At 37.8% G+C, this 144,179-nt stretch overlaps 1 protein-coding gene across 3 annotated transcripts; it reads right to left on the reverse strand.

Moving 5' to 3' along the window:
- Positions 1–405: 405 nt before the first annotated feature.
- On the reverse strand, positions 406–66,213 carry CLVS2 (clavesin 2). Of its 3 annotated transcripts, none has more exons than XM_036903919.2 (6): positions 66,080–66,213; positions 64,708–65,278; positions 53,796–53,970; positions 13,549–13,659; positions 7,180–7,400; positions 406–698 (listed from the first exon to the last, which is right to left on the reverse strand). In XM_036903919.2, exons 1-6 carry the CDS (start codon positions 66,126–66,128, stop codon positions 611–613), a joined length of 1,215 nt encoding a protein of 404 aa, XP_036759814.1. In that variant the 5' UTR covers positions 66,129–66,213; the 3' UTR covers positions 406–610. The 3 variants fall into 3 exon arrangements, with proteins under 3 accessions (XP_036759814.1, XP_057345283.1, XP_057345282.1); XM_057489300.1 differs by having other exon boundaries at positions 64,708–65,636; positions 66,080–66,212; XM_057489299.1 differs by having other exon boundaries at positions 64,708–65,636; positions 66,028–66,139.
- Positions 66,214–144,179: the final 77,966 nt, after the last annotated feature.

Raw genomic sequence — 144,179 nt, forward strand, 5'->3', positions numbered from 1 at the left:
AGTGTTGAGTTTACCAGCTCATTTGCCATTCCTTGCCTCCAAAATGCAAGGCCAACGGTAGTCACTAGGACACATTTTCTGTGAAATGAAAATCACTAGACAGGAAATACATTTATCATAATAATTTCCTAAAATCATTTTGTTACCTATGTCCACTAAAAGTACATTTGAATGTGACAGAGTTTCAGAAAAAAACAATGAAACAATCACTATGATAGATGAGATATGGCTTCATAGGAAACAGGGCTACATTTAATCAGCTTTGATTGTGTGTCTTTTCTGGTTTTTGTTAATAGTTACCATCACTGGCATGGACTCAAGAGCCAACATTTTCCAATTTAAGTTACTACCAAAATTTACAAACTTGACATGAACATTACATTGTATTTACAGAGAACTTGGCACTTACAGAATAAATTATTGACTTTTATTTTAAATTCAGACCAGGGCACCCATGGTTCAGGCAAATGGGAAAGCCTGTTGCCATGTATATTATGCTACATTAACATGAACACATAAGTTTCCAGCTGGTAATTCCTCCACAGTGCTGGCCCTGTTGTTGAAAACAGGTACCTTTCATTTCAAATCCATGGAGGGTGTAGAGAAGCTATCAGTCCAGAGAGAGCAGAGGTTGCATGTTTTCTTCCTCATTTTGATCCATGCGTTTTAGTACCGTAGGATCCACTACTGACTGGGATCTGAAAAAGACAAAGCCAGTGCCAGTGAGTTATCACCAAATAATCACAGTCTCTTCTATGTCTTTCTCCATTATTACTTCTCCCATGAAGGCGGATTTTCTTCCTCTACATCAAGATATTCATGAACTGAGAATATTGCACATTTAGAGAGAGACATGCTTGTGGTGGTGTTTTGCATCAGAGTTAGGAAACCATCCCTTCTGGCCTCTAAATAGAATAATGAGAAGCAAAGGATGCTAAGTATACAATAATAGGATTAAATTATTCTATTCATGATCGAGCAAGTGTCTTTTCTTTGAGACTGAGAATTTCTACTATAGGAAACATGTATTGTAATAGAAGATCTTTAAATGGGAAATTATCCCAGTTGAAATTGTTATGAGAAATGAAACAGAAATGATAGCAGCCTTGATTCCTGTCTTAAAGGGCTTTATGAAAAAAATTCAACATGACTATGCATTTTTTAACCATCATTTTCACTGTGTCTAAAAGTGGTGCAAAATCTCTCAACTCTCCCTCCCCCTCCTCCTCCTCTACTTCTCTTTCTTCAAAATTTAAATCAAAATTTAAATATGGGTTTTGTTAAATTTCCCACTAGAACATCCAAATAAAATCAGTCTTACTCTTGAAAATTACTGTACTGTTTTAAGACTTAAAAAAAAAAAAAAAGAAAACCTCTCTTGTTTAGGCAGCAGTACTTTTTGATTAGGAAAGAAATAATTTGAGAATGCTTTACATATGCCTTTGATAGTAGGTGGGAATTATATCTCAATTCATCATTAGGAAACAACATGAAACTGGGAAGGAGGAAAGTCAATGAAACATGCTACTGTTATGGCAGGAAGCTGCAATCTTAATAGCTATGGCATTAAAGAAGCAGCTGCCCTTTTACAATTCTCCTCGGTAATGAATTTTTCCCCTGCTGTTGCATTCCAGCCAATTGGCTATTGCTGTGGCAATATGCCTCTTAGCAGACCTCATTAACTTTCAAAAAGAAAGACTATAAGCTAAAATACAACTGCACATGCTAATGGAAAAGAACAGCAATGGAACTAATTATTAAAGCAAAAATAATTACAAGATTAAGTGATAAATTGACTCATTCATTTAAATAAACCTAACTTTGTTTCTAAGGAGGGAAATGAAGGAAGATGAGAACATTAAAACAGAGAGGTTTTGTTTCCTAAACTATTTTATCTGAGTAATAGGTATGATTTACCAATATCAGAAAGGAAACTAGCTAAATTTGAACGAATGTGTACACAGAAAGGGAGAAGAAAAAGAAGAGGAGGAAGGGGAAGGAGGAGGAGGAAGAGGAGAGAGAGAGATTCTGCATCACTCTTAGATGCAATGATAATTTATCTTAGGAAAAAATACACAAAGACATTTTAACTCAGAGGCTGATTGTACAAAACATTTAGTAATTAGACTTTTAATGTTGTTTTTCTTAGCCTCAACTAAAAAAAAATTGCTTTCCCAAAATGAATCCATGCAAAAACAAAGGTTCATGTAATAATACTCTGCACTAAACTGTTAACTTAACAACTGGTACCCACTAGACTAAAAGTTCCATGAACTGGGACTTTATCAGTTTCTTTCCTTACTGTGAACACAATGTGTATCACAGAGGCTGTTACACAGCAGGATCTCAATGTCTTCACTTCTATCCCCAAAGTAGTTTCCATACTGAAAGAAGCTTGGTATTACAAGCCTTCAGAATGAAAAGTAATGAAGATAAAGCAGTTTATCCTGTGGAAAAAGAAATTCTTGAAAGAAAATATATTTTAAAATTCTCATAAACTTAAATGCATTTTATAAATGTTGAGGAATATCCTATTAATATTCAATAAGTACACACCAAAGCTCTTCAGACAACAAAGGTACACAAGTTAAACATTTGCCATAATGTTCTATTTAAACACAGACATATATACAATTCTTTAAAAGTCTTACATTCCTTGACTATGTTTTTTAAATTATTAGAGGATATGGTAATTACAACGAGATGTTTTAAAAACTACAGTCAAAATTACAGTCATTATTCAAGCTGGGACTAAGTTTCTGGTCTGCTTTTATCACACACTACAGATAATCAGAATCGCTGAGTGATGAGTGCGGGCTCCGTATGTAAAACAATTCTTCAATAAAGTAAACCAGGCAGAAATAATTTCTGATAAAGATTTTTTTTGGGGTATTTAATTGCCCAGATATACTGTTATTTTAGTATAGATCTTTTTTAAAAAATTGTTCTTGTATACAAAACAGAGATTTTTGTGCAGGATCAAATTGTTAATGAATTGGTCTGTTTCAGCTTCAATATAGAGAATTACCTAACATTAACTCATAGTACATCTCAGCAATATCCATGCAGCCTCTACTTGTCCATGCAATGAATAACTTATTTTTTCCCATAAAAACCAATAATTTAAATTTAATTATCCAGGCATCATTCGTTCATTTATTCTGCATCTACAATATCGTGCTATATACCTTAGTGTTTAAAAGGTATATAGATTTTGGACAGAAGTGGAGTCTAATTCTAGTTCTGCTATTAATTAGCTCTGTGAACATGGAAGGCTATTTAAACTTTAGAAGATTTTGTTCCTTTATCTGTAAAATGGAGATAATACCTACATCAAACAGTTGCATTGAGGATCAAATGCAATAATGCATGCAGAAAACCCAGCACAAATATGGACAGATAACAAATGGTAGTCATTAAGGAAATGACGTATGGAATACTATTGCCTGTGTTCTAATATTAGAAGTGCTAATGTGGAAGTTCCTTATCTTCTTGGTATCTGGGTCTCCTCATCAGTAAGATGGAGACTGAACTACCTTATTAGCTATTTAGGGAAACAAAAGTGTCAATATATTTCAAGCATAAGACAGGATTTGGCATGTAGTAATAATAGATGTTGAATATTATTCAATAAAGTCAAAGCTTATATTACCTTGCCAGTGTTATTAGTATTGTTGCTCACTACAACTGTTACATGTCGGACATTAGTCTAGGTACTAGAGATATAAAGTAAAGACTCTCCCTCAATCTAGTGAACTTTGTACCTTCTAATGACTATTCTAACTCTCTATAAATTTACACAGGGAACAAAGTCTTCTTCCTATACATCCAGCTAAATTCACCCAAAGGAAGAATTATCTACAACTCTTCGGTGAAAGAATGATTTTTTTCCCCCTCTCAATCTAAAGGTGATATAAAATTGGAAATGGAAATGGAGGAGAGAGCAGGGTGAAACCTAGGAACAATTTTCTCCCATCCTTGATGGGGAACTGACATCCCCTGACATAGAGAAAATGAGACTCAAGTGAAACAACTTTCTTAATCTCATTCTTCAGAAGTTTTCAAATAAAACCATTAAAGCTTCATATCATACAAAAGTCTACACCAAACAAAGGATATCTTAAATTCTAATCATCCTGCATCAGAAGCAAGAAATTCAGGGCTCAGGAGATCGATGTGCTGTGAGCCAAGTCTTTAGGGGACAAAACAGCCTAATTAAGTGGAGAAGAAAATCAAGATCCAGAAAGACTTCAAAAGGTAGACAGACCGAGCTAAATCTAACAAGATGGAGTTGATCAATTAAAATGATGTGGTGGGAAAAAAAAGCCAAACACAGAAACAGAATGAAGAGGAGATGGATCTACAAGTAAAGAGACTGACTTACTAGTGTGGGGGGCTCAGTAGGCGCTGGCAGCTTTGTCGGCCTGAGCCGCAGCGACAGAGACAACCACGGGAACCAGAGGGAGCCGGTGAGGGCCTTTCTGCAACGCCACAATTCTGGAACCCAATGCCAGTAATACCGTGTCAGATGTCACCTAATCAATTCTGAAAACTGAACTTAAAAGGGGCCACTGACAGCAAAGCAGCCCTTCATTCATCCTACTGACACCTCGCGAACAGCCTGTGTGCCAGGCCCTACTCCAGGCCCTGGGGATTCAGAGAACAGGATTGACAAAGCTGCTAACGTCTCCATGAAGCTCACATTTTGGGGTAGAAGGGATATAAAATTAAATAAAATCAAGTCATTTGACAGATTTAGGTGGTATGAAGAAAATAAAGGAAGTGATTGATAGCTGGAACAAGGCGCAAGTAGAGTTGATTAGTACCAGCGGTCGAAAAAGACCGAAAGACTCTTGAGTAGGTGATCTTCGCTGGGGCCAGCCTTTGGAAGATGCGGGAAAAGAGCACTGCATGCAGCAGTGAACAGGCGGGAGGGGCTGCAGGAGCAGGAAGAAAGATACCATGTCTGAAAGGGCAGGGAGGAGAGAGAAGGTGGGGGAAACTTGGAGAGGGAGGCAGGATCAGATCAGAAAGCACCTTGTAAACCACGATACAGAACTGATTTTATTCACTGTATACTCAGTATTCGTTAAATATTTAAATATTTAATGCAGCAAAGTGAAATGATCTGATTTACATTTTAAAAAGATCTTTTAAACTGCCACATGGAAAATAAAGCGTGGGTAAGGGAGGAGGGTAAAGGTAGAAGCATAGACCTCAGGCAAGAGGCTCTGGGGGGAGCTCAGGTGATGGGGGTACGACTCAGCGTCTTGAAGAACTGGAGAGAAATGTGCTCAGAGGAGGGGACCCCAATAGTGGACATGTCACAGAAGGAGCGGCTGAAGGAAAGGAGCATTGTTTCATGGTAAAGGAAAGGACTAGGGAACACCGACGACGACTGCCTCCAAATCCTCATATAGCTCAGACCAGGCTGACAGGGCGCTGTGTCATGCTGACAAGGAGGAGTAGACAAGGTTTATGCCAATAGCATAAAAGACTATACTTCCTCGTTGAGAATCCTGTTCCCCAGATACAGGCTGTGACTTTGGGGATACAAAATCTGTTTAACAGTGTTGATGTGAAAATTAAATTAATGTTACCCCACAAAAAAGCCTAGTAAGGGCCTAACTATGATAAATACCTTTGTAACTGGTGTTTATGACAATGATTGCTATTCAGATTACTATTTTTATTAGAAGGAAGTTATTCCTAGGCAATTGTCCTTTAAACATTTTTGTTTTAGAAAACTTTTTTGAGAATTTGGCGAAATATATGCCTTCTCCCCAGAAAAATGGACTACACACACACACACATAGTCATACACATTGAATACAACTATGAACAATTGATAGACCCCTTTGAGAGCTCATCTATGAACCCCTTTGGTTAGGAGAGCACAGAACTCACATTAAGAAGCCCTATTTTAAGAGAAGGGAGGTGAGAATCCCAAATTTGGTGTAAATATAGACTTGTTGATTAGTGGAGAAATTACAGCTGGAGATGTCTCTGGCCTTTCCATTCTCTTCAAGGAGTTGTGGATAAATAACAGGGAGGGGAAGACATGACATCTAGCAACAGCAATACCAGCAATAAGCGGCCAGCCTCCAAACACAGGCTGCCGCTGCCGCTGCATGAGACAGACTCATGAGCAAAGGACCAGAGGCTCTCATCAGAGAAGGACGCAAGGCAGTGCAGGGATGACATGAGAGATGTCTGGGGTTCTCCCCAGGTCAGGTGAGGAGAGGCTTGCACTAGCTGTCTTCCTATATTTCTGTGATGATAAATGAACCCAACATTAATATTTGTTACTATTATCCAAGTGAGTCCTGGGCTGGTGTGGCTGGGGAAACTGAGAGTTAGATGTCTTCTGGTTTGTTGCAGAAGGCAAACCAAAGGCAGTTAAGCATTGGGGCATATCTGGCATCTCTCCCACCCCATCTCCACTAGACTATGGCTGGGCATATAATGTTTTATCCACACTGGATCCCAAACACTTAGGAAGGTGCCAGTTGGAGAGCATGTATTCAATAAATATGCATTGGTTGAAAGAAAATAGGCATAAAAATATAGTGAGGGTCAAAACAGGGAGTCAGAATCTGACTCAACAATGGACTTTATAAAAACTAAAGTTGTGGGGAGATAGGATGCTTTGTCCTAGGAAGGGTTGGACCTTTAAACAGAAACATGGCAGAGATACTAAAAAGAGAACATAAGCTTTGAATGTTCTGTTTAAAGTGTGTGTGTGTGTGTGTGTGTGTGTGTGTGTGTGTGTGTGTGTGTGTTTGCTATGGATCTCTTTCTTCAAATGAAATCTTACACAAAAATCCAGTGAATTGCTTAGATAGAAGGACTGTCATTTTCATTTCAGTGGAAATAGGGACTGTCCCCACCCAACCTGCTTGGCCTAAGGCACTCCACTTGAACCCTGAGGGTATAGTTTGGAAAACCACTGGATTTGGTAACATCTAAGGGCCAGCTAGATTGTGAATTTGAAACAACTTTGAGCAAAGACTATCTTAAATGACTTTATTTTTTTACTCAAAATTCCTAGATATCCAATAACAAGGGCCCAACAGACCTTAAAATCCCACCAAATATCTACTTCAGAAAAGCACAAAACCTGGGTTAGACTTGGAGCACTCTGCCCCAGCCCTGGCCCACCTCCCTGGCCCTGAGTACCTCTTCATGGACTTGGGGGAGAGCTCCTTCTCCGCCTCCTTCACAGGCATGCTGTAGGAGTCCACACTGTATTCACTGTCGTCATCATACTCGTGGTCCAGCAACGTTCTCGCCCACGTCCCCATGTCATAAGGGGGCAGCATTCCTCCAAACTCAGAGGGCAGGATCTCGGGGTGAATGAGTTGGTGGAGGCTGTTTAGGTTGTTACCATGCAGAAATATCTACAGGTGCCAAAAGAAGGGTGGGAAAAACACACACTGGAAAATAAATACCATCCCAATACTAAATAGGGGAAGGGGGTCGGAATAGGAAGAGCAAAACCAAGTATTCTCCATGTCTGCTAAAACATTTAAGTCCTTCATCCACTCTGTGAAACAGGCAGGGCTGGTATTTTTATCCTATACCTCATAAGAAGTCCTGAGGCTCAGGGATTTTAAGCAGTTTGTAGAAGGTCAATGATAGTTACTGGGTTAAAAAGCTGGAATCAGAAATTTGGTTTCTTGATTCATAGTTGGGGACATGAGCAGAATCTGATGTGCATATTGATCTGTGCATGATCCCAGGGTTAGTTGTGCAAAGCTGATGATGTGCATAATGAATGCTGTTAGAACAGACCCTTCTCATAGGGGACTCATCAGCAACACAGCCCATCCAAGTTATTAAGCCCAAAAGCTGTCACCAGTATGGCTTTATCATCAATACAATAAGAATACTGTAGCCACTGAATTACTGATTTATAATACAAAGTGTGTAATGTAAATAAAAATAGATTAGTATCATCATAATGAGAGGGTGAGTGAAGGCTCATGTCCCAAAGGACTTAGATTCTGTAATGTTGTCAGCATCTTTTCTGAGATTGCCATGCTTATTGCTCAAATAGAAAATGGAATAATGGATTGAAAATGCAAAGCTGTATGCATACATTAATTATTGGTATTACTGTTCACAGAGAGCTTTTTTATAACCTAGAGATTCTTTGAGCTAGTGCTACTCTCCTCTTCTTTCATTTCAGTCTCAAAACTGCAAATCAGTCTTCTCTGATAAAGCAGTGTTGTCACCTCATGTGAATTTATATAATATTTATTTAAGGGTTATTGTCGATAAGTGACTTAGAAATAATTTCGTACTTCAGTTCACGATGAACAGGCTAACGTATTCATCTTTGCTTTCCATACCTTTAGTGTCCATTAAAGTAAATATATAGAAAAACAAAGAAAGATTAGTCTATATCATCAATTAAAAGTAGAAGGGATGGCTATGACTAATCAACAAGAAGTTTCAATAAATTATGGAAAAGTAAATGCAGATGAGAACAGGTCTCTGGCCAAAATAGGCAGAGTAAACAGCTGCCTGGACTACATAATGTGGGGTGGTAGATGGGATCTACCTGGAATATGTGATGCACAGGTAGAAGATGCCACCTGCCTCAAAGTACATTAGGTTAATTGTAAATTTTACACCTTTCCACTCCTATTTACAGAAAACAATGTCAAGAAAACTCTCTCTCTCTCTCTTTCTCTCTCTAGGTTCTCATAGAAATGAAAGTATTTTCCTGGGCAAGTTAAGTTCTAGCATCTGAAATTTTCATTTCATTAGTTACACAACCTTTCTTTTATCTGATGTGCTTCTTCATGTAAGAAACCTTCTCTTTGAAGTCATGAAAAAGTTATGGAAATAAATCCTTAGAGCAGTAAATGTAATCCTCGCACTCTACTTCCTCTCTCTTCACTAACACTGTTACCTCCTCCCTCACCATCACTTTCAGCTTTGGCCTTGTTTCCTCTTCCACTGAAAAAACAGGGCAACCAGATGAGGCCCACCCACCAGCATCTGTGTCCATATGCTTCGCCTTCCCTCTGAGCACAATGGAAGGATAAACTCTGCAAAGGCCAACCTCCCCACCTGTGCACTAGAACTCATCCTCCTCCCTCTACTCAGTTATATTTTTCAAGCAATCCTCTCATGTCTCTCTCACATCATTACATTTCCTCTTCCTGGTGAAGCTTTCCCAGCAGAGAACAAATATGCCAACTCTACACTTCCGTCCCCTCCATACAGACACATAAACCCCTCTTGGCATGACTTCCACCCCCAGTTGTTATCCTATTTCTCTCCTTCACTGCCAAACTCTTCAAAGGAGCTGTCTTTATTCATTGTCCAAAAACACTAGTCCCATTTTCCTTGAATCTAATCAAAATAGGCTTTGCCTCCCACCATAGCATGAAAACAGTTCTTGTCAAGTTCTTGCTTGTTGCTGAACTTTGTGTCCAATTCTCAGACCTTGTTTTTCTTGAACTCTCAGCAGCACTGGAGAGAGCAGATGATTTTCCTCGTTGGAACTTTTACTCCCAGTATCTTTTGGTTTTCTCCTTCCTTGAGAGATGCTTGTTTTTGGTCTCTTTTCTGATTATTCCTCATTGCCTCAACATGTTAGTGTCAAAGAGTTCTGGGCTTCAGTTCTTTGAGTTATTCTCTTCTCTAACAGTACTTACTCTTTGGTGATCTCATTCAGTTTGTGGCTTTAAACATTATCTATACACTGAAAATTATATTGAATCCAGACCTCTCCTTTGAACTCCTTATTTGTATTTCCAGTCTATACTAACCATCCCCACTTAAACAGTCATTGGGCATCTCAAACTTAACATGCCCATAATTGCACTCACAATTTTCTCCTCCAAATCAGTTACTTCCTATTTTCAACATCAGTTGATGATATGAGTATGTTTCTAGTTTCTCAGGCCAAAACCTTCTACTCATCCTTATTTCCTCTCATAATCTAAGTTGTCAGTAAATCCTTTCAGTGCTAAATATATCGTAAATACAAATGTCCGACCAACTCCACCCTTACAACCCTAACTCAAGCCACCTTCAGCCTTCATGCTCCATTTCTGCACCAGCCTTCGAAGTGCTCTACTTCCACTCTTGTCACTGACTCTCTATTCTCAACATAGCAGTCAAAACAACCATGTCAAAACATCAGGAAGATCATTAACCTGCTCACAGTTCCCCACTGGCTTCTCCCCTCTCTTAGAGAAAATGCTGTAAAGCCCTGCATGCACTCCTTTGAACACTTCTCCTACTATTTACTCTTTGCTGAAACACACTATGTACGCATTTGTCTCAAGACTTTTGCAATGGGTATTTCTTCTCTCTGATAATTTCTGCTTTTAAGTGTCCCCATGGCTTTTTTCTCCAGCATTCTGCGAGTCTTTTCTTGAAAGTCTTTTTCAGGAAGGCCTTCCTTGGGAGCCTTTTAATACTGTAACCTCACCCAACTTGGAAAGCCCTGTCCACTTTCCCTATATCATGTTTCTTCATAGCATTTCTAACCTACTAACATACTAAATAATGTACTTAGTTAGATTATGCATATACTCTTGATGATTCATAAAATATAATACTGTCATTTTTCCAAACCCAAGATTTGTTGAAAAATATGTATTATCTGAAGATTGTCTTTTAGAACTCTTCAGTTGAATGTACCTCTGGGTTGGGCAGTAGGAAGCACTGCCATTTTCCCAGTATTTTATTTTTGATCATAGTTCTTTGTTTTAACTAGTTCTGTGTGGCCTCATGACTTTATTAAAGTTTTATTATTTTTTTCTCCTTACCATTTTGCTCTTTCTCTACTTAATGCAAGAACTCTTGTCCTTGTGGGCAACTCTGCCTTAGAGTTAGATTTCTAAGATTTAGGCCTGAATAATACTTCCATTGTTTTATTTTATTTTCCTAAACTATGCCATTAAAGAGATTATACTAGGTGGCCTGCGTGGAAAGGAGGAGGGTGAAATACTTTAGAGATCCAGCAAGGAGTAGAAGAGAGAGTCTGCCATACTGAGGAAAAGGCAGAAATTTCCCTAGTCGGTAGGGAAACCTGTTTCCTCCCAGTTCCTGAGGAGTGGCAAGACCAGAACCAGGTACAAGCTGAAGAGTGACTCGGGTAGTGGGTTGAAGCCTAGCCACTGGGTCTGGCTCCTTCAAGGATGCTCTTTCCTCACAAACAATTTGGGAGCAGAAGGAGACCTTAAATTTAAGAAACTAATACTGGCTTGAATAATGAGTATATCAGAAGTGGCCGTGATGGATGGGATGTTCAGTTCTGTATGAAAGATTCCAGATATTGGTAAGATTTTGAGAAGAAGTGTCCCTATAACACCTAAGGTTGATATTCCCATCAACCCAACATGTTGGAAACTCAAAGTCAGTTTTAATTTAAGAAAATGCATAACTAGGTGTTTTTTTTGGTTTGTGAAAGAGGATTCACAACTAATCCTTAGTTGTTCTTTTACCAGTTTTTCAGACCTTAGATTTATAGCATCTGAGTTATAAGGTGTTTGAGTAATACTGTGATGCTGAATCACTTGGAATACCAGTAAGGAATGTAATAGCTTTGCAATGTGCATTGACTATAAAAGTAGACATTAAAGATGCTTTAAACTATAATTATTTTCCCATATGAAAATTTACAAGTCATATAGTTTAAATTAAAATGGTAAAGTTCAGATACCTCACTTTCATCTGAAATAACACTACAATGCATTTTAGGCATTGTCAAATTGTCAAATTCAATCAAATAACCCTAAACCTGAAGTTCTGTTTGTTTTCTAGATTTTACCCTCTTCACTCTTTTTTCAACAGAGTTGAACACTGTGCCCAGAACAAGTCTTTCAAATATTTCTCATTTCACTCTGACTGAAAGCACAGATCCTTGAAATGGAACACAAGACCCTCTTTGAGCAGGCATACCATATTCCCTCCCATCCTGTCCCTATGACCCTACTCAGTAGCTCATGTTATTTCAGCAGTTCTAGCCTCCTTGCTGTTTGCCAAATACACCAGGAGTGTTTCTACCTTAGGACCTTTGTCTTTGCTGTTTCCTCTGCCTAGAACGCTCTCCCCAGTAAATCCATAATCAGTTCTACACACTCCTTGCTGTGATTTAGAGCAAGCTGCTTAAAACTCTGTGCCTCATTATCCCATTTATAAAGGTAGAAAAATGACAATGCTTAATCTAAGGCCTTGCTATAGGGTTAAGTTAGTTATCAAATGTAAAGTACTTAGAACAGCATGGGACATAGAGTAAATACTACAGAAACTTACACTAGTACAATTTGTACTAAAGACCCCAGCAGGTGTTCAGGATCACCTGATCATCCATTTAAAAAGCAAAGTTCCAAAGTGTTATTTGTAAGGCACATCAATATATCTTTGTGAATTCTAAAATGTAAATTAGTTTGATTCTGAGTGGTAGAAACAATTCCTGATATAAACTCTAATTACGTACAGAATTCTTCTCCCTAAAAGACTAAAACACGTTCAATAAATGCATGTACAGAAAACCCTCTGTTCACTAATGTTTGATGCAAACACAAATTAACAATTTCTTCACTTTCACACTCACAGTGAACCTTCTCATTCATTGTGATATATGGAAAATTATCTTCACTATAGATTGAGAGGTGCAACTAATCTTTGAAAACTGACCACAGCACAGTAGTAAAAGTCACTCTAAATGTGGATTTATTTGGATTCATATATGAGCTCTACAACTTTACAGCTGTGTAAATGGGTGAAGAAGTTACTTAAACATCCTAAGACTTACTTTCCCCAGCTCTGATATAGTGGATAATGCTTACTAAGTTGACTTTTCAAAGCTGCTTGGAGGATAAAATGGAATAATGCATTTTTCAAACCTACATTATTAATAATAATGATAAATGTGTTCAACATTTACTATCCACCATGAACTGTGCTATATAAATTATCTTATTCTCAGAAAAAGTATTATTTTCTTGTAGGTACTTTGAATATCCTCATTGTTAAATGAAACTAAATCTTAGAATTCCAGTAGCTTGTAATTTAAAGAAATAATAACATTTCTACACATTAGTATTCTTTCTGAAATAAGTGATTGATCATGACAATCACTGTTCAATGATATTAGATATCATAAAATTCACTAATTCAATGCTACACTTATTGTGAAATAATTAACACCCATCTCTCACCTTATAAAATTATAACTTTTGTCTAGACCTTACTTGAAATTAAGTGTACCAATAATAATCTAGGAACATAACACCCTTTTTAAAATTTTTAAACAGAGGTTGTAATGCATAATACATGTAGTAAAATATGCTCCCCATTTGTGGGAAAATAGGAGAGATAGCTTTTAAATATTTCTCTCACAGATACACTGTTCAGGATTAATCACAAGGTTTTAAGAATTTTTTAAATGTTTTGTACATTGAATATTTATATGCAATATAGAAGTACATTTTACCATAGTCAATACTATCCACAGAACATCATAATTCATTGAATGGGGAGAAGAAAAGACATTAAAACAAAGAAACAAACAAGTACCCTTTTCCGAGTCTTCTCCTTTAGGAAAGGCCGGATCACTGTATACAGGGCATGGATATACCATGGTTGATTGACAAAATGAATTCCTCCAAATCGTGCTGGGAAACTATCCTAGAGTAACATGGAGGGAGAAAAATCAAAACATACTTTCATATATTGAGAATGCTTAAGGGAGGTCACATGATATATGTTTGTTATTCTTTAACACTTAACACACTTAAATAAGATTATCTGCATAGTTACAGAGGAGAAACTTACTGCATTAAACATTTACCTTTCATACATTAACTGAAGCAATATGCAATAAAGCAAATCTTTCTCAAAAATCGGTTATTAATAAGAATTTCAGCTTTTTAGGAGTGCCATATTTTAAACTTACAACTACAAAATCATTATAGGCCAAGAAACAGAAATAAAAGGCATTAGAGATTTGTCAAATAAATGAGTCTGTGTTTGATAACTGTTTACTTAAATTATTTATGTTGAAGTATTTAAATTAAAATGTTTTATTAAGTTTCACTGTAGTCATGTACAATGTGAGCACTGTCAGACATCAAAACTCCCTCTCTTTATCTTATTATTTCATCAACTCTATTATAAACATTTTCCTTTCCTTATTTCAACCATAAAATAAATAGAAAACATACTTTAGCAAAATGAAAACCTAGAGTCATGGTTTAAGAAGTCTGGAGATGCATTTTACTCATTTGGAGGAAAATGGGGCTGTCATAAAGCCATCCTCCTCAGCAAGAACTCAGCTGTGTAAGATTTGAAGTGATGTAGAGAGGTGTTTCCTTGCCATCCATGGCTAAATAGTGCATCCCACACCATAATATGAAAGAATCCTTAAGCCCAATCAATTGCAACCTTTGACAATACACTTGAGTATGCTGTGGATTCCAGATAAATGAAACCTGATTCTTGCCATTTACTATTTCAAAACTCCACACTGAACTAACTACTAAAATCTTCTTTTAAAAAACCATACCACTAGAGGTGTCTCTGAAGTGGCATAATAATAAACTGACATTCTTCTAGGTTCTACTTAGACCATGAACAAGAGCAAAAGAAAAGGAACTAAAATAATAGATGTATTTTTTAAATTTAAATTTTTCCTTGAGGAAGATTCTCTGGAGAAAAACATGCACAGCATATGACCATTAAAATATTTGGCTTTGGAGGGGATACTTATGAGCATTAATATTTAATTTATGATTTTGTGTATTGTTTTTCAGAGATGATGAACTTTTTTTTGCAAAACAGTACCTATGTCTCAGAATAACACACTATGGAAAAACAATAGTACTTAAAAAATACTAGAATAGCTAAAGGTAAAACATGTCTCCTTTTATGTTGTGTCTTACTTCTTTCATACATATGTAGTTTTCTTCTACAATATTGTCAGAAGAGATCATTACAATAAGAAATAAATCAGGCTGACATTCAGATATAGTATGTTTTTGAGTTATAGTATTTTTACACATAAAAAGAAGATAAATAATGTGTCTACAATAAACAGAATATTAAGATAAGCATTCATGTGTCCTCCACTTAGCTTAAGAAATAGCACATGGTTCGTAACCTGGAAGTTCACTGTATTCATATTCTTTCACCCTCCCTCACATTAAAACATTTTGTATAACTCCCTTGCTTACATTTTATAAATGTTCTATATTTTACCTATTTATTTTTTGTGTATTTTATTTATTTTTGTATTTTATATTTTTCCTACATATTTATGTACCCCTAAAATAGACCATTAAGTTTATTAAGTACATAAATTTTACACAAATGTCACATAGTGGATATATTCCATTGTCACATAACATTGCTCTTGAGGTTCACTGTCAGATTCATACGTGTTATGCACAGCAGCAGCACACTGTCATGGTACCGTTGTGTGGTATACCATAATTAATTTTTTCCTGTCAATGCACAGTGCTTTCCAAATATTTTGTTTTGCCATTACCAACACTGCTGCTCTGCACACTTAATTCTTGGATGTTTCCTGTGCGTATGTGTATAAGTGTGTATGCAGCATATATACCTAAAGTGTTAATGCTGAGTCATAGACTGCATGTAATTCAATTTTACAACATTGGTAACAGCAATTGTACCAATTTATAACCCTCCTTCCCCCAGTAATGCAGAAAGTCTGAGGTGTTCCACATACCACACTTGGTATTGTCAATCTTTCTAATTTTTACCAATATACTGGGTATAAAATAGATTTCCATGTAACTTTGATTTACTAGTTCCTTTGTATTTGCTCCCTTTGTTTAATCCCATCGTTAATAACATTGTTTAATAACAGAATAATTTTACACTTAGATTTTTTGTTTCTGCATCTTTGAGGATGCAAATTTGCTATTTCTGCTGATCTTGTTTGTAGTACCTGGTTTATGGTGAGCTCATATTGGCTGATATTAATCACTGAGAATCCTGCAGGAGCTGGCTTAAGAATGCACTCTCCCAGACAAGATCTCTACAGCTCCTACTAGTTGCTATCAACCTGGTTTGGCTTTAATTTATTTTCCCATTTTGGAGTTTCTCTATGCAGTGTATATTCAAATCTCAGAGCTATATGATGGTCTCAGATTATCAGGGAAGACTATTATCATCATTATTAATGCTAATATTATTATTTTTTCACCTGGATATGGGAGAGACAGAGAGGTTCACTTAAAGGTTTCCTGGCCAGCAAGGATTTTTCCGGTACAAACTTATCCCAGGAGTGTAGCACCTGGAGGAATGCAGGACTTCACATCAATGTGTGCAAGCTAGTCTCTGCTCCTGCCTACTCCCTCACCCCGGGCAATCATTATTGTCTAAAGCTCTAGGTTCCTGCATTAACACTTGTCTTCGGAACTATTCAGGCTTTGCTTATACTCCTGCTTGTCTGTCTCCAGCAGACTTTAAGAGTTCAGCTCTGAGGGTATCTGTCTCATGTTCCCCAGAGTTCAACACAGCATCTGGAAATATTTTTGTTGTGATTTATCCAACATCTTGGTGTTTCATGGCTGGAAGATCTTCAAAAATTTTTAATCTGTTGCCCTACCTGAAGCAGAACCACTTAGTACACTTTCAAATATACTCCTGAATGAGCATTTGATCTCTAAAACAAGACTGAATGAACACCAGCTTTTAAATTATTAAGCCAAATATCCTAGCTAAGTGATTTTTAAACTTTGAGAATCATATAAAGGACATGCTTCTTCAATCCTGACAAATGGATATGCCCACATATAGACGTATCTTACAAATGATTTCATGGGATTTCTTGGATACACTGTTAGATACAGAATGCTTGATCAGTACCAAATCACAGTTGAGACAAGATTAATAGAAGGGAAATCAGCGACTTTGCAATCAAATTAATCTAGATTAAAATTCTGACATACTGCCACCTGTGTTCCGTCAGACATCCAAGTCCGAAAGAAGGACATAATCCTTGATTCTTTCCTTTTCCTCACTGTAATACCCACTTCGTTTTCTTTCTTCTCTTTGTGGTATTACAATTACATGTGTGTCACGCCTTTTGTAGTTGTACCACAGTCCTCAGATACTCTGTTACGGATTTGTTTTTTCAGTCTATGTTCTCTTTGCCTTTAAGTTTTGGAGGTTTCTATTGAGAGATTCTGAACCTCAAAGATTCTTTCCTTAGTCAAGTCCAGTCTACTAATAAGCCTCTCAAAGGCAAGCTTTAGAGGGAAAATTGTCTACAGCATTGTCTGGACCCCACCTTCTGCTTTCTAGGGGCCACTCTGGAGCTGAGAGGCTGCTGGGATGGCAGCAGTGAGAGGGTGGAGACAGCAGTTTCTTGACCCCTGGGACACATCTTCAGGGTTGGCATCATCTCAAAACCAAGAGAGGGGTCACAGTCCTCCCCTAACTTTAATTCCTCCTATTCTTCCAATGAGATTTTAAGCACCAGCTTCCAATACTTAAATTCATTTGTCCTTGAATCATCCAGAGAGATTTCTGTTTTGTGTGATGAACTCTGATCCAGACTATGCCTGATTCATCTTTATATTCTAGTATTTTGAAAATGTTTGTGTGTCCCAGATCAAAGTTAGATGAATGTTTACTGAATGGAATAGATTCTATTTTACTATTCAAGTAAACTATCTTCTCTGAGCCACAATTGCCTTGTCTGCAAAATGGGAGCAATATTTAATAAAACTGCTAATGGCTAACCATAGTGGTTTTTCACTGAGCACACCACCTAGATATTGATCTATCATATTAACTATTAACCCCCACTTAACACATGTGGAAATGACAGTGGAGGCAATTTAATAATGTAGTTTACCAGGTAGTTGTGTGGCCCTAATTAACACTACATAGTACAAGATAATAATCAGAATAACAACACCATACAATAGGCTCTGCTGGCCACACTGCTCTTCACGGGAGATAACGAAATAAAAAAATGCCTTGCAATTTGTGAGAGTACAGCCAAGGTAAGTTAAAGAAAGTTAGTAGAATTTCTTCCTTCCAAAAGTTGCCAGTTCACCTGCTTCCATTCATTTTTCCTTGAGCAGAACACTGTGCTTGCTTGATGCACACTGACTTGCCTGAACGCTTCAGTTAACGGAAACACGGCTCACCAAAGCTCTAGAGGAATTCAGCATTTCTCCAAGCCTCTGTTGACCATTTACACAAATAAGTATATTCCTTTTGGAGAAGATGGATTTATAAGTACCCCCAGCATGCAATATATGAGTTTTCCAAGATTTGATGGCTATTGCGAACAATTGCAAAATAAGGTCAAGTAAAATAAAGCCTCTAACTTCTCCTCATTGGCATATAAGCAGTATAGACAACAGAGATATCAGCACTATAGGCACTATATAGAGAAGTAAGTATATTTATATGAATATCTGATATGCAGAATATATACTTAATATATATAGTGCTAATTACACATATACATAATGCTAACTATATATAATACATACATGCTAAGTCAAATATACACAAGTGAATTATGCATACATTTCTAGCAAAAATATGTTTGCAAATGTCTACCTATCCAGGAAGAAAAATTGGAGAATTGAAACTATTAACAATTATTCAAAATTTTCAATTGATTTTGATGAAATATAAAAATTGTGGGTTGCCATAATACTATTACAAGAAACTTGTCAGATTTGAGAAAAACATAAATCAGCATAATTTCTGGTGCAAACAAGTAAGTTTGTGTTCTTCCATATGAGCAAAATGAACTTTTCTATGAAAATTAAATCTACAGCTTTAGTCTTGTTTCACAAGACTGTTGAGGGTTCCTAAACCTATCAACCATGTTTAAAATTGTCCTAAGTGTAAACATAAGCAAAGATTACATGTGTAACCCCGTTTAATTCACAATTAAATCTAAGTTTTTTAATGTCTGTTTTTTGCTTCTCCCTTTCCTGCACTTTTTTGAAGCATCTAGTTTAAATTACTATACACATTATAGCAAAGTGCATATAGTGATAAGTTGTAGCACCCAGCACTTAAGAAATTACACCTTTAATTCCATAACTCTATCCCTAAAATTATACCAGGATAAAAAATATTGGACTATTCTTTTATGATGCTTTCAGTATAAATACAAAGCACACTTACTGTAGAAATTTTGAACGCAAAATAAAGTATAGTAACAACAAGTTACTCATAACCTTAACAACCAGAGACAAAAGCAATACTCTAAACATCTGGGGGTGTGCTTCCAATATTTTCAGTTAAGTTTACTATAGATGACATGAACTTCTATCTAACAGTCTGGAATTATGGTAACAGTTATTAATAATGGTTCATAGGTGTATAACACATACAATACCAGCCTCTCTAAAAGTGTGCCTAAGTATGAAAAGTAGGTGACTATTGTAGCAGCTGGTATTGTTTGTTCCTAAGGTAGCACCAAAATTAGTTCCCTTCAGATGCGTTTAGACTTATTGAAACTGGTCTGCTTTGGCACGCTAACCACACCGTCTTTTCCTAATTATCTTTTGAGGGTATCCTTCCTAGAGAGTATATTACTTGTATACCTCATACCCATCTTTCAGAATGCTGTATTAGCTATTTGTATCCATGCCCTACTGTCTTCTAGAAGGTTAAGATTCCTGAAGGAAGTCATGTTTGCCCTCCTTCCAAAGCCCTCCTCGCATTCCCTGCCACTAACATCCTGTGCAGTATCTGTAACTGAAACACTGGACCTGTAGTTGTGATCCCATATATTTAGTCTCATCAACAGTGGACAGACACACCCAGGCAAAGTCATTCAATTCTTTTCATGGGGGAAACTAAGATTTTTACCAAAACATTCTAACTAGTGTCTTCTGCCAAACTGAGAGGAGACAGCCAGAAAACTATTTAATTACCAGTTAATTGGGCTGTCTTTTTCTGTGCCTGTCTCATAAGTGGTAATGAGCCATATGTAAATGAAGGCAAGTAACAGATTGAAAACAAAGGATCTTGACTGCAGTACAGAGAAAAGAGTTTAAGTTGGGATTGTACACATGAGGAGGCTTCCCCTCCATCCTCTTAACTTCTAACTGCCAATTAAAGCTTCATGCTATCCAGGTAGGCATACAATAAAGGAACTTAGATGCAAAGAATTGTGTAGAAGCAAAATTTCACCAAAAAGAGTAATTGCTCTGCTATATAAGGAAACAATAATGATTAACATTTTTGCAATCAGTTTATTTAACACTGAGAGTTTGCTATCAGAGAAAAAGAGGAAAAATATCATCAAATGGTTGCAATAATGACTAGTCAATTCCTGTTACAGGAATAAATCAACCTTCAAAGATATATCACATTATATTTCAAAATAAGCACTTAAAGCTTTCTATTTAATAAGCAATCCCCAAAACAAAAAGCACGTAAATTGTGGATTTTAGTTGTCAAGATTCCTCAAGAAAATAGTGTCTTAATTTCAATAAGTGTTTTAAGAAACATGGATTAACCATGATGGATCATTTAAGAGTGATTACAGTGTATAAAAATTTCCCATTAATATGTGCCATTATAGGTAAATTTTTTAGAATTCAAGATTTTTAGATATGAACATATTTTGAAATGAGTTTGCCCTCCCAAATGTCAGAATCCTAAATCCAAATATTCATTAAAATACAGATAACTTTTTAGGTTAACTTTTTAAATTTGAAAATTGATGTTCTTAGATTTTCATTTGCATATTTTGCAGTGTCTCTTTTTTAAGACCTTTGTCAATGTGTCAGCTATTGTTTAAGTTGTCTATCATAGATCAATGTGTCAACATGTACTCTATTAAGGGTGGTCCTCAGAATGTGCTTTACCCAATGGCAAATACATGTCTGGCATTTCTATTTAAAAAACTGCCATTTCCCCCCATCCTATATCCATCAATATTTGATTAAAGAAGACTACATGACAATGTGACTCCTAAGAATTTTCTCTTTTGCCCTTTCATCCTCCTTTTATGAATTCAGTTCTCATTATAGATATGTGCCAACGTTGCTCTTTTTCACTTTTGTCTGAGGGTGCCCTCTGGTTTTATTTTTAAGTTAATTAGAAATGACACCCAAGTAAAAAGATGTTGCCTGATACTTTCCTTATAGAGCACATAAATGAAAGCTTAGAGGGAGTTACTGGAGGCCTATCTCTTCTCAAAGCAAATTACTAGGAAACCTGACATACAATTATACAGTGTCAAATAATTATGTCCTTTAAATTATGAGAGAATGTATGCTGTAGGGAGAGCAGGTCTCACACCAACATTTTGAAGACAGAGGGACTTGACTGCATTGTTCTGGTGATTTTCCAATCAGCATTTATTATTTTAACTGAAAGTCTTTCAACCTCCACTCAGAGGATTAGGAGGCATCTTCTCAGGTCACTGAAAACACAGTCAAGGGCTGCTCCAGGATATGAAGACCAGGGAAAGGCAAGGAAGTACCCTGGCCTCGTCCAAGGTGACACGTGATCATCGTCTGCTCACATGAAAATGACAGTTGGTGATGTTTTTGCTTATCATTGTAATCTTAATGGAGACCATCAGTTCCAAATTTAAATTTTGTTTCTAAATCTTGAATAACAATATATTTGGCTTGTCTAAATCTACAATGAATAACCTCACCTCCTCTTTCACCAGTAAATGATCACTTGCAAATAATGGTTAAATACTGATTCTACTGAAAAAACACAACTCTATTCCATTTTTTAATTCTTCTGCTATGTTTTCACACATGAAGTAATCCATAACTCTTCTGGCTTTTAGCTTCCAGTGACAAGTCCACTTACCTCTAGAGAAACTTGTCTCTCTCAGCAAAAACACCCCTGTCACTGTCCTTCTGTCAGCCACAAACACAGAATTACTAAGGGACCAAAGGGAATTGGTATGGAGAGAAAGTCCATAGAGTACATACACTATGACTATGTGACCAAGGGCTTCTGGGATTTGTGGGCTACAAGTGCCTAACCTAGCTCAAATCTCAGGCATACTCTAATTCTAATTACTTTTAGCTAGATAGAGCTCTAATTCTAGACAATTCATTATTCTGTCACTGTTTTCCTGAGCCTACAGTTGATCACTTGGGGCTGGCTAACTTTGCTTCAAATACAACCCACCCTGCACTGCGAAGGACCCTGGAACACAGCATTGGCATGTTAGTATAGATAAATCCCTAGGAGAAGACTCTCAGGTTGCACTGGTGACTCAGTGGCATAAACCTTGCATATGGAGGGGAATGTCTGAGTCTTGAGTACAGCCAAATATAGACAACTTAGTGGGATGTTATATAAAATATATCTAGCTAAAAATAATTCTTAAAGGAAAACCAACACTGAAAACTAATTTGTAACATGCTTAGCTATCATGTAACTGAATGGGCAAGATCTCTTTTTTGTGAGCAAAATAAGTGAAGTGCTCTTCCCAGCTACTTTTCCTGTCAAAGAAGGTTGGTAACAGATTGAAGCAAATCACAGCCACGGTCTTAACATGAAGGCACAAAGCTTATTTAAATCAGTTGCTGCTGAAGTGTGCCTGGTACGTTCAAGGAGTGAGACAGCCTGGAGAACATGACCAAAGCCATCTTGACACCTCTTCACAATCCGTGAAATACCAACTTCAATCAAGTATAACAGTAGGAGAGAACACTAAGTAAAAACCGCTGCCTGATAAAAATGTTACATCACCATCTTTCTTAGTCTCTTTTATTAAAACTGAATGCACAGGAATGGTAACAAATAATGGTGGATTTCTAATCAAAATAGAACATATAGTAACTTTTTATGGCCTCTATGTTCCTGCCTGTAGCTCCAATCTCTACGTCAGCTGCAGCAAGAAGGCCTCACTATTACCCCAGCCAGTGTATCAATAATGGATTAGGTGTCCCACTTGACTTGTAAACTACTTTAGTGACACACACTCAGAAGTGCTGACGTTCCCATATTCACAATGGCCAAAGGGGAGTTAAGCAGCAGCACTTCATCTAGAGGAACTGAGAAGAGCCAATCATTAAAAGAATTAGGCATAAGTCCTTAAGTGGATATTTCAGGACACTTGCCTACATCAGGCATGTGAAACTAGTTACAATTGTTTCTAGTGATGAAACTTGGCAAGACATGACCCATCATATTCTGCTGAGGGAATATAAATTAGGAACAGTCCTAAAAGAAACCTCAAAACATACTCCTCTGTCCCCTATTACTGGATCTAGAAATCAATTGTAGGGAAATTCTCATTAATTGGGGCAAAAGTTTATGTGCAACAGTGTTTTGTACATATTGAGGAAAACATTGGAATCGTTTTAAATTTACTTCAACAAAACAGTGAATAAATGAATAATGTATTTATAATATATAATATTAAAGAGCCATTACAATGGCATCTTCAAATAATTCTTAATGACAGAAAATAATCAAAATATATTAGGTCAATAAATTAGGAAAAAATTATTCTAAAAAGGAATATAAAAGACTTAGAAAAACACATCAAAATATTAGGCTGTTAATACTGTATAATAGAATAACACATGAAATTTATTATTTGTATATTTTATATTTTTCCAATGTTCTAAAATGACCATGTACCATACACCCATTCATGTACATGTATACACAAACTTATAAATATATATAATAGTAAAAATATAATATACTTAAAAAAAATTAACACAAAGACAACAATAAAGTGCTCTAAGCATTGATTAATTTTGACAAATATTTACTGAAAACTACTCAAGCTGAAGGAATGTTAAGGGGAATGTGAAAGAGGCAGAGTCCTTACCTTGAAGTGATTTATTTTCTGGTAAAGAGAATAATAACATAAAACAAGGAAAGATAATTTCCACATGGTGTTATGAGGTTCGAAGGAGAGAAAGAATGACAGATTGAAGAGAAAAATTGGAATGAGGAGGAAAGAACTTCCCAAAGAGGCAGTGCTCAGATACTAGGATATCAGTGAGCACCTGCTGGGGGTGGGTGAGGCAGCAGTGTCAGGAGAAGAAGGTGTCCCAGGGAGCAGTGGTAGGACCAGAGATGGGAAGACTGGGCCCTCCTGCAGTGTACAGCTGCCAGGACCTTTTGTCAGGAGTTGAAGTTAAGTGTGAGTAAGTATTGGCAGGGTGGCTGAGAAGGTGATTTTGGAGTCTGCTTGGACTGTCTAGGTTGTCTTACCTGGTGTTCTTGAGAAGAGGGAGGCACATTGCAGTTGTGCTGTAAGGAACATTAATGTACCAGGGGTGTGTAGTTTCTAATGGAAATCTGACATTTTAATATCTTGGGTTAAAATTTTTAAAAACTAAGATTTTAGTTTGGTAACATTTTAAATGACCAAGGAATATGAGATACATCATCTACCAGGTCCTCCAGTCATGACCACCTACCACTGGGCAGCAGGGAGGGATGGGCTGGTGAGGGTTAAGGATAGGATAGCACTGGAGTAAACTTATAAACTCGGAAACAGATGGAAATAGGGTGAAATAAGGGTTGTGGGTGTCTCTGGTGCACATTTCTCAAAGTTAGAAACAATGATTTTATGCTTTCACCTACCCAGTTTTTTTGATAAATCTTTGCAAAATGTCCTACTTTACTTGATTTGAAGTATAGAAAAAGTGAAGTTGGAGACATGAGGTCAAAGCAACTAGTTACCATGCAGGTAACTAGATACTAAATTTGAGTTATAGCAAGGTGTTCACTAAAAAAGGAAAACAAGGTACACAAGTTAGAAAAAAGGGAAGAAAAAAGCTATATAACTAGATGGGATAAAAGATGGTGGCGTGAGAGGAGAGACAGAGGCTTCCTCCTAAAACTGGATACAATTAGAAAATTTAATTGGTGCAACTAATCCTGAGACAGCAACAGGAAAGAGGATCGCGTCAGACTACACACACCTGGAGAAAAGAGAAGATCTCACCGAATGGGGTAACATACCAGAGCTGTGGCTCCACAGGACCCGAGCCCCTCCCCCACCCCGGCTCACTGGCAGGAAGAAGAGAAATGGAGCAGGGAGGGAGTGGAAGGCTTGGGACTGCTGAATACCTAGCTCGGGAGATCTGCGCTGGGGGCACAAACCTACATTTCATGGTGCTTTCATGAGACTCGCATGACTACCGGGTTGGAAAGTTAATACAGGCAGAGTTCCTGGGGAGACTGGGATTCCGGCTGCTTGTGGAAAGCAGGGATCCATATATGACTGCTCTGGGATGAAAACATATACCTGTGTGCCCGGCCCACTGGCTCAGGCAGTGGAGACAGGCACAGGAGCCAGGAAGCAGGGAACAGCTCTTTCTTACCCCCAGTACTGCTCCCCTGCGACCCCTGACATTGAGTGAGGGGCTCAGCACACCAGAGTAGAGCTTCTGGACACTAGATGGTGCCATATACAAATATGAAATGCCAAAGAAACCTGGTCCAGAGTAAAATTATTAATACAATGACAGAGAAAGATTTAAATGACATGGACCTCATGACTCTTCCTGAAAGGGAGTTCAAACTAAAAATCATCAACATGCTAATGGAGGTACGGAAAGACATTCAAGAACTCAGGAATGAATTCAGGTCAGAGACCCAATCGTTAAAGAACACAATGGAGGGTATTAAAAGCAGGTTGGATATGGTAGAGGAGACAATAAATGAAATAGAAACTAGAGAACAGGAATACAAAGAAGCTGAGGCACAGAGAGAAAAAAAGGATCTCTAAGAATGAAAGAATATTGAGAGAACTGTGTGACCAACCCAAATGGAACAATATTTGCATTATAGGGATACCAGAAGAAGAAGAAGAGAGAGAAAGGGAAAGAAAGTGTCTTTGAGGAGGTAGTTGCTGAAAACTTCCCCAATCTCGGGAAGGAGATAGTCTCTCAGGCCATGGAGATCCACAGATCCCCCTGCACAAGGGACCCAAGGAAGACAACACCAAGACACATAGTAATTAAAATGGGAAAGATCAAGGATAAGGACAGACTGTTGAAAGCAGCCAGAGGCAGAAATAAGATCACATACAAAGGAAAGCCCATCAGGCTAACATCAGACTTCTCAGCAGAAACCTTACAGGCCAGAAGGGAGTGGCATGATGTATTTAATGCCAGGAAGCAGAAGGGCCTGGAACCAAGATTACTTTATCCGGCGAGATTATCATTTAAATTTGAAGGGGAGATTAAACAATTTCCAGATAAGCAAAAGCTGAGAGAGTTTACCTCCCACAAACCATCTCTGCAGTCTATTTTGGAGGGACTGCTATAGATGGAAGTTTTCCTAGGGTTGAATAGCTGTCACCAGAGGTAGTAAAATTATGGTAAGGAGGGTGGAGCAGCTGATTGCGAGGCAAATGAAAAATTAAATTGACTATCCCCAAAGTCAATCAAGGGATAAAGAAAAAGTATAGAATCTGATACCTGATACATAAAGAATGAAGGAGAAAGAAAAAGGAGGAGAAATAGAAAAAAACATTTAGATTGTGTTTGTAACAGCATACCAAGTGAGTTAAGTTAGACTCTTAGATAGTAAGGAAAGTAACCTGGAACATTTGGTAACCACGAATCTAAAGCCTGAAATGGCATTAAGAACATACCTATCGATAATCACCCTAAATGTAAATGGACTGAATGCACCAATCAAAAGACATAGAGTCACAGAATGGATAAAAAAACAGGACCCATCTATATGCTGCTTACAAGAGACTCACCTCAAACCCAAAGACATGCACAGACTAAAAGTCAAGGGATGGAAAAAGAAATTTCATGCAAACAACAGGGAGAAAAAAGCAGTGTTGCAGTACTAATATCAGACAAAATAGACTTCAAAACAAAGAAAGTAACAAGAGATAAAGAAGGACCTTACATAATGATAAAGGGCTCAGTCCAACAAGAGGATATAAACACTATAAATATATATGCACCCAACACAGGAGCACCAGCATATGTGAAACAAATACTAACAGAACTAAAGGAGGAAATAGAGTGCAATGCATTCATTTTAGGAAACTTCAACACACCATTCACACCAAAGGACAGATCCACCAGACAGAAAATAAGTAAGGACACAGAGGCACTGAACAACACACTAGAACAGATGGACCTAATAGACATCTATAGAACTCTACAGGATACACATTCTTCTCAAGTGCACATGGAACATTCTCCAGAACAGACCACATACTAGGCCATAAAAAGAGCCTCAGTACATTCAAAAAGATTGAAATCCTACCAACCAACTTTTCAGACCACAAAGGTATAAAACTAGAAATAAATTGTACCAAGAAAGCAAAAAGGCTCACAAACACATGGAGGCTTAACAACACGCTTCTAAATAGTCAATGGATCAATGACCAAATTAAAATGGAGATCCAGCAATATATGGAAATAAATAACAACAACACAAAGCCCCAACTTCTGTGGGACACAGTGAAGGCAGTCTTAAGAGGAAAGTATACAACAATCCAGGCATATTTAAAGAAGGAAGAATGAACCCAAATGAATAGTCTAACATCACAGTTATCGAAATTGGAAAAAGAAGAACAAATGAGGCCTAAAGTCAGCAGAAGGAGGGACATAATAAAGATCAGAGAAGAAATAAACAAAATTGAGAAGAATAAAACAATAGAAAAAAATCAATGAAACCAAGAGCTGGTTCTTTGAGAAAATAAATTAAGTACATAAGCCTCTAGCCAGACTTATTAAGAGAAAAAGAGAATCAACACACATCAACAGAATCAGAAATGAGAAAGGAGACATCAAGACAGATCCAACAGAAATACAAAGAATTATTAGAGACTACTATGAAAACCTATATGCTAACAAGCTGGAAAATCTAGAAGAAATGGACAACTTCCTAGAAAAATACAAACTTCCAAGACTGACGAAGGAAGAAACAAAAAATCTAAACAAACCAATTACCAGCAAAGAAATTGAAGTGGTAATCAAAAAACTACCCAAGAAAAAAACCCCTGGGCCAGATGGATTTACCTTGGAATTTTATCAGACATACAGAGAAGATATAATACCCATTCTCCTTAATGTTTTCCAAAAAATAGAAGAGGAGGGAATACTCCCAAACTCATTCTATGAAGCCAACATCACCCTAATACCAAAACCAGGCAAAGACACCACCAAAAAAGAAAACTACAGACCAATATCTCTGATGAAAGTAGATGCAAAAATACTCAATAAAATATTATCAAACTGAATTCAAAAATATATCAAAAGGATCATAAACCACGACCAAGTGAGATTCATCCCAGAAATGTAAGGATGGTACAACATTTGAAAATCCATCAACATCATCCACCACATCAACAAAAAGAAAGACAAAAACCACATGATCATCTCCATAGATGCTTAAAAAGCATTCAACAAAATTCAACATCCATTCATGATAAAAACTCTCAGCAAAATGGGTATAGAGAGCAAATACCTCAACATAATAAAGGCCATATGTGATAAACCCACAGCCAACATCATAACTAACAGTGAGAAGCTGAAAGCTTTTCCTCTGAGATTGGGAACAAGACAGGGATGCCCACTCGCCCCACTGTTATTTAACATAGTACTGGAGGTCCTAGCCATTGCAATTAGACAAAACAAAGAAATACAAGGAATCCAGATAGATAAAGAAGAAGTTAAACTGTCACTATTTGCAGATGACATGATATTGTACATAAAAAACCCTAAAGACTCCACTCCAAAACTACTAGAACTGATATTGGAATACATCAAAGTTGCAGGATACAAAATTAACACACAGAAATCTGTGGCTTTCCTGTACACTAACAATGAGCCAATAGAAAGAGAAATCAGGAAAACAATTCCATTCACAATTGCATCAAAAAGAATAAAATACCTAGGAATAAACCTAACCAAAAAAGTGAAAGACCTATACCCTGAACACTACAAGACCCTCTTAAGAGAAATTAAAGAGTACACTAACAAATGGAAACTCATCCCATGCTCCTGGCTAGGAAGAATTAATATTGTCAAAACGGCCATCCTGCCCAAAGCAATATACAGATTTGATGCAATCCCTATCAAATTACCAACAACATTCTTCAACGAACTGGAACAAATTGTTCAAAAATTCATATGGAAACACCAAAGACCCAGAATAGCCAGAGCAATCCTGAGAAAGAAGAATAAAGTGGCGGGGATCTCACTCCCCAACTTCAAGCTCTACTACAAAGCCATAGTAATCTAGACAATTTGGTACTGGCATAAGAGCAGAGCCACAGACCAGTGGAACAGATTAGAGACTCCAGACATTAACCCAAACATATATGGTCAATTAATATTTGGTAAAGGAGCCATGGACATACAATGGGGAAATGACAGTCTCTTCAACAGATGGTGCTGGCAGAACTGGACAGCTACATGTAAGAGAATGAAACTGGATCACTGTCTAACCCCACACACAAAAGTAAATTCAAAATGGATCAAAGACCTGAATGTAAGTCATGAAACCATAAAGCTCTTAGAAAAAAACATAGGCAAAAATCTCATGGACATAAACATGAGTGACTTCTTCATGAACATATCTCCCTGGGCAAGGGAAACAAAAGCAAAAATGAACAAATGGGACTATATCAAGCTAAAAAGCTTCTGTACAGCAAAGGACACCATCAATAGAACAAAAAGGTACCCTACAGTATGGGAGAATATTTTCATAAATGACAGATCTGATAAAAACTTGACATCCAAAATATATAAAGAGCTCACGCTCCTCAACAAACAAAAAGTAAATAATCCAATTAAAAATGGGCAGAGGAGCTGAACAGACAGTTCTCCAAAGAAGAAATTCAGATGGCCAGCAGACACTTGAAAAGATGCTCCCCATCCCTAGTTATCAGAGAAATGCAAATTAAAACCACAGTGAGATATCACCTCACACCAGTAAGGATGGCCACCGTCCAAAAGACAAACAACAACAAATGTTGGCGAGGTTGTGGAGAAAGGGGAACCCTCCTACACTGCTGGTGGGAATGTAAATTAGTTCACCCATTGTGGAAAGCAATATGGATGTTCCTCAAAATGCTCAAAATAGACTTACCATTTGACCCAGGAATTCCACTTCTAGGAATTTACCCTAAGGATGCAGCACTCCAGTTTGAAAAAGACAGATGCACCCCTATGTTTATCACAGCACTATTTACAATAGCCAAGAAATGGACACAATCTAAGTGTCCATCAGTAGACGAATGGATAAAGAAGATGTGGTACATATACACAATGGAATATTATTCAGCCATAAGAAGAAAACAGATCCTACCATTTGCAACAACATGGATGGAGCTAGAGGGTATTATGCTCAGTGAAATAAGCCAAGTGGAGAAAGACAAATGCTAAATGATTTCACTCATCTGTGGAGTATAAGGACAAGAGAAAAACTGAAGGAACAAAACAGCAGCAGAATCACAGAACCCAAGAATGGACTAACAGTTACCAAAGGGAAAGAGACTGGGGAGAATGGGAAGGTAGGAAAGGATAAGGGCGGGGAAGAAGAAAGGGGGTATTATGATTAGCATGTATAATGTGGGGGGTGGGGGAAAGGGGAGGGCTTTGCAACACAGAGAAGAGAAGTAGTAATTCTACAACATCTTACTATGCTGATGGACAGTGACTGTAATAGGGTTTGTGGGGGGCACTTGGGGTAGGGGAGAGCCTAGTAAACATAATGTTCTTAAAAAAATATAAATAAATAAATAAAAATAAAAAATGAAAAAAAAGGCTATACAACTTAAGGAATGATTGGAAGCAGATGGGCATTTCAGAGAATGGCTGAAAGCAAGTTGCTACATTTTAATCTTGATTAGTTGGCTACTAATTGTATTAGAAACTAAATAATAAAAGGATCATATTTGAAGGGAGGTGTGATATGTTGAGTTTCAAGTGTAAGACCATACATGTGGAATGTTTTTAAGCTTGGATAGCTCACACTAGACTAGAGACAGAGATATAAAAAAGCAGAAACAGAGCAAAAAAATTAAGATTCATGAATACATTTAAAGGGATTTAAAAACACTACAGTGATTTCTATATTAGTAAAATAATAATAATACACAGTTTTCTCCCTAATTTAAGTTCTTGACCAAAATCATGGGTCTGGCTTGAGTAAGGACTTGGAAAGAAGATGTTAGTGAAGCCAGAGTGATGTTTTCCAATCATTTGCCAGAACGTTTTTAGATTTATCTCCTCCTTCCAAGACTGTGTGGTGTCCATATGGATTGTGAGGCAGTGGATGATAAAGATAGCTTGAGAGGGTCTAAAGAGGCTCCAGGCACGTGTCCTTTCAGGAAGCACATATGAACAAAAGCATGACTGAGGCTCAGGGCACAGGCAGCCCCCTCTGCCTGATACTGCTATTGAGGAACTCCCATTCAGTCTCTGATCATCTCCTGCAAGGCTTAGGGTAAGGAAGATGATGCCTCATTTTAGTTAATCTGGGAATATTTACTTTCTCTTACATGTTAGTTTTACAATAAGAAGAAAGCAAGGGTCAGCCTGTGATCATCACCCCCTCTCTGGAATCCCCAAACACTTAATGAGCATAGCTCTCAATACAAAAAGAACTTCTGATTCAATGCTTCAAAGATTTTGCTGTGTTTTTCTCCTGTTTGTTACAAATTCTTATGGATACTTATCAATTTTGGTTAACTTGAGAAGATTCTAATTAAACTACCAGGAAATTCATGTAGCCTGAATAAGCTACTTCTTCCTTTTGCTTTACCTTCTGTGACTATTGGCAAGTGATAATCATCCAAAGCTACTCCTTAGAAGATTTCCACAACATTGTTGCCAAGCCATCTTACAAATAAAGTTCCTTAGAAAGTAACATTCAACAAGTTGCTGAACAATGGTGCACTTCACTGGAATGGAGATGTCAATGATTCTTCCTGCCTCCCCAGAGCATCACGGCACACTCAAGGTCTCCATTCACTCTTGAATCTTGCAATAGAATTGGAGAGTTCATATTAGTCTACTGTCTGTCAATGTGCATGAACATGACATGCAAGCATCTCTATTTGTTCAAGCATTCATAGAAGGGCAGCCAAATACATTAGCAATCTCTTTCCATGCTCTCATTCAAGGCATGTAAATAAAAACCAAGAAATTTCATCCCAGCCACATAAAGTTGCATAAAATTCTCAAGGAAGCACAAATTTATTTCCAACTATTGCTGTGTGTGTGGATGTGTTTGTGTAGTTAAAAAAGCTCCCTAGCTTCAAATTCTTCCTTGCAATTCATGAATAGAAGTATAAGGAGACTGTATGACTTGCCCTTCACCCACTCTCGAAACCTAAGTGAACAGAACAATGCTGAACTAGTGACAGAGATGGTAGATACCTGTTTTGTATAATATGTGAATCTCCCTGGGGCAATGCATGTCATTTAAAACACTGAAGCATATGACATATTTAGGCTGTTATTTTGATCTATGGAATTTAAAAAACTCATTCTACTTTTTAGAATAGACAGTGGCTGAACTATGAGTTCCAATTTAGGTGGATTATAGAGATTTGGGGAATAAAACACTGAGAGCTATACTTTTCTTCATCATTTTTTACCTTCTATGCTCTCCCCACCCAACCGTGTAGTCTTAATGATTCTCCCTTTGGATCAGGTCTTAATGATACTCCCTTTCGTCTGCCATCCTCTTCCCATTCCTTCAACATGGGTCTTACCTGTGTTCATGTGTATACAACAGAAATCCCATTTGAAAGTTTATGTATTAACTCTAAAAAAATAATCCCTATGTTTGGGTAAAGTTATCAAAAACTCCCTTTACATGTAAATGTTAACAAAGAGGTGGTTACTTTGAAGAGTTTTGCTTTTATCTAGTATTCTGTCATATAGATATGGTCAAAACCAAAACAGAATAGCAGAAAATATCCTGCTTCTTTTAATGGTATGAAACAAAAATGCTTTACTGAATATTATCATATGCTGTTCTTCAAAAGAGAGAATAAAAGGATTTTTTCTCATTCAACAAGTACTTACTGTTTCTATTATATGTCGGCATGATGCTGGTGGTGGCATTCAGACTGGTATTTTCACATTTTTTACCATTCAAAAGGTACCTATATGTATCTATTGACTTTGACTTGTTGATTTTTTAATTTTGAAATAAACAGACTCACAGAAGATTGCTGAACTGAACAGGGATATCACATGCACCCTTCCCCCAGCCTCTCCCAAAGGTATACTTTACTAGGAAAAAAATACATTAAAACCAGGAAATTGATAATGGTACAGTCCACAGAGACTATTCAGATGACCCCAGTTTTACACTTATTTGTGAATCTGTATGTATGTACCTCTATGCAGTTGTATCACCTGTGTAGCTTTATGTAAACATACCACATTCAAGATACAAAATGTCCTATCACCATGGGGCTCCCTCATGCTACCCCCTTCAGAGTCCCACACAATCCACTTGACACCAGCCCCTAAACTCCGGTATCCATTAGTCTGTTCACCATCTCTATAATTTTGTTATTTTGAGAATTTTATGTAAGTAAAATCATACAGTATATAAACTTTAGAGACTGTTTTTTCTCATTAGGATAACATCCTTGATGTACATCAAAATCATTGTGTGTATCAATGGCTGTTTTTTCCACTTTGTTTTATTAAGTAGGATGCCATGGTACGGCTATAACATATTTTTAACCCTTCACCCATTTTAGGATATTTGAGTTGTTTCCAGTTTGTGGCTGTTATGCTAAGAATATTTGTATATAGGTTTTTGTAGGAACATCAGTGTTCATTTCTCTTTGACACATGCTGCAGAGTATAATACTGGGTCATGTGGTTGGATGTTTAATTTCATAGAAAAAAATGCCAACTGTTTTTCTGAGTGGGTATATCACTTTACATGCCCAGCAACAATGTAGAAGTGATCCAGTTTTTACACATCTTTGCTATCATTTAGTTTTTTCACTATTTTAGCCACGTATGTAATAATATCTTACTGTGGTTTTAATTGCATTCCCCTAAGGCAAAAATGTTGAACATCTTTTATGTGCTTCTTTGCCATCTATATATCCTCTTCAGTGAAATATCTGTTCATGCATTTTACTCATTTTCTTATTGGATATTTTTCACTCTAGAGGTATTTTTCTTCATATATGTTTCCTAGATAAAAGTTCTTTCTCAGTTATGCGGTTTGCAAATATTTTCTCCCAGTGTGTAGCTTGTCGTTTCAGTCTTTAAACAGGGTGTTTCACAGAACAAAAGATTTTAGATTTTGATAAGGTTTATTTATTAATTTTTTTCTTCTACAGATTGTGCTTTTGGTATCAAGTCTAAGAAATCTTTGCTTAGCCCTAGATCCTAAATATTTTCTTCTGGTTTTTTTCTCTAAGATTTATAGTTTTGTATCTTACATTTAACTCCAAAGTCCATTTTGAGTTAATTTTTTGCATAATGTTTGAGGTTTAACTTGGGGTTCATTTTTTTTGGCTTATAGATAGATGTCTAATTACTTCCAGTATCATTTGTTGAAAAAGTGACATTTCCTTCCCTGAATGTTTACACTTTTGTCAAAAATCATTTAGGCATATTTGTGTAAGACTGTTCCTGGGTTCTATACTCTGTTCCATTGATCCACATTTGTATCCCTCTAATCAACTTTCTAATACTTTCTGATACCTATCTCTCTAATATTATTGCTGCTGTACAGATTTGACACAAAACAAGAGTAAAATCTACTCCTTTTAAGGATATGAATTAAAAATATTTTCTGAACATAACCTTATGCTGTTCTCTGAAAGATAAGTAAAAGCTGATTAATAAGGAAACAATTCCTTACCCAGAAAAAGCTGACAAATTAGCTTGTCACTTTAAATATTTCAATTTCATGAGCCAAATAACAATTTGAAGTGTTTCCTTTAAAACAAAAGATTAATATGCCAACATGAAAAAAGTAAACCACAATCCTGAGTCAACGATTCATCTCTAAGGAGTAAGAAAAATTAGTAGGAAAAAATACAACTAAGAAATAAATTAAATAAAAATAAAAACCTGACTTAGATAAGGAAATAACAGACAATAAATAAACCTTTGGAATTTATGATTTACAAAATGCCCACAGCCTCTTGGACAAGCCTATCATCACATAATCTTAATTTTATAACAGAAAACTGAGGCACTGAAAGTTTAAAGATTTAAAGGGTTAAAACTCTAATCAAGCCATTGTTACTCAAACTGAGCATGGATCCTACCAATAGTTTCAGATCTGCTTCTTAGTCCACTCTGCTATAATTGTTCTTATTCATTAGTAAGTGAGATGATAAAAATTTGAACATTAAACCACAGCTAGGTATCATCCTAAGAAAATATTCACAAATTCTCACAGCAGTGACACTGCTTCAATCACGCAGCAGCCAACATCTACTTTATAATTTTCTTGGTTTAGGAAAAAGAAAATCACATTTTCTTGATAGTACATCTGCTTAAGACACATTTGATAAGCCCCATATTTTGCCATTCTTCTAGTGATGTGATGATGTGTAAGCATCATCCCTGCCACCCAGGGATTTTGCCATTTAATCAAAATAGAGTTTTTATTCTCTCTGTTTTACCAAAGAGCATTTCAGTGGCTTACAATGATACATGAAATTATTTTAAAGTAGATGAGTATTTTCTAGGGTAAAATGACAATCTGAGCACATGTATTTATTATCTTCCTTACTCTTGAGCTTCATTAAAAATGATGGGAAATATTTTTTAAAAGAAAATAAAACCATAAATAGAGAAGTGGAGGAAAAAGCTTCACCACATACATTATTTGAAAGTGTCTTTAGAATAGGAGAAGGAGATAGAAGTCTGATGGGTAAAAGAGAGGCTATGTAGGTGTGAGAACGGGGACTGGGGGAGGGAAGTAGATATATTGAGTAAGAAATGGTAGATTTATATCAGAAGTTCAGTGAAAATCACTCCAGGATGATAGCCATACAGCAAGACTAGAAAGTAATTAGACAACTTAGAAGAGAAGGTGACTTGGCAAAAAGAATAATGATTTTTAAAGAATAGAAATAATTTTATGAATAAATACTATGAAAAGGAAACTATACATATTGGCAGTGAATAGTACAAAAAGATCTTTTAATGATAAGTTCTTATATTTTACTTTGTAATGAAGAGGTAAACATCTAACTTGATATAATATTTTTAAATGGAGTTAAGACTAAAAGAAAGAAAAATAAGACCAAGAGGGAAAATAAGACCAAGACAAGACTAATGAATAAAACATGTACTACTCGAAGGCTGCATATGTCCCTGGGTGTTTCAGCAGCAGAAATGGAGTTGTACTCCCTGGCTATCTTCTGGAAATAGATTCTTTAGCAGATATATGAGCTGGAGTTAGGACCGGTGTCTGCTTGTGAAAACAGAAGTGGCCTAACAGAGATACTTAAGACAGAAATTTGTCCTTTTCTCTGTGATGAACTGAACGATAGTCTTTCAGGCAGGATTAAATTTACAAAATTACCCCATCCTAAAAAAGAGCAAAGAAAGCAGCATTTAAAGCCAATAACTCACTTCATATGGTTTAGCAGAGCTAGTTTTAGTCTCAGATCACATGGAGAAGAAAGCATGTGCTGTCATTTGGATCTGCACAACTTGGCTTCATTCCAATATTACCTGGACAGCAAAGTCCAGTTTGGAGCTATGGGAAGAGACAAAGGGGAGCATCCCTGGAGAAAATGTTGCTGAAGACAGAGCTGACCTTTATGCTCAGCCAGCAGGGAGTGAGCAATTCTCCAAGCATTCATATATGCGTCCAAACAACATATAGTTTGCTCAACTCAAAATGACTCATTCCTGCTTCTCACTGCTAGAGCTTTGAGACCATTAGAACAGAATATGAGGTAGGCTTCTTGGATAACTGGGACTCCACTGAAGATTAAACATTACACAATGAATTCAAGAATTCAGTCTCTTATCTTTCTTTTATAATGGCTCCCTGGGACTAGAGATTGAGATCAAAGATCAGGCACAGATAGAATTGAACAAGAAAAGAACTAAATTTACACACTTTTATTAACACCTTATTTGAAAGCCCATATCAAAGAAATAAGAAAAAAAATATATAAAAGGAGGCACTGGGATATTATAAGGCAACACTGTGGTAGTGATAAATGGTAATGTCCTGACTTTTTTGACAGTCGTCATTTGCAGAGCTCCGACAGAGCTCGGCTCTCTGTATGGTTTGCTAAATGTCCAGGGTGTAGATATGAGCATTTCACTAAGTAAGGGTGATGCATCTTCAGGTCTAACAGCATTCTCCATCTAAGATAATTCATGAGAACTATTCACATAGTGCTTTTGACAAAAATTGCCTCATCAATCTGTGTTTTAATATACAGGTTCCTTCACCAGGCAGTATTTGTTAGAAATATGGTTGGTGACATTCTTAAAATGAAACAACAGCCTGTTGTAACTGTTACTAAGTTCCCCTCTGTTTCATCCATCTCTATCACAGGACCACTGAATATATCTATTAAAATACACTTATCTTGTCAAGTCAAAACTTGACTGATCACCTACAGACAAATTCAAACCTTAGAGCAGCATTCATGACCGTCTACTACTGGCTATCAACTAACTTCTGCAACTTTATTCCCTCCTTCACTTTTTCATGAATGTTAAGATACTAAATTAACCTACTTGCCAATATCCAAAGTATCATGTGCATGTTCTTCTTTGTTTTTCCCCCTCAACTGTTCTCATCCTATAATGCTCCTAACAATGCATTTCCCTTCTTTCAAAAATCTTTCTAACACCTTCTATGGATGTCTTTTTTCTTAATTCTTTCCCTAAGTAAGATATAATTGCTCTGTACTTTCTTCCCCTTTGGTATGTTATTGTGCTTTTACAGAGCATATGAGATTTTAAGTTAACATCACCTTTGATGATTTAGTAATACTTATCTAATAATAGGAAATATTTGCCACACAAAATCAAATCTTTATTTGCCATACATAATTACACATGTGGAGTAATTAGTTTACAAAATAAAACTGACAAAAGGTTTTGAATTTAGAAGAAGGTAACCAGTATGACACACTACTTAGAAACTATGTCATGTGAGAAAGGAATGGAGGAATAGGCCATATGTATTTGGAGAAGACAATTATAAAATGAAAATTATCAGATAGCTTCAAATGTTCAAAGGAACACACATTCTGTTTCTGAAATATTGTTTTGCAAAAGACACTTAATAGGTGAAGTGGCATTAGTACCCTTTTCAAGAGTTGGTATAAGGACAAATGGGTACAAGATTCAGAGGCAGATTTCAGCTAAATTCAAGAAGCTTTGTTGCCAAACACTCAAAAATGAAAAAGGGCTGCCATGTGAGGCGCTGCACTAGTGGAGTCTGAATGCGCATAAAGAGGATGTGCCCAATTATCTGTTAAGATTACCATAGAAGTAATTCTTAGATAATATGGCTTGTGTGGCTTCTAGTTTTCTTCAAACACAAAGACTCAAAGGTTCTAGGCAGGTCTATCCTAAGCTTTCCGTTATAGGTTTCAATGTGGCATGCACTTCTCTGTTGTGCACTTGCTAAAACTAATTTAGCTCTGTATAAAATGGACAACTGCCCAATACCGAATCACATAAAATGCCAAGAAATAGCATCCCTATTAGATGAGAAAGATCTCATTAAGATGCTCTCTGATATTTAATACTCAGTCTTCCATTCCCTTGCGCTTAGTTATTAGTCTGTGATGTCTACAGGAAAAAGAATCCAATCATGAATCCATAACCCTCAAATAGTAGTTTATAATTTATCGACACCTGACCAGATTTTAGAAGACAATTAATTTCATTAAAAGTCATATAAACTAGAATGCACTTCTCCATAAATGTGCAGTACACTGACATCATAAATACAATTTATCATTAGATCTTAAGCAAATGAGATTTAAGCCCTATCAGAAAATCTTCTCCACAAGGGATTTTACCATGCATAACAACTTTAATTTTTTCAAGAGTCTCTTAAAAATGGCATTCTAATTTAAGTCCCAAGCTGTTGCCTTGCCAAAACCTCTGGTTTATTTAAGGTAAACCTGATGAGCTCCAGGTCTACATGGCATAACAGTGCCCTTGTTTCTTGTTTGTGCAAAGGGCACAATGTGACAAGATTGTGTGTTAGAGGGACAACTGTGGTGACCATGTCGATGAGGGACTAGACAGAGCCAGTGGGAGGCAGGGCTACTGATTTGTCTTTTGATAGCCAAGGTGAGAGCAACAGAACTTTAAATGAGAATGGGAAAAAAAGTGTGGATGAGAAAGGACATAGAGACAAAAAGTACCCCTCCCTTTTTTTTCATTATTACTTGGCCTGTTCTAATATGGATTTCCATTATCTCTGGACTGGATTGCTATAAAATCTTCTACTTTTTACTTTTCTAAATTTCTATAAAACTATCCCACTCAATAGATGTTTGTAGGAAAAAATCATGAACAGATGAATGATGCCACAGTAATTTTTCTATTGGCCATTTTTCATGGTTTGTTCTCCTATTCGAAATGCTCAGTGATTCTCCATTCCTCATAAAATGTAGTTTAAATTCCTAGTCCATCCCATTTTGACCCCAACCTATCAGATTTCTTCAGATTGTCTTTCTTGCCTACCTTAGATTAACCCTTCACATCAAACCATCTAGACTTATTACATATACAAAAAGCGATGTATGAATTTTCACCTTTACACCTTAGCTCTGCTACTTTCTCCCTGCATCTCTCTATAGAACCATACTATGTCATCCTTGAAGATGTAGCTCAATTTTCAACTCTATTATAAGACCTTTCTAACATTTCAGTCCACACACCTCCTCTGAACTATTAAAAGATTTGTTCTGTATTATTTTGCCATTTATTGAACTGATTTCAATAACATAAGGATATAACTGACAAGCAGAATAAACATACATTTTTTGAAAGCATGATTGTCTTTAGGTGTAATTTATGTCCACTTTTTGCCTTTTACTTAATTCATCCATGTCAATCTTATTCAGATTTGCATTAAAATATTTTTAAAATAAGCTTATTGCTGGCTGTTTGACTGAATTCAACTTCCTTCCTTCCTCCTACTAAAAACTGGTTAGGACATGCCGGGTATATTAGCATAATATTTTGGATTACATATCAGCAGAGAAGCTTCATAAAACATGACTTTTAAGCATGCCTGATCTTTACTCCAGAGTAAATTTACATTTCTACCGACTGTGGTTCTCTGGGTCTTACTGTAAATTTCCCCAAATGTGACCCATCACAGCTATATGTGTTAGCACTGTATAATTTTCCGAAGATGAGCAGCTGCAGCTGCCTGATTCTATTAATTTACTCATCAAACTATGTTAATATTGTTTTAAAATAGAAGCTAACCTTTTTAATGTGGCACATTGTATATTTATTTGTTAAATAATTTGCTTTATTTTCTTCTGTATATTATGGCTGCTTGAAATAAAGTTTCTTATGATAAAAATACTGTGTTCCCAATGGTAAAACACAAAAAGTAGAAAAAACAAAATTTCACCATAGTCCTATCACTCTCATACAATCTTTGATTACATCCCAATGCATTTTTTCCTCCTCATTTAAAAAACATTAACATAAATGTGATCATATTTTACATTCATCTGTATCACACAACATAATTCATTTAACATTATATATAAGCATTGCCCATATCATTAAAAATTTGTGCCAACATTCCTCCTAACAATTGAGAGACCATCCATCAAAGGAGCAACTTGGCACTGCAGGGTCTTCCTTCATGGGGATCTATGTTCCCTTCAGTTCATGGATCCTGAGTCTGAGAACTGGCTCAGGTCAGGAAATTAGGCGTGGTACTCCAGTTTTAGAGTGGGATAGCTTCCTTCATTCCTTTTCATTTCTTTTGATCGAATATTTTAAGCAGTATTTATTATCTCCCCATCTATTTTTTCCATAGGAACACCATGTTCAGTAACCATATCTGCAGCTCCCTTGAGAACTAGGCCCTTACGGCTGCATTCCAAACTCGCCACCCATTGTAATAATTGCATCCAACACACTTCTGATGTTTAAATTCCAGAATGTTTAAATGTTTAAAATCAACTGGGCAGTATTTTTTTCTGAATCCTATCATCCCCACTGATCAGGAAGTCCTCTCACTGACTTTCTCTAATATATCGGCACTCTTTCCTACAGTCTTTTTGATGACTACTTCCCCTGACTCTCTCAAATGCCTGAGATACTGAACCCTCCACTGAATGCTCTCTCAAGAGTATATCATGTTATTTCACCCATATGAAAGTTTTAAGACTGGTAGTTCTACAATATGCCTTTAGTCTACCGAACCTGTGATAGGATCCTCCTTGTCAGCCAGCTGGTGAGTTATTTAATTGAACTGAATGTTACTCTTGTCGTTGAGGAACTCATCATCTAGCAAAGATATGCATGTTGATCATGTCCATACAATTCTCTTCATGTGGTTTCAACAGAAAATATTTGTGATATTCTCAAGAGTAAGAATCCTAAGAATCTTACATCCAAGGAATAAACCAAAGAGTTCCATATGTTATAAAACACAAATACTTATAATCATATTTAATCATTATCTTGCAATTTGGAAGACAAAGGCAGGGACTATAATCTTCCAAGAGAAAAGTGCCTACTGTTTCTTAAAAGGTACATCATTTGGAGAAAATGGAGTGGAGGAAGCTCTTTTTTCCCACATAACTGCAGTTGGTGAATTTTGTCTCATCAGCCAGGTTAGGTTGATTAATTAAGTTGTGTAACAATCACACTTTGGTCTCAATGAGAAATCTTATTACAGAAGTTTACTTAGATTCTCTTCTTCAGTACAGGGCACAGAAGAAGTGTGTGGGCAGAATTGACTTTAACCAAGTACCTTCTCTGACTAGGTATCATGCCCGTCTCTTTCATATATGTTATCTTGTTTAATCCTCATCATAATACCATGTAGAAGGTATTAATCCCATTTTTTATACGTGATAACAAAGACTGGGATCAGTTAAGTAGTCTATCTAAAATTGGAATCTGGATGTGGCAGAGGTAAGATTTAAGCCCAGGAAAGCTTTTCTAAAGTTGGACTTAGTCTAGAAATTATCAGGAGGAGAGAAAATTTTGCTTTCAACTATGACCTATATATTGTTCTCCAAACAACTTTTATAAAGAAAGCAGATAACCAAAACATGATTTTCCATGCAGATGTTTGGGTGATGGAGACGATCTTTTTCTTCCTTACATGGGTTCGTGACAAACACAAATCACACACTTCTCTCGCCCATATCCGATTTAAGAATGACTTGTGTTTTTAAAATTAGTTTATAAATAACATATTGGAAGCCACCAAGAGAAAAGGAAAGGTAGGGGATAGTTTTAATTCCAGTGTCAATACATGGGTTCCAGTAAACAATCACAAAAACAGGAACTAAATAATATAGGAAAGGAAGTCTAAAAAGGAGAACATTGGGCCACATAACAAATGTATCCTTGACTGAAACATAAAATATGAGACTCAGAAAAAATAAAATCCCTTCTACTTCTGAAAGGATTGTGGCCTATCCTAAGAATTAGAGGGGCTTACTTTAGAGGCACTGATGATAAGAGAAAAACAGAAGTGCAAAGTGTAAAGGACAAACCCCGGCCATGAATGTCTGGGAGCTTTCCATGGTCCTGCTCACTACGGTCCAGACCTCCTTGGATGGTTTCTATGTAGCTCTTAAATTATGTTAACTCTTCTTTCAGTTAAGGCACTTTCTCGATATAAATATTTATGAAACTAGAAAACAGCTTCTTGTGGTTTACAGCAGTGCTTTTACTCTCCTTACACTGACTAAATTATATCTTTAAGTTTAACATTTAACAGGAACCCACAATAATGCTGGTTTTCTACCATGTTGAGACAGCAGGCCTCAGTTACCACTAAATGTAGTTGGTTTACTAGCTCTGTTGCTACCCATCATTGTCCTATGTGGGATAGAATGTGTTTTCCTGAGCCATCTTAAGGGAGATAATGGGTTTGCTGGAGAAACCTCTTTGAGGTTTTCTTCTGAAACCAGAGGATACTTGCCTATCTGCCTGAATCACTAACAAGTTGCAAATGAACCTGGTTTTCTGAGCTTTGGAGTCTTAGCTCAGGTCTTCCCATACTGATTTGCCAAGAATTATATGTACATCCCTTGGAATTTTGATTTTTGGAAATAAATTTATTCCATATTTCACCCCCCCAAAAAATATTTCTGGAGGTATATATTAAAGGACATAATAACAAAGCACAATTACCACATAGGAGAATAATAATTTCTCTCCTAGACCCTATGTAAAGGTGAAAATGATGGCTTGTGACTTTCATTTTTTATCATCCTGTGATCATAAACTAGATAATGACTGGCTCTAAGACATTAGGAGCCTCAAAGTCAATATGGCAGACTGAATAGACACAATTTATTGTGCTTATTCACCTTCCTCCACAAATTTAAATGACAGTAAACAATAAAAATTATAATAAATTTTTACACTATTGAAAACTAAATGAGGCAAAGTAACATAATTAAATCAGATATTTGATAAAATTTGATAAAACAGTGGTTCTGACTTCCACTTTCAGAGAAAGGGGTTAGTCATATTTTCCCTATTCTTGCCATTAAGTACAACTGAAAAAACTGGCCATTATGTATAAAACAAACATAAGACAGAGAAAGGTGAAAAGAAGGCAGACCAGCTAGGGTCCTTGGGATCCAAAGAATAACATGCTACTAAATTCACTGGACTTGATTTTGTCTTATATATCAGGAAATTCCAATGGGCACAGATAAAAAAAAGTCCTAACAAAAGCTTGTAATCACAGACCAAAGGACAAAGAAAGGTGCATACCAGCAACATTCAAAACTTTTAGGCAATAACTACTTTACTCCAGCCAAACACCACAGTGGTGAATAAGAAAACATGTGACCTCACCCTCCCACCCCCACCAGGGAAAGGTGAAGGGAAGCCTAGGGTTGCACATTCACCAGGCTGTGATGCAGCACCCCACCGCACATCGGAATGGTGTCAGAGAAGGCTGAGTGGGTGGCCAGGACTTTCATCCCTGTTATATCAATGCTAATATCCTAGTTGTGAGATTATACAATATTTTTACAAGATGTTGCCATTGAGAGAAACAAATATGAGATGTCTCTGTACTAGTTCTTACAGCTGCACATAAATCCACAATGATTTAAAAATAAAAATTAAGTTTAATAAAAAAAAGACATGTAATCATGAAATATTATTATACACAGAGGATTAAGACCACAGATACAAAATCCATGCTATAGGAGTACCAGAAAAGGAAGCAGATAAAAATTAAGAGGAAAGATTAATAAAAGTGTTCCTTTTTCTAATGGAAGGGTTCGTTAGAAAGATTTGCTCCCAAATGTATGCTTGTAAAGGCCAAAGATGAAAAAAGATCTCAAATTATTTTTCAAAACATGGGAACCTACAAAGTAACAAGGATTTATCTGAAGCCAGGCTTCTTATCAGAAATAATGGGTGACTAACAACTATGAAATAATGATTTCAAAGTACTAAGGGAAAAATATCTTGAATCCATATTTTTATATCTAACAAACTACCAACCAAAGTGAAAACAGAATAAACATATTTTAGAGAATGCAAATACTCTGCAATTTCACCTCCCTTGTACTCTTTCAGGTGAAGAAAATAACATGTCTCGAAAAGAAAAGAGAAAAGAATTCAAGGAATTGAGGAAATGCGGTCCACAAAACAGCTAATATACCAAAGGAGAGAAAATAAAGTTTTCTAGGATGACACTCTAACAATAGGCTTAATAAGCAAGAGGTAAAAAATCATAACATAAAATAGAGATCTCTTAGAATACATTCAAGAGGAAAGTGGATTCCTTTTAGTGCACCAAATGGTTGATAAATAGGCACTTGATAGTGTAACTTTTACTTTATTAATTTCTGTGCTGTCTAAAACTATATTGACTTTTGGGTGTTTTCACTTTATGACTGAACAGTAACTAAAATTCCAACTGGTTTTCAATGCACTTGATAAACATTGACAAAATAGTGAATGCTGTGGACTCTACATTCTAAAGTTTGACAGAGATTCTACTCTCTAAGTCCATGCAATAAGACGTTATCATGAAATCTTTTCAGTGTTTTAGCAGCTAAGATTCTTTTCTGGGAGTTTTTCAAGTTAGGCCATCTCAGACAAAAATATTATTCTCATTTTACGAAAATTAAATCCCAAATTCAGTGGATGTCTATCTTTAAGGAAAAGCAACAGTTCACTATACTTGTCTTGTATCCCACAATCTTAAGACTATAGAGGAATGATTTACCTTTTTCTCCTTTTAAATTGAGGACCTTTGGAAACACTCATCTTAAGGAAGTTGAACTGACAGAATCACAGCTGTGTTACCTTTGTTATAAGGATATAACTATAGTGACCAAGGTGCATAGAAATTATCAGCGCCCTTACCTATGCAAAAGTAGTCAGGTACAGAGACTGCAGTCAGTACATAGAATGAACCGTAGGAAAGATGCATTTATTTCTTTATGCTTGAATGCAGGAATTAAAGTCCCTTGGAACACTAATTATCACCTCTTCTTTTCAGAGAACATTAGCAAACATGCTATAAAGATCAGATTGAAGAGTCTTCAAAGTTATTTTAGGGTATCAGTTTTATGAAAAAGAGTACAAGGTATGTCCAACCTTTCTCTTCTTCCTGGGATGACAGTAAGACTACATTTCTTTGCCCCCTTTGTAGTTATGAGTGTCACTTGACTAAGTTTTCCAGCCAGTAGAATTCAGAAGCAAACAATGTGCCCTACTTTCAGGTCTGGGCTATAGAAATATATCACATGCAACTCTCCAGGCTCTTTCACCTTATATGGAGAAGTGGCATGGAACCGAGCAATGTTGGAAACCACACATAGAAAATGGCAGGGCAAAAAGGTGGAAAGAACCTAGGTCACTGACTCATTCAGAGAATTACCATACACTGATCAAAAGCACCCTATTGAACTTCATGGTAAAATAGTTGAACCAATGTACACATTTTTGTTTATTTGTTACCACAGCTCTCATTACCTTACGTGACTATCTCATAGTCACCCACATCTTAAAATTCTAAGCTTAATTAAGGCCTTTCAAAATGAAGTTTATTATAAGCCATAGAAACACACTGTTATTAACTGTGCATCAGAGAGCAGCTCAGGATAAATCCAAGCAGACAGTCCTCTTATGAGTTTATCATAGCTTCTCCAATGATACATGTGAAGAACTAAGCCCATTAAAAACAGATCCTCAGAATAGTTACACTGAAGTATAAGCAATATTTCATCTCCAGATAAATTTTAAAAGAATATAACAAGAGTGTTACCCATGGATAAGGCAAAAGAATCACTCACTTACAAGAGTGATACATGCCAGAATTTTAAAGTTTTAAGAGAACAAAAATGACACCTTAATTTGAGATTTCAAAGATTTTGATTTAGATGTCCATAAGTTTACATTTATGAAGGTGAAATGACTAAACATGTGAAAGGTAAACATGCCAATTTTATCAACATCTGTAGGAAAGTCTGATGGTACTGGGGCCTTAAATTAATTTATTCCAAATTTATTAAAATATGATTGCACAAATAAAAGTTGTATATATTTAAGGTACACAACACGATGTTTTGGTATACCTATAAAATGTAAATGACTACAGCAGTCAAGCTAACTAACATATCTACCACCTCACATAATTACTTTTATAGGTGTGCATGTGGTTAAAAACACTTGAGGGCTACTCAGCAAATTTCAAGTGTATATTATTATTAACTATAGTCACCTGCACATTAAAGCTCCAGAACTTACTCATCTTACTTATAACTGAAAGTTTGTACCATCTGACCAGCATCTCCCCATTTCCCCCACCTCCCAGCCCCTGGTAACCATATTCTACTCCTTGATACTATAAGTGCAACTCTTTGAGATTCCACATATAAGTGAAATCATGCAGCATTTGTCTTTCTGTGCCTGGCTTACCTCACATAGCATAATGTCTTCCCAGTTTGTACATATTCTCCCAAGTGGCAGGATTTCTCTCTTTTTAAAGACTGAATAGTATTCCATTGTATTCCAGCTAAACCAAATTTTTTTAAGAATAAATGTTCACATTTTACAGTTGTAATTAGAAGAGAATGGTAAAATAAAGTTCTGCTGGGAGGGAAGGTTATATCTAGATAGATTTAGATTGTAACTAAAAAGAATTTCTGTTACTTATCCTTTTTGTTCTCTAGTTACAGACAGGTCTAAACATAGCCAATAAAATGAAATGCATGATAGCTCATAGGGTTCATTCAGTTTTTCATTATAATTATTGTCTGTCCATTTATCATCTCAATGACTCAGAGCAGAAGATTGTTTTTTGCTTCTTTCCCTTTTACTGCTTCAGTTATTTGGCTATTTGAAGCAAAAATGGTAACTAGTCTCTCAATGCTTGAAAGTATGGAGATATTAGATTTTACTGATAATTACAGATACTCTTTTTTAAGCCACTAAATATGTGTTAAGTAATTCTAGCACACTCATCATTTTGTGTCAAGGTTGACACTGACACCTACTTCCTACAAATAGATATTTTAAACAGATTTAGCTGTTAATCAAAGGAAATGAACAATTTTAATATAAGAAACATAGTTATACATATATATATGTCCTTGTGTGTGTGTGTATGTGTATAAATATATATGTGTATATATATATATATATATACACATACACAGTATTAACCTAACCCATTATCAAAGGTTATATAATCCTCAGCCTTGCTGAACTGAGTATTATTTATAGCTTTTACATGCGTATCGTCAGCTGTTAAAAAGACTTCCAACGTCCTACTTCGGGGACTAAGCCTCTTAGCCAAACCACCATGTTCTCACACCACAAAATAAAGCAACTTCAGGGTTTTCACTCATTTTAAGTTAAGTAACAACTGAAAGGAAGCACACTTAGCTCAGACAGCTATGCATGTGACAAAATGTCACTTTTTTTACACACTGCCCTTGTCACTGTTTCTCAATATGCTCTGCCTGTGCATTAAAAATGTGGAAGTAAATGTTCCCACCCACCAGCCTGTCTGAATGGATCCAGTTAATTGAGTCTGTGCCTTCATTTTCAAAAAAACTGGCAATATTTCAGCCCCCTCCCATCAATTCACAATAATGCTGCCTTAAGTTTACAAGGTAGCTTTATGAAAGAGGTTTCTGTCGGAAGCATTATAAGCCTGAAAACTACTGGCAGGTTAGCATTTCAAAGAACACTGTTGCAAAGCACTGAGTCCTTTCGTTTCATTACAATTCCCTAATTTACTCAACATCTCATCGAGTTCCTTTTTAATATTCTCCCTTCACCACCCTACAAACACACACACACATTTCAAAGCCAGAAATTGAGTGTAGAATTTGGAGGACTGAATAATCTAATCCTAGACTGAAATTAACGGAGATCCTCACCCACTAGCCTTGGTTAGTGATGTTCCATGTCATTAGCATGTCCTCCGTTTTTGGCAAGATCCCCTAAACAAGTCTGGGCTTCCAAACAGTCAGAGCCAGAACTCACAGGAGCAGCACTTTCTGCCTTCCACATGAATGACCGGAGATCCTGCAGCTAGCAGATGGGTGTTTGCTCATAACACTGCACCTTTTGAGTGAAAAGAAAGGGCCGGCATTCGGTGCTGTGAATTGATTACATATTCTTTATTCTTTCACAAGTCTTATTTATTAAGGGCTCTTACACTATCTGGCACTGATTTAGGCACTCACTGATGGCTCTCCATCTGAGTCTTAACGTAGCAATATAAAGAGCTATTCAGCTCCTTGTTACAGCCAAACCCCTTGCCAGTAAGCTGCATCTTGACTACACTATGTACTTTTCAACAGATGGAGTTGGGGATTCCTGTGAAATCGTGAAAGCAAAAGCTAGATGCACTGCAGGACTGAGCTGCAGGAGAATAACAGATCAACACACATCCAAAGAGCAATGAACCACATAGGTCAGGTTAGGATAAGTTAAAAAAATCAGAAGTAAAAACTTCCAGATTCATTAAGAGAGTTTGAGTTTGCCATTACTAAAGAGTTTTAGAAATGGTACTATTTTACAAAGAAAAAACATTGAAATAGAGCAACATGGACCAAAATCTATTAAAAGCACATCACTTCACTATAAATTCAAACAGTCTAAGCTGTTCTAGGTATTTCCAAACCTTTCAGGTTTTAATCGGCTTAATAATCTTCCCAGGCAGATATCTACAAGTCACATCCACTTAGTCTTGTATTGATTTTTCCTATATGCTTCCTACTACTATAACTACCCTAATCAATTAACTTCTTGTAAGTTGCAAGGCAATTTTTCTTCTTTTGACTTTCCAATGAAGCCTGAATACTTTATTTCCACAAAAATATCTGATGTTTCCTCTTATTTATCAAGAAACTGTAACGGTGGTAAATACGTTTGGTGTCTTTCACTTAAAAAAAAAAAATGAAGATTCTGCACCAAGAAAGCCTACAGAATTACCTTGGACCTAGTCAATATCATGAGTAGCTTAACCATTTGTAGTTGTGTTGATTAAAGTTCACTTTGGCTCTCAGAAAAGTGCCTTTCCCTTGGCCTCCATCACAGGGAACTGGGAGGCTGACAGTCACCCACAGAGGACACTCACTGGGAAGAAGAAAACAGCCTTGCCTCTTGGTGTGCAAAAAATGCAAGGCCACCGGCCAGCTATTTGTAACTTCTTTAGTTAGAATTGTACTGTCTATGCCAATAAATAAATTCACTTGTAGAAAAGTGTGAGGATTCTGGCTCAGGGGAAGGGAAGGTAATCTTAATCTGAACCTACACACTTTTTCTTAGGCACAGTCCTGGAGACAAGAGAAACAACAAGATTCAGGAAAGACCTTGGTCTTTGGAGCCAGACAACCTGGGCTCAAGCCTTGATATACCAAGTCGAAAAAAGCTGGGCATTTAAAGTCCCTGAAGTTTCATTTCCTGTCCTACAAAATGGGATCAATATAATTACTTTGAGGAGAGTTTGGGGTTTCTCTAGATCTAACCCCTCCTTCCTTTGATCCAAGTACTTCCTTCTACCCAAAAGGTCTTTCTAAAGCAGAGAAGTGACCAGGTCATTTTTCTGTCACAAACCTCCCCATGTCAGGAGAACACAGGTCAAACCACATAGCCTGCCATCCCCCATCCCATAGAGTCTGATCTCCGACAGAGTTTTCTGGATCATCTCTGGTCATTTGCTTCAATTCATTCCTCATTCTAGCCATATCAAAACAGATTCATCATGTACTTTCAAGCCCCTACAGCTGTGTGTTTGTTCAAAGCACCTCCCTTAAGTTTCCCTGTCCAAAATGCTCTGTCCACATAACAGACTCTTGCTATCCCTCAAGGCCAAGTATATCTCCACAATCACCACCTTTCCAATGGTGCCTGGAACTTCTCCCAAAAGAAACAAAGATTAATTTTCACCAGGTGTTTGTTTGTTTGGCTTCCAGCATAAAAAAATATTGTATTTGGCATCTAACATGAATTAGCTAGATGCTATTTAACCACACAGTGAAGTGACTTTTAAAAAAATGCAATCTGTATCTACATCTGAGCCCTTAAAGCAAAATATGCGTTATTATTCAGATTCCCAAAGTCAATTAATTTAAGTCCTCACAGTCCAGTCAGTCACTGAATTGTGAAGAAACCAGCACAGATGCAGAAAAATATGCCACCTGAAAAATGAGCTTATCCACATCAATTACTTTGATCATTGCTATCACCTGCTAGGTACAAGATGTATCATTTCTAATATAATGTTTAAAATTGTTATAAACGAATAGACTGAAATTCAAATAAGTAAGTAATTTGTCTGAGTATTTGATATGTGGCATGGTTGTCATCCAAACCCAGGTCTGTCAGCCTCTAAAGCTCATTTTATTTCCACCCTTCCACACCATTTCTCCATTGGCCTTATACTGTGATCACGGGTGGATCTTACAGCAATGGTCTGCATGTCTTTACCCAAGTTATCAGGTGCTCTCTCTAGCCACTCACTCAAAATACTCTTTTGCTTGAGGAAAAGAGGCTTGGTGTGTGTAGAAAGCGAGGTTATATAGCCACCTTAAAAGGAAAAGAGATGGGACCTCTTCAGAACACAGTAACATCCCATTAATAACACGCAACATTAAAGTAAAGCGTCTTCTCCGGCACTAGACCCATTGGTAGCCTTTCTTATTTTTGGTTCATCTCCCTAGAATATTTTTTTGTTTTGACTAAATAAAAGTAACATATTATAGCAGAATTATGGCATGATATAAATTATCCCTGAGTTATTAATAATATTCTCACCTCTTAATTTCTCTGGCTTAATTGGAAGGGGTTTATTATTACTGTGGTGTTGGTGATCTTGGTGATGGTAGCAGTTGTGTTTGGCAACCCAAAAGCGTGTACACATCTTTACTTCACACATTTAATGGTTTTATGTTAATCTCAGAAAAAAAGGTTATTTGTGCTGTGCATGAAACATATATCAATACATAATATTTCTCACATAGTAGATGCAAAGTAAAACAGTCTTGATTAGAAAAGTCAGAAAATGTTACTTATGTATACTACTAAATATGAAACCTACATGCAACAATGAAATATTTTTTAGTACATATTGTATTTCTATTCAGAATTATCAGTTTTTAGATACAGATGTAGACATAGACACAGACAACAGATGTAGATGTACAGCATTTAAAAAGTCTATTTGAACTGGAGAAAAATTGTGTTTAAAGGTTAGCAACTTGTCAAATTTATTCCCAGGAAGAGCTCCCTTCTTTCAAGTGATTCTCCAATTGGCAACGAGGAGAAATCAACCCTGAGACACTTCTGGGGAGTAGAGATAAGTTCCCTAGGTGCCAACAGCACAAGTCCCTGCAGGTGGGGGTATCATTTCTCTTTCTAACACAACCACAGAGGTTAATCTTACTATAGCTCCTGTCATGCTGATACTTAGCATTTAAAGAAATCTGACAGTGGCCATGGCTAATTGGGAAGTTCCCCCAAATGTCCAAGTTATCAATTTCTCCTACAATGACATCACATTACTATTATAAGACTCCATAAAGTGTGTTAGCTGGAAAATTGTAAGGTACTGAGTCTATCCATGAGGTGGTTTTCCCAGTTTCTTGGAAATAATATGAGTTCTCCATTCCTTCATGTAGCTGAAGGCTTAGCCTACCCTATCTGCAAAAAGAAGACATGCATTAAGTAGGGAAAACAATTATAAAAGGCAAGGTTACCATTCTCTGTTTAAGTAACATTATTTGTGGCAACCAATTTTCTTTCCAAAGTCTAAAACATTTTATACACAGCTGGTAATAGAGCAGAATTAAGACTGATTCTACATGGGGTACACATTTTCAAACAACTTACACTGTGCCTTCTCCCAGTCCATATTAATATCTCTATCTCTATTAACTAAAAAAAAAGGTGTTGCTCAAGATAAGATAGGAGCAAGGCTGACTCATCAGGAGCAAGTCAGGGAATCTGCACCAGGGGAAACCTATGCAGAGAAAAGGGATCAGTGTGTCTTAGTCCAGAGCCAAAACCCAAACTGTGAATTTAATTTGCTTAAGCTATCCTGCTACCTGGAGAAATGGCCCATTTGTAGAGGGTCATCAACTATCAATTTAAGTGTCTTTAGACACAGTCAGAAATTACTATGGACCTAAGATTAGATTATTTTGGCTATTTTACTTCAAAAGTGTCTGACATCCTGGCCTAACAAATGACAATGATACAATTGGTTATTTTAAACTAAGTGATATTTTGAGTGGTAAAATTTGTAAAAATTATTGACTTACAAACTTCTAATATGCATACTGAACATACAGAGAATGAGTACCAGGTAACATCATTCAAGAGTCAATTTGCAAATCTTTTTAAGAATTTAAAATTTATTCTAAAGCTTTTCTATATAAAGTAGTGTGAATCAAATAGAGAGAGAGAGAGCAAAAGAGGGACATCTTAAAGTTAAAAGGAAATTGTCACCAGTAGGTTTATGACATGCCACTAAAGAATAAATGATCTTCCACTTTATAATTCCCAACCAGTAAACATCACTCACTAGAAAATGTACCATTCCTATAGAAATTTCGTGTAACAGTCCTTCTACCAAAAAAAAAAAAAAATGACGGAACCACAATTAAATATAGAGAAATAATTCAAAATGATGATTCCATATTATAGATACCTAAAACATATTGACTGATTCTCTTCCCAGCAGTGTTTTGGGCAACATGAAGATATTGCTGAGCACATCCCAAACTCAACAGGTTCGATGGACTAATGAAGCAAACAGTTAGCTAATTAACCAATATATATACAGAAAAGGGAAGAGAACCAAAAGAGTCACAGCTAAATAGCTAATCATTAAAATCCAAAAGATTTTGCTTCTTTTGATTACAAGAAAAAAGTCTCAGGTCAGCACCCATATTTCTGTTTAGACATGGTGAGGGGCTGTGCCAAGCATCACAAGACTCCATCTATTAAAAGGCCCACATATTTCAGCTTTTCTTCTATAATCCTTTGTCCAGTTAGCATTTCAATGTTTGTGCTTGAAAACTATCTAAACATTTTGTTTTTACTATTCTTTAAGAAAGATATATTGTCACTGTTAGATAAGAGAAGTCAAGCATGGGAGACTGAAAAACTGGGTAACTTGTAAATCTTTACCTGAAGGCCTTCAATAGCCAATCGCAGCATGCTTGGCGTAAGTTTAGAGGCTTGCTTGAAGGTGAAGTTACTCCAGTCTATGATCAAAACAAATCCATTTACCTGAAGCTCAGGATCTTCAATCATGGCTTCTAAAGAAAGTAAGATGGCACGCAAAATATCCACCAGTGTGTACCTATCAGCAATAGAAAATACTGCATTAAATCTGACAACCACTTTTGAACAAACTATAGAAAGTTTCTAGCACATAAAAAATTCCCTTTAAAATATCCCAGGAATTTTAAAGTAGATCACTGTATTTAAAAATCTTCTATAAGAGGAAATTAATTTAGTGCATTCAAGGGACATATTAAATTTAACATATTCTACCAAAACAAACTACAATGCTTCTGAAAATACTAAAGTTTGGTTTATATTTTACAACCATATCCTTTAACTCCAGGCCTTCTTCTGATCTTCTAAAATCTCATTTCCACTACCCTAAAAACTAGGCATGGGACCTTTAAACAGCTCAAGAATGCTCTTGGTAATAATGACATTTTGTATCTTCACACTTGGAAAATCTGAGAATGGGATTTGAAGGAGTTTCATCAATAAAAAAGTACACTATGTGAACAGCTATGGCTAGGAGTGTCAACAAATTTTAATTACTTGTATTGAGTTTATGTCACAAAGAAGGAAAGGTGGGACAGACAGAAAAGGAGATTAATGAAAACAAAAGGGAAAATTTACCTGTCTATTATAATGCTGGCCATCCGTATTTAGGGGTTCAAGCTTTAGTTTTTTCTGCTATGCACCTTAGCACAATTCTTGGCACACTGCAGAAACCCAATGAATGCTCTTTGAGTTCCTGTAAAACGTAACTAGAGAGCAAAGACACAAGTTGCAACTTAAGGCACTGCCTTGGTGAAGGCAATGGAGGAAAGAACAAAGAAAAGGAGCCATATTTGAGAAGTATTTTAGAGGTGAACTTGTTAAAGTTTGACACTTAATTAGGTATGGGGACTGAGCTTGAGGGAAGAGTAAAAGGGGACACACAGATCCTAGCTTCAGAGCCTGAGTCAAAGGTAAATTCTTTAATCAGAATCCATCACGCAAAAAGAGGGTACAGCGGAGGATGGACGGAAATGTAGAGTATGAAATTGAACCCACTGTATTTGAGAAACACATAGTACACCCAGAAAGATACGTCAAGTAGACATGTGAAAAAGTAGATCCTAAACTCAGAATAGCTCAAGGTTGAAAATTCCAGAATTAAAAGCATACACATCCTAAATTCAAGGAAGTGAAGGAGATGATGCAGTCGGAGCTGGGAGGAAAATCAGATAATTATTCTAAAAAGGGAATCCCAGCATTTTAAGAGGAATCAGCGAGTTTATGGACGATGTAAAATTTCAGTGTTTGAGTAACCTGCTTTTCAAGTTCTTTTTCTCCTCAGACATTCAGGAGGAAATGTCCAGGAAAAACTAGAGAAAGAACCTTGACCTCAAGGAAGAGGCGGGAGGGGAGCGTGGTGGGTTAGGATTGGAAATCCCTGTCATTTAGTGGGAGTGATGGACTCACCAGGAAGGCGGTATGAGACAGTGAGTACAGATGAGGGAGTGGTTATCTTTTTACTTTTTACTTCTAACAACATTTGGAGGTGAATGGAGAGGGCAGAGTAGTTCAGAAAGGAAGGAAAAATTAACAGTGAAATTTCAGGCAATTTCTCATTCTCTGACCCTTATTTCCTCATTCATAAAATCAGTAATTTGGAATCTCTTTAGAACCCCAGAAGTCATCAAGCAAAGGGCATGTATCAGAAGCCTTCAAGTTGGAATCTCTTCCCTGTCCCTCATTAGCTGTGTGGCCCTAGGCACGTCATTGATTTATAATTCTGAGACTCAGTTCTCTTAGGAGAAAAAAATGGAAGTACCAGTGATTATCTCACTGTATCTCACTGGCAGTGGCAGAGTTGGGGCAAAGACTTCTCACCTGATCCAGGTGAAAGCATTTCCACAATGCTAGATATACAGCAGGCTTTCAGTAAATGCTGGTTGGAATACATGCAAAGCATACTTCTTATTGCAACAGTAATCACAGCCATAGGGTACTAGGTAGGGTATAACAGGAACTGAAGACTATTTGTTCATATATTTTACTTAAAAATTAGTGATGATCTTTGGATAGCTTATTCCTATTGTAAAGGCAAGAATCAAGAGATTATTTTTAAATCTTTGGAAAGTATACAGGCTATTTTTAGGCCTAAGGACAGAGTATCCTCAAATACTTCCTGCATAAATGATAATAAAACATTTTTGTAAAGCTGTATCATTTATTTGTCTTTAAATCTGTGAAATACATATGGCTGAATACCTTACCTGTCACATCACGGCTGGCCTATCTCCTTCTCAAATGTAACAGCCTAACACAGTGTAATGACCAAAAGCCTATAAACCTGCACAGACTAGAGAGTTGGAGTAGGAAGGCTATATTTCTGGTTATAATTTAGATTCCCCACTTCTAAAAAATATTCATTTTTACCTCTGAAATTCATAACAATATTATGGTAGAGAAAATTAAAAATTAGAAAAGTCCAGCTTAGAACGTTCCCCCCATAGGATCACTCTTCTGTTACCTATACAAACACCAAATAGCACTGATAACAAAATAACAAGTAAAATTGGAATCTGAAATAAGCTTTGGAAGGATGATGCATTGTATGTAGTATGAATAAAGCTCAGCACCAGTAAGAACTGAAACCAAGAGGCAATTTGTTTTTAAGTCACACACTCTAAGTGTGGTTTTCCAAAACTGCATCCAAATCACATACAAATCATTATTCCAAAGGAATTAAAATAAGATAAATCCTGGGATCAGCAATGAAGAAAAGCAGTTTTGAAAAAGTTTTCAAGAGTAATCTAATCAAGTTTTTCAATTTAATATCTTGCTCTTAAAAGAGAATTAAATGACCTTTATATAAATCATGTTAATCTGTAAACTTCAGAAGAGAAGAATTAAAACATCCTAGCTAACTGCATTCAGAGGGCAGGTCAAAACCACCCTTGCCATTCCAGTCATCTGTTGCCAAACATGTCACATTAGCACCATTAACAGTTCAGCAGGCTCTTCTGAAGTAGGACATTATTAGATGAGATCTTGCCAAACTCTCTAAAATATCTTCCAAAGAAATGAAGGACTTTATGAATTTTATATTTTCAGGAAGTCTACCTTCACTTTTCTCTTTGAAATTATTTTTAACTGTGATTCCTTACAAATTAAGGTCGCTCCAGTAAGTATTCCACATATTCATGTATTCCACAATTGTAGGAGCCCCACCATTGCTAGTCTTCCCTTGTAGGTTGGAAGAAGGCCATAAATAACAAATTAGCACATTAATGCAGCTCCTGACTCCTGATTTGCTTTCCAAAATAGCATTAAGTAAAGACTGAATCTGAAATCAGTTTGGAGAGCACGATGAATAGCATGTAGTAGTGAGAAGAAATAATAACACCAGTAAGGAATTTTACAAGTGGGACACCAGACTGTAGAAACCATTGCTCTTGAAAGAAATTAAAGCTGCTACTATAATGTGAAAACTATATGGAGAAGAGTTTGACACCTGTATCTTACTACCTTTACAATCAAGAGTGATGGAGCTGCTTCTCCTGCCTCTGACCATGTAAGGCTTTTGGAGGCCACCTGGCCTGTGCTTCTCTCCTGAGGTTCACAGCACTTCATCCTGCACCACAACCTACAATCAGCAGAAAGCTTAAATCACAGACAGGTTGTTTCCTTCTTAGTCTTCAAACCCCTCTTGCAGCCTGACAGGGAAGCACTGGCATCTTGGCATCACACTGAGCGGCCCAATAGCAAGCGATTGTCCTTTGTCACTAAATCACTCAGCAATTATTAAATTCTTCATTAAGGCTGTCCCTGCCCATGTTTTCTAAGGCATGTTTCTAACGACTCAAGCACTTCCTTTTAGGAAGGTGCTAGGAGGAGATACAAAGGTGGAGAATTACTTTTATTAGTGCCTCAGAGTATCATTAAAGCTAAAGTTGCTGAAACCACCTAGTGTTTCATTTTACTGAGTGGTAGTAATAATAATAACTCTGTCTGTGTGATGATTCCAGATTTCCAAAGCAATTCCAAATGCTTATCTCAATCTCAAAACAAGCCCACATTTTCTGTGTTGGCTTTATACCTATTATTTTGGAGATGAGGACACAGATAAGGTTTAGGGATGAAGATACAGGGTCTCAGAGAATTGAAACAGTTTGCCCAGAATCACTGTAATTGTAAAGCAGGAAACCTAGCTGAGAAACCAGGTCTTTCTGACCTCACATTTTTCTCCACTTCCTATGATGGCTCAGACCTAGAACAGAGTTTGCTGAGTAGCTATTCTGCTTGTTTCATGTCTCAGTGGTGTAATGTAGTCAGAAGACAAACCAATAAATCAGCACGAATACGGTGCAATGCTAGGTAGGCAGGCATACACTCCAGCCTGGCCCCAGCAGGGGATTTGGAGGAAGAAAAGTAATAAGGCATTTATAAGAGTAGGGATGGAAAGAGGTGAAATCTTCAAAGCCTGGAGGACATAGGAACTCTGAAGTGGTCATCTGTCTGGCTTGTATCACTGAGCACAGATTAGGTATCCGAGCCTTGCTTTAAATTTGCTGCTGTGGGGGTGTAGGTGAAAGAAAAAGAGAATCACTGGAAATGAAACATCTGGAGGAAAGTGTTTTTCTTTGAAGAAAAAACAAACAAAAAATGCACCTACTGCCAATAAAATAAACAACACAAAATAAAACAGATGTGCTGGAAAAAAACACAAACACATCAAAAAGTCAACTTTTCTTTTCAGGACAGAATACTCTAAGCAAGTATCTGCTTAGTACAGTATTGCCTTCAGATTTATTCTCTCAACTTGACTTTCTGTTCCTAATTGTCTATATTCTAATGTTTGGTCAAGATGTTCTAAACCATAGGTAAGATATTTTTAGTTATCAAAGCTTGATTATTGATATAATTATGTATAATTGCTTTTCCCTAGATTTATGTTGGCAACTGTGCACAGACAAGAAAGTCTGACCAATTCATTACTAGTTGTGCTTGTGTGGGTAAGTGAAATACTTAACCACTCTGTGCTTTATTTTCCTCATGCCTAAAAGTGGATATTAACAGGACCTGGCTGTATAATTATGACAAAGATTTAATAAATTAATACTTGTAAAGTGCTTAGAAGAGTGCCTGGCACATCATACATGCTATAAAAGTGTTTTAAATGAATGAATGAAGTGATTAATTCATTAGAATAGAACAATCAGAGGTTGAATTCAGTTGGCCAAGTGATGTTCTCTCTACCCTACACTGAGGAGCCCACAGCTGCCCCTCTGGCAATCAGCACCCTTACTAAGCTCTTACAACCTCTGCTAGTTATTTAGCTTTGCCTGTTTTTTAGTTCCCAGGGAGGTTGTATGTCCCCTGGTGATACAAAGAATGTGTTACAGGTCTTTATTCGCCCTGCATCTACTGAGTTTCTATGTATGTAGCAAATGCCTAACTAAAGTGCTCTTTAAAAAAAAAAAAAGATTAAAAAATTGAGTGCTGTTAGCTCAGATTGTTAATTTAGGTTATAAGGACCCAATGTACAAGCACACCCTTTCCCTCATGTCATGCCACTTATTATGTTATTGAACTATATGTACCTGCCCTCAGTGATGTAAAACAAAGAGCTCAGTCTTTTTCCCAAAATAGAAGAAATGTGTTAATTTACTAAGGATAATTTATCAATTTACTAACTGTTGGCTCATATTTTAAAATATCTTTAAATATTTCTTTTGAGACATTCTTTCAGTGCATTGCAGTAACCCCAAACCCTTTGCTTCTCTTCAACTTTGTTCAAAGTTGCATATTTGAAATACGAAAGTCTGATTCTGGCCAGATGCAATCAACATACTACTAAATGTTGGCACTCTTGTTCTTCATTGTGATTTCAGAATTATTTCACTAAATACTGCAAAATTGCCCTGGTTTTTAGAGACTGTCCTATTTTTTTAGTGATTTGTTCTAATATTCAGCTAACATTTCTCAGGACAACTTTTTTTCTCTCCTATTTTCCATGGTATAAGCCAATGGCATAGTTTGGAATAAGCTGCTGTTTCCAGAATCCTGGAAGTGATGTAAAAGAGCTCACTCAGTCTTAACCCCAATGCAGAAGAAATGTGTTAATTTTCTAAGGATAATTTATTAATTTACTAACTCTTGGCTCATGTTAAAAGAGCCTCCCTACAATAAAGCACTACAGAAAGAAGTCTTGCTGGGATGGAAGTCCCATGGAATCCACACCGGTCATTTTTAGTTTTGACTTAACCTCAAAATCCACCCATAACACAGCACAACAATGCCTCTAGAATTTCAAAGGTATGAAACTCTGAGCCTGCAACCATATAAAACACTGTGAAGCAAAAAGTCAAGAAATGTTTAAATGCTTTAATAAACTGAGACAAGAAGTCTTGAAAAATCAGGCCAAAACATTAAGCATCTTTTTTTTTTCCTTTTAAGATTACTGAGCATGAGTTTTTCTCCCTAATTATCTAATTTATTGCCTGTGACTATTCCCAGTCATTTTTATTTTGTTTTGTTTTATTTTATTTTAATATATTTCTAGAGAAGAAAAAAACTTCGTGGCTGGGATCAAAGCAAATCTGTTTAGACTATGGCTGTTTTTAAAAATTTAATCTCTCACCATCATAACCTTCTTTCAATTTGGTGCTGGGCCACACTATTTTAATAAATGAGAGCATAATCATAATTCAATCTGAAGCTGCAAATAGCTGACCATTTGTATAGTATTTTCCTTTCTATAAAAAAAGCAACACAATAGGAACAAATAAACTGACAACAGTACTTTTTTCTAGGCAAATTTCAGGATAAATTAGAAGATCACTGCAATGTCTGACCAGTCTTCCACCCCTTCCAGAGCTTCAATCCTGTAAATGATAATCAATGTCCATTATAACAAACCAAACATAGTACAAGATACTCAGTGTTTTCTGAATTGCCACTGCATTATGAATAAGTTTAGCTTAGTTGTACTCAATTGTTTTCTAATGGTTACTAACCAGATTCCAGATTAATAGTTATTCGCTATACAAACGCATAGAGTGTTATGTCAAATGACATAAAATACCACTTGCAGGCTAACTGACAACTTACAGACCAACTATTAGAATGCATGTCATCATTCTGTTTCAGATTTATTCATGAATATTCCAAGAATTATGTGCCAGTAGATTTTAATTTCTCAGACACCTGCTCTTATGCCCTAGAGTCTAAACCACAATCTAGATCTACTTTCGTCCCAAACTTCCTTGTCTTAGGGTAGTGTTATCTCTTCTAGCTTCATGGTACATTATCCTCACATTCTGTTGTTAAAATCAGGTGGACAGTGTGAAGGTATTTACTGAGTCCTAAGCAGGCCATTATCACACAGAAAAGAATTACAGCATATAATGCAGGGAAGGTTACTGCATCTCAGGGATGTGCTGTAGCAATCCAGTTGTTTTAAATTTTGCACAACTTACTCTTATTTTCAGAAATTATGTTAGACAATCTGAAAGAAAAGAGATAAAATTGTATGACTCTTTTCCATGGTGTAGCTTGCTCAATAAATGTAATAAATCATCTGAGCCTGTTCTATTACTTTTAAAAAGAAAACAGACCACACTGAAAATCATCCTGACATTTCAGTACTTCAGTTTTTTTAGATTTATTAGAAGGTGGATACACTGTAAATATTATTTTATTTTCATCTTCCTGAAGATTTCACATCTCTTGTAAAAGCTTTGGAAATGGTCCAATGCTTTGCAATAACCTGAAAGTGACCTGCACTACATTACAGTAGAAAGAGACACTATTTTATTTATAGTCACTATCTCACACACATTTGCTATTTCCAATCTCCTGAGAAGCATAGAAAAGTCTCCTACAAATTTAATAGAGGAGAAAGTATTTATCAGATAACACCCTATTTATAATTTTTTTAAACAAGTAACTCAAATCAACTCAACAAATACTTATTGAGCATTAACTCTAGTTCAGGTGCTATTATAATAACATAAGGTTCAATGTATTTTGTTGAGCACATTAATTATTTCAGAGATCTTTACAAAGTTCTTTAAAATTCATTTGAAAAGCTTGGTTTTCCTTTTGGGAAATTGGAAGTAACCTGTTTTCCAACTGAAGGGAGTCATTTTCTTTTTATAGGAAAATGTCTGGAATTTCTCTATAAAATCCTGAACATTCCCACTTATTGTTTCTGTAAAACAATGCTATTTTATTTATTTAAAACAATGCTACTTTTAAGAAGTTGTTGAAAGCCAGGTAATTCACTGGACAACACAAGGAAGGTGTTTTGAGCTATGTTTAGATGTGCAGACCCCTCAAGAGCCCCAGTTGTTTGGACCGATAGGACCAGAGCAGGGAGGTGAGAACATCAGACTCACAGAAAGGGAGGGATGAGGAAAAAGACAATGTGGCACATGGTATATCCATGTAACAGAGCAATAGTAAGGTAAACATATAAGGAAGGTGGCAGAGACTTCTTCAGGTGTCAAGTCAGGTAAGATTTTAGGAAGTAAGGGGAGTCAAGCCAAAAGCAGGAGAAGGGTTGGTGAAATCATGGTAGTGTCAGAAAGATACTGTCAAAAACTACTGTCCTACAGGTTTCAGAGCAGTTTTTACACCTATATCTCAATGATAAAGGTTTACAGAGGATGCCAAGAGAATAGACCTGATATATATAGGGATGGAAGGCAGGCAGGGAACAGGAGGGAATTACTTTTTTTAAATACAGGAGGAAACTCCACTGAATTTTGGATGAACTCTAAATAACTTGTATACATTTCAACCTTGATGTACTAAAACTTCTTGATTACATCTTTTTCACTTCTAACTATAGAAATAGAATTTACAATTATTAGTCTATAATAGAGTATTTTTACAGACTTAGCCTCTCATTTTTAATTTCACATGTACAAAATTTAATGTTTTGTTGTAGATTTACCAAAAACAGTTCTATATACCAATTAATAAATAAATCCCATCCTATTGTAGATTTCCAGAGAGATAGGTTTTTGATTAACAATAACCTATCCTCTATATGAAAGAGTGAGATAGACAACTAAAACATAGGTCCTTTTGTAAATTCAGAATAATCAACTTCCCATATACATGACAACTCTTTCATCTTAATTAGGTTTATAAATCAGTGTGACTATTAGTTCACTTAGAGAAGTAAATGAAAATAGGTCGAATGTATATGCATGTCTCTCTGAATGCAGTCTGCCTCCCTTCCCTAATGATATCTTCAACAGACTCTGAGACATATTTAAAAATAAAATTTCCACAGTTTCCATTTCACTGTAGCTCAATAAACAAAGTTCCAATCTAACTGACATATGGAATATCATTTAGGTTCTTTCTTGAATAATTTTTTTTTAAATTTCGGAATATACAATAATTAATTTGCATGACCCCTCAGTGTACTTCTCAGATGAAAAAAACAAACCTTTTTAAAGAGAAACTGTAGTTAAAGGATGACATTTCACAGTTCTTTAAACTTTCCTACCTGATAAAAGAAATGTAAGATCTCTATAAGCAATCAAAGTAAGTCATGGAACTCCATTCCCACTTAATGGCTAACTCTCCCTACGAGTTTCTTAGCTTTATGATTCTGCAGGTAGCAGTTTTCTTTATACTTACCTAAAAAATAATCAGAATAGTTTGCAAGTTAGAATTATAGGGAAAAGTTGACCAATTAAAGGGTAGAAGTATTAATTTACATTTTAAGACCCCAAGACTCTGAGATGCCTATCTAGAGATCCCTCAAAGCTAAAAGATTTGTCAGTAGCTGTTAAGTCTTTTACAGTTGTTCCAGGTATGCTTTAACAACTAGCTTCTAATGATTCATAGTTTTGGTAACATTTTTAAGTTCCATGAAATACATTTAACTTTGAACTTATTTGAGACTTCCTTACACAAGAGCTTTTAATTTCTTAGCCTAAATTAAAATAATTCTGATTGAAGAAATAGAAGTCACTCCATTTTTCTATCATAATGTAGATGAATGACTATTACATCCCCTTTGTTAAAAAGCAAGAGAGCTCAAAAGGCCTACCAACTGTCTTATCTGAACATTTTCCACTTCCTTCCAAGAGATGAAAAATCACATCAGACAGGAAACACGTTCTTTAGATTAGTGACAGGTGCAGAACCAGCACTCCAGTCAGCCTTTATTTTCAGGGTTGGTAGGCATGCTCAGCGACAGAGGGTACAACTCTTCCCTCTCACTGAAGTGACACACATCATATTACTCCTTCATCTACACATCACCAAGCAGAGAAGTTCCCAAGCAATGAAACTACTTGATCTTGGTTGAACACCAGGCTATTCTTAAAAAACAGAAACCCAGTACTAAGGAAAGAGATGCTGCTGCTGATGGTGATGATGAAAACGAAGGAGAATCTAGTTTAAGAATTTCTTTAGGAGGAAAGAGGAAGAGTTGTCTGCATTCTCATAGTCATTTCTCCACAGGACAGTAAACTTATTCAGGAGGTGAAAATACAGCAGCTTTATGTAGCAGTTGAATTATTTAAATGATAGCACAATAATATGGTTCAGGAAGCACTCACTGAAAGAGACAGTAGAAACTGGCTGCTAGTGAAGTAAGAGTGTCAAAGGTAAAAATAAAAGCCTTCCTCCCATTCCCATGGTTCCCACCAAAAACTCATTTTTTTTTAGTTCCAGTTTCTCTTTTCTGCAATAAACAAAAATATCAAAGCTATAAAACTATGAGACTGCTGAAGGTAAATTCTAGAAAATGGGAGAGTAAAATAATACCTAATACATATTTGGATTTAGGATTTACCTGCTCTGATCCCAGTTGGCAGCAAAAAGTACTAGAATCTTCCTGCCGTAATGGTCCAGATTGGCCAGGCCCCCAGGGAAGCCATCCTTCAGCGCCTGCTTGATGCCTGGGTCAGTGGCCTTGAAGCTTTTGAACATATCCAGGTTCTGCTGCCTGTACTCAAAGTATTGGGCCAGAAGGCGGAAGGCCTCAAAGTGGTGAAACTTCCTGGCCCGCAAGAAGCGTAAAATGAAGGCATCATCCGTGCGCAGGAAGCCAATGTCCGGCCTAGTGATGACCATATCCCTCACCTCCTGGATGTCCTGATGCAGTGTATCTGGGTTCTCGTTGAGCTCCAGGCGAGCTTTCTCTAGGGTCTCAGGAGAGAGACCAGCTTGTAAATGAGTCATTGTTCTGCTGGTTCCTGAGCCTTCCCGTCCCCTTGCTGACTGTCCCACAACACACCTGGCCCTTGCCACCACCACCACACTCCGGCCTCCACACCTAGATGCTGCCTGCTTCCTCTTCTTCACAGGAAATTGTCTCTGGTGTTCAGTCAGTCCCCTGTTGCTCCTCCTTTCCCGCAGCTTTTCTGTGGAGGATATAAACTTATTTCCCCACCCCCTAAAAACAACACCCCACTTTGATTCCCTCTTCCCTTTCGTTTAAAGAGATGTGGACCTCTGGTGGCCCGCCACCCCTCTTCCTGTCCTTTCTCTCTCTGAACAAAACACCCCTAATAGCAGCCAGCGCGGCTGGTGCTACTCTTGGTACTGTCCTCTCCTCTTCCAAGATGTAACAAAAACAACCCCCACGCGCATCTCAGCCCCAGCTCTGCGATGCTTCTGCGGTCTCTACTGAAGGATGCGCCTGCCAGGGATAACGGTGGGAATTCTGATTAATAATAAGGTGGCTCTTCAGCGCTGAGCTCCAGGGCGGGGAGAGAGCGTCTTTGCCAGAGAGGAAAAGAGAGAAAAAGAAAGAAAGGGGAAAGGAGCTGATTTCTCCTTCTGCTTATTCAAAGATGCTATTTTTAAAAGACTTTGTGGGCTTTTATTTAAAATTATTATGATCCAATTAGTTGGAGACTGCAGAGAGCGTACCTTTCCCCTTCCCCACCCAGGTAAACCGTGATCTCATAAGGCACCAGAAGGGTTTTTGGTGGCGTTGGCACCAGTGTGGGCTCCCCCACCCCCACCCCCAACTTCTGTCTTCCCCTACCCTTTATTTCTACCGACTCGCAGCGGGGGAGGGGGAAGTCTCTCCAGGAGACTACATTTCAAACGCTGGGTGGGGGCTGAGGTTGGAGAAGAGTGGAGAATCAAATTAAAATGTGTCTACCTGTTCTTTAAAACCCCAGAGCAAGAGAGAAGAAAGAGCAGCCGGCTCCTACCAGCACACCCGGAGGCGGGGACGCTAAGCAATGCGGCACTCCCTGGCATCCATCAGCCCCGGCTTCGGCGGCGGCAGCGGCTACGGCGGCATCAACTCCTCCCGGTGAGATAGAGCGGGCGGAGCAGGGGGGCGGCAGCGGCGACCCGGGCGGAAGATGCTCCGGGGAGCAGCCGTGGCCACATCGTCCGCCAGCAGCCCGCTGCCTCTTCCAGCGGGAGTGATGGGGATGCAGCGCAAGCGCCACCGCTGTCCCAGGTCCTCCCCCGGCCCTGCCTTTCTCGCCTTGGGGAGAGAAGGAGGGAACGGGATTCGAACGCCTGTGTGGAGAAGGCCACGCGGGCGGCCGCCGCCTTTGTGCGCCCGGAGCCCCCGGGCCGTGGGCGCAGCGGGGCGACTGCTGCGGGGCTTGGGCCTCTCCGGGCGCGCCGGGGCGGCGGAAGTCGGGCGCCCCCCGGGCTGCGGCGGCTGCGGCTGCGGCTGCGGCTCCGACTCCGGCTGCCGCTGCTCAGAGGGCTCGACTCAGCCCAACTCCTCTCCACTTACCCCAGCACAGATCTCGCTGCGACGTAAGCACTCCCTCAGCTCGCGCACGCACTCCGCTCCTCTCCCTGACTCGTTTAGCTAGGACGGCAATTGCCCAGGCGTTCAAATATCCCGAGCCCCAAGTTTAAGCTGCTCGCTGTCGCCGCTCCCCCGCCGGCTGCTCTGCCGGGCTTCGCCGGGCCGGGCGGGGCAGCGACTCCGGGCAGCCTCCCCACGCCCCTCTCTCACCCTTTGTGTGCAAGACCCCGGAGCGGCCGCGAGAAGCTGTTGTACATGATAATGCACATCGACACACATTTTCCAGATTCTGTAGGAGTAATTTTGACTCGCAAAGAGGACGAAACATTTAGTACTTTCAATATTTCTTGTGAACAGAAATATTTAATTTAGAAGAAACCAGAGTGGTTCCAAAGCATTGTGTTGATGATTAAGCCTCTGGAGGAACTTACATGAATAGTATTTCAAGAATAAACTCTGGCTGCTAAAGTCCTCCTGAAGATGATGACAATTAGCACCGGGGCAAATTAAATAAATAAATAAATAAAAACAAAAGAAAGGTTCTCAGAGGAAGGAAAACTAGGCACTCCTTGACTCATTTCTCATCTCACAATAAAGCATGTATTTCTGGAGAGACATATGGTCGTTTCCCTCAGATTTATACATCTGCATACTAGAGTCATACATGAACAGGAATGTTTGAGCCTCAGATGACTGTCTACCGGCTTGAGGAAAAGGAATGTTTTCCATGTTCAATGTACAGCATGTATTACTGAGCATGGAGCTAAGAGCAACTTTTGGTTTACAAACTGGAGAATGGAGTCCTGAGTTCAAGTCAATTCAATGAAACAAATATTTACTGAGCTCCACTGTGTGTGGAATACTGTCTTGGATTCTATGGATAGGTGACCTTGAAGATAAGATCATCATCCTTGATAACTGTTAGAGCCCTGAGTTTACAGGCCCACCGGTTTCATTGTTCTCATAGCTATGTTGTTGAGAAAACAAGAGAAGTAAGAGGGATGGCAGTAGCACTTTATTAATTAAACTAATGCAAAATAATGTAAGAACCAGAATATGAGAATAAATTACATATATATTTATATATATTATATATACATTCACATATATAGTTATTATTCCCAAGGAATTCACATTTTTATTGGAGAAGGCAGAAAATAGAGTATAAAGATGTGTGTGTCTATCATATATGTATATATATATATATATATATAATTATGACTCAAAGTATTCTAAATGCAAGATGAACTGTTATATAATTTAGCTCACATTTCAAAAAATTTAGAAAAATTCATTGTTGGCCAATATTCTAGAAGCTGAAGAACATTTGTGTCATATCAACTGTACAAAGTCGCCAATATTGACAGTTCATGGATCTCATGTTTCTGCATTTCTCATAAGCAAAGCACTAATGGCCCTTTTTTCTATACTGTCTTTTCAAGGCTATGTTTATAGTGTGGAGCCTTGGAAGAGCATTGCAAGCTAGAGATAGTATGTCTGTCTGAACAAAAGGTAGGTTTGCTTAGAGCACTGGGAAATAGAAGTTGTGTCTCACTCCTGAGCAAAGAACAGAGAGGCTTATTTGTGTTCCCTGAACTCAAAACTACTCGCTTGTAATGCCACACACTGTGTGCAAATATCACCTGACCCTCTTCTCCTAGGTTTATGGGAATTAGGGCTCAGGAAACCAATGCATAATATTCTGGTGCTCAGACTGTTTGCTGTGCCTAAGCGATAAAGTCCTTCATCTCTAACTCAGGGTTTTTGCAATTTCTACCAGCATACATAAAACTCCGACCAGCTAACTTGTTAGGTTGCAAGTAGGATTAAATCTCAAATTCTTCAAAGTACTTAAAAACCAGTTACAGTTGATCTTTGAATAACACGGTCTTGAAGATCATGGGTCCACTTATACATAGATTTTTTTTTCAATAAATATACTGGAAAATGTCTTGGATATTTGTGACAGTTTGAGAAAAACCTTTTCTTTTGTCTAACTTTATTATAAAAATACAGTATAGAATGCATATAACATACAAAATACCTGTCAATGAACCATTAATGTAGGTTGTAAGCTTTCAGCTATGTTAGTCAACAGTAGGCTTATAGTAGTTAAGTTTTGGGAGAGTCAAATTTATACATGAATTTTCAATTTTGTAGGGGTTGACGCTTCTAAGCTCCACATTGTTCAAAGGTCAAGTTTAGTTATTTTTGTTCTCTGAGATGCAAGTATTAGACTATATTTTTAGAAAGGAATTTATGAAATAAAATGAAATTTATTTTGGTCCTTGATGTGGTGTGACATATATTTAGTGATTTCACTTTTATTATTTATTAATAATAGAATTGCTTCAAATAAGGTTCATTTTAATTTATCAATATATGATATGAATAGCCTCTACCATGCACTAAATTTGTTGGAGTAAGTCCAATAGGTATATATAAGAATATTTTCATTACATTTACAAACTATTTAGTCCTTACTCCAATGATTGTGCTATTACATTTGAAATCAGTTCTGAGACCACAATAAACAGTCAAAGCCATCAAAGAATTAAATAAGGTGTTTATCAGATGACTCCAGAGCATTTGATTCTCATTCAATATTAATTTACTTTGCCAAATTAATGCAAAGTAATGTAACATTAGAATATGGGAATCAACTAACTAAACAAAAGGATGAATGAAGGCATTATTGGTAAAATAATTAAATCTAGGACTTCAGCTGTCTTCAACAACCTGAAAGAACAGTTTGATTTGCTGCTGTATTTAGAGTGGTTAGAGTAAGTTATGTTTTAAAACATTAATCCCATTTACTGTTAAATAAAATATATGCACAGAAAGAGTCACAAAACAAGATGTACAGTTTAATCACATATTACAAAGCAAACGCCTTTGTAAACATCCACCCAGGTTAAGGAATAGAACATTGCAGTACAAGAGTCCCACTCCCCACCACTCCTAACTACTTGCCTCACTTCCCCAACAAAGGAAGCCACACAATCTTTATTTTGAAAGTAATCATTTCCTTATTTTTCTTTAAAATTTGATAAACTAAGTAACTCTTTACTGTAATTTTTTAACTTAAATGAGCATAATCATTTGTTATAATTTTGTGATTGGCCACTTTCATCAATATTATGTTTTGTAGAAAAGACTTTTTTCCCATGTTGTTGCATGTAGTTAGCTCATCCGTGTTCAATTATGGTGCATAGAATTGCATTTGACAAACAATATACTTATCTATTCTACTGCTGATGAAAATTTGAGTTGTTTTCTATTTGGGGCTATTATGAATCATGGTGTATGAACATTCTGATATATGTTTCTTAGGGCACGTGAATACCTAGGAATGAACTTGCTGGGTCATATGAGATGTGCATCTTTCAACTTAGTGAATGATGTCAAACTATTTCCTAAATGAGTGTGGCATTTCACCCTCCCCCAAAGAAGTGTATAAGATTTCTTACTGTGCCACATTCTTACATATTTTATTATTGTCCATCATTTTAACTTTATTCCTTCTGATTTTGAGCAAGTGTATTTCATGGTGGTTTAGGTATGCATTTCCATGATTGCTAAAGAGGTTGGATAAGTTTTCTTTCTCTTTTTTTTTTTGGCTATTTGCATAATCTTTTGTGTGAAGTGTTATTTCAGGAATTGACATCTTTAGAGAAGGTTTTTTATTCTTTTATTGTTGACTTGTAGGAGTTCTTATATTCTGAATGTGAGCCCTTGGTCAGTTATATGTATTGTAAATATCTTCTTCCAGTCTATGACTCACCTTTTCACTCACTTAAGAGTGTCTTTTGATTAACAAAGCTTAAATTTTTAACATAGTTCAATTTTTCCCCTATTAATAGTGTTGGGTCCTGTTTAAGAATACCTCAAGGTCACCCAGATATTCTCTGATATTGCCCACTAGAAGTTTTGTTGATTTTGCCTTTCACATTTAGACCTGCAATACACCTGAGACTGAATTTAGCCTAGGATGTGAGAAAAAGATGGATTATTTTTCCCTATATGAGTATCTAATGGACTTAGCTCCATTTATTGAAAATACTATCTTTTTTCCTACTAACCTACCCTTGTCACAAACTAATTGCCCATATATGGTTGGATTTAATTCAATATAAAGTTTAAACCCCACAAGACATCATTGTTTTATAAACTAGTATTTCTTAATGTTTCTGAAAGTGTGAGCCCCAGACCAACAACATTGTCATTATCTGAGAACTTGTTAGAAATGTTTTAAATTCCCACCTTTGATATATTGAATGAAAATTGTGTTTTGACTCTCACCATGTTGTCTGGCCAGCCTTTTAGGCACTTCTAATTTATGCTAAACTTTGAGAATTGTTGCTCTAAGCTTACATGCATAGATATCCTTTTCGTAGTTCCTTATTCTTTCTTGTATCTCTGAGTTTCCATAAAGAATTGTTTTCTTCTATCTGTAGAACACCATTTAATATGTCCTTTAGTACAGATCTGAGAGTTGGAAATTACTAGTTTTTTGTTTGCCTGAAAGTCACTTTATCTTACTTTCATTCTTGATGAACATTTTTGCTAGGTATAAGATTCTAGATTTGCAGATATTTTCTTCAGCACTTTAAATATTTTCATCCATTTTTTTCTGGCTTCTGTTTAAACTTAGCTATCAATCTTTTCGTTATTTCTTTGAAAGTAAGGTATACTTTTATCTAGTTGAGTTTAATTTTTCTTTCTTTCTTCCATTTTCAGCAATTTTACTCTTTTTATCACTATGCTCTTTAACCACTCTTTTATTCTTGTACTACTTTACATTTAAAAAATTCCTACCTGGGGTTTAAAGGGCTTCTTGTCTCTATATTGATGGCTCTCATCTGTTTTGGAATGATCTAAATCACAGTATTTTCAAATATTGCCTCTGATCCATTTTCTTTCTCCTCTGCTTCTGGAATTCCAGTCACACAACTGTTATATCTCCTCACTATTTTCTCTGTGTCTCTTAATGTATCTTCTGCATTTTCCACAGATTTTCTTTTCATCTTTCCTTTTGGGAGTTTTCTGTGTAACCTGATTCATTGACTCACTCTTCAACTCTAGTTAATCTGCTGTTCTATCTCTTGACTCCTCATTGAATTTTTAATTTTGTAATTTCTAGTTCTAGGATTTCTACTTAACACACATACAGACACATATCCACCCATACGTCAGTTATGTTGTAATTATAAATCTCAGTTTTTATCTCCTTGAACATAGTAAACATGTTAATTTAAAGTCTTTGATAATTTCAACATTTAGGTTCCCAGTGAATTTGCTCTATTATCTATTATTTTATCTATTGTTTCTGCTGATTTTCATTTTTATTGTAGTATCTCTTTGAGTTTCTGCCTTTTAAAAAAATTATTCTAGTCATTACCTTATAAAATTACTTATAGAATAAATTAAGGTCTAGGATGATATTATCTTACTCCAAAGAATTTTTACTATGACTTCTATCAGTCATCTGAGAATACTTATGTACAATTGGGCACTAGAACTGCAAGTCAATTTAATCCTATTTCAGAGAATGGACTTACTTGCAATTGGGCTGCATTCTCTATAATAGCAAGTATATTTCTCATACACTTCCCTTTGGTGGGCCTTGGACTCAAATGCCTATTCCCTAGACTTTAGAATCTGTCAAAATACTGGTCAGCCTCTCCAATTCTTAAGTTCCTCTCTCATCACTCATAAAAGCTGGCCCAAATACTGGACTTAGCTCCTCTTACTTCCCTCTGATCCTAAGTTATCTGATATATATTTAGGCAGGACTTGCTTTTGTTGACTGTCACTTGTACATGTCCTAAGCAGGGGTACCTGTCTTCCAAAATACCTAAACTGAGTCCTTTTTCTTAAGGCTCTGTGGAATTATTTAAACCAGTTTCCAAATTTTCTTTTCACTGATACACAATTTTTTAAATGTTGAAGGTCACAATTTTATATCTATATCTATAATGTAAAATTAAGAGGTATGAAGCTATCTTAACAGCAGAAACTATGCATTATTAAGTCACTACTAAAAGCTCACATGTTCTTGAAAATAAACAAAAATTTACTTAAATGTTAGAACACATTTCTAAATTTCCCTTCAGTATTTATTTCTCAAGTGCTTATTTCATCATCTGTAAGTTTCACTCTCATGTTAGTGACAATTAATACTAAAAGTATAGGAAAATTTTTATAGGCTTAAAATATAAATTAAAATTTTAAACTGGGGATTTTTATTTAATTTTCTATTTTGAGAAAATTATAGGTTAATATGTGGTTTTATGAAATAATACAGAAGGATCTCATGCAACCTTAGTCCCATTTCTCCCAATACTAACATATCACAATCAAGATGTTGATACTGATACAGTCAAAATACAGATATTTCAACCACCACAAGGACTTCTCCTATTGCCCTTTTATAATCACACCCACTTCTATAAACTACTTAAACCCTTAGACCCCAAAGACCAATACCCATAATACATTTAAATGCACAAAGACTTGAGAATTTTCTTCCCTCCTTAATTAGAAGTTAACCAGTAGTGTCCCCACCACAGGGACCATTAAGAGAACATTGAAATAATATCTTGACGATCTCCATTGTCACAATAATAGTTCACAATCTCCATTGTGGTAGTTAACAGTCAAAATTCTTCTCTCCAGAGGTTTATTCCAATATTTTTTCTTTCTTTTTTGTCGTATCTACGTGGTGCTACAGATAAGTTAAAAATTAAAATAAGGTTATTGTCCTTGAAAGCATTACATTGACTAGGAGAACAGATGTAGCTGACAAATTCTCATTTTATCTTAGTGCTGTGTTACCACTGATATCACACCTTCACAGACACCGGTAATAGGAAATTGATCCAGCTCTTCCCCTGGTGATACAAATGCTTCCCAGAGACCCTGTTAAACACAGTGGAGGTGATTGTATTGTTCTCCTTTCTTCCTGAAAGTAAATGTAGTTAATGAGATGATTATATTAAATGTTATTGATCAAATGTATTTCATTAAAAATTATAATATTTATTAAATATAACTATATTAATATTTCATATCACACATATATTAAATTAATTTTTAGCTATTTTATTTTATTTTGTAAAGTTGCTTTCTACTTTTAATGAAGGCTTTCTCAAAAGGAGAGTCTTTGCCTCCGTCACTTAAATCCATGTGTCAATAGTTCCAATATAGTTGTACAGGTGAAATTAGATTAATATAGTACTAAAAACCACCTCAGAGAACAACATGCCATAAAAGATTTGAGAGGGGTGTGTGCGTGTCTGTGTGTGTGTAAAGAATGATGAAGGTCTGAATGGATGTATATGAGCCTCAGTTATTTTTTTAACGCCATCAGCATGTCATGGGCTTGTTCGCTCCCTACGCAGCAGTTTGGTGAGCAACACTTAATCTCCTAAAATGAGTCCCCCGATTAGTGGCGCTAAAGAGTCTGTCAGTGAGAAGATACTTCAATAGATAAACATGTGGAAAATTACTATTTTGTTGAATTTTCCAAAGTTGTCATTCTTAAATGAATGGCATCCTCTCCAGGCCCATGAAATTTGAAGAAACTGTTGCTTAAAGATGCAAATGGAATTTAAGCCCTTTACTAATTCATTTGTTTTTTTCACCGAATATGTATTCAGTACCAATTATGATGTAGGCCCGATGCTAGGCAACTCTGTGCTTCATTTTCAGCTCACTGCTGTAGAATATATTGTAGATAAATACCTGAATGTTTAGAGATTTATTTTTCTATAGCCTCATCTTTGGGTTATATTGCTAAGGTCATGTTTTTAGTTCATGATGGACATAAATCTGTAAATTAAAATGGAATCCTTCAATATAATGGCCATGTGACACTGTGGCATTTCAAATTAATGCTGTAACCAGAAGGGTCTCCTTTTAGCATCCCTTTGAGAGCACGTCAGTTTTTCTCAACCACCCAAAACAAGTTCTCTCAATGTTTTAGATACCATCTCATGAATTATGGTAGGCATTTGGGTTTTGAGCAATCCCTGGAAATCATGCTGCCTGCTTTCTAAGTATTCTTCCAATTGAAAAAGTACATCAGAAAGGAAGAGTGAGTCACAAGGCTACATACAGCCTGGAGTCCTACTCTCAGTTACATGTGCGAAGGCAATTAATTCCCAAAAAGTCAGTACTTTAAGTCTTTAGTGGTAACCATGTCATATGGTAAACCTCACACCTGATCACTGCACAGTGTGGCTATTGGCTCCCTGTAATTAAGGGCTACTGGCCTTGATGTGAGCAACTGATGTGAAGCTTAGCTAGTTTCTGTACCTGAATAATTAGACATCATTGAAAACAGTTCTTTCAAGGGCAGTTTTCTCTTTAGCGATGTTAGCAACTACCTTATGTTCTCTGCCTCTGATCGACCCAGCTCCTCACTGCTGAGTCCAATGTTGGAGCTTCTGGAGATTCCGGCCCTGCTCAGCTTCCCAGATAATCAAAACAAAAGTACAGTGTCAACCAGAAGCTCCAAATTCAAATGTCTTTAGGGACCCCAAAGGAGGGTACCTTACAATGTGAAGCAGAACTGTGTAAGGCCACAGGGAGCATATGCAGCTCCCAGGTGTAACTTCCTGATTTACTTTCACACTGTGCAGGCCCCCAAAGCACCTGCTGGGCCACCAGTTCGCAATGCTTGACATCCTTTTCTGCCTGAGCTATTCTTCCATCAGGCTTCAAAGCTGAGACTTTGGGGACCACTGCAGCTTCTGGATACTCCCCCTGTACTGCCCCACTGTCCTCCCCCACCCCAGTCACTTTAGCTGCCATGCTGTCCAGCTTACGGCATGTTAGAAGTGGGCCTCAGCCAGCATCTATCTATATACTCCCTACATCACAGCACCTCAGAACTCCTTTACTTGAGCCATAGTCAGACCCAGTCCACAGGATTGCGCTATGAAGCATGTTCAGACCCTTACATACTGACTAGCTCTCTGGCATTCTGCTGTTTGTTCTGATTGCTCTCCTCTGACTGGAGCATTGTCTTGTATCTGAAACCAGGCCCCAGTCATCAGTAGACAATTTCTCCAAAATGTGACCATGAACTCTCTGACTTCTGAACATTCTCTCACCAGTCTAAGGACTGCAGCCACACCTTGACTACCTGAACATGAAGCCAGGCCCCAGGACCTACGACTTCCAGAATCACAGCTAAGAGCACATCTCTCCTCCAACCCCATGTGGGAAAGATACAGGCCCCTCCAGAAAAGCATCTGGAGCCCAGAAGCATCTCAGAGAACATATTTTTCTGGCTCCATTTTGCTTCTTATATCTAACCAACACTGTTCCTGGGTTCACCAAAATTACAGTTGAAGTGAGCATATACCTTGAGTAGCCCAGAACAAACCTTCAGTTTTCCACTCTCTGGGTTATGCAAATATCTCCTCACATTTCAAGAAATGATGGGGAGCTTCATGTTGACCACTAGATGGAAAGGCATCCATAATATACAGGCCAGAGCACTCTGCCCTGTAAAAGTAGCAGTTGACTCAGTCATTAGCTGTCCATTTTCACATGGCTTGGTTGCAAAGGTTAAGAGACATATTTTCTATGAATACTTCCTCATTTGCCTATCAAGATACTATAGGAAAAGATTTGAACAACTCTCACAATAAGACAGAATATAATAAGAAAATGACATAAGAAGAAAAAACTGTTAGTAACATTTTCTCCGACTAAAGTTTCTAATTGTCTATTGCTAAAATACTAATCTCTGAAAATAATAACCCATTTCTACCTTCTGATCCTATAATGTTCTAAAAGCTACAAAATTTAGGGTTCTAAATAATTGCAAGCTTTCTGGGATTCAAGCTACAAGGGATTATCAAGAGTTTGATATAACTTCATTGTGGTGTGTATTTATACTAATGTCACGATTTTAAAATTAATCAAAGAATAAGTGATTTCCTAAGACTGTAAGAATTCCTGTAACATGAGACAACTGAGGGAAAAAACAATTTAAAGCCCAAATCTTAAAAGTAACTCTATTTCTTGCAAATGGATTTATTTACCATCCCCTATAGTCATTAGATACATTCCTCCAGTGCTCCCCCACAACCCCCTGCCAGTTCTCTCTGCTTGTGGCCCCAGAACCTAGCTCAAGTCAAAGCTGTGGTCTGGCTTTCCGGTAGAGAGAGCTACAAACTTGCTAGAGCTCGACTAACGTCCAGGGTCCATAAGTCCAGTGGTCACTTGCGGCCTGGGCTATCCAATGCCTGTTGAAAACAGGGTTGCCTGATTTAGGAAAAACAAAAACAAAAACACAAGATGATGAGATAAACTTGAACTTCAGATAAACAAGAAATAAACGCTGTTAGTATTACTATGTTCCAGGAAATACTTGAGTCATACTAAAATTCTGTTTAATTAAATTCAAAGCTAACTAGATATATTTTATCTGGAAGGCCTACTTGGAAAGTCTGTTGCCTGCAGAGGGGAAGAAAGAAACTTGAACAGTAAAAAACAGTATTTTATCAATACTGGAACTACTTGAAATCCCAGTAGGGAAGAAGCAGGGGAAGGACCTGGGGAGCAAGAACAGCCTCACGGGGATGTCGCTGCGCATGTCAGGTCTGGCTGCAGGAGGCAGGCTGCAGGACTAGGAGGGGCAGGGTTGGGGAGCCTGAGCAGGGGATTTGAAAGGAAATTTTCAAAAGAACTAAGAGCATCTGCAGCCAGTGAGACCCAGCCGTTTGTCAACAGATCTATCGTCCATGGTTACCTTGACACTTGGAGGCAGGGCAGGGTCTCCAGGACATTGTTCTGTCTCACACAAGGGAACCAAGGGGTTGGAGAGTTGACAGGGCAGTTCAGAGAAACACAGTGGATGTTTGAGTTAAATATGTCTTTGAATGCAGTCACAGCCTTTGAAATGTGCTCTGGTTTAAAGGATCTGGAAATAGCAGGTCTGTGTCTATTCATATTCTCCACAAGGAGAACCTTGGGTTTCTAGAAGAAAAGACCTAATCTTATTTATACTGACTTCGTAACATCTGACACAAGCCTGTCTTAAAGGAGTCACTATGTACATTTATGTTGGTTTGATTTTTTGTGATTATGAAACTAAAAATTATTTTTCTCCAAAGGAAAAAAATGGGCTTTTCAGAGCATCAGGAACTTTATATTTGTTTCAAAAATGGTCAATAAATAAAAATGTAATTGAGACTTTTTAGAAGAGTGAAACAAGTAGTCTGGTAAAAATAATTGCATTTCCTTATTGATGTAAAGTTGAAATCCTTCACTTTGAACACAGAAAACTGCTGAAGCTATCTCTGTGCAAGACCAAACAGTCCTGTCTTATAGGAAATGGTTAGCTATACTCTGCTGACAGAGTGATTTTAATGTGACCAGTATTTAAATTATTCTGTGGATGAGGAGTACTACGTGGAGCAGCAGTGAGCTTGATTACTATCTCGTGATGTGCCTCTGGAATAATGTCCCATGTATCCTCCTCTCATCCCACACCACTAGCCTCACTTTTATAAACAGTACATCTTTTCCACCAAATGAACTGTTATGCGCAAGGAAGACTGTTGCTTTAGCCTAAGAGGCTTAACCAGGGAAAAAATATTTTGAGCATAAAATATTATATTAGAGACCATGAGAATAAGGAAATGGCATGAAATTAGGAGCAGTAGTCAAAGCAAAAGCTTTAGCTTACTTCATAAGCTTAATCTTTTACTGTAATGCTCAGACTGTCTGGTTTACATAAAAATTAACTTCACTGTTATGGCTTAAATCACCTTCTAAAGTTCATTTGATGACTTATATAACAATATTTTTTAAGCTTTTTCAAAATTTAACATTTCTTACAGTGTCAGATAACAGATCAATATTATACAAATTTCTGTTGATTATCTTACTTGCATGAAAATGACAAAATGAGAATGCCTTCATAGAAAAAATTTTACCTTCTGCAGAGGAGGAGTTGCTAAATTCATAATATTGGGAACTGTTCAGGTGAAGGTAGAGAGGTAAGATCAAAGAGGTCTACTGTGGGGCTTTAAGTAAAATTTGGCACTATTTTATTTTATTTTTTACTACCATGTAATGGGTGTAAGGGTTTCCTCATAATATTCTTTCTATGTCTTGAATGTTTCATAATCAGCTTTTAGGAAGGAAGAAGAAATCAGAGATGCTTCAATCATACATATACTTTGGTGACCTTTATATACAGGTCTAGCTGGGTGATACATGTTTATTTAGCATCATTTTTGTCATTAGGTACCCATTCTCTCTGATGTTTCTATATTTATCCAATTACAAACCAAAGGGAAACATTTCAATGGGCTATCAAAATGGCTTTGGATTTTAAAAAATGGTATTGTTGATTGGGTTCTTCAGTCCCATCAATCCCTCTAACTACCATCCTATCTCTTTCCTGTCCTGCCCTTCAAAGAATTAGAAATAGCTGTTTAAAGTCACCATTTCCTCTAGTCATCTTCCATGCACCCTTGACCATGACTTCGGATTCACTCCATTAAAATGGTACTCATCCGGCATTAGTGGCCACCACTAACAAATTCTTGCTAAATATTAATCTCTGTAGTATTTTCACCATTGATATTCCCACCTTTGTCCTATTACCCAGGTCTCTTGAGGCTTCCATGATCTGATATTTATCTGACTTCTCTTTTGAGTCCTATTTCTTCTACTTTTAGCTATTTTCTGTTGACAGTTTTGCTCTAAGCCTATTTTTACCTATACACCTGATTTTCTTCACTGTGAAGTTTACTTATTGCTGCATAACTTAGACTGATTATTGAACTGATACAATAGAATGCCAAACTGCTATTTTAAAATAAAAAGTAAATCAGTTGGGATCATCTGGAAAAACTAAGCTGCACAAAGGTAACAAAATCCTTAAAGAAAAAAATATTATCAATGTAAAGATAAAAATGCAGAGAGTAGGAAAAAGTAGAGGAATATACACTAAACTTGACCAGAAATTGTTTTGTAAAATAGTACAGTTACCTTCTAAATTAAGTATTTATGTTATTGTGACTTTTGCAAAAGCATAGAAAATATGAAAGAGAGTGAAAAGTAAGGATGTAACAGACTTCATTGTAACGCCAAACTGATTGAATGATATAGCACTTGGCACTGTCTATGGTATACGGTAAGTCCACAACAAATGCTAACTATTATACTTCACTGAACCTTTGTAGTTTCATTGTTCTTCTCCCAACCCTAAAATGTTTGTGCTCTTCAGGGGTTCATTTTCAGCTCTTTCTATTACTTTATACACTTCTGCTGCCACTCCCTGCCAATGACTCACACCTCTCCAGCCAAATTACCCTGCTCTAGGCACCTCTATCACTATCTCAAGTTTATTTTAACTTGTAAATCCATCAGACCTAAAAATCCAACATGCATAAAGCTGAAGTCTTCATCTTGACCTTCCATATGTTCTCTGCCTTTGGAACCCCTATTTCAGTGACTGGTAACCACATCAAGCCATTGTGAAAGCCAGAAACATGAAGGTTAGCCACTATTCTGCCATCATCCTTCATAACTGATCTTTGGTCCTGTCAATTCTTCCCCTTTGTCTCCTTTATAGCTCTAGAGCCCATGTACCAGCACCTAACTCCATTTCTATTTCCTTGGTCAGGCCCCCTGTGTCACATCTGTAACCACTTTGTTTTGGTCTTTAGCCCCAACTCTATACCAGTTCTGTTGGTAGCACAATGTCTGTTTCCATCACTGTCAACTTTATTATTCTTATTTCATATACTGTCACATGCACATTATTCACATTCAATTTTTTTAACAACACAAACATCTTAATGCAATCATATTACAGAATGACAATGATATGATAGGAATAGTGCAGTTGGTCTTAAAGATACAGAGTAGATGAAAACTGGCTTAGAGTGGGACTGATTTCAGGAAGCCTAAAGTAGAATAGGTGCTGCCTGGACAAAGGTAAAAAGTGTCCCGGGTAAGAAGCACCATTTTTGGTGTCCAAGTGTGGGTAAAATTGCAATATTTCCAGGATCTCTCACCTGGTCTTAGTCCATCTCCATAGCATCAGGTAACTAAAAGGGCAAGCAAGGACATATCCGGACTGGAGAGGTTGGGTAGGGCCCCTTCTTCTATAGCCGGGTCATGAGAGACATGGGAAAGCGGAAGTGGATGACTGCTTATAAGAAATAAATGTGTTTCTTCCAGTTTCTTTGACTGATATCAGTTTCAAATGTATTTTGCCCCAGGATTTTCCCCCCAAGTTACATCAAGCAATAGTCAGCAGGACCTCTGAATCCGAAATCTGTCTACATGGGTCAGACCCTTGGGTAGGCTGCCCCTAGAGATGGTGGGGAGATGCCTGGAACTCCTCATGTGGATAGTGGGGAGATGCCAGTGGCTGCAGCAATAGAGGGTGCAGCTTCACCCAGGAACCCCCTGTCTGTGGGACTTCCAATTTGGGAGCCCTTAGTGGGGAATTGTTCGAGGGTAAAGCACCTCCTAGAGAGGAGGGGCCTTCCCCAGAATAGGGGAAGGGTGAAGACGCCAGAAACTGTGGAATTAACCCCTCATGAAATAGAAGACTTTTTAGGGGCCCTGAGTAGCCATGTAGCAGCTGGAATTTGGGGATGTCTTTTCCTCAAGAGAGTGAAAAGTATTATCAGAGAGAAAGAGAGGGTTATCAAGGAGAGAGAAAGACTCAGGCAGGAAGGAGACACACTTCAGCATCGCTTGGAGGAGTTGGGTGATGATATATGGGATGCCCTTAGAAAGAGAGACATTATTGAGAAGACAGGTCATGCTCCTAGAAGATTCCTTAGCAGCAGTTAGGGAGGAGATATCAGGAGATTCTGCATTGGCCATGGGGGGAGGGGGAGGAAATAGCAGTGCCTTCTGCCCCAGACACAGTAGAGGACAAGTTGGGAGAAGATGAGGGGGTGGGGCCAAGGGCTGATCTGTTGCTGAGGACACCACCTGAGACACCAGCCATTTCTGTATTAAAGCCCTGCCCAGTTGTAATTAAGAATGCGGCAACCACAGAATCCTAAAGGGGAGGAGCCGCCCCCGCCCCAGGTTGTGGAACACTCCATGCTCCACCCCTATACCCAGGATGAGCTGGTGAAAATGAGCGTCCGGATTTGGCAGAAGCCGTCAGAACATCTGTCTACATGGCTTTTGTGTCTCTGGGATATTGGGGTGGAAAACATTGTTATGCCGGGTTCTGAAATGGGTAGACTGATTTCCCTGATGACTCACCCTTCCCTCGGGCAGTGGTTGCAAAGTGCCTATCATACCTCAGGGAATCAGGCACTTCTGGATTGGCTAACAGCATCCATCAGAGCAGTATGGCCTAATAAGGGTGATTCATCATACTTACCCACTAGCTGTAAAAATGTATGCAGAGCTCCAGCAGGTGTTATGGGAATTGGGCATTAAAAATATCATCTATAATATGGACCCCCAGGACCCAGTGAGTAGTTGTTCACTGTAGGAATGAGAAATCTGGTGCTCCATACAGCTTCCCATCTCTCTTTGGGTCTCTAGTGACTATTCTTGCCCCCAACATAGGGCAACCCATACTTGAGGCTACTCGTACTTTAGCAGATCTGGGGGAGGTTGAAACAATAAGGGCATGGAAGGAAGTACAGGCTACGACTGAAAGGACATTTGCAAAAGGCCCTGTGAAGGTCTCGAGAACCTGATTTGATAAAGGCCAGGGTACTAAAAGAAAAACTTGATGGGAAGCCCAAACAGATCTTGTTAGAACTGTGACACCAATTAAAACCAGAGCAGCAGTTCCAGCCACTGAGGTCCAGGGCATAGAAACCAGAGTCAAGGCCTCATGCCTGACCTGTGTCCCTGCAAAATTTCCTGGGGGACAGTGCTCAGGATTTGCCTGAGCTCTCACGACCACAGGAGGATGATTGGGCATCGCAGTTAGACAGGTGGGGTGGTCAAGGGGGACCTGGTGGGGACCAGATGCCACATGTAGAATTAGCAATTCATTGGTCCCCTGTGAATGTACAGTTTGTCCCAGCACTGGTGGACACAGGAGCTGAGTCTTCTCTGATTTATGGCAACCCTGAGCATTTTCTTGGAACCCCTGCTGTGATAGATGGCTATGGCGGTAAGGCAATTAGAGTGAAGGAAGCCCAAATCCCACTGGGGATAGGGCATATACCCACAAAGGAGTATACTGTGTACATTTCTCCCATCCATGAATATATTTTGGGGGTAGATATCCTGCAGGGCCGGTGGTTACAAAACACTGCAAGTGAGTTCAGACTGAGGGTACATGTGGTAAAGGCAGACATGCTAAGCACCCACTTGTAGCTCTGCCTGTACCTCAGTGGGTGACAAATATGAAACAGTATAAATTGCCTGGGGGCACAAGGAAATTGGAGAACCTCTACAGGAGTTGGAGAAGGTGAGCATTATAAAGACTACTCATAGTTTTTTTAATTCCCCAGTGTGGCCAGTGAAATAGCCAGACGGCTCCTGGCATATGACCAGGGACTACAGGGAACTGAGTAAAGTCACACCCCTTTGCATACTGCTGTCTCCTCTATATCAGTCATTCTGGATACCCTCAGCCATGAGCTGGAAACATATCATTATGTAGTAGACCTTGCTAATGCTTTCATCTCTATGACATAGCACAGGAAAGCCAGGAACAGTTTGCCTTCATGCGGGAAGGCCGGCAGTGGACCTTCCCTCTCCTTCCACAGGCACCTCCACAGTCCCAGCATCTGCCACAGACTTGTAGCCCAGGACTTGGCCACATGGAAGAAACCGCAAACGGTGTGGTTGTATCACTGCATTGATGATATTAAGCTCACATCTGATTCTCTTTCAGATTTAGAAAGGGCAGTTCCTAGACTGTTGCAACATCTACAGGAAAAAGGACAGGCTGTGAATAGCTCCAAGGTTCAGGGACCTAACTTGTCTGTAAAATTCTTGGGAGTTGTTTGGTTGGATAAACTTAAGGTATTTCTGAAGCAGTCATAGACAAGGTCCAAGCTTTCCCCACCCCTACCACTGCGACAGTATTACAAGAGTTTTGGGGTCTTTCGGGCTACTGCAGAGTGTTATCCTGCACTTGGCACAAATTCTGAAGCCCTTATATCAGTTGATACAAAAGGGCATCAGGTGGGACTGGGATGAGATGTGCAGCTGCCTTTACTGCTGCCAAGTGAGCAGTCAAGGTCATGCAGACTTGAGTGTAATGGGCTCATCAAGGCCCTGTGAGCTGGATGTTTATGTAACCAAAGATGGTTATGGATGGGGTCTTTGGCAGCAGCTTGAATGGACATGCCAACCTATTGGATTCTGGTTACAACTATGGAAAGAAGCAGACATCTGGTACACCTTGATAGAGAAGCAACTGATTGCTGTGTAACATGCCTTGCTGGCTGTGGAACCAATTGCCGCAACAGCTCCGACCAAGGTAATAACCACCTATCCCATCACAGGGTGGGTGTGAGACTGTACCAAGAGGCCACAGAGTGGCATGGCACAGATGCCTACACTGCTCAAATGGGGCACATATTTACAGAAGCGCAGCGCCCTCTTTACTAGCCCCTTAAATGGAGAACTCCAGTGCTTATTGGGGGCAGTGACCTATACCAGTTGAAAGCAGGAAGAACTTGCTTTTGAGCTATTAGTAGCCAAGAGTCCTTATCAGGAGGTAAAAGCCCCTATACCTGAATATGCTTGGTATACAGACATTTCCAGTTGTGGGCAGCCACTGAAGTAGAAGACTGTGGCTTTCCATTCTAAGACTGAGACAATATGGATGGTGGAGGGAGAGTGAAAGAGCAGCCAATGGGCTGAGTTGTGGGCAATATGGCTCATGATCACTCAGAAGGCCTCCCCTCTAGCTGTCTGCACTGACAGCTGGGCCGTCTATCAGGGCTTGACCCTGTGGCTACTGACATGGTACCATGCCAACTGGATGACTGGTCACCAGCCTCTTTGCAGACAAGAGTTGTGGCAAGACCTATGGGCTTCTGGTCAGACTAACACAGTTACTATATATCATGTGACTGGCCTTTTGCCTTTGGCATCCCAGGGAATTATGAAGCAGGCACATTGGCCCAGGTGTGTTGGCTAGAAGGAAAGCCTGCCTCTGATGTAGCCCAGTGGTTTCATCAGTGTTTTTGCATGCATGGCAAAAGACAATGCTGGCTGTAGCCCATAGGTGGGTCTTGACATTGACCTTTGAAGAAATCAGCAGAGCCCAGAAGGAGTGCTTTGTGTGCTCCAAGAGGGACTTATACCAAGTCCTGCAGCAACATGGGACAATAGTAAAGGGGCCGATACCCATTGTCAGGTGGCAGATAGATTATATTGGGCCTCTGCCCATGTCCAAAAGATACCAGTATGCCATGACTTGTGTGGACACAGCGACTGGCCTGTTGGTTGCTTTTCCTGCACATCGTACAGATCAGCAAACCACCAAAAGGGTTCTAGAGCATCTCTGTATCTTATGACCAGCTGCAGGTGATTGAAAGAGATCAAGGCACCTACTTTACTGGACATGTATTACAAGAATGGGTGCAGCAGTTGGTAATAAAGTGGTAGTTTCACGTACCATATAACCCTCCTGAGGCAGGCATGATACAGAGGTACAATGGTTTGTTGAAATCTGGCCTGAAGTCAGACACCAATAGTCTAAGAGGCTGGTCAGTTCGTTTATGGACAGTGCTATGGAATCTGAATGAGAAGCTCTGAAAAGGAGCCTTGAGTTCCGTGGATATGCTAACACACACTGCTGCCTGTCCCATAAAACTGTATGTGCAAACCAAAGAGGACTTATTGAAGCCAGGATATGGCCAGCAGAGCAACATCCTGCTGCCAGCCCCTACTGCACTGAGCCCTGGAGACACTGTTGAGTGGACATGGCCCTGGACATTTCGACACATGGACCTGTGATGACTGGCCCTTCTGGCACCTTGGGGAAAAGACCTAGAAGCTGGAACCTTGGGGAAAAGGCCTATGTGTTCCTGGATTAACAGCACAGTAGTCCCTAAACATCATGGTAGTGTACCAAAAACATCCAGGAGATAAGAGCATCCTACAGGGAAGGTTTTTTTATTTTATTTTTATGGTCAGTGCATGTACCTTCCATATCCCTATATATTGACCCATCCTTAACTCCCACAGGGAGGGAGTGAAAGTCTGGTGTACTAGACCAGGATGAGACCCCATTCCTACCACTGTCCTATCACAGGACCACTCTCTTGCATGTATCCTACCTGATGGACAAGACTTGCCTCTGCTGATGTCATTAAAACATGTATCTTATTGCCCTTAAGGTTATTTTCTTCTACAGTCCCTGTGGCCTGGATGCACCACCCTGGCTGCAGCTGCCATGAGATGATTGCTCTGAACTCCCTACCTGTTCTGCTACTGACTGCCTGTGGGATGGGTGAGCTATGGATTTAATCTGCATAGCACTTTGAACCTAGCTGAATCCTCCAGCTTGAGGATTATCATGATTTTATTGCTGTGCTATTGTAGTTATTAGTCTGGTTACAATGCTCTATTTTTCTCATACAGGGACCATTGTGGAAGAGGGGAAACGAGTAGATTGTAAGGCAAAATTTATGGAGGGATGGGCTCTGCATAAAATTGCAGTGTCTCCAGAATCTCTCTCCTGGCTTTAGAGCATCTCCACATCAATAGATGTTTCCAAGCGGTGGAGAGAAGTAGTTCATCTCTATATCAATAGGTAGTTAACAAGGACAATTGAGGGTATATCTGAACTGGAGAGGTTGGGTGGGGCCCCTTCTTCTGCAGCCAGGTTGTGAGAGACATAGGAGAGCAGAAGTGGATGGCTTCTTGTAAGTAATAAACAGTTTCTCCAACTTTATTTCTCTCTTTGACTGATTTAGTTTCAAAGGTTTTTTCCCCCAGGATTTCCCCCCAAGAGTTGCACCCAGAAACCAGTCTTCTTAGCATAAAACATTCTGTTCCAGTATAGCTTTAATTTGGCATCAGGGTGGAGGAAACAGAGGCAGATCCTGGTAAATGTTCTAAGGAAATTAGTTAGATTCTGTCCCGAGGAGAATGTCAGCCATTGCATGATTGGAAGCAAGAGAGCCACACAGTAAGATAATTGCCTTAGCCACGGTGGTACCAATACCTGCCCTTCTGTCAGAGTAAACTCTGCATCTCTCCCTTATGACTCTTCAAGATATCTCTCTACCATCAGTTTAAAGTCCAAGTATTATCTGAACCTTGATTAATTTTTTGCTCATTTTTCTTGTCATTCACTCAGCTTCAGCAAAATCAATATCCTAATGCATCTTTGAAAGCAAAAGGATGTCACAGTCTTGCTTCTGAGCCTTTGCACACTCTATTCCACACTCTTTTCCCAAATCCTGGGACACACTTCTCCATCTTCCTTCACTGTGGTGGTAACAACTACTAATCATTCAGGACCCAACTTGAAATCAGCCTCATTATATGACCCACCCACCTCTGTCCAAGATTGATCTTCACTCCTAGTCTGTGCTCCTAACACTGTGATAGCCTTATTGTATCACATGTATGCTCCTGTGTAATTGCCTGCTTCCTCCTTCTTTACCTTGTTCCCTAATGTGCACAAGTTCTATAAAGTCTGGGCTTTGTCTTGTAGGGATGTGACAAATATATGTTGAGTTAGTGAATAACATCATTTGGTTTTCTGCTTTAAAGAATATATGAGATTTCTCAGGGAATTCTAAAGTTCAAATAAATATATCAAATAAAATATAGTAACAGTAATTTAAAACAGATAAGAAATAGCTTTATGAATTACACGGTAGAAATTACATTAGTAAGAGTCAAGAGACCAGATATTAATTATCTCTTTTACTTGCTGTGTTATTAGATTAGGTTATTTAAGATTACTTTACTTCACTTGTAAAGTAAGGTTGTTCAGTTAGATGATTTCTAACATTTCTTTCATGTTTAAAAATCCTTTACTCAGATAATAATATTAAGTGTAAGTAAAATCTGTATCAACTACAAATGCTACCTAGACTATTTAATTAGCAGTATAGTTTGTTTACTTCTATTCAGTTGTGTAAAATGGGAGTCATGGAAAAAATTTATAAGCTGTCATGGTTTGACTAAATATTTTTCACACTCTCCTTATAAGTTTGTTTTTGTGACTTTGTTACAGAATGGAAAACTTAATTCTTAAATAAAACTGAAATGGAAAACAGTTTGTCTCAACTGTAAATGGTGTCTTAAAACCCACTCTTAAATTTATTCTTAGTAATTCAATTGTAATCACTATGATTCAACTTTAGATAGAAACTCACATAGCGACTGAATGTTTTTCTGACTGTTTGTTTTATTACTACCTTTTCATGCATCACCATCTTTGATTAGAGCAATAGAGAAGCTTGCATGGAGAATTCAAAACATTACTATTATATTTCTTCAAATGTGTATGATTTTATGTCAATACATTACCATGTGGATATTAATCTAGAATTTCTAGTTTTAGATGACACGGTAGTACCACCTTTGAGAATATATCTACAAACTGTCAAAGCAAAATTAAAAGCAATTCATCAAAAGAACATCCTGACTGTCTTAGTAGAATGGGCATTGATTATGTACCAATTAAAGCAAACATGACTCACACTGAATGGAAATCAACTGACTCTGTCTGGATAATGAGCATGATCTTCCCCCCACAGTCTAGAAGAAAGTAGCTATGGGATGGCTAGGGACAGAGATGTTCCCTGTATGTCATTTAGTACTGTGTTGATGTTTGGAAAAGCTGAGGATGGCCGCAGAGGGTGTGTGGCCAAGGGAAAAACAGATGCATGCTGCACTCCACACAGCTGCCAGCTGGCCTGAAGAGGGAACTGTAGAGGGATCTCTGGGCCACACTGGCCCCAGGGAGATCCAGGGCTTCTCCTTGGAAGAAGAAGAGCAGCAACTGGGTGAGGGCCATAAAGAGGCTCCTTCTTCCACTATAGCTGAGGGTGGGGTGGGGGGTGCACATTCCTCAGGGCAAAAGCATAAAGTACATGCTTCTAAAAGGTTGGGTCTGGATGCACCCCCAACATCTGCGACAGCAGTGGCAATGTCACAGCATGCCCTCTTAATACTGCTGTGACACATTCAAAGTTTCCCCAAAAGCATTTTTAAAATGGAAAAAATTAATTCTCAGGGTCTGCATAGATTGTTACGTAGCCCTAGAATGTCGAGAGCAAAGGCTTTAAATCTCATCAGCTCCATTTATTAGATCTTGTAAACCTTTTATGGTTTATACAGACAATTGAGTATTGCGGTGTGAGGAAACGAGCAACCACCGTGGTGCCTGAGAAAGCTCCCTGGGCAGTGTGAATTCAGTGCACCTTATACCAGTCGTGAGAGCGGCTGCTTTGACTAAAAAGCACACTATATAGTTCTGTACCATTCTTTTTACCACAGAAACTATTTAATTCTACAATGCTATAAAGCACATTTAGAAAAACTGCTGATTATCACCCTCTTTTTTCTTATTTTTATTCTATTTATTTTTCTTGTCAATTACAAGTACTCTATATATTATCAGCCTTCCTTTGAGCTTGTAGATATAAAGAAGAAAAGACAAACTTATGTTGATTTATTTACACTTCATACTTGTTTCATGCATTTTTTTTTTAGCCATCTCTCAGGATAAGAAAATATATTACCCTATATTTGACATTTTTCAGACTCTGGATACAAATTGCAACCCAGTACTCCAACATTTTATTTATTTCCGACTCTCCTCTTCCTCAGATTTAATCGCACCTTCCTTTATCCTCATTTACTTGTACCCCTATTAAAGTACATCTTGTCCTGCCAAGCAGACCTTTCTTCATGTTTCTCTCTGTGACAGCATTGCAAGCTGTTAAAAGGCAGTGCTTGAGGATTTTTCATCTTTGCATCCCTCACAGCCACAAAACGGGTACTCTCCAAACAGAAGAACCTTAATCATTTTTTGTCTAATAAAAACTGAATTTAATTTAACCAGTCCAAGATAGAGTTACTTAAAAAAAGAAAAAAAAAACATTTAGGGAAAAACATGATTTCTTGCAAATAATCACTGTAGTCACCATGAACAAACAATGACCATCAAAAGTACGTATAAGAAGATCCATTTAAGCATCAGGTAAGGCAGCGATATGCTCTAAACATAGTTGTAAACTAGATGCAAAGATCTGACATTTTGCATAAGCAGTAGTATGAAAAACAGCATTTTTTTTGCTACTACCACATAATAATAAAGCATCTAAATGAAATATGAAAATAAAATGTCTGTCAATTTTATGGTGTTTTATTGACCAAAGACTAAAATGTCAAATGATCTAAAGGTATATTTTATATATACTATATATATTCAATTGCTATTTCTAAATAGCTACCTGCTTCATATTAGTTAAGCAAAACATTTGGTGAAACGACTCAACTTTATACTTTTCATACAACCTTTTTTTTTCATTTTTTATATACTCGTTCTTCCATTTAACACATATATTTGGTGCTTACATGTTTAAGGCTTTCTAAAATGTGCCTTTCTATTTGAGGTTTGCAAACTGAATTTGCATTCTTTATATGTTGCATCCTCATAACAACACAACAATTGTCTCTGTGGTAAAAAAAAAAACATTTAAAATTCCCACCTTAGAAAGGAGAATTGAGGACACAGAAGTTAAAATGCATGACTGAAACCCCATAGGTAGTATATGCCTGAGTCAGGACTTGCAACTCAAGGGAACTAGGAGAGTCCCAAGGCTCCTTTCCACTCTCTACAACATGAGCATATCTAGAGGGATAATTGTGATTGTCATACTCATTCAAATTTTTTTTTTGTACAATTCTTACTGTTAAACAAGAGCTACATGCAAAGAAATTATTTACAGGTGAAATGACATGACGTCTGAGATTTACTATAAACCATGCCAGGATGATTTCACTCATCTGTGGAGTATAAGAACAAAGAAAATACTGAAGGAACAAAACAGCAGCAGACTCACAGAACCCAAGAATGGACTAACAGTTACCAAAGGGAAAGGGACTGGAGAGGATGGGTGGGAAGGGAGTGATAAGGGGGAAGAAGGGCATAACAATTAGTAAACATAATGTAGCAGTGGGGGGAGCATGGGGAAGGCAGTATAGCACAGAGAAGACAAGTAGTGACAAGAAGACAAATAGCATCTTACTACACTGATGGACAGTGACTGTAATGGGTTATGTGGTGGAGACTTGATAATGGGGGGAATCTAGTAGCCACAATGTTGCTCATGTAATTGTATATTAATGATACCAAAAAAAAAAAAAAAACATTGAGGGTAGTGGAGAGTTTAAAAATAATTGGTAAAATGTTGATAATTGTTTCAGATGAGTTATGAATATATAGGACTTTGAGATGCTATTCTCTCCAATTTTGTGTATGTTTGAAAATCCCTACAATGAGGAGTTAAAGAAAATAAAGAGGATTTTGAAACATACACTTGGGAACTAGATAGTAAATTATTCAAGTAAGAGGTTCCTTCTGATGCTTATAAGAGAGTAATTTTGGAGAAAGTACAAGAATACAACTCTTAGAGCCTTAGACCTAGATATTCTACTTAAATTCATCCCCTTTCAATAAACAAAACTATCTCTTTTCAAAACGTCCACTAAGTGTTCAAATTATTCCATGGGCTAACCAAAACAAAGAAAGAGCCCCAGGAAAAATTATGCATAAAAAATTTAAATTCCTTCTTAGAACAATGGGTTTGAGAACTATGTGGAAAGGAGAAATGATAAGAAAATAACACTTAAATATATTATTTTCAAATTCTATACAATACGGCTCGGCACACTTTACATTTACGATGTAATGCAAGTTAGAAAATATTGTTTTAAATAACTCAAGAGTACTCCAAGGATATGTACATATTTAACATAATATTGAGAAGAAAAATGGAGAGTTTGACCTTGAAAATCATGGTATTGGACAACTACTTTGAGGACACAAGTTAAAATGCATGACTGAGACCCTTATGTGGCAAAACAGGAAGGATAATAGCAGGAAAATGATTTTTTATGATTGCACCACAGTTTACGTGTGATGGTACTGAGTGAAGTTAAGATTAATTTAAATTATTTTCCTCAGATTTAATTGAGTATAAAAGTGAAAATGGAGATGTGAAATATCAGACTTGCTCCCACCCATAGTGAAACAAAAGTAACATCTAACACAAGAGATTAAACCCTGAGAATACTAGTACTGGTCAATCAAGCCAATTTTTCCAATTTCTTCTAAAGCCGCACAGACCTGAGCTTTCATTTCGATGGACAGAAGCTAATTACCTTAAATGATTTATGACCACCCCTTTGAGCATTTACTTGTACTCTGTGTCTATCAAAATAGATTGAAGCTAAAAGGGAAGAGTGGGAACATTAAGAATCTCTAATTGTTTCTGCATTAACTAAGGCCAGTAGAATTCACATTTTTTTCAGGAAGCCAGGAGCATACCACACTTGAACAGTGAAGGAGAAAAGAATATGTTAAAGTCATATCAGGAAAGACAAATTATGAACAAATTATCCTAGTTCTTTCATTTGCCTTTAAGCAATCACACAGATGCTGTGAATCAATGTTAATATTTTTGTTGCTTTTGAGCTGCTATAGTGATTTTGTCAATCATTTAAGGCAAGCTGACTTTAATGTAGGTTTTCTCATCATAGAGCCCTTTTTGGCTTTTTTCTTGAATGTTTTATGGTTGTGGGCTTGGCAATTATGCTGCTTGAGTATGAATTCTTCCACACCTCGCTTAGCTGGAACAAGTTGCTTAAACCCTCTGATCTTAATTTTTGTATTGGTAAAATATACATAATTGTACCTACTTTAATAAGACTTGTAATGATTAAATTATGTAACACATGTTAAGAGTTTAGCAAAGTATTTGACACAAAGTAGGTACTTAGGAAGTGGTAGTTAAGAGCAGTATGCTCAATATAACATACATTCCTTTTTCCTAAAGTTATTTTTCTTTCTATTTTAAATGAAAACTGGTTGGTCATAGGCCAACACATCCCAGTCTCACTGAAATATAATCTTGATTCCTCAGGAATCAAAGATCCTGTTTTAATAGAGCATAGTCAACATTGTTGTGTACTTACCCAGGATCTATTGTAACTCCCTTCCTCCTTCCTAACAGAACTCAATTGCTTTTTATTTATTTTTATCATGGTAAAAAACATATATCATGAAATCTAACCTCTTAAATTTTTAAGTGCATAATAAGTATTGTTGTTTTTTTTCTAAGTGCATAATTTTTAAGTGCATAATACAACCTCTGCACATTGTTGTATAGCGAATCTCTAAAACTTTTTCATCTTGCATGAGTGGAAGCTCCTCTCAACCCTGGGCAACTACAATTCTACTTTCTGCTTTTATGAGTCTGACTATAAATATCTCATATTAGTGGAATAACACAGTATTTATCCTTCTGTGACTGGCTTAGTTCACTTAGCTTAATGTCCTCAAGGTTCATCCATATTATAACATATGACAGGTTTTCCTTCTTTTGTAAGGATCAGTAATATTCCATTGTGTCTATATATACTTTTTTAATCCATTCATCTATTGATGGATAATTTGGTTGTTTCCAAATCTTGGCAATTGTGACTAATGCTATAGTGAAAGCAAAAAGGCAAATATCTTTTTTAGATCCTGTTTTCAATTATTTTAGATATATACCCAGAAACAAGATTGCTGGATCATCTGGTAATTCTCTTTTTAATTTTTGTAGGAACCTTCATACTTTTCCATGGTAGTTTTCCATGGTAGCTATACCATCCATGGTTTTCTGTGGTAACTACACCATTTTCCATTCCCACCAGTAGTGTGCAAAAATTCCAATTTCTGTAGGTCCTGGCTTGTTATTTTGTTTTTATTTATATTGGCCATCATAACATTCTAATTATCCTGAGGAGGTGTCTCCTTGTGATTTTGATTTGCACTTCCCTGATGATCAGTGTTACTGAACATCTTTTTATATGCATTTTGGCCATTTGTCTGTGTGTTGACTAATTTCCACACAATCCTGTGTATTTCATTTTTTCTTCTGATATTGACTTCTAGTTTCATTCCTTTCTGATCAGAAAGATATGTATGGTATGAGTTACATCTTCATAAACTTGTTAAGACTTCTTCTGTGACCTAATATGTGATCTGCACTAGAGAATATCCATGTGTGCTCCCAGTCACACTGTACCGTGTAGGGGGAAGAGACTAGGGTGATTGCTATGACTTTTCCTACCAGCTTTGATGCAGTTGATTCCACACTTGCCAGGAACACAGGAGCCTCTTAACTGATTTTTAAATTTCTTACAAAGGGAACTAGTCCATGTATTCTTGTTCAGTGTTTCTGCAGGGGCAGGAAAGTTAAGGGCTTTGCATTCTGCCATCTTGCTCTAACAGAATTCAATTATATTCATTTATCCATTCCACCATCTTCAGCCCCTGACTCTCCAGGGAACTGAATCCAGAGTTGGAGCTCCAGGGGAGCCTGACTGTTCTGGGGGTCCTCTCATCCCTTTGGCTAGTGATGAGATGAATTGGGTTCAGGCCGGTGATATTCAAAGAAAGTGTTGCTATTGTTGGAGTATTCTAGAAAAGTCTGCCTTTCTCTTGTGGGACAGTCTACAGAAGAAATATTCTTTCTCTCTACCCTGCACATAAACAGGGCAGCATGAAATGCAGTTGCTACTGGCAGGCATCCCAGGGCCATGATGAAACTGGCCTTAGGTTGAAATTCAAACTGTGTATAGCTTCACAGAGAAACAAAAGGATGTTGAATTCTTGATAACATATTTGGTTCACCAAATCAATAAACGCTGAAGTGCACTGTTAGTTTTGGATTTCATGCAATGTGAATCCTTATTGTAGAAGTATGAGTCACATATTCTGATGGTTGCAGACTAAATCATATGGGATGAATTAGAGGATGTCCTTAATACCTCTAAGGCCCACTTCTCTGATCCATAGGGTTCTTGTCATGATTAAATGTAATGATGTTTTTAGGGATTCTACCACAGTGCCACACACATTCAGTTCTCAATAAGTATTAGTTCCTTCCTTCTTGTATACAGAGATTCAACATTTCTTTCTCCACATGTCCTCAGACTTATCAAGGGAAGTGCTTTCTGTTTCTTGTTTCCTAAGATAAAAGCAAATAAACTTCATATGGTTTACAGAGGGAAGGAATACAATCCCACCACCAGAAACATGCCTTTTCTCTTTTGCTTCCAACCACAAGATTAATACAAGTTTCTTATTAATTTCCACCTCAAACTCAGCCCCCGTTTTTCTACAAAATTTTAAATTTTGTACTGTTGTTCATTATGTTATAAAAATTGAAGTATAGTAACATAGGATCAGAGCGGACAGTTCATGTTCCAAGTCTAAGACCAGAAAGAGTGTCTCCCCAGCAAACTCTACCGATTATATATATGTAGTAGTTTTTATACAAAAGGCAAAAAAGAAAATGCACTAACATGATAGGTGCTAGACTAGATCACTGGTTGTTAACCAGCCAGAAATATGTAAATGAATATGCAAAAGTAGTGAGAGAATTGAGGTCCTGAAGAGTTACCATTTGTAGTTCGAGGAATCAATTGGTGTAGTAATTTCTATCTTACAAGTTGTTATTTAAACTTCCACTTTTTTCACAGAGACCTTGGAGTATCAGTCAGATGGGCACTATACCAGGTAATAAGCTAGAACAGATTTAAGCTGATACAATAAAAGTTTAGCATTTCATGTCCCCTTGTGAAAGATTTATGCATTTATGAACTATATCACTTATGTGGTTTGTGGAGCCATTGGATAAATGACACTAATACAAATAGCGTCCACTGTGTAACATTGAGTAGATTTTTAAATCTGTGTGTTGTCAGACAGTGTTTATGATACCTTAAAACTTCCACACAGCTAGTGACAAATTACAGTTGAAAAGACAGCTAGCTCTAATCTAACTCAACTATAGATTTTTAGTCTCAGAACACATTATCAAAGACATTTTTTTTCCAACTTAATGCACATCACTGCCCTTCTTCACTTGTGGATTTAGCTTCCTCCAAGTTGTTTTTACTTCTCCCACCTACATTTTCTTTTTAAACAAGAGTTACACTATAAGCAGTTTTAATGTAGCATGCAGTTTGGGACTACATGGTTTCAAGTAATATTGGCCATATTACTTTCTAATCCATCAATGTCCATAGCTTTTAGAATGAACCAATACCCCTGTGGAAAAGAAGAATACAAATCTAGCACAGAATGTTCCAGTCCAATATTACATAGAACTGGTTACTCCCTGTATATAACTGTTCAATGTTGATAAGACACTTTAAGAAGTTCATTAGCTCTATGAGAACACTTAATTCCAACCCACGGAGGACTGTATACTTATCCTGCATGCAAATAACCATTCTTATGGTAAATAACTGATTTATATTTGCATCATTTGTTTTACTCTGTATCATACCTGTCTTCTAGATCTCTGATATAAACCTCAGATTTAGGAACGAAAGGTTACAGCAGACCAATAGGTTAAGAATTAATATACCTTAAATAATTTATGTCAACTCAAGTATTTATTACATATTTTACCACCAGGCTAAATTGGGAAAAGAGTAATAACAAAGAGAAGCAGAAAAATAAGAAAGAAAAAAGAAAAGAAAAGCAGAAATCACAAAATAAGTTTCAAAAATAAATCCATATCATTAACCAATAGTTACAATCATCAACTTCCATAAGTAAATGGTTTAAACTCACCTATTAAAAAAAAATTTGTTGGGTTAGATTTTTGAAAGAAATCGAGCTCTATAGTGATGACAAAAAAAACATCCAACACTCACACACACGAATACATACGTACATATACATATAAACACACAGATTGAACATAAAATGATGGGAGAAGATATATTTTGCAAAAACTATTCAAAGGACATATGAGGAATCAAGTTAATTTGGAAAAACATATAAGTTAAGGCAAAATCCATTAAAAGAGATAAAGAGGTACATAAAAATAAAAGTACAGTTTCCTAAAAAAGATGTAACAATAATGAATTTGTATGTACCTGTCTTAGTTGCGGTTGCTGTAACAAAATACCAGACTAGGTGGCTTATAAACAACAAACATTGATTTCTCACAGTTCTGGAGGCCTAACATCTGAAATCAGGGTGCCAGACTGCCTGTATCTTACCATGGTAGATGGACTAGAGAGCTTTGTGGTGTCTTTTTTATAAGGGCACTAATCCCATTCATGTGCTTCCATCTGTATGACCTAAGCACTTCCTAAAGGTGCTACCTCCTAATACTATGACATTGAGTGTTAGGGTTTCAACATGTGAATTGTTTTGGGGGGTTATAGCAGTACCTAAGATATATGTGCAAAGATTTCTATTATATCACTATTCATAATAGGAAAAAAACGTTGTATTAACTATTCAAAAAAACATGAGATAAGGAGAAAATTCAAATTAAAATGTGTTTTATGTGCTGTGTTTCTAAAATATGTATATAAGTTTGTATCTGCTTTGAAAAAAAAACTAGAAGACATTATTCATCAAACATTTAGTAGTATTTGTTATTTCTACTGATAGAATTCTAGAATTCCACGTGATGTTAACTTTGAAATTTTTTCCTAACTTTATACGGTGGACATTATAACATATAAATTTTTAAATCAAGAAAATAAATAACTTTAATTCAAAGGTTTATCAGTAAAACACTGAAGTTTAAATAAATCTGCATCATATCATCAACATTAGTTTTTATTTTCTGGAAGGAACTGTTCATTAGATGCCTGTAACATAACTGTTGCCAACTTAATGTTGCTCACATTCAGATGTTTCTATTCTTTGTTGTCTCTAACTTCTAGTACAGCAATTTTAGCCATATACACATAGTAGAAATTCTTCACATATTTATCAAGAACATAAATATTCATCAGCATGTCTTACTTCCCTCCAGGGTAACCTCAATCTATATCACCACCCACCAACTCCAAATTCTCATTTTCCACACTGCAATTTTGAAGGGACTGGGTTATATTATTTATGTTTTCAAACATAAGCATTTGGAATGATAAAAAAAAACCCTGCACTCATTATCATTCATTTAAATTGTTTTACACAAAGCCACAGGAAGAATGGTTTGAGAAGGAATAAAACAGATTTCAGTTGTTACATTTTAAAGATCTAACCAGAAATATCTGGACAATTTTTCAAAAAAGCTATGCTGTAAATGACACTGTAATGTCATACTAAAGGGAGAGTTCCTGCTTCCATGGCTGGTTCTTTCTTAAATAGTCATCTCATGGCAGGTACTTGCTTAAGCCATCTCTTTTTCTCTCTCCCTGATTCTTTTTCTCATTCATATTCTTAATCCTTAAATTAGGCTCAAGCAAAGGAAAAGAGAGAAGCACTATACTTTTTTATTGCTTATATTTATTTTTTTTTTACTATTTGGAAGTGATTGGAAAGCTATGGGATCTTTCCAAAATGCTGAGGAGAGGTAGGAAAAATTGATCCTGGAGAGTGTTGATGAGGGCGGTATTAGGAGAAAGTATCCTACTGAATTCAGTCCATGTAAAGAAACACTTAAAATTCATTCCAAAGCCATCAACAGCCCAATCCAGGTTATGCCCACTGTCCTCCATGCAGGTCTTAATTTCAAAGTACTCATAAGTTGACATGAGCTCCAAAGGCATTTCCTGAAGACTTGAGGTATCTAATATCCACTTTGTCTCCACCCAAGGAGCTGTCCTATGGTCTTCAACGGGACAAGCCTCCATAGTAATCTGCTGTTACAGAGAGAAGAATTTGCCCTACTTTAAGTTTTCTTACTAAGTCAATACTTTAGAAAATGCTTTTGTCCCACCAATTATCCATAAATTTACATGTATTTCTGATTCCTACATATGAATATAGATTAAATGCAAGCTGTAATTTCCATTTTGACTCTGAGTCAAAATCAATACCTCATTAAGTTACTTAAACTAGGTGTTTTTTTTTTTTAAACAGAAGAAGCTACTGGAAAATAGTTCAATGCACACAATATGGTCAAAAATATAATTGGAAATAATTAACCATTTAAATATATGCCCAGATGTACAATTCTAAATATACCACTAGGCAATATACTACATATAATTATTATTTTTAGATTTATATCTTTCTAGAAGTACTATCAAGACAGCCCTTTCAAAAACCAATAAAACAAATACTCTTCATTGTATCAATAAATTGATAAAACCCAATCAATAAAACCAGTAATATCAACAACAAACAAGTTTCCCATCTTTGCTAACATTTTCTGATTCTTGCGACTAGCAGGTTTCTTCATTAAAAAAATCTTTCACACTTCTACTTGTATGACTGGTACTTAAAAACCCAATATAGACAGTGGGCTGTCCCAGGTTATACAGAGATAAACAGAGGAATGAGACTAGCGTACCAACTGTGGGTAAAATTGCAATATTTCCAGAATCTCTTGCCTGGCTTTAATGCATTCTCCATATCAATAGGTGTTTCCAGAGGGTGGAGAGAAGTAGTCCACCTCCATGTCAATAAGTAACTACAAGGGCCAGTGAGGGACTGGGGAGGCTGGGTGTTTTTTTACTCTGCTGCAGCAGCCAGGTCAAGAGAGAAGTGGGACAACTGCATGTAAGCAATAAACGGGTTTCTTAAACTTTATTTCTCCCTTTGACTGATTTCAATTTCAAAGGTATTTTAACCCCAGGATTTTCCCCCAGAGTTACACCTGGTGGTAGTAGGCAGGACTACTGAACCCGAAATCTGTCTACATGGGTGCAACTCTTGGGTAGGCTGCCCCTAGAGATGGGGAAATACCCAGAACCCACCCTGTGGATAGTGGGGATTCCCCAGTGGCTGCAGCAGTAGAGGGTGCAGCTTCACCCGGAAGCCTCCATCTGTGGGGCTTCTGATTTGGGAGCTCCTAGTGGGGAACTGGTGTAGGGTAAAGCACCTCCTAGAGGGGTGGGGTCATCCCCAGAACTGGGGAAGGCTGGAGACACAGGAAACTACAGAATTAGCCCTTCATGAGATAGAAGACCTCTTAGAGGCCCTGAATGACTCTGTAGCAGCTGGCATTTTAGGGTCTCTTTTCCTTGAGATGGTGGAAAATGTTACCAAGAAGAGAGAGAGCACATTATTGAGGATAAAGAGAGGGTTATTGAGGAGAGAGAGAGACTTTGGCAGGAGCGAGACACACTTCAGCATCACTTGGCAGAACTGGGGGATGACCTATGGGTTGCCTTTAAGGAAGAGAGAGACAGTTATTGAGAAATCGGATCATGCTCCTGGAAGATTCCTTAACAGCGGCCATGGAGGAGGTGGCAGGACAACCCGCATTGGAGGAGGCCTTGGGGGAGAGGGAGGAAAAAGCAGTACCTTCAATCCCAGAGATGGAGGAAGAGCTGCAGGGAGAGGGTGAGGAAGTGGGATCAAAGGCTGACCTGCTGCCGAGGCCACCATCCGAGGCACCAGCCTCTCCTGTACTAAGGGCATGCCTGGCTGGGATTAAAAAAATAAAAACAAAACAACTGCAGACTCCTCAGGGGGAGGACCCACTCCCTCCCCAGGTTGTGGAGCACTCCATTCTCCACCCCTATACCCAGGATGAGGAACTGTTCACGATAGGAATGAAAACTATGGTGCTGCATACCACTCCCTCATCTCTCTTTGGATGAGTGACTACTCCTGCCCCCCACATAGGGCAACCCGTAAGCGAGGCCATTCGTACTTTAGCAGATCTGGGGGAAATTGAAATAAGGGCATGGAAGGAAGTACAGGCTATGACTGAAAGGAGAGGTGCAAAAGGCCTTGTGAAGTTCTCAAGGACAAAAATTGGGGTTGATTTGATAAAGGATGGGGTAGTGAAAGAAAAACTTGATGGGCAGCCCAATCAGATCTTGTTAGAACTATGGCAACAAATAAAGCCAGAGCAGCAATTTCAGCCGCTGAGGTACAGGACGTGGAAACCAGAGTCAAAGCCTCATGTCCCACCTATGTCCTAAAAAAATTCCTGGGGCATAGTACTCAGGATTCACCTGAGCCCTCACCCCCACAGGAGGATGATTGGGCATCACAGTTTAACTGAGGGGGGGGGGGTCAAGGTCTCCACCCTGGGGGACATGGTGGCAATAGGAGGCCACATGTAGAATTAGCAATTCACTGGTCCCCTGTGAATGTGCAATGTGTCCTGGTGCTGGGGAACATAGTAACTGAATGTTCTCTGATTTATGACAACCCTGAACAGGGACCCCTGCTGTGATAGATGGCTATGGGAGTAAGGCAACTAGAATGAAGAAAGCCCAAATCCCACTGGGGATAGGGGGTTGACCCCCAAAGGAGTATGTTGTGTAGATTTCTTCCATCCCTAAATATGTTTTGGGAGTAAATATCCTGCAAGGCCCATGGTTACAGAACACTGCAGGTGAGTTCAGACTGAGGGTATGTTTAGTAAAGGCAGTTCTGAGGGGACATGCTAAGCACCCACCTGTAGCTCTGTCTGTACCTCAGCGGCTGACAAATACTAAGCAATGTAAATTGCCTGGGGGCACAAGGAAATTTGGGAAACCCTACAAGAGTTGGAGAAAGTGGGCATCATAAACCTACTCAAAGTCCTTTTAATTCCCCAGTGTGTCCAGTGAAAAAGTCAGATACCTTCTGGCATATGACTGGACTACAGGGAATTGAATTAATGTCACACCCCCCTTTGCATACTGCTGTCCCTTCAATAGCAGCCCTTATGGACACACCAAGCCATGAATTGGGGACATAGCATTATGTTGTGAACCTTGCTAATGCTTTCTTCTCTACTGACACAGTACAGGATAGTCAGGAACAGTTTGCCTTCACATGAGAAGACCTGCAGTGGACATTCACTGTCCTTCCAAAGGGATATCTTCACAGTCAACCATTTGTCACAAACTTGTAGCCCAAGACTTGGCCACATAGAAGAAAATGCAAATGGTGCAGCTGTATAGCTACATTGATGATGTTATGCTCACACCTGATTCTCTTGCAGATTTAGAAGGGGCAGTTCCTAGACTGCTGCAACATCTACAAGAGACAGGATGGGCTGTGAACAACACCAAGGTCAGGGACATGGTTTGTCTATAAAATTCTTGGGGGTTGTCTGGTCAGGTGAAACTGAAGTTATTCCTGAAGCAGTCATAGACAAGGTCAAGGCTTTCTCTACCTTACCACTGTGGCAGTATTACAAAATTTTTTGGGTATTTTGGACTACTGGAGAGTGTTTATCCTGCACTTGGCACAAATTCTGAAGCCCTTTATATAGGTTGATACAAAAGGGCATCAGGTGGGACTACGATGAGACATGTGCAGCTGCTTTTACTGCTGCCAAGTGAGCAGTCAAGGCCATACTGGCCATGAGTGTAATGGAATCATCAAGGCCCTGTGAGCTAGATATTCATGCAACTGTAAATGGTCATATATGGGGCCTTTGGCAGCAGCTTGAATGGACATGTCAACCTATTGGATTCTGGTCACAACTATGGAAAGGAGCAGAGGACCGGTACACCTTGATAGAGAAACAACTAGCTGTTGTGTACCATGCATTGCTGGCACAGAGCCCATCACCAGAACAGCTCTGACCAAGGTAATCATCAGCTATCCTATCACAGGGTGGGTGCAACACTGGACCCAAAGGCTACAGAGTGGAGTGGCAAAGACGCCTACACTGGCCAAATTGGGCACATATTTACAGCAGCATAGAGCCCTCTATAATAGCCCGTTAAGTGGAGAACTCCAGCACTTATTGGGGTCAGTGACCTATACCAGTTGAAAGCAGGAAGAACTTGCTTTTGAGCCTTTGGTAGCCGAGAGTCCTCATCAGGAGGGAACAGCTCCTATACCTGAAGATGCTTGGTATACAGATGACTCCAGTCATGGGCAGCTCCCAAAGTAGAGGGCTGTGGCTTTCCATCCTAATACTGAGACAATATGGATGGAGGATGGAGAGGGGAAGAGCATCCAGTGGGCTGAGTTGTGGGCTGTATGGCTCATAATCACCCAGGAGCCCTTCCCCATAGCTGTCTGCACTGACCACTGGGCCGTCTATTGGAGCTTGACCCTGTGGCTACCGACATTATACCATGCCAACTGGATGGTTGTTTACTGGCCCCTTTGGGGGCTAGAGTTGTGGCAAGGCCTATGGGCCTCTGGTCAGACTAACACAGTTACTGTATATCATGTGATTGGCCTTATGCCTTTGGCATCCCAGGGAATGATGAAGCAGACGCATTGGTGTAGGTGCGTTGGCTAGAAGGAAAGCCTGCCTCTGATGTAGCCAAATGCTACAACAGCATTTGTTGCACTCAGGGCAAAAGACAATATGGGCTGTAGCCCATTGGTGGGTCTTGATATTGACCTTTGAAGAAGTCAGCAGAGCCAAGAGGGAGTGCTTTGTGTGCTCTTAGAGGGACTTACACTGAGTCCCATAGCAACATGGGACCATAGTAAAGGAGCTAATACCTCTTGTCAGGTGGCAGATAGACTACATTGGACCTCTGCCCATATCTGAAGAATATCGGTATACCATGACTTGTGTGGACATGGCTACTGGACTACTGGGTTCTTTTCCTGCATGTTGTGCAGATCAGCAAACAACCAAGAGGGCCTAGAGCTTCTCTTTGCAGCCTATGGCCAGTCGCAGGTGACTAAGAGGGATCAAGACACCCACTTCAATGGACATGCATTACAAGAATAGGGGCAGCAATTAGGAATAAAGTGGAAGTTTCATGTACTATATAACCCTACCGGGGGAGGCATGTTATAGAGGTACAATGGTTTGTTGAAATCTGGCCTGAAGTCAGACACCAATAGTCTAAGGGGCTGGTCAGTTAACTTATGGACAGTGCTACAGCTTTTGAGTGAGAAGCCCCAAAAAAGGACCTTAAGCCCTGTGAATATGCTCACACACCTTGCTGCCTCTCCTATACAACTGTATGTGCAAACCAAAGAGGACTTATTGAAGCCAGGATATGACCAGCAGAGCAACATCCTGCTGCCAGCCCCAACTGCATTGAGCCCTGGAGACACTGTTGAGTGGACATGGCCCTGGACATTTCAACACATGGACCTGTGATGGCTGGTCCTTCTGGCATCTTGGGGAAAAGGCCTGGAAGCTGGCCTTGTGTGTATTCCTGGAGTAACAGCAGAGTGGCCCCCAAAGATCATGCTAGTGTACCCAAAATATCCAGGAGTGAGAGCATCTTACAGTGAACTTTTGTTTTATCTTTATGGCCAGTGCATGTACCTCCTACAACCTTATATATTGACCCATTTGTAACTCCCACAGGGAGTGGGGTGAATGTCTGGTATACTAGGCCAGGATGAGATCCCATTCCTGCCACTGTCCTATCACAGGACCACTTTTTTGCATGCATCCTGCCTGATGGACAAGATTTGCCTATGCTACTGTCACTGAAACATGTATCTTATCACCCTTAAGGTTATTTTCTTCTATAGTACCTGTGGTTTGGATGTGCCCCCTGGCTGCACCTGCTGCATGATGATTGCTCTGAACTCCCTATCTATTCAGCTACCGACTGCCTGTAGAATGGGCGAGCTATGGACTTAGGGACTTTGAACCTAGCTGAGTCCTCCAGCTTGAGGATTATCATGGTTTTGTTTTTAGTCTGGTTACAATGCTGCAGTTTTCTCACACAGGGGCCATTGCAGAAAATGGAGGATGAATAGATTGTGAGGCAAGATTTCTGGATACATAGCTTGTGGGTAAAATTGCAAAATTTCCATAATCTCTTGCCTGGCTTTCATGCATCTCCATATCATAGGTGTTTCCAAGGGGTGGACAGAAATAGTCCATCTCCATGTCAATAGGTAATTAAAAGAGCCAGTGAGGGACCAGGGAGGTTGGGTGGAGTTTTTTTTCTCTGCTGAGGCAGCTCGGTCAAGAGAGATGCGGTACAACTGCTTGTAAGCAATAAACTTCTTAAACTTTATTTCTCCCTTTGACTGATTTTGGTTTCAAAGGTATTTTAACTCCAGTATTTTCCCCTGGAGTTACACCAACTAAAAATAGTTTATGTGTGGAAATGGATAGAGTGCCCAGTTAAAAATAATTCCAAAATGGAAAGCTGTATCTGTCTTTTCAGGGTTGACACTTGGTGACATCCATATTGTAACAGAGAAGCTTGATTCTTTACATAATATATTCATCATTTGACACTTGGTTTTATTACCCATCATTGATTCTCTCATCTTAAATAAAGTTTTCTTTCTCTGTATTCCTACCTATTTAGTTACCATTATTTATACTCACCAAATCCCCCTCAATAAATCTAAGTGCATATATTTTTATCAAATGTGCATAATTGGGTTCATTTATGCATACATGTATGTGCTACAGGGTAACAGCTATGCCAGGAAAGACTGATTTCCAAGTGTGACCTGTGAGGAATAAAGTAGAGAAAATTAGGTATTTTAAGAATCTACTATCTGACAAGACTACAGTAACATTAGTTTATTTAATTTAAATGCCATAGTCTACTAAGAGTCCTTATATGTCCCCTTCTTGCTAATGAGGAAACTGAAATTCAGAGAGAGAAGTAACTTGCTCAAATGTACACACTAGCTAATTAAAAAAATGGGATTCAAGCCTAAGACCACCTTCAAAATCCTTATTCTTTAAGTTATATAATGATTTCTCTCTTCTGTGCTTATATTCAAATTCAGGTATGGTATTTATGTGTTTGCCTGAATACATTTTTCTTTTAAAGACACCGTGAAAAGTGGATGTCTGCACATACACGGATCAAGTGATCACAAAACCTGAAAACATCAAATACACTCTCAAGACATGTCTTATCCAGCACCAGACTTCATTAATGCTTAGAAAAAGATACGACAAGTAAAACAGCATTTCCAGCATCAGTATAGCAGAGCCCTCAGACTGTCAGCCTCAGATTCCTGAGTCCATTTCCCACACTGGGATAGGTTGCAGTTCCATGACGAGTAAACCTGAGGGCAAGTTCACCTAAAGGAAACCCTTTTGTTTTGAGGTCTGTGCACTCATGCGTCATGCTAGTCATCTAGCCCTGCTCTGGCTATATAACTCATTCTCATTCTTCAGTGCAGCTTTGGTTCATATATGCAAGTTTGTTTACAATAAACAGATGAAACAGATACATGCTTTGAAATACATTTCTCAGTTAGTAATCAGCACATAACAAGTACAACACCCTCATTTTTCTTCTAGCTAATAAATTTCCCTAATCAATATCAGAAAGGACTCCAAATTGAAGTCAATATGACATTAAGTGTTTTTGAGAAGGAAAGAATGTATAAAGTATAATGGTTCCGAGTTAACTCTTTCTTCCTGTAGACTTCATTGTGTAGAGATTGGCTATAATTTGTATCTGGATCTTGAAAAACATGGAAAGACAAATATACTCTGCTGAATTAAAACAAAGCATGGTTATAATTATCTGCATATCACATATACATATACTTGTATATACACATATATTTATAGGAACTAAATCACTTTTGTTATAATAAAGCTTTCACAGAATTAAGACATTAAGTTACTGAATACAGTTTTAATGTAATTGGGTCAGAGCTCTGAGAGTCTGCCTAGAGGAAATAAGAGGCCCTGGAAAGGCTCTCAAAAAATATGCTTCCTTCTCAGTTATGTCAATTAAAGATTATTGAATTTTAAGACATCTATTTGTGCCATCAATCATTCACATCAAAAAATGAATTAATTAGTTAATTTTAATATTTCTTGCTACAGAGTAGCAGATTTAATAGAGGAGAATAGACTAAGTAAACTAGTTGTACTTCGGAGAATGAAGCGCCCGACGAGTGTCTCCAGTAGGCAACATGAAAGCGGTGACCAGTTTGGGGGTGGAGAAATTGGGAAAATGTTGACACAAGCAGGAAAGAGAAAGGGAATTAGGAGAACATTCCACACAAATCCAGCATCCTGGCAATTTTGACAATGGAAAATCTTGATGATGCCCCCAAGACCACACCACTGAAATCAACATCCCAGCCATCCATATGTCATGGTCCTACACACAACACTCTCCACTCTGCCTGAATTAGGCTTGTCAGCTGAGAATTAATATCTTTATAAAGTCAATATCTCTGCATAGAAATAGAACTATTGAAGTTTCCCTTCAATCCTTTTGTCAACTTGGAAATGTAGAGAATACATTATCTATTAATAGTAAATAATGAGAGAAATTGACTTTGGTAGACATGCAGTTTAGACAAGAAGAGATATTGTGCCTATAACTGAAACAGAATGCCCCGCAATGCAAAGTGAACAATGAGAGGTAGTAGAAAAGATCATGAAAATTAAAAATATGATTACTGATACAAAAATTCAACTGAGAATTAGATGGTAAAAATGAGATCATCTCCTTGAAAATCGAATAACTAAGAAGAGGTGAAAATGTGAGAGAAAAGATAAAAAGTAAAAAACCTTAGAAGACTAATTCATGCCCTCAAGTATATAATTAATAGAAATCCCAGAAAGAGAGAATAAAGAAAAAAATGGGAGGAAATTATTATTTAAACAATAAAATTAAATATCCCAGACTGGAAATAGGGTGAAAGAACCTATATTCAAATGTGGACACCACTGAATGTAAAAACAAAACATGGAACCACATTATGAAACTGGCACACCGAGATTGAAGAGCATATCCTAAAACCTTCCAGAGAAAAAAGTGATCACTTACAAAGTTCTATATGAAAGTTTTTGTCACTGGACATGGTAGGCATAAAGCAATCCCTTCAAAGTTCTAAGGAAACACCTTTTCATTGTAGGAGTCCAAAAAGAGACAATTATCAATCTTTTTGAAGATAAAATTGGGACATTTTCACACATGTGAAATTTACCTCTACACACTTTCCCCTACGACAGTATTTAAGGCAATGTGCACCAGATCCACAAAGGTCTCAGTCAAGAAAAAGTACAGCAGATACATTTCAATAGCCAATCTTCCTATTCTTCCTGATTTTTTTTTTAGGAAGGTAGGGTGTCTACTTCTCTCCCAAATGATCTCAAATTCCAACTCCTATCTTGTGGGTAAATTTTGATTATTTAAACCAATCATATTGATTCCATCATCCTTGCCAATAGTTGTTTTAGGAGTGAGACAAAAGCAAAAGTATGAACAATAGAATAGAGAAATAAAAAAGGGATGGCACATTTTCACACCTGTGTGTGATGCTTAGAACCATGGCAGCCATGCAAGACAGCTGGACAAAACAATGTGCTGAGGATGGCAGAGCAAAAAGGTGGGATTCGTTCAATTGCTGAATTAAACAACTCTGGAATCATTACATCTCAGGTCTTCTTTTCTGTGAAGTGATTATTTTTGTAATTACATAAGTCATTTGTGTGTGGTTTTTTGTTACTTGCTCAAGTTATTCTAGTGAATACAAATTCATACATGGAATTCAGGAAATTGTCAGATAAAATATGGAAAATAAAGTGTTAAGATAATAGTTATATAATAGGTCTAAACAGCAAACAAGGACATAAAACATTCAGAAGGGACTTTCTGGGGTAAAGAGGCAGTAAATAAAATGCTTGTTTAACAAAGATATTAAAAAATGAGAATATGGCAAACCAAAGAATGCAAGGAAAAGAGAAAAGAAGAGAAACTTGAGGAAAAGCAAAAAATTATACACAGAAGAAAAAAGCTCATGGCAAACCTTTGGTAATATAAAGAGTAAGATGTTATATTTACTTTTCTACTAATGTTAAGTATTGTTTTCTTTTGAATGTTTAGAATTAACTCATGGAAAAATTGGAAGACTTCATTTTGGTTAAAGAGCATATTATAAATATTATTAACATTCACAATTTAAAAGTTTAGATGACAAACCCTAAAATGAAAAAAAGATGGAAAGGAAACTTGAAAACACTGACATCCTTATCTTATGTATTGAAAACTGAAAGTATGCAATCTAATATAAATGTAGCAAAAATAATTTTTTAAGTATATAGTGAATTAAAATGTACGTAATAGTTCACTACAATTTTTATTTAAAAATTCCCTATTAGGCCTGTTGCCTTAGCTGTTCCTACTTTCTGGAATGTGCTGCCCAGACTTCCATAATGGAATCCATCTACTTTGATCCCAGATCAAGATCTCCTCCCCCAAAGAGTTTTCCCTGACACACCCATGTAAAGGTGTACCATGTTTCCAACCACTTTTTTCCTTAACTTTACCATGATTTCTTGCCTTCATTTCACTCGTTAACATTTGAATTTTGTGGGAGGAAGTCAAAGAAGTCAAGGAGAGAAAGTTGCCGTGGAGGCTTCAGGAATGTAGAGGAACCACAAGGTGCTTGGTTGCTTGAGATTGAAACAGTATAACAGTGTATTCCCCCCACACCACCACCACTGGGACTCAGTGGTATGGAACAGCTTGTTGATCACAGCCAAGGAAACCCATTAGTTTATAACAGGGTATTGGGTAACCTTTACAGAGATAGATTAAAATATAACTAGCATTCTGAATACACCTACAGTGACCTATTGGCTCCCACTGCAATGGTTTCTGGGTGCTGACTCCCCCCTAACCTTGTAGTGAATGTATAAAATGCATGGCTCTGCTGCACTCAGGGATCAGCCTTTGGATAGAAATCCGCTGAGCCAGTGCCGCCACTAATAAATTCTGCTTCTCGCCAAACATCTCAATGTCTCAAATCCTTGTTCATAGTTCCCATGGATCCTGCAACACAAGGACTTTATCAGGCTTATTAATTGCTGTATCCACACAACCTCATAGTATGTCTCAGTGACTATTTCTTGAGTGAATAAATAAAAGAGAGGGATGAGGTGGTGTAAATAAGCCAGCATAGCAGAAAATTGAAATGCAAGGCATAAGACATTTTTATTTAAAAAAAGATCTCAGGATTAAAGATGGTGGTGTGAGAGGAGAGACAGAGGCTTCCTCCTAAAACCATGTACAGTTAGAAAATATAGTTGGTGCAACTAATCCTGAGAGAGCAACAGGAAAGAGGACTTCACCAGACTGCACACACCTGGAGAAAAGAGCAGACCTCACAGAACAGGGTAATGTACCAGAGCCGTCGCCGGTGGGACCCAAGCCCTTCCCCCACCCCAGCTCACCAGCAGGAGTAAGAGAAATGGAGCAGGGAGGGAGTGGAAGGCCTGGGACTGATGAATACCTAGCTCCAGAGATCTGCTCTGGGACCACAAACCTACATTTCATGGTGATTTCATGATACTAGTGATTATGGGGTTGAAAAGCTAATACAGGCAGAATTCCTGGAGAGACGGAGATTCCAGCTACTTGTGGAAAGCAGGGATCCATATCCGGCTGCTCTGGGACAAAAGTTTATACAGTGTGCTCAGCCCACTGGTTCAGGCAGTGGAGACAGGCACAGCAGCCAGGAGGCAGGGAACAGCTCTTTCCTCCCCCCAGTCACCAGTACTGCTCCCCTGCAACCCCAGACATTGCTTCAGGGGCTGAGCAGCACCAGAGTAGAGCTTCTGGACACTAGATGGTGCCATATACAAATATGAAACGCCAAAGAAACCTGGTCCAGAGTAAAATTATTAATACAATGACAGAGAAAGATTTAAATGACATGGACCTCATGACTCTTCCTGAAAGGGAGTTCAAACTAAAAATCATCAACATGCTAATGGAGGTACGGAAAGACATTCAAGAACTCAGGAATGAATTCAGGTCAGAGACCCAATCGTTAAAGAACACAATGGAGGGTATTAAAAGCAGGTTGGATATGGTAGAGGAGACAATAAATGAAATAGAAACTAGAGAACAGGAATACAAAGAAGCTGAGGCACAGAGAGAAAAAAAGGATCTCTAAGAATGAAAGAATATTGAGAGAACTGTGTGACCAACCCAAATGGAACAATATTTGCATTATAGGGATACCAGAAGAAGAAGAAGAGAGAGAAAGGGAAAGAAAGTGTCTTTGAGGAGGTAGTTGCTGAAAACTTCCCCAATCTCGGGAAGGAGATAGTCTCTCAGGCCATGGAGATCCACAGATCCCCCTGCACAAGGGACCCAAGGAAGACAACACCAAGACACATAGTAATTAAAATGGGAAAGATCAAGGATAAGGACAGACTGTTGAAAGCAGCCAGAGGCAGAAATAAGATCACATACAAAGGAAAGCCCATCAGGCTAACAGCAGACTTCTCAGCAAAAACCTTACAGGCCAGAAGGGAGTGGCATGATGTATTTAATGCAATGAAGCAGAAGAGCCTGGAACCAAGAATACTTTATCCAGCAAGATTATAATTTAAATTTGAAGGAGGGACTAAACAATTTACAGATGAGCAAAAACTGAGAGAATTTACCTCCCACAAACCGTCTTTACAGTCTATTTTGGAGGGACTGCTATAGATGGAAGTGTTCCTAAGTCTGAATAGCTGTCACCAGAGGAAATAAAACCACAGTAATGAAAGTAGAACAGCTAATTACTAAGAAAATGCAAAATTAAAATAACTATCCTCGAAGTCAATCAGAGGATAGACAAAGAATACAGAATATGATATCTAATATATAAAGAATGGAGGAGGAAGAGAAAAGGAGGCCACAAAAAGAGCCTCAGAAAATTCCAAACAATTGAAATTCTACCAACAAACTTTTCAGACCACAAAGGTATAAAACTAGAAATAAATTGTACAAAGAAAGCAAAAAAGGATCACAAACACATGGAGGCTTAACAACATGCTCCTAAATAATCAGTGGATCAACAACTAAATTAAAATAGAGATCAAGTAATATATGGAAACAAATGACAACAATAACACAAAGCCACAATTTCTGTGGGATGCAGCAAAAGCAGTCTTAAGAGGAAAGTATATAGCAATCCAGGCATATTTAAAGAAGGAGGAACAATCCCAAATGAATAAAGTCACAATTATATAAATTGGAAAAAGAAGAACAAATGAGGCCTGAGGTCAGCAAAAGGAGGGACATAATGAAGATCAGAGAAGAAATAAATAAAATTGAGAAGAATAAAACAATAGAAAAAAATCAATGAAACCAAGAGCCAGTTCTTTGAAAAAACAAATAAAATAGATAAGCCTCTAGCCAGAATTATTAAGAGAAAAAGAGAATCAACACACATCAACAGAATCAGGAACGAGAAAGGAAAATTACAATGGACTCCACAGAAATACAAAGAATTATTAGAGAATAATACGAAAACCTATATGCTAACAAGCTGGAAAACCTAGAAGAGATGGACAACTTCCTAGAAAAATACAACCTTCCAAGACTGACCCAGGAAGAAACAGAAAATCTAAACAGACCAATTACCATCAATGAAATTGAAGCAGTAATCAAAAAACTGCCGAGGAACAAAACCTCCGGGCCAGATGGATTTACCTCAGGATTTTATCAGACATACAGAGAAGACATAACACCCATTCTCCTTAAAGTTTTCCAAAAAGTAGAAGAAGAGGGAATATTCCCAAACTCATTCTATGAAGCAAACATCACCCTTATACCAAAACCAGGCAAAGACCCCACCAAAAAAGAAAATTGCAGACCAATATCCCTGATGAATGTAGATGCAAAAATACTCAACAAAATATTAGCAAACCAAATTCAAAAATACATCAAGAGGATCATACACCATGACCAAGTGGGATTCATCCCAGAGATGCAAGGATGGTAAAACATTTGAAAATCCATCAACATCGTCCACCACATCAACAAAAAGAAGGACAAAAACCACATGATCATCTCCATAGATGCTGAAAAAGCATTCAACAAAATTCAACATTCATTCATGATAAAAACTCTCAACAAAATGGGCATAGATGGCAAGTATATCAACATAATAAGGGCCATATATGATAAACCCACAGCCAACATCATACTAAACTGTGAGAAGCTGAAAGCTTTTCCTTTAAGATCAGGAACAAGACAGGGATGCCGACTCTCCCCACTTTTATTCAACATAGTACTGGAGGTCCTAGCCATGGCAATTAGACCAAACAAAGAAATACAAGGAATCCAGATTGGTAAAGAAGAAGTCAAACTGTCACTATTTGCAAATGACATGATATTGTACGTAAAAACCCTAAAGACTCCACTCCAAAACAACTAGAACTAATATCAGAATTCAGCAAAGTTGCAGGATACAAAATTAATACAGAGAAATCTGTGGCTTTCCTATACACTAACAATGAACTAATAGAAAGAGAAGTCAGGAAAACAATTTCATTCACAATTGCATCAATAAGAATAAAATACCTAGGAATAAACCTAACCGAGGAAGAGAAAGACCTATACCCTGAAAACTATAAAACACTCTTAAGAGAAATTAAAGAGGACACTAACAAATGGAACTCATCCCATGCTCGTGGCTAGGAAGAATTAATATCATCAAAATGGCCATCCTGCCCAAAGCAATATACAGATTTGATGCAATCCCTATCAAATTACCAACACCATTCTTCAAGAAACTGGAACAAATAGTTCCAAAATTCATATGGAAACACCAAAGACCCCGAATAGCCAAAGCAACCCTGAGAAGGAAGAATAAAGTGTGGGAGATCTCACTCCCTAACTTCAAGTTTACTACAAAGCCACAGTAATCAAGACAATTTGGTACTGGCACAAGAACAGAGCCACAGACCAATGGAACAGAATAGAGACTCCAGACATTAACCCAAACATATATGGTCAATTAATATATGATAAAGGAGCCATGGACATACAATGGGGAAATGACAGACTCTTCAACAGTTGGTGCTGGCAAACTGGACAGCTACATGTAAAAGAATGAAACTGGATCACAATCTAACCCCATACACAAAAGTTAATTTGAAATGGATCAAAGACCTGAATGTAAGCCATGAAACCATAAAATTCTTAGAAAAAAACATAGGCAAAAATCTCTTGGACATAAACATGAGCAACTTCTTCATGAACATATCTCCCTGGGCAAGATAAACAAAAGCAAAAATGAACAAGTGGGACTACATCAAGTTGAAAAGCTTCTGTACGGCAAAGGACACCTTCAATAGAACAAAAAGGCATCGTGCAGTATGGGAGAATATATTCATAAATGACAGATCCGATAAAGCGTTGACATCCAAAATATATAAAGAGCTCATGCACCTCAGTAAACAAAAGTAAAAAATCCAATTAAAAAATGGGCAGAGGAGCTGAACAGACACTTCTCCAAAGAAGAAATTCAGATGGCCAACAGACACATGAAAAGTTGCTCCACATCGCTAGTCATCAGAGAAATGCAAATTAAAACCACAATGAGATATCACCTCACACCAGTAAGGATGGCCACAATCCAAAAGACAAACAACAACAAATATTGCCGAGGATGTGGAGAAAAGGCAACCCTTCTACACTGCTGGTGGGAATGTAAATTATTTCAACCATTGTAGAAAGCATTATGGAGGTTCCTCAAAAATCTCAAAATAGAAATACCATTTGACCCAGGAATTCCACTCCTAGGAATTTACCCTAAGAATGCAGCACTCCAGTTTGAAAAAGACAGATGCACCTCTATGTTTATCGTAGCACTATTTACAATAGCCAAGAAATGGAAGCAATCTAAGTGTCCATCAGTAGATGAATGGATAAAGAAGATGTGGTACATATACACAATGGAATATTAGTCAGCCATAAGAAGAAAACAAATCCTACCATTCACAACAACATGGATAGAGCTAGAGGTATTATACTCAAGGAAATAAGCCAGGTGGCGAAAGATAAGCACCAAATGATTTCACTCATATGTGGAGTATAAGAACAAAGAAAAACTGAAGGAACAAAAGAGCAGCAGAATCACAGAACCCAAGAATGGACTAACAGTTACCAAAGGGAAAGGGACTGGCAAGGATGGGTGGGAAGGGAGGGATAAGGGTGGGGAAAAAGAAAGGGGGCATTACGATTAGCATGTATAATGAGTGGAGGGGGCACAGAGAGGGCTGTGCAACACAAATAAGACAAGTAGTGATTTTACAGACTCTTGCTATGCTGATGGACAGTGACTATAATGAGGTTTTTGGGGGTCCTTGGTGAGGTGGGGAGTCTACTAAACATAATGTTCTTCAAAAAATAAATAAATAAAATAAAATGAAAAAATATATATATAAGGCATAAGATTGATAATATGAAACATATCAATATCAAGATATCATTTAGAGACATAAAGACAATCAGAGAAAAAAACAGTTAAAAGATTTTAAATTGGTTAAGTTATCTCGGGAATCATTATTAATAGTCATATATGTATTTTCTATATATAGTGTTTCAGACTATAGTATATTCTGTGTTTTCTTAGTGATGACATTTAAAATCCTTAATCCATTTTAACCACTTTCACTTGTCTCCTTAGTCTTTCCACACTAAGTTGAAGATTGTAAATTGAAAAAAATGGTGCAACAACTTCATTTCTTATACAAATAGACATAACATATAGTTAAATCGTCATCTTTTAGGCAATGCCCTCTTTAGCATACTATGCCTTCAAGATTTTTTTCAATGACTTAGAAACAGAAGACTGACAGAGACTTATCTACTGGAATGTTGACTTACTTTTTCATAGCCAACTGAGAGCTTAACCTTGACTTTAAGCATTATAGAAAACAGGAAATTTAATGAAAAAGATATGTAAGTATACCAGTGTTGTTACCTATCCTAGAAGAAAGAGTTTTTTTTCCAGATTTCATAATAAAAAGATAATATTTTCATTTGAGTTTCATTTTTCTGGAAGCACTAACAAGTGTTCACTTAGTGTTCAAAAATAAGGCCAGAAGGAAATGTATGCTTTTTAGTAAAAACAGTGATTTTTAAAGGGTACTGAAACCAAATTGAAATTCCCCAGTGTTTTAACTTCATCCTAAGCCTAAAAGAAATATTACAGAAAGAATTTCCTTTTAATTCCCTAATACAGGCAGACTTAAGGCATTTCTCAATATGACATTGACTTGTCTATTTACTCCCAATGACTTTTGTATTGCAACCCCCGCTGTGGTGAGGTTAACAGAGTTTCCTATCTAATTATATAATCTATGCCCTAACATTGAAGGTTTTGGTATGAATTCTCTGGTTTGACTCTAAATGGAGTAATGACTTGTGGAACAAAACTTTTGATGAACTATTTATACTAAGGTTTGATATGCTTAATAATACCCTTTATTTTTGCCAACACAAGTGGGAAACAACTTTTCCATTATATGACTAAAGCAGCCTAGATGGAGAGGTGTAGAATGTGACAATAAATAAAGCTGAAAGATATAATATATTTTCCATCTCTTCCTTTCCCTCTCAGGCTATATGAGTCCTTAAATCTAGAGTGAGTCTTTTATAGACAGCATTTAGTTGATCTTTTTTCTCTTTAGCCACTCTGTGCCTTTTATTTGGGAGTTTAATCCATTTACTTTTAGTGTACTTAAGGACTTACTCTTGTCATTTTTTTAATTAGCTTTTTGTCTGCTCTATAGTTGTTTTGTTACTCTTTACTTCTCTTGCTTTCTTCCTTTGTGATTTTTTAATTTCCTTTAGTAATACCTTTTGATTCATTTCTTTCTCTCCCTTTTTCAATAATGTTATTGAATGCATCCATGCTCACTTGTTTACATAGTTTGTGGCTGCTTTTGCATTACAACAGAGAGTTGAGTAGTTACAGCAAAGACTGTATACTAAACATAAAATATATCTTATTTGATCCTTTACAAAAAGTTCACTTGACCTAAAGCAACACCAGAAAGGTAGATAGAAATGTGTGTACAAAGATATTCATCACAGCATTATTTATATAGAAAATGAATTAAATGGTGGACTATTTAACTGAGACTATGTATTTACCCCAGGGCCTCACATCTCAAGGGCTCAACAGACATTAATAACTATTAGTATCTATGGAATATTTAGTGACTTTTATGTATTTTCAAGAACCACTAATAAAACAGGAAAGAGGTTATTGTAATGTTCATGTCTGTTTCTTTTTATTAAGATTTTAAAGTTTTAAATTTTAAGTTTTAAAATACATCAACAAAATAATGCTGAAAGGAATGAATCAAAACCTCATCAGTAGTTCTCTTTGGATTCTAGATAATTTTTCATTTGCTCCCATATACTTTAGTATTTTCCAAGTGTAACTCTGGACGGGAAATCCCAGGACAAAATACCTCTAAAACTGAAATCAGTCAAAGGGAGAAATGAAGTTAAGAAACCCATTTATTTCTTACAAGCAGTGGTCCCGTCTCTCTATTGACCAGGCTGCAGCAGAAGAGAGCTCTACCCAACCTCTCAGGTCCAGATAAACCCTTGCATGCCCTTGTGATTACCTATTGATATGTAGATGGACTAATTCTCTCCACCCCTTGGAAATACCTATTGATATGCAGATGTACTAAAACCAGGCGAGAGATTCTGGAAATATTGCAATTTTACCCACACCAAGTTTCCTGGAATAGGTGAATATTGCTCTTATTATCATTACAGTAAAAAGCCTTATTTCTCAGAAAGTGATTGAGTTTGGAAACATAGCTGAGGGCCAGGAGCAGTTGGAGTAGTTGTTGCAGTAACCTGAACCAGGCTGCATGATGTGTGACACAGGCCAGGCTTGAGTGAGCAAGAGGGGCTGGACAACACCTGAAGGGCAGCAGCAGGGCCTTGGAGAGGCCCAGAGAGGGGCATCAAGGCACCACAAAGTCACTGTTACACCTGGGTCGAGCCTGACAGTATGTGCTGCAAGGCAGAGAGTGGTCCAAAGGCAATGCTTTTGCTGATTTCCCAGAGATTTTATTTCTTGTTAATATATCCTGAAGAGCCTTTTTCAGAACTTGAAAGATCAGACACAGGATGAGAGGGGCAGAGAGACTAGAAAACAGGACTTGGCCAGGGATCTTTGTCCTGTAATCAGTCCCTACCAACTTTCTAAGCTGTCACCAAGGAGGGAACCTCAGAGCATCAACACAGGCAAGTGCTGTTTACGCAACATCACTCTGTATGTACACCACAAGCCATTGACGTCGGAACTGCTTTATTCCTATTTGATAGATGTAGAAACTGAGGCTCATGGAGGTTAGTTTGCCTGGGGGTGGCACAAGGAAGAGGCAGGGCAGGAATTCAACACGAGGTATCTGATTCCCAAAGCAGCTTCTTCCCAGACACCAGGCTGTCTCCTGGAAGAATCACCTTGGAGGCTGGTGGGCACAGGAGGAGGCTGCTGAGTGACCCTCTCAGCTTGGAGCAGCTCTGCTCAGAGATGTCCTGTTGTCCATGGACAAAGATTCTTAGCGTTTAAAAAGCACTGACGAGATAATATTGTCCAAGGCTCAGAGAGGATGTACCAGTCCAGGATCGGACAGCGGCTATGCCAGAACGGTATTCAGAATCCACAAGGCCAGGACGCAAGCCTGGGAAGGAGTCCTTCTTTCTTTTATTATGTGTGTATCTTCTATAGGAATTTTTCATCATTATCATGAAGCTTGCATAATACATCTTGTAGTTATAGTCTGTTTTAAACTGACAACTTAACTTTAATTGCATATAACACCTGCACACTTTCACTTTTCTCCCACAACACTTTGTTTTTGATGTTGCCATTTACATGTTTTATATTGTGTTCATTAACAAATTTTTATAGTCATTCTTAATACCTCTGTCTTAGCTTTTGTACTAGATTAAAAGTGATTTATATACCATATTTACAGTATTACAGCATTCTAGCATTCTGTATTTGTCTATATATTTACATTTATCAATGAGTTTTATACTTTTATATGCATTCATGTTGCTGATTAGTATTAACTGTTTCAACTTAAAGAACCGCTTTAGTACTTCTTTTATGACATGTCTGGTAGTAAAGAACTCCCTCAGCTTTTGTCTGTCTGGAAAAATCTTCTCTTGCCTTTTTTTTTGACAGTTTTCTCAGATACAGTATTCTTGTGGGCTAGTTTGTTTTTTTTTCTTATAGATCTTTGAATATAGCATCCTACTCTCTTCTAGCCTGCAAGGTTTCTTCTGCAAATCCACTGTTAGTTTTATGGGGTCTCTCTTTTATGAAACATATCACTTTTCTCTTACTGCTTTCAAAATTCTCTTTGTCTTTGACTTTTGACAACTCAATTACAATGTGTATCAGTGTACATTATTTTGAATCATCTGATTTAATATTCTTTTGGGCTACATGAATCTGGATGTCTGTTTCCCTCCCCGGATTTGGGAAATTTTCTACCATTATTTCTTTAAATAAGCTTTGTGCTCCTTTTCCTTTCTCTCTTTTTTCCTTCTGAGACTCCTATAATGCACATACTGGTTCATTTGATGGTGCATTGTAAGTCCTATAGAATTTCTTCATCATATTTCAGTCTTTCTTCTTTTTGTTCCTCTGACTAGATAATTTCAAATGACCTATCTTTGAGTTCACTAATTCTTCTGATGATCAAGTCTAATGATAAAATCCTTTAATTTATTTTTCATTTCAATTACTGTAGTTTCAGCTCCAGAATTTCTGTATGGCTTCTTTCTACAGTTTTAATCTTTGTTGATATTCTAATTTTGTTCATGTGTCATTTTCCTTAATTCATTTGTTGTCTATCTGATTTCTTTTTAACTCACTGAGCTTATTTAAGACAATTTTGAATTCTTTGTCAAGCAATTCATAGATGTCTATTTCTTCAGGGAAATAAATGCATTGGTTGTGTCATGTATTCCTTATAAGTTTGCACTGGTGTCTGTACATTTGAAGAAAGTGTCACCTCCCAGTCTTTATGGACTGGTTTCTATAAGGAAAGAACTTCATCAATCAGCCTAGCCACAGATTCTGAGAGCCACTGGTATCTTTTCTATAGATATATATTTTTTTGGTCTTGTGTATGTAGATTCCTAATTAGAAGGGATTTGCTTTTTGATCTTCTTCTCTTGCTCCCTCTAGTGCCTGACTACTGTGCTGGGCTGGGAAACTGCAGGGGCACACTGCACTCCTTTCCCACCTTTCCTGTGGAGAAGCCTCAAGCTTTATAACTTCTCCCAGTGTCCTACAGATCTCTGCTGGATACACAAGTCACTTGCCCCTTTCCCTTCATTCTTAGTTGCCCCCACCAAACATGCAGGTTCTGTCAGTGCTCCAGGTGAGGCAAGACAGAAACACTCGGGCAATGCCCTGGAAAGGTTAGGATGGTGGAGGCCTGGTGCGGGAGACACATCAGGTTCGGTCCCTCCTCTCGGTTTCATAGAGCCATGCCAGCCATAATAATCTACTTGTTCTTTTTCTTTTGCTCTCAACCAAACATAAACATCTGAAATATGCCAGTTCCACCAGTTCTCCTTGAGAGGCAAGACAGAAACTGCCCCCCAGGGCAGCGCACCAAAAGACTTGGTTGCAGGAGGCATGCTCCACTCTCTCTTGCTCTCTAAGTGCTGAGCTGTGCCATCCTGGGGAGGGCCGATGTAGGTAAAGTGAGATTGCTCTTCTTACCCATTTCAGTGGGGCTGTTCTCAGTTTTGTGCTCATCTGGAGTGCTACAACTTTTTTAACTGAATTCTGGACTTCTCACAAAGTTCTTTGGTCCATATATCATTAAACTGTGTTACTATGGGAGATTAAGGGCTGGGACTTTTATTCTGCCATCTCTGAAGGGTCCTTCATTTCATGAACTCTTTCAATGGGTGTACATTTTATCATTTTTTTAATCCCTAACTTTTTCAGCTATAAAGACAAATAGTTATTTTATTATATTGTTAAAAGCCTAGTAATTATAATCAAATGCCCTGTGATTTATAGAGTTTTACCCTTTAGCTTCATTTAACTTAAATTTTGAGGTAAAACTTTTAAATATGTTCTTTAATATAAGTAACAATTTTAACATTACAATAAAAGCTACAAAAAATTTGGGAAGGGAAATGCTTGTTTTTTGTTACTTAAATAACAGTATTTAAATTTACTTGCTATAGTTACTATTATGATATTTACTTGTGTGAGTTATGGTAATAAGATAGAGACATTTACTTTTTTAAGGCACAACTCTCTGAACAGCAAGCATGCAAACAATTTACCTTGAAAGGCTCAACACATATGCCAGTGATGCTGTAACCATTATTGGAAATCCTCCTTTGAAATGTCCTTCAAAGTCAATTTAGAAAACTATATTCACCATTTTAGAGTTTCATATTTTATTTGTAAATCAAAATTCTACATTTCACCAAACATGAAATGAGATACAAAATAAAAATAAAAATTATTGCCACTGTCTTAAAACTGGCAGCACAGATGACATGCATAAATGTCCATCTGACAGATGGAGAACTGTAGGTGGTCACTGTACATGGACCAGTTCAAGGAACAGATGGTAATTGACTATGTTTTTGAACAAGAATGAAGAAACCTTCACTTTATTTGAAATGATCATCAGGGAAGATATGAAAGGACAGAAAATTGCCTTAAGAATGACATGCAAATGATGAGGATAAATAAATTTTATGTGCTACAAAAGGAAAGGAATATTTTATTTCAGTTATAAGCACAATAACCTAAAGAAGATGTATTAAAAGCCCAAGTCAGAAATATAGGAAATACATGTTTTGAGATGCTATAGAGCTTAATTTCTCTTCTAGTCCAGTTATACAAACACACGTTAAAGTCACACTTACAGTAGCACCTATTATGTTTCAGAATGTCTTTTGCTTAATATTTGACAACTCTTTGTCCTCTCATTATCTCTGGGTTGTCTAAGTAACATTAATTAATGTGATAAACTAATTGGGCTAAGGTGGTAATGATAGATAATAGAGTAAGTTACTGTATCTTAAAAGCCTTCCAGAAGCAATGGTAGAATAAATAAGATATCTCTTTTGATGCCAAAGGACTTGTACATATAATTGAAAGTTAACCTTCAAAGTATCCTCCACCTTGGAAAATTACAACATATATATATACTCATTCCAGAGAGGCTGTCAGTAGTCAAAATATTTTTGGAACTTCCTTTGCAATTGCCTTTATACAAGTTCTGAAACAAAAAAAAATTCATAATGTAAAATAACCTTGTGCTCATCATACATACCAATCTTGTAATATTTTTCTTACCATTTTTCAGTCCAAATTACTTATAAGAGTCCCCTTTGAACCTAATTCTCCACCAAACAAAAGGAATGGAGATTTGCCACCACTGAAGATTTGCATAGAATAATTTGATGCAGATTCTGAGGGTTCAGACCTGAGTTTGAATCCTGCCTGTGTATTTATAACCATGAGACTTTGGGCAACTATTACTTGGATTGTCCCAGGCTAAATTTCCCATCTCTGAGATGATAGTGATATGTTGCTGATGTTTGATCCCAAAATCATGAGACCAGAAGACAGAAGACAAGAATTAAATTTTATGCATTGTTTATCCAGAGCCTAACACAGCAGACAATATGTGGTATGCATTCAATAGATGTTCATTGACTACACAAGCATATTTTATTTTTAAAAGCCATGGCTATTGGTATAAGACTATGCTTTGTATTAAGATTATAGGAGGGTTTAAGGAAAACAATTTGAGACTACTAAGATTGGGAGGTACAATTTTAAATTTGGAGTCAAGAAAGAATCTCACTGAAAAGATGGAATGTGAGAAAAGACCCAAAAGAGCTGAGAAGATGGATCATGAAGCTGCCTTAGGAGCAAGCATCCCATTGCCAAACCCTGAGGTGGGAGCACACTTGCCCTGCTTGTGGGACAGCAGAGAGGCCAGCATGGGAGGCGCAGTAGGAAGGAGGAAGCAGCCGGAGATGAAGTCAAAGGAGTAACAGGGTAGCAGGCTGAATAGGGCCTTCTAGACTGTAGTAAGTGCAACCATTGGAGCATTTTTAACCAAGGAGTGATTAGAAATTCATTCTAATGAGATCCTCTGGCTGCACTCAGTTGTATAAAGAAGAGATATGAAAGAATGAGGCCAAGAGGTAATTCCACCCACCAATCCAGAGGCATGATGATGGTGGTTTATTCCAGGGTTGCAGAAAGAGAAATGAGGAAAGTGGGTAGGTGCTTGGTATACTTTGTCAAAAAACTGAGTGGGTGCTATGAGCTGAATGTGTGTTCCCCAAATTCCTATGCTGAAATCCTAACCCCCAGTGTGATGGTATTTGAAAGTAGAGGATTTGGGAGGTGATTAGGTCGTAAGAGCAGACCATTTAACAATGCTTTTGTTCATGTATGCTGGATTTCCTAATTGAAAAGTTTTAAAAAGTGAAAAAGAAACCTCAGGGATCTCCTCTCTATGCTCCAATTCTCCTCCACCAAAATGTGAGCACACATACATGCACACACACACACACACACACACACACAAGTCTGAGTGCCCAAAGTTGAATTTTCAAAGGTGGACCAGGGTTGTGGAGGGAGTTAAGGAAATGAGAACCATCCCAATCTGTTTTTTTTTCTTTTGATAAATAATGTAGGAGAAAGGAGAAAGGGCAAAGAATGATGCAGTGGACTTACTAATGAGATCTGGAGAAAATGAATGGACTCTGTATCATGTGGTACAATTCGCCATTACAGCTTCCTTACTAAATAATCAAATAACTTTTCAAGAGAAAAAATATTAAGTGATAGCAATCAGCATGATGTTCTCCATGTCAGTATTCTCCACCAACATTCAGCTGAAGAGAGAATTACTAGAGTGATGATCTTGATTAGGACGGAGAGAATGGGATTTAGCACATAGATGGGAGGCTTGCCTTAGAGCACAGACAGTTCTGTGGTAATGAGGCAAGAGGCAGAGTATAAGAGGACAGAAGCTAGGACGTAGAAAGATGTGTGTGTGTGTGTGTGTATGTGGTAGTTTGCTTAAGTTTTCTTCTGATAGTTTTACTATTTTCACATATGAAAAAAAGGATCATTAGCTGAGAGTAAAGATCAGGGTGAGAGTGTTGGAGGTTTGAGGAGCAAGTGAAATGTTCATTTCCCACAGTTTTCTGAAGACCATTAGACATGTTGTCCTGTGATGTAATTGCTCAAAATCAAAAGGCATTTTATCCCTCAATGTAATTCAACAGTTAATATCTACAAACCAGAATCTCAAGGAGTACTTATGATGAAATCAAAGGAAAAAGAATATTTATTCAGAGTTTTGGGTATATATATATATATATCCATACCTCATCCTAGTATAAATGTTCTTAGATACTATAGTCTCCAATTATAATTCATTAGGCTAAAGTCACCAAATTCACTAGGCCGCCTTGAAACAACCTCTCCCCCTGCCAGCCAAAAAACAAAAAAAACTGTGCAAGTGTAATTTAATTTCACTGTAACATTGTCATTGTCTCATTATCTAAGCTCAAATTTTATAAAAAGTCTACAGAAAACTCAAGTGTGTAAGATGGAGCTCAGGAAGAAAATGGATAAAAATAAAAGCCCAACAGATCTTTTGCATATCAGAAATGCTCAAGTTTCTGGTTCCCTAATTCTTATTTCTTTTTCATTCTGATCGTCACTAATATTCCCAATATCCTCTCAGTAAATTCACTTTCTGCTTAAATCTGTCAGAGTTGTTTTCTGATCTGTGCAACTAACAGACCTTGACCAATACAACTCAGTTTCATGTACTCTTGCATGGTTGACTGCTTCCTCCCCCAGCACCCTGGGAATTTCTGATATAGAAACAAATGCTCTTATACTAGATTTATAGAAAGAACTTAAATTAATATAAAACGTGCAAAATACTGTGTTAGTTTTCTTTTACTAGTCTACCAAATTACCATAAACTTAGTGATTTAGCACAATTTTATTTTCTTGTAGTTTAGAGGTTAGAAACTCAAAATGAGTTTTACAAGGCTGAACACGAGGTGTTGGAAGGGCTTTTTTTCTCCTGGAGGCTCCAAGAGGGAATCCATTCCTTGTTTCTTCCAACTTTTGAGGCTCCCCGCATCCCTCTAGAGGCTCCCCGCATCCCCTGTCTTGTGGCCACACCATGTGGATCTCGTGCTGCCTCCCTCACGTTTTCTACTACTGACTCTGATCTTCTGTATTCCTTTCACAAGTACTCTTATGATTACATTTAGGGCCACTAGGAAAATATCCCCATGTCAAGATTCTTAACTATCACCTTTGCAAAGTCTCCTTTACCCCATAAGGTAACATTTGCAGCTTCCAGGGATTAGGATGTGGACATCACTAAGGGACCAATATTCACTCTACCACAAACACCTGAACCACCTATTACTAAATAAAGCCCAAATTAAGTAATCCTAGGTCCTCCAGGACCTCTGCCCTCTCTTACAATGGCAGTGCTCAGTTTCCTCCAGACCTCAGCCCACTGCCAGGGACTAAGAAGAGACAAGTGGCATAAAGCTGCTAGCTGCCAAATTGAAGGAAACAGAAAAGGTTTTAATGAGAAGACTTTAGGGTGAGAAAAGGTCACATATATAGATGCAGAGTGCTAAGCTCTGTCTCCTTGCCTGCCTAGCTCGGTCATGACTCAAAGAGTTGTACATCATTAAAATACGCTTGGCCACATGCTCCAGGCAAAGAGCAAAATTCTATTCAATCTTCTGTCAGTTAGTAGATATACACATATAAAAATGTACATATATATGCATGCATGTACATATATTTGACAACCATGAATATCAGTATAGGACAACATAATCCTAAAATAAGTACATTATCTTTATTTTACATATGAGGATACATTCTCACCCCACATACATACACGCTTTAAGATGAGGGGAGACGCTTCCCGATCTCACTGGCTGATCATATAGTCGCTGCTACATGTTGGGAGCCGTTGCCATCATGGAACACCTCCTCATGTTGGGCAATCTGCTTTCCCTTGCCAAAGCTGCAGCTCAGCCTCTCCGTGGTCACTGTCCTCTAGTCACTAACCACCTCACTGAGTTTGCTTTCCCTTAGACATTGCAATTAGCTCTGCAGAGCTCCACACAGCTCCTTGTCCTAAAGGTCAAGTGTTAGTCTATGAGTTTAAGGACTCCCGTTGCCTTTGGTTCCAGGGCATTAGGTCATCTGTCTTTCTTGCTCTGACTCTTATTCTTTTCCTTTCTTTTGGCTGTCAATTCATACCACCGTTTCTTGCCACCCATTAATATCAGGTAACCTTGTTTCACTTCACAGTATTTCCTTTATCTAGAAATGTGAGTTGTCTTCAAATATTTAAAGAGTGATCATTTGATCAAGAAATTCAAATTATTACAAGTAGCTCTAGGGGCAGAATTTTCAGGAACTAATCATTAGAAATTATGATGAAATAAATATAGGTTTGTGCTAAGAAAGACTTTCAAACAGTGCTCTTTAGGGGTGGAATGAACTGTCCTATGAGAAAAAAAATTCTTTAGGAGCATTCATGCAGGGGTCGGGAGGCCATCCATCAGAAATACTGTTCTAAGTAGAGGAAATTCTATCCCTAAAAACATGGTTGGGTCAAGCAATCCTTAAGAAATTTTTAACCTCTTAATTTGATTATTTCAGTCATATGGTATATGTTTTGCCTGCATCAGACACTTATTTCATATTTATAATACTTCTTTTAGGTGGGTAAAAGTTCTACTATTTATTTTGTGTAAAGTAAATATAAGTATGAAATTAAAGTCTATGTTTAATATGGAAGTAAAAGGATAAAACAGGGAAAAGGTTATTTCTACTCAGTGTGAGATTTTCTATGAGCATGCATATAAAATTAGACTTGCATTAGTGAAAAGGATCGTGAATATATATCTAATGTGTGTTAAAAATATTAAATCAGGGATCATGGGAAGATGGCAGCATGAGTAGTTCAGTGGAAATCTCCTCCCAAAAACATATATATTTATGAAAATACAGTAAATACAACTATTCCTGAAAGAGACACCAGTGGATGCAGTACAACAGCCAGGATACATCTACGTCTGCAAGAACTCAGCATCACACGAAGGGGGTCAGATACAAGCCGTGGCCAGGCGGGACCCAAACGCTCCCCTACCCCAGAACCTGGTGAAAAGTGAAAGCCCAGGACTACTAAACAACCAGCTCTAGAAATCCACACCCAGAGCGCAGACAGAAAGTGCACGGGGTGCTGGATATTAGAGAAACGGAAAAGAAAAACCTGTGGGCAGGTCCCCACAACTGGCGCCCCTGAGACAAAAGGAAAGCGAGTGCTTTCTGCAAGTCTTAAAGAGACAGGGACCCCATAGCTGGACGAAGTCCCGGCACACTTAGCCAGCAGCTGGGAATCCCGGGGAACTTTAGGCACCCTAAACCCCAGGGCAGCAGCACAGCTCTGAAGCCCCTCATGGCACTAAGCAGCCTGCCAGTCGTTTCTCCAACGGGTGCAGACCCCGACATACCAGCCCAGTAGTTGGAGAGTGGTAGCATGCGCCGGGGGTGGTGGCGCCAGAGGGGACCGGGAACAGATCGCGTGTGCCAGTGGCGCCAGAGGGGAGCAGTAGCGGTTTGTGCGAGTCCACCATGGAGGTGACTGAACAGCCCAGGTGCAGCCTACGCGCGCCGGTGGCATTGGCGCCAGGGGAGCCCGGGAGAGGTCCATGTGGGAGAGGCCTGTGGGCACCTGCAGCAGTGCCAGAGGGAGCAGCCGCACTCCCAGCAGCCGACTGGAATTCCAGCCTGACACACAGCTGCCCAGGCCAGACCCAAAGGCCTCTGTTGGCACACAGCTGCTCGGCAGGGGCGCTGCTATTTCGGAGGAGAGCACCTGGCATGCCTACCACTCCCCTCAGGGCTCCACGCTGTTCTAACAGAGACCCTGCCCACAGCAGTTTAGGGAACTAACCTGGTGGCTGCTCCATAAGTGCAGGTAACTGACACAGGCACCGGAGAAGGGCAAGGCGTCCAGCAAGCAGGAAAGGACTTTCTTCTCCCAGTTGACACACCCGCAACCTGCCTACAGCCACTGCTATCACCATGAAAAGGCAAAAATATTTAGTCCAGTCCAAGATAGTTCAGACAACACCTGAGAGAGGATCTGCAGAGACAGACCGAACCAGTTTCCCTGAAAAAGAATTCAAAATAAAAATCATAAACATTCTGACAGAGCTGCAGAGAAATATGCAAGAGCTAAGGGATGACGTCCAGAGGGAGATTACTGAACTGAAACAATCTCTGGAGGGATTTACAAGCAGAATGGATAAGATATAATAGGCCGTTGATGGAATAGAAATCAGAGAACAGGAACACATAGAAGCTGATGCAGAGAGAGATAAAAGGATCTCCAGGAATGAAACAATACTAAGAGAACTGTGTGGCCAATCCAAAAGGAACACTATCCACATTATAGGGGTACCAGAGGAAGAAGAGAGAGAAAAAGAGATAGAAAGCGTCTCTGAAGAAATAATTGCTGAGAACTTCCCCAAACTGGAGGAGGAAATAGTTGCTCAGACTACAGGAGCACACGGAACTCCCGAGATAAGGGACCCAAAGAGGACAACCAAGACACATAATAATTAAAATGGGGAGCAGTAGCAGCTTGTGTGAGCCCGCTGCACACAAGGACAAGGACAAGGACAAGGACAAGGACAGAGTATTAAAGGAAGCCAGAGAGAGAAAAAAGGTCAACTACAAAGGAAAACCCATCAGGCTATCATCAGACTTCTCAACATAAACCTTACAGGCCAGAAGAGAATGGCGTGATATATTTAATGCAATGAAACAGAAGGGCCTTGAACCAAGGACACTGTATTCAGCATGATTATCATTTAAATATGAAGGAGGGATTAAACAATTCCCATACAAGCAAAAGTTGAGGGAATTTGCCTCCCACAAAACACCTCTACAGGGTATCTTAGAGGGACTGCTCTAGATGGGAGCACTCTTAAGAAGAGCACAGAACAAAACAGCCAACATTTGAAGAAGGGAGGAGGACAAATAATAAGGGAGAGAAATAAAGAATCATCAGACTGTGTTTATAATAACTCAATAAGCAAGTTAGACAGTAACGTAGTAAAGAAGCTAACCTTGAACCTTTGGTAACAATGAATCTAAAGCCTGCAATGGCAATAAGTACATATCTTGCAATAATCACCCTAAATGTAAATGGACTGAATGCACCAATCAAAAGACACAGAGTAATAGAATGGATAGAAAAGCAAGACCCATCTATATGTCACTTACAAGAGACTCAGCTCAAACCCAAAAACATGCACAGATTAAAAGTAAAGGGATGGAAAAAGATAATTCATGCAAACAACAGGGAGAAAAAAGCAGGTGTTGCAATACTAGTATCAGACAAAATAGACTTCAAAATAAAGAAAGTAACAAGAGATAAAGCAGGCCACAACATAATGATAAAGGGCTCAGTCCAACAAGAGGATATAACCATTATAAACATATATGCACCCAATACAGGAGCACCAATATATGTGAAACAAATACTAACAGAATTAAAGGAGGAAATAGAAGCAATGCATTCATTTTGGGAGACTTTAACACACCACTCACTCCAAAGGACAGATCCACCAGACAGAAAATAAGAAAGGACACAGAGGCACTGAACAACACACTAGAACAGATGGACCTAATAGACATCTATAGAATTCTACATACAAAAGCAACAGGATACACATTCTTCTCAAGTGCACATGGAACATTCTCCAAAATAGACCACATACTAGACCACAAGAAGAGCCTAAGTAAATTCAAAAAGATAGAAATCCTACCAACCAACTTTTCAGACCACAAAGGCATAAAACTAGAAATAAATTGTACTAAGAAAGCAAAAAGGCTCACAAACAGTTGGAGGCTTAACCACATGCTCCTAAATAATCAATGGATCAATGACCAAATTAAAATGGAGATCCAGCAATATATGGAAACAAATGTCAACAACAACACGAAGCCCCAACTTCTGTGGGACGCAGCAAAAGCAATCTTAAGAGGAAAGTATATAGCAATCCAGGCATATTTAAAGAAGGAAGAACAATCCCAAATGAATAGTCTAATGTCACAATTATTGAAATTGGAAGAAGAAGAACAAATGAGGTCTAAGGTCAGCAGACAGAGGGACCTAATAAAGATCAGAGAAGAAATAAATAAAATTGAGAAGAATAAAACAATAGAAAAAATCAATGAAACCAAGAGCTGGTTCTTCGAGAAAATAAACAAAATAGATAAGCCTCTAGCCAGACTTATTAAGAGAAAAAGAGAGTCAACACACATCAACAGAATCAGAAATGAGAAAGGAAAAATTATGATGGACCCCAGAGAAATACAAAGAATTATTAGAGAATACAATGAAAAACGATATGCTAGCAAGCTGGAAAACCCACGAGAAATGGACAACTTCCTAGAGAAATACAACTTTTCAAGACTGACTTAGAAAGAAACAGAAAATCTAAACAGACCAATTACCAGCAATGAAATTGAATCAGTAATCAAAAAAGTACCCAAGAACAAAACCCCCGAGCTAGATGGATTTACCTTGGAATTTTATCAGACATACAGAGAAGACATAATACCCATTCTCCTTAAAGTTTTCCAAAAAATAAAAGAGGAGGGAATACTCCCAAACTCATTCAATGAAGCCAACATCACCCTTATACCAAAATCAGGCAAAGACTCCACCAAAAAAGAAAAATACAGACCAATATCCCTGATGAACGTAGATGCAAAAATACTCAACAAAATATTAGCAAACTGAATTCAAAAATACATCAAGAGGATCATACACCATGACCAAGTGGGATTCATCCCAAGGATGCAAGGATGGTACAACATTAGAAAATCCATCAACATCATCCACCGCATAAACTAAAAGAAGGACAAAAACCACATGATCATCTCCACAGACGCTGAAAAAAGCATTCGAAAAAATTCAACATCCATTCATGATAAAAACTCTCAACAAAATGGGCATAGAGGGCAAGTACCTCAACATAATAAAGGCCATATATGATAAATCCATACCTAACATCATATTGAACAGCGAGAGGCTGTAAACTTTTCCTCTGAGATTGGGAACAAGACAGGGATACCCACTCTCCCCACTGTTATTCAACATAGTACTGGAGGTCCTAGCCATAGCAATTAGACAAAACAAAGAAATACAAGGAATCCAGATTGGTAAAGAAGAAGTCAAACTGTCACTATTTGCAGATGACATAATCCTGTATGTAAAAAACCCTAAAGATTCCATTCCAAAACTACTAGAAATGATATCAGAATACAGCAAATTTGCAGGATACAAAATTACCCCACAGAAATCTGTAGCTTTCCTATATACTAACAATGAACCAATAGAAAGAGAAATCAGGAAAATAATTCCATTCACAATAGCATCAAAAATAATAAAATACCTAGGAATAAACCTAACCAAGAAAGTGAAAAACCTAAACCCTGGAAACTACAAGACACTCTTAAGACACTACACAGTGTCTTAAGACACTCTTAAGAGGACACTAACAAATGGAAACTCATCTCATGCTCCTGGCTAGGAAGAATTAATATCATCAAAATGGCCATCCTGCCCAAAGCAATATACAGATTCGATGCAATTCCTGTCAATTTACCAACAGTATTCTTCAATGAACTGGAACAAATACAAAAATTCATATGGAACCACCAAAGACCCCGAATAGCCAAAGCAATCCTGAGAAGGAAGAATAAATTGGGGGGGATCTCGCTCCCCAACTTTAAGCTCTACTACAAAGCCACAGTAATCAAGACAGTTTGGTACTGGCACAAGAACAGAGCCACAGACCAATGGAACAGATTAGAGACTCCAGACATTAACCCGAACATATATGGTCAACTAATATACACTAAAGGAGCCATGGACATACAATGGGGAAATGACAGTCTCTTCAACAGATGGTGCTGGCAAAACTGGACAGCTACATGTAAGAGAATGAAACTGGATCACTGTCTAACCCCACACACAAAAGTAAATTCGAAATGGATCAAAGACCTGAATGTAAATCATGCAACCATAAAACTCTTAGAAAAAAACATAGGCAAAAATCTCTTGGACATAAACATGAGTGACTTTTTCATGAACATTTATCCCCAGGCAAAGGAAACAAAAGCAAAAATGAACAAGTGGGAGTATATCAAGCTGAAAAGCTTCTGTACAGCAAAGGACACCATCAATAGAACAAAAAGGTATCCTACAGTAGGGAGAATATATTCATAAATGACAGATCTGATAAAGGGTTGACATCCAAAATATATAAAGAGCTCACACACCTCAATAAACAAAAAGCAAATAATCCAATTACAAAAAGGGCAGAGGAGCTGAATAGACAGTTCTTTAAAGAAGAAATTCAGATGGCCAACAGACACATGAAAAGATGCTCCACATCACTTGTCATCACAGAAATGCAAATCAAAACCACAATGAGATATCACCTCACACCAGTAAGGATTGCCATCATCAAAAAGACAAACAACAACAAATGTTGGCGAGGTTGTGGAGAAAGGGGAACCCTCCTACACTGCTGGTGGAATGTAAATTAGTTCAACCATTGCGGAAAGCAGTACGGAGGTTCCTCAGAATGCTCAAAATAGAAATACCATATGACCCAGGAATTCCACTTGTAGGAATTTACCCTAAGAATGCAGCACTCCAGTTTGAAAAAGACAGATGTACTCCTATGTTTATTGCTGCACTATTTACAATAGCCAAGATATGGAAGCAATCTAAGTGTCCATCAGCAGATGAATGGATAAAGAAGATGTGATACATATACACAATGGAATATTACTCAGCCATAAGAAAAAAACAGATCCTACCATTCACAACAACATGGATGGAGCTAGAGGGTATTATGCTCAGTGAAATAAGCCAGGCAGAGAAAGAGAAGTACCAAATGATTTCATTCATATGTGGAGAATAAGAAGAAAGGAAAACTGAAGGAACAAAAGAGCAGCAGAATCACAGAACCCAAGAATGGACTAACAGTTACCAAAGGGAAAGGGACTGGGGAGGATGGTGGGAAGGGAGGGATAAGGGTGGGGAAAAAGAAAGGGGGCATTACTATTAGCATGTATAGTGTGTGGGGGGGCCATGGGGAGGGCTGTACAACACAGAGAAGACAAGTAATGATTTTACAGCATCTTACTACGCTGATGGACAGTGACTGTGAAGGGGAATGTGGGGGGGACTTGGTGAAGGGGGGAGCCTAGTAAACATAATGTTCTTCAAAAAATATATATATATATATTAAATCACCAATTATCTGGCAATAATATGTGTACTTCCAGGGGCCTGAATGATGTACATTAATACTTGGGTATTAGCAAGTTTGCCTCTAAGAAAATATGAAGGACCAAAAGTGGAAAAGTTAACATGAAAAGCCAAATGCAACTAGGGAATTAGAGGGTGAAGGAACCAAAAGAACAGATGGATGGAAGAGGCAATGCAGTTAGCAACGATTTTGGGGATGGTGAGGCTTCTGCCAACGATGCCACCATTATTGCGTGCCATCCTGAAAGGCATGTCATCAATTTTTGTTATAGTAATTCTTGAGGTTGTATTACATCATCATAATCTAGTCCTACCATCACTCATTTTACTTGTAATGGAGTCTAGGAAATAGGCTTGAACTTAAAAAAGTTAAGATTAGGGAATTTACTAAGCCATGTACAGTACTCAGAAAAGTGCTTCATTGAGTGGATATTCTATTGACCAGAGTGTATACATGTACCATCTGGAGCTGGTATAAGGCATAAGATTAGATCTTTGCAGGAGTCATTAAAGAGAGTTCAGAGTGTGTAGAAGCTAAACTCCTTTGGAAATGCCTACCTTAAAAACAGAGCAAAGTTGGTGTTAGGTCTCTGAAGAATGGGGTAGTGTCCCTTGAGGCCCCTTGAGAAATGCAAATAGCTCTCCCTGAGCTGGTAAGGCATTCAAATGATTGCTCTGTGTTCTTTGAAAAATCATTCTGGTAAAATTAAAGGGCATCTATCATTTTCAGGAATGACCCTATTTTTAGAGTTTTGTATATTCTAAAAATTTGTTTCTTATTTTTTATTTCCTTGATGATTTTTTAGAAGTTAGAATAGTCACTCAAATACCCACCTTCCTACGTAGTTCTGACTTACAATAGTTTATAACCAAATAGAGTACATTTGTGCATATTTGCATCCATAATCAGTTTAGTCCAAGAAAAGGACAAATATGCAAGTGGTCTGAATATGAGGATCTCCCTAGAGGGAGATCCAGGAGAGCTGAGACCCCTGAGCACAGGAGCCCAGGGGCCTGCTGACTGAGACATAGTGTATCCTTCAGAGAACCACCCCCCTCCCCACAGTAGCTTAAGGAGCTGAAAGTAATTTAAAGGGAATCCATGGAATTCAAGGCAACACTTCTTAAAACAATCTCTCCCATTCTCTAACCCCTGATCTCCAAAACTCTTCGTCCTATTTCAATGTGCTGACATTCAGGAAGCTCTGCCACATTCAGTGAGCAAGTGGCTTTTGTCTTTGTTCTCCTCCCATCTTCCCGGCTCCTCCAGTCCTCTTTCTGTCCATATGCTTAATTGTGAAACACAAAATCTCAAAGATGAGACTGTAAAGAGAAAACTGTTAGATTTGTGGGAAGGTAAAAGAGGAGTAAACAAAAATTATCTTTAGCAGTAGGGGAACTCTAGATGTTCTGGCTAATAAACTTTGTTACATTTATTAATTTGTTTGACAAATAGTCATTGAGCATCTACATGTTCTAGGTACTATCTTATTGTAAGACATCAGTGAGCAAAGCAGACAATGATCCCTGCTTTTCTGCAGCTTGTATGACAGCAGAAGACTGGCAATAAAATTCTATGGAGAAGAAACGGAAAGGTAGATACAATTAGGGAAACCTGGGATTTGGGGTCAAAGAGGTAACACATGGAACGAGGTTAGCAAAATCATGAATGGTCTCCCAGGTACTTGTTAAGTATTTGGGAAATAGGCAACCATATTGGAGATTTGAACAGACTTTTTACCTATTAGTTAAGAAGAGAAAAGTTGATGAGAGAACTGAATTATTACATGAAACACAGTGGTATAGAATTGCTGAACTCAAAAGAATTTTCCTCATAGCAGCCCTTCCCCATCCCCAATAAAAGCAAATATACTTTGCAGATTCTTTTATTACAGATACCGTCAGCTAATAATAGCTGATTACCACTAACCAAAAAAAATTTTTTTTCAGAGCTTTATTTTGAGATATACTATTAAATGGATTGGCTCTTCAGAATAATTTATGGTAAAGAAAATTAGTTCATTTTTCAAAAAGAAAAATAATTAGAATAATAATATAAGTGATCCAGTTAATGGTCTCTCATACTAAAAAATCCAAAGAATCAAGCTAATATACATCAATAACATCTTTCTACTATTAAACTCAACATCAATTATTTAGTTTCAGCTGAAGATCATTCATTATGTAATATTAATTTTATTTGAATCTTCTGGTTTTGTTTGTATTTGATTTATACATGTTTTATGGTTTTAATTTATAATTGTGTTAAAAAGCAATAAGTATAATAAATGCATGCCTGGTGATATGTTTATAAATTTTTAATGCAATACTGTGGTAATTATTAAGTCAACCTGAGGAAGATCTATTTAAAAAAGAAATCTGTGTATTCCTTATAGGTGAGAAATGTGGGTTTGTGCTTGTTATTAATTACATGATCAACTGTTTTTAATTGATAAGTAAAGAGAATTCAGAGAGTAATACATAGGTCACTTAAGGAACAGAGTGCTTGTGAGAGTCTAGTGCTCACCAGCGTATGGTGTCTGCAGGGAGATGCAGGACAGCTGAGACCCCTGAGCAGAGGCGCCCGGGGGCCTGATGAATGCGGAGCAGGCCCAGGGAAGTACGAGGAAGCTGGGAATTTCCTATAGCCCCATCCCTGATATTTCTGCTTCTTCTACTCCATCTTCTTATATCAACAAAAGATTCTTGGTTCCAGGAACCAGAAAAATTGGGACATACTTCAGCACATGTAACAGTAAATATGTTTTCATAGAATGAAAGTGAAAAAAGAAATCAGCCAGATTGTTATTTTCTGTAGAAAAATGCTCTCCCAGTTCCTAAACAACTAATTTATATATAAACTTTGGGAAAGTATTATTGGTAAGTAGGAGACTACCTACAGTGTGTTGTTTTTGTCTTTGTATCTTTCAGTCATCTTAACATCTAACGTATATACATATGTGATATAATATATAAAGCACAGTATACAATCAGTACACTTTACATAATATGTATAATCCTATAGGTGCTATTAGAAAGACAAAATTCTCAAAAATTTCTGCAAAAATTTCTTTTCACCTAAAAGCACAGCACTATTTACCTCCTGCTAATCTATACATTCCATGAGGATCAAAGACAGTGGGAAAGGGCTAAAAATTATCATCCAGACAAATAAATCCTGAAAGTGATGAGAGGAGCCACCTTTGTCACACAGTGTGAGAATTATCTAGATTATTGCTCCAGTTCAGTATTTTGCCTTGGCAGGAAGGATATGGATGTAGAGGCCTCTCAGGCTACAGAGGCTCTACCTTCAGACCCAGAAACCATGGTAACTGATGTACACAGTGCAGGCTCCTTCCTGTGCTCCTGTGTGTTTCCTAGATCTTTACAGCTGGGACTTGAAACACTGCTGTACAGTCAGCCAATCCCACAAGTTCTGCAGTGAGCTTGTTGCCCTTTATTGATGTGACTGACATCATTAGTTTCTGGATGAATGTGCACAGAAGGCAACACTGTGGAAAGAAGGGATTAACTTTGTGCTGTTCTGTTTTGCTATCATCATTATGTGACAAATTATGGCAGTGCTCTCTATTTTATTATTTTAATTAAATTCCCAGGAGGCAGAGAAAAGTGAAGATATGTAATATCCTTAATATAAAAGCAGATTGTTTCATTCTTTCTAAATATGACATTTATATTTTTCTCATAAAGGAATATTCTAGAGATTATCTGTCTTGTGGTCTATAAATAAAATAAGGAATAAACTTCAGGATACGGTGTGTGTGCATATAAATTGGGGGCTGGTGACATAAAGCTAGAATTTTGTTAAATCAAATACTTTGAATTGTAGAAAGCAGTTTTATTATTTTGGGGTTCCACAGTTCTTCAATGTGTCATTAAATAAAGTCCACTAATTAACATGCAAACCCTCCATTCATAGCAACTAAAAAAATATTGAACTTATCTTTTAAAGAACAATTCAGGAGTCAGACCACCTCAGTCTTACCATCTCTACCACATCTCAATTTAATCATCTGTAAAATGAGGATAAAAAGAGTTCCTATTTGTTTAGAATCTTATGAGGATTAAATGATTTAATGTATATATAATTCATAAATATACCTAGAACTTAGTGTTTCATAAATGTTATCCATTTTCATCAAAATTATCATTATTATTTTACTGTTACTGAACAGTCTGATATAAAATTGGATATCAAAAATAAAGTGGTAATTAAAAACCAAAAAATAAATTAAATAAGTACTAGAGAAAAGGAAATAGATTTCACAATTGCTTCAAATAATAAATAAATAAATAAAATTATTGCCTTCTTAATTAGAAAGTGTCTCAGAGATCATTCATTGCAAATGTCACATTGTACAACTGTGGACACCAGATACACAGGACCAGTTACAAACCCAAGGTCCTGGACCTGGTCAGTAAATCGAAGCAAGTTGGAAGAGGTCATCTGATTCAAGTTTCCTAATTTCTAGTCCATGTCTACTCCTTACACAAAATCCTTTTATAATTCTTATACTATAGTTTATGTAAAACTTAACTTTCAGATGATATAAATACATTTGCAATATTACTGGATCTAGTAAGTAAGGTCTTCCTGTTACTGGGTCTACTTATGTGTGTGTGCATGCCTTCATGTAAGTGTACACAAGTGTGTATTTATGTTCTTTAATAGCTGATAATCACAATAAACTTCTTAGTTTGCTGATGATGTATTATATGTTTCAAAGTTATCAGTAGGTACAATTCAATGGCTAACAGCATCAGCTTTGAAATGAGACAGACCAATATTTGCATCTGAAAATCTCACAGCTTGACTCTGCATTCTAATAGTTGTGTCTGTTTCCTTATTTGCATAATCAGAGTAACAGTAAAAACTCCTTTATGGCTTTATTATGAGGGTAAAATGAGATAAAATAGATATAGCACTTCAAGTACCTGACAGTTAATTTTAGCTCTAATTGTTACTGATGTGGAGAATTTCTAGTTACATTGTACAACTGTGGACACCAGATACACAGGACCAGTTACAAACCCAAGGTCCTGGACCTGGTCAGTAAATCGAAGCAGGTTGGAAGAGGACCCAGATCTCTTGATTCCTTAATACTTTCCCAATATTTCTATGCCTAGATTTTTTCATTGCTAGCTTTTACACATGGTTGGAGTCAAACCAAGAATACATGGTAAAATCTAAGAGGTTTTGGAAATACTGGACTTCTAGATATCTATTCTGTTCACTTTTGAACTTCTGCACACCTACAATGTCTACATTGATAGGAGAGTTTCTACCTTGGTTGCATGAAGAATCATCTGGAGAACTTTTAATTTCTAAGTCCTTATGACAATTAAATTGGAATCTCTGAAATAGGACCCAGGCATCTACAATTTGTAAATGCTCTCCAGGTTACCAATATACAGTCAAGGAAGAGAACTGTTATGTGATATTAGGTATGATTATAGGTTCTTTGGTCAATGGGGTGCAGCACAAACACACTGATGCAGATGAAAAGCAAAACTCTTCTGCACTTACTTCTCCACTGAGAGAAGGCTGCCATGCAGGGCCTCCCAGGGTATTGCACTGGGGACAGGAAACAGTGAGCTGGAGTTGTGAGAGAAAGTTTATGTATGGCAAGTAGGGTGGGAATTGTGGGGGAAGGGGGCCTTTAGCTAGGTTTCATGGGCTTCCTGCAGGTTGGTGTTTTGAATAATTCCTTAGGCCCAAGAAAGAAGGGACCATCCCTGGAAGTTAGGTAGCTGGGGCTCTCGCATTATTGTGTATGACTGTATTGTAACCTAGGGGTGTAAGAGCATGAGAAGGGAAGCAGTTGGGGTGGAGCCTCAGCAAACTGCATGCAAAGGTAACTGAGAGTTTTTAACCATGACTTCAAAACTGGGTCAAGATTAGAAGTGAAATGTTACAAGAACCACTGCTCTAGATCTTTATATAAAATGCAATGCTCTTTAAATGTACTCATCCAGGAGTACATTAAAATATAATGTAGGGAAAAGACTGCCATACTGTTCATCAGAAGACTTGGGAGGTGGATAAGCTCTGCCACTTACCAAATATGGTACCAAATTATTTAATCTGATATTTTGTTCCTTTTTCCATCAAATGGGCAAGACATCTGCCAAACCAAACCTCCAAATGCTGTGATGAGTGTCCAATAAATCAATGCTCATGGATAAATGCTCAGTAATCATGAACATTCTCAATCTAAATAATCATTTTTTATTGGGTGTTATTCCTTTTGGCATAAGACAGGAAGTGGCTGAGGTGCACAGATGTGGGAAGACAGAAAAAAGAGAGAAAGAAGTTGGTAATTGAAAATAGATGTGGCCCTCCAATCAAGCATTATACCAAAGCAAGCCCCCTTTCTACTGTCACACGGGCAATGCAGGGCCCCCTCCAGCATCATAGGAGAGCAGGCAAGTTTTCTCTCAAAGTGGTTGCTCAAACTGATTCCCCCTCTTAGGATCCCCAAGCACTTACCAACCCCTGCAAAACAGCTACCAAGACATCAGATGCTCCTTTACAATTTTTCTGGAGACAGCCAAATATAACCTGACACAAAATGGGAGTTCTCCTAAATAAACAGTATAGATAAGCCTCTAGCCAAACTTATAAACAGAAACAGAATATCAACACACATCAACAGAATCAGAAACAAGAATGGAAAAATCACGACAGACTCCACAGAAATACAAAGAATTATTAAAGACTACTATGAAAACCTATATGCCAACAATATGGAAAACCTAGAAGAAATGGACAACTTCCTAAAAAAATACAACCTTCCAAGACTGACCAAGGAAAAAACACAAAAGTTAAACAAACCAATTACGAGCAAAGAAATTGAAGCAGTAATCAAGAAACTACCCAAGAACAAAACCCCCAGGCCAGACGGATTTACCTCGGAATTTTATCAGACATACAAAGAAGACAAAATACCCATTCTCCTTAAAGTTTTCCAAAAAATAGAAGAGGAGGGAATACTCCCAAACTCATTCTATGAAGCCAACATCACCCTAATACCAAAACCAGGCAAAGACCCCACCATAAAAGAAACCTACAGACCAATATCCCTGATGAATGCAGATGCAGAAATACTCAATAAAATATTAGCAAACCGAATTCAAAAATATATCAAAAGGATCATACAATATGACCAAGTGGGATTCATCCCAGGGATGCAAGGATGCTACAACATTCTAAAATCCATCAACATCATCCACTGCATAAACTAAAAGAAGGACAAAAACCACATGATTATCTCCATAGATGCTGAAAAAGCATTTGACAAAATTCAACATCCATTCATGATAAAAACTCTCAGCAAAATGGGAATAGAGGGCAAGTACCTCAACATAATAAAGGACATATATGATAAACCCACAGCCAACATCATACTGAACAGTGAGAAGCTGAAAGCTTTTCCTCTGAGATCGGGAACAAGACAGGGATGCCCACTCTTCCCACTGTTATTTAACATGGTACTGGAAGTCCTAGCCACGCAATTAGACAAAACAGATACAAGGAATCCAGATTGGTAAAGAAGAAGTTAAACTGTCACTATTTGCAGATGACATGATATTGTACATAAAAAACCCTAAAGACTCCACTCCAAAACTACTAGAACTGATATCGGAATACAGCAAAGTTGCAGGATACAAAATTAACACACAGAAATCTGTGGCTTTCCTATACACTAACAATGAATGAATAGAAAGAGAAATCAGGAAAACAATTCCATTCACAATTGCATCAAAAAGAATAAAATACCTAGGAATAAACCTAACTAAAGAAGTAGAAGACCTATACCTTGAAAACTATAAGACACTCTTAAGAGAAATTAAAGAGGACACTAACAAATGGAAACTCATCCCATGCTCGTGGCTAGGAAGAATTAATATCGTCAAAATGGCCATCCTGTCCAAAGCAATATACAGATTTGATGCAATCCCTATCAAATTACCAACAACATTCTTCAACGACTGGAACAAATAGTTCAAAAATTCATATGGAAACACCAAAGACCCGAAATAGCCAAAGCAATCCTGAGAAAGAAGAATAAAGTGGGGGGAGGGGATCTCACTCCCCAACTTCAAGCTCTACTACAAAGCCACAGTAATCAAGACAATTTGGTACTGGCACAAGAACAGAGTCACAGACCAGTGGAACAGATTAGAGACTCCAGACATTAACCCTAACATATATGGTCAATTAATATTCAATAAAGGAGCCATGGACCTACAATGGGGAAATGACAGTCTCTTCAGCAGATGGTGCTGGCCAAACTGGACAGTTAAATGTAAGAGAATGAAACTGGACAATTGTCTAACCCCATACACAAAAGAAAATTTGAAATGGATCAAAGACCTGAATGTAAGTCATGAAACCATAAAACTCTTTGAAAAAAACATAGGCAAAAATCTCTTGGACATAAACATGAGTGACTTCTTCAGGAACATATCTCCTCATGCAAGGAAAACAAAAGCAAAAATGAACAAGTGGGACTATATCAAGCTGAAAACCTTCTGTACAGCAAAGGACACCATCAATAGAACAAAAAGGTACCCTACAGTATGGGAGAATATATTTGTAAATGACAGATCCAATAAAGGTTTGACATCCAAAATATATAAAGAGCTCACACACCTCAACAAATAAAAAGCAAATAATCCAACTAAAAAATGGGCAGAGGAGCTGAACAGACAGTTCTCCAAAGAAGAAATTCAGATGGCCAACAGACACATGAAAAGATACTCCACATCGCTAGTTATCAGAGAAATACAAATTAAAACTACAATGAGATATCACCTCACACCAGTAAAGATGGCTACCATCCAAAAGACAAACAACAACAAATGCTGGTGAGGTAGTGGAGAAAGGGGAACCCTCCTACACTGCTGGTGGGAATGTAAATTAGTTCAACCATTGTGGAAAGCAGTAAGGAGGTTCCTCAAAATGCTCAAAATAAACTTACCATTTGACCCAGGAATTCCACTTTTAGAAATTTACCCTAAGAATGCAGTGCTCCAATTTGTAAAAGACAGATGCACCCCTATGTTTATCGCAGCACTATTTACAATAGCCAAGAAATGGAAGCAATCTAAGTGTCCATCAGTAGATGAATGGATAAAGAAGATGTGGTACATATACACAATGGAATATTAGTCAGCCATAAGAAGAAAACAAATCCTACCATTTGCAACAACATGGATGGAGCTAGAGGGTATTATGGTCAGTGAAATAAGCCAAGTGGAAAAAGACAAATAGCAAATGATTTCACTCATCTGTGGAGTATAAGAACAAAGGACAAACTGAAGGAACAGAACAGCAGCAGAATCACAGAACCCAAGAAGGGACTAACAGTTACCAAAGGAAAAGAGACTGGGGAGAATGGGAGGGTAGGGAGGGATAAGGTCGGGGAAGAAGAAAGAAGATTTTATGATTAGCATTTATAATGTGAGGGGTGGGGGAAAGGGGAGGGCTGTACAACACAGAGAAGACAAGTAGTGATTCTACAACATTTTGCTATGCTGATGGACAGTGACTGTAATGGGGTTTGTGGGGGGGGGGACTTGGTGTAGGGGAGAGCCTAGTAAACATAATATTCTTCATATAATTGTAGATTAATGATAACAAAAAAAAGGTGGGGGGATTACTCCCTGATAGGATAAAATTAACTGCAAATCAATGAGTAATGCAGGCTTTACGTATCCTTAATTTTGAATCTTTTAAAGGGTGTCGGATGATCAGCTATTGAAATACATTTTTCTGGTAATATTTATTTCTCTTAAAAAAAAAAAAAAGCAGTTCCTGTGTGGTGGTCTCCAGTAGGTTCTTCACAATGGTATAAAGTTCATATTGAAGTGTGGGCAAAGGGTTTGTTTGTGTTTATACAGAGTATCAAAGCCTAATTTGGCTACCCAGAAAACAAATTAAGATACGATATGGAGAAGAACTTCCAACATCAACATCCTCGGGAAGAGTCATTCCAGAAGATGATCATCAAAAAACTTCAACAAAGATCCTGGTGCTGTTGCAGTTGTAGCTGCATTCATCCCACCAGTTCCTGGACTTGCCATTGGAATGAAGAAGGAGATATCTAAGCTGGCCTGTGCATACAGTAAAACAACAAATTTGACTGGATCTATACTGTTGGAACTCAACCAAGAATTAGGAGAAGTGCAAGTTGCAGTGCTCCAAAATCGTGCGACTATAGACTATCTACTGTTGAAAGAACATATGTGAAGTGAACAGTTCCCAGGAATGTGTTGTTTTAATTTGTCTGATTTTTCTCAAACTATTCAAATTCAGTTAGACAATATCCATCATATTATTGATAAGTGTTTTCACAAATGCCTAGTGTACCTAACTGGTTTTCTTGGTTTCACTGGATATGGCTGGTAATTGTAGGTCTGCTTTTGTTATGTAGCTGTATTCCTATTATGTTAATGTGTGTACGCAATTTAATTAGTAGTTTGTTAAAACCTATACATGTTTATGTTACTCTACAAGAAGTTATGTCAAAGAAATAATCAATCTTCCCATGTTTTCTTCCATCTGCTATTTCTATAGCTTTTCTTCTTCCTTCCTAATTAGAACCCTTTAGTAGAATTCGTGCCTCATATCGAAAATTACCGAGCATCATAATTCTTCCAAGTGGTAAAGATACCTCAAGACAAATGTTGGGCATAGAAGCCACAGGGCATAAATCTGCAAAGAAGTAAAAGCTAACCTTTTCAAAGAATATTGCTTCTCTCTCACTTACCAACTTTACATTTCCCTGTATGACCCTGGAAGATGACTGGTTAGCCAGAGACGGGTAAGATTCCTCAAGGGAGGAACAACCTAAGACAGGCACAGTTGCAGGGGGGCCATCAGGTGAGAAATTGGGGATCAACAGAGGTGAGGTTTAGAACCTCACCTCCCTGTTTTGAGAGAAATCTTCTGCATCCGTGGATGTTTTGTTGCCCTTGTCTAGCTTGGATTAATACTCAGTCTATAGACACACACCTGATCATCTACATTGCCCTCTTGCAGCACTAAATTATGTTTTCTGCCTTTATCTTGCATCTACCTACCACTTCAGCATTTTATTTAAAAAAATAAGGGAGAAATGTGGGATTCACATATAAATCAAGTATAAAAATCAAATGAATAATCACATCTGACTTGATTGTTTATAGTTCATGATGCGTGATCAAAACTGAAAGTTTCTGTGATATGACTGCCCTTGCACTGTTCACCATGTAAGAACTTTTTCACTATGTAAG

Source organism: Manis pentadactyla, chromosome 12 (genome assembly GCF_030020395.1).
Source record: "Manis pentadactyla isolate mManPen7 chromosome 12, mManPen7.hap1, whole genome shotgun sequence".
Lineage (NCBI taxonomy): Eukaryota > Metazoa > Chordata > Mammalia > Pholidota > Manidae > Manis > Manis pentadactyla.

What these genes read in the sequence shown, in the direction of transcription:
- CLVS2 (XM_036903919.2), bottom strand. Translation starts at nt 66,128, where the DNA reads ATGCCAGGGAGTGCCGCATTGCTTAGCGTCCCCGCCTCCGGGTGTGCT. An exon ending in CCCCGCCTCCGGGTGTGCTG is followed by an intron (nt 65,279 to 66,079) that starts GTAGGAGCCGGC and finishes TATCCTCCACAG; the next exon opens with AAAAGCTGCGGGAAAGGAGG. An exon ending in TGGCTATTGAAGGCCTTCAG is followed by an intron (nt 13,660 to 53,795) that starts GTAAAGATTTAC and finishes ATGTTACTCTAG; the next exon opens with GATAGTTTCCCAGCACGATT.